The 115925-nt window shown below is 42.2% G+C and overlaps 2 protein-coding genes across 2 annotated transcripts; one reads left to right on the top strand and one right to left on the bottom strand.

The window, feature by feature from the left end:
- The first annotated feature begins 16359 nt into the window (after positions 1-16359).
- On the top strand, positions 16360-16743 carry LOC141005412 (cortexin-1-like). The gene has a single exon (XM_073477259.1). It carries the CDS (start codon positions 16360-16362, stop codon positions 16741-16743), a length of 384 nt encoding a protein of 127 aa, XP_073333360.1.
- Positions 16744-17971: 1228 nt separating this feature from the next.
- On the bottom strand, positions 17972-84764 carry fbn2b (fibrillin 2b). Its single transcript, XM_073477020.1, has 64 exons — positions 84488-84764; positions 75916-75998; positions 75655-75756; positions 69247-69342; positions 68067-68162; positions 56520-56717; positions 53047-53172; positions 48554-48679; positions 43776-43928; positions 42292-42546; positions 42023-42166; positions 41659-41778; positions 41402-41527; positions 41185-41307; positions 40150-40425; positions 39980-40033; positions 39766-39891; positions 39524-39649; positions 39105-39224; positions 37348-37485; positions 37104-37154; positions 36776-36901; positions 36442-36669; positions 36182-36307; positions 35950-36078; positions 35667-35792; positions 34903-35028; positions 34643-34765; positions 34378-34503; positions 34009-34134; positions 33490-33612; positions 33233-33355; positions 33017-33142; positions 32791-32913; positions 32319-32441; positions 31104-31265; positions 30896-30964; positions 30628-30753; positions 30395-30520; positions 30154-30303; positions 29993-30064; positions 29775-29900; positions 28956-29081; positions 27729-27854; positions 27450-27566; positions 27029-27157; positions 26796-26915; positions 26530-26655; positions 26231-26383; positions 26058-26123; positions 25821-25946; positions 25323-25442; positions 25108-25230; positions 24832-24963; positions 24611-24736; positions 24242-24448; positions 23833-23958; positions 23603-23725; positions 23213-23329; positions 22499-22627; positions 22233-22352; positions 21544-21775; positions 21283-21436; positions 17972-20885 (listed from the first exon to the last, which is right to left on the bottom strand). Exons 1-64 carry the CDS (start codon positions 84664-84666, stop codon positions 20511-20513), a joined length of 8676 nt encoding a protein of 2891 aa, XP_073333121.1. The 5' UTR covers positions 84667-84764; the 3' UTR covers positions 17972-20510.
- Positions 84765-115925: the final 31161 nt, after the last annotated feature.

Raw genomic sequence — 115925 nt, 5'->3', positions numbered from 1 at the left:
GTCATCTCGCCTCTGTTCAGTCTTTGATGAGAGTTGCACTGGTGCATTACTGAACAGGCAGGATGTAGCCAATCAGAGGCAGAGTAGGGTGGGTCATGCCGAGCAAGGTAGTGTAATCAAAAATATCACTGCTACAGCTGGTAACCATGGCTGCGGTACAGCCATAAAATTTTTTGATATATATATATATATATATATATATATGTATATATATATATATATATATATATAAATATATGTATTTATATAACGCCTGTTACATAGTGACACACATAAGTTATCTGAGTGCAACACCACTGTCGTAAATACAAATCCCAGGTCTGTAACAATTTGTCAGACATAATGTAGGTGCTAACTACAAACAAAACTCATGACATCATAACAATGTTATGTGTTGAAAACTTGTATGTTGAAGTAAACATGTATGTAACGCTGTGATCCTACCCTCTCACTGAAGTTACATAGTGCAGAAACAAGTGGTAGGGGGGCGGAGTGGCTGAGACAGAGACACCATTCACCCTATTACAACACACTGTACCATCAAAATGATTTTGAAGCTGTTATTTAAGTTATAAAAGTTACATCTTGTTGCTTTAAGGGGCTGATGAATAAACATAAAAATGAGAGTGTACTGTAGTCTGTGGCTACTTTACTTTATTAACCTCTCTCAGTTTACCACTTCCGATAAATACGCAGCACGCCACGGTAACGCTGATCGGCAGGAAGCTGTGAAGCAGTGGCATCATGTAATGACCTGTAATGAGAGGAGAGGTGGAAAAGAAAGAGAAAACCCCAGTGGGTTTAGCCACAAAGCCCCTGTCAGGATATACAGTATTACATGGAGCACATGAGTGAACCAGTTTCTCCACCGCACAGCTGTCTCACTGTGTCACTGACAATCTCTGTTATTACCTTTGATATCTTCTCTTATTTCTTTATTACATCGTTCAGTACTTGTTTGGAAGCAGCTGAGTGAGGAGGAGAAGTCACTAAAATGGCAAATTAAATTCCACACGCTTCAGTTGAATCATAGAAGAAGAAATCACCTGCGCATTTTGTGGCACTCCAGTGCATTGCTCCTGAAATAATAGCAATGTCACACCGAGCGTGATTTGATTTGGTGGTGTGTAATGTGGCAACACAGCGCACACAGGGTCATAAACCTCCTATTTGCTCACGCGAACACCAGCAGGACTTCTGCGGAAAATGACTTGTGAGGAGACGTGGCGGAGTCATCGTGAGTCTTCAACCTTGACAAGTGGGACTGAGGAGATCCTCCAACATGTCGCGGGTTTGATTTCCTGTTGAAGATCGGCTATCAAATATTCATCAGCCCCATAATCTATAGCCCCTTTGATAACTGACACAAGGATTTATTGTCCCTGCTCCATCCCAGCACACTGGACCCCAGAGCAGCTCCCAGTCTATTAACTCGTCTGGAAATACTAGAAGAGAGCCAGTTCTTTTATTGGAATGAAATCTGCTGATGGACCATGAAGTAAAGTGTGCAGATAAGCTCTCCTTTCCCCGGCCCTATAGATGTGTTTCCCTTTTCTGCTCTGCCAGGCCTCCTCTCTCTCGCTCTGTCTCTCTCCACCCTGCTGCGAGCTCTGTAATCAAATCAGCAGACCAGACTACCTTCACTCCAGCAAGGTGATATGCCTTTGTGATGACTTTTCTTCTGTTGTTTAATCCGTGCTTAAGAGTCCAACTGGTGGCTTCAATAGTCAGCGGGGATCAGAGCACTGAGCAGCGCCCTGCTGAGCAAAGTTATTTCAGCCTCCCTGTTTGAATCAGCACTTTTGCCATTCATTGTTGAGTATTTAAAGCTCCTAAAGGTGGACCGGATTTGCGGCGCATTGCACCCCGATGTTGTAATTTTCACATCCCTGGGTGTGGGGCCGGCTGTGTTCTCGCGTCGCTGATTGAAAAGTATTGTTCTACATCCTGGCTCACGGTTGCCCTGGAGGCCTCTCACGTCATTTCCTTTACTGAAAAAGTTTCAGACTTTTTGAATGCTGAACCTGCTGCGCATCGGTTTTTGAGCAAGTGTTGTGTGGGCAGGGCATGTAATATATATATGGCCTTCATCGTGGCTGGCACAGGCTCTGCTCAGCCCCTGTGGACTTGACAGAAAGGCTGCCTGATGGAAGGAAAGTGCTGTCCTCTGACTTTAAGAGTGCTGACATCTCCATACTCCACCCTCCCCCACGCACACATACACACACCTCCAAATCTCACCTCTTTTTTCTTCTTATCCTCTTACCTCCATATGTATCTGATTGATGCCACCCGACCCTCTTCACTCCCCGGGTAGCTGCAGACCTCTGCTCCGTCTGAATGCAGACGTGAATCATAGGGATTGCCGCTCTGCTCCGCACCTTTATCTCTCGCTCTGTCTGCGCTTCCCTTCTGCCTTCTCTTACCTCATCTCTCATCTGACCTCACCTCTACTCTCACCTCACCATTGAGTCTTTCCTGCAGGCTATTTCAGCTGCTCTCATGCTCACTTACACCAGAGATGCACCAGTCCACATTATTTTTGTTCAGATCAGGGTGTGATACCTGAATTTTGATATCTGATGATTATAGCTGCATTGAATGATCGCTTAGCTGTCAACTATTATATTAATCACGAGAGCTTGACCAATATATAGGCTAATATTTTGTCCAATATGTGCTGATAAGGAAACTTATATTTTACATAACATAATGCAGAAGAAGATGCTCTGGGTAATTTATAATGATTAAATTCCCAGCAAAGTTTATTGTTTTGGTGACCTGATGTCATACAGTTCATTGTGTAATTGTAAAGTCTTTTGCCTCTATTATGTACTTATCATTGCCACAAGTATTTGATAAACACATTTGAGGGATCAACACAAAGATAGTGTGTTTATATGCTGAGAATATAAGAATATCGGCCAATATACTTATATCAGAATTTCTTTACTCCCTAATAGTGGTATTGGTGCCGGTCCCAAAAATCCAGTATCAGTCTGGCTTTACTAATTACCAACTTTTGTGATAAGGGTTGCAAATATTCGCTGATTCTACCTTCTTATGTGTGAGTATTGGTTTTTCACTCATTCATTCATTCATTCATTCGTTCACATCTTTGAGTTGTGGACAGTGTTGTGAAACAGTAAAAAGTACTTGAGTAAAAGTCTTAAAGTATCTGATATTAAATGTATTTCAGTATCAAAACTACAAGTAAAAGTAGATACATACAGTATATTTGCATGTGTGTATATACTGTATGCGATATATAATATTTGCCTCCAAAATATAGTAGTATATTTTGTATAAAGTAGCAATAACAATACAATAAACAGGTGCAGTGACAACCTCTACAATGCAGTAGGTAGATTTCTAAACATGAGCTCAAAAGTAATAAGAGAATTACAAAGATCAATCAGTCAGTGACATAAGTCCAATATCCAATAAGTGAATTACGTCAGTATTGGCACCAGATAATGATATTGGATCAGATCAGTTCCAACTCTAACTAACAGCTTCTTTCTGTCCTCTCTATCTCTCTCTTTTCTTTTATTAGTACATAACAATTCTTCACATAAAACTTTGCCTTCAATTTCTGACTCACTCATCATCATCAACCCACTCCTGACCTGCCACCACCTGTGGACTGGTCACCCTTCGTCCTCATCATTGTGTGAATATTTCATGCCTGTTATTTATGAATTAAATGTACGATGAAGGTGAATATGATCGGGCTGACATTTATTCACCCTGACTGGGAGCGAATTTTTGGAGAAAGAAGGGGGGTGTGCGGGCCAATTTCCGAAAGGGAAGCAAGTGACAGCAGATGGACTGATGGAAATGATGGTCAGCTATGACAGAGCTGATAAAGGTGGTGGTGAATGGGCGAGGAAGGTGGTTTCTTTTGCTGCCTGTCAGCATGCCAGCATCAGTGAGTTACAAGCCTGGAAGTGACAAACACGTTTTAGGACTCTCTTGCCTTTGAGTCAGCCCCCGAGGTGCTTCAGGACGGGAAAAAAATCACACTCTGTGCTGCTAGCATCGTGACTCTGAAATAAAATTCAGAAAATAGATTCGCTCTGTGAGTGTGTGCATTAAGTCTTTTTTATTATATTTTTATTGCCATTACTATTTTTTGCAACATGCCTTCTTTATTGAAACAGGCACAGCAGAGCCAGTGAATATTAGATCAAATAAAGGTCTTCAGAGCTTGTGAAATGATGTCCAGGAATATTTTCAAACATGTGCTTTTTATGTCACCTATTGGGAGCCTGTGAATCATAGAATCATTCTGAGAACAAATTATCTCAACACTTACGTGACACAAAATAAATTCAGTTATCAATACAAGTTCACACCAAGACTAATATTTGAGCCTGTGGATTTCAACATTGCACCAGTCTAAAGTAAATATCTTTTTAGATATCCTGAGCCATGTTTCCATGAAAATTGACAAAATTGTACCTAGGTGTGTATAGGTCAGAGGTGGGGGACTTAACCTTGAAGGATAAGATACTTTTGACTAGCTTGAGACTTGAAGGTTAAGACTTTAGACTTTCTTGAGACTTGAAGGTTCAGACTTTAGACTTTCATGAGACTTGAAGGTTCAGACTTTAGACTTTCATGAGACTTGAAGGTTCAGACTTTAGACTTTCATGAGACTTGAAGGTTAAGACTTGAGACTTGACTTTAGACTTTCTTGAGACTTGAAGGTTAAGACTTGAGACTTGGAGGTTAAGCCTTTAGACTTTCTTGAGACTTGAAGGTTCAGACTTGAGAATTTCTTGAGACTTGAAGGTTAAGACTTTAGACTTTCTTGAGACTTGAAGGTTCAGACTTGAGAATTTCTTGAGACTTGAAGGTTCAGACTTTAGACTTTCACAAGACTTGAAGGTTAAGAATTGAGACTTGAAGGTTCAGACTTTAGACTTTCTTGAGACTTGAAGGTTAAGACTTGAGACTTTCGTGATACTCTGTATAAAGACACTGAATGCTGTTGTTAGTTCTTGGTAAAACTGATTCTGATTCTGAAGCATCAATGAAATGTAATCAAAATTGATAATGGCTCATTGCTCAGTGGAGCGAAACACAACATGGGTAGGAGTTAAGGACAGGATGCTGTTGAACACAAACTAGGACTCATCACATTATGAGTCAGTGGTCTGCTCCACTCAGGACACTCATTCATAGTCTTGTCACAGGCTGTATGTCTCTCTTGATACAGTATGTGTCTCTGTGGCTGTTTTGCATGCTTTAGCGTCCACCCAGTGTTCTTAATAATTTACAATAATGCATTTGGAAGTTTTAATAGATCTGGTCTGCAGCAAGTCCAGCATTCAGGCCAGTTCCTCCACAGAGATACAGAATTGACTCCCTCAGAGCGTTCCCCTGGTGGCAGTCAGACACACCATTGCTTCAGGCTGTCAGAGAGAGTGACACAAACAACCAGGAGAGAGGACGGAATAGATTGGACACTAAATAGAGGGGAGCTTCTCCCCCCTCCTTCTCCTCCTCCCCCTCCCCCTCCCCCTCCTCCTCGTCCCTGATGTCTGGAGATGTTTGGGAGGAACGTGCAGCCCGCCACGCAGCAGATGACCCTATCGGAGGAGGCGTTCTGCTCAGCAGCTGTATCTAAATCAGCTCTCACTGAGTTTAGGTAAAACAGAGAGCTCGTCTTGTAGAAAATGAATGCTGATCTAGAATCTTGAATACTTTGAATATTGATGCAGGAGTGACCTTGAAAACCTAAACCTAAATATGCTGATAGAGAAAATAGACTGCGTGTTCATCTGGGCCGGCGATAAAATGATAGATTGTAGGCAGCTTGGGAGATGGAATTGCTCAGCTGCATTGAGAATTACAGAAGGGCTTGTTTTTTGCCTTTTGCTCCTTCATCCGTGTACAACTCCATTTGTCTTTCTCTCTATATCTCAACCCCTCGTTCATTTCTCCCGGTTCACTTCGATATAAGTTTCTCACTGAGCTGATGTGAACAGCCCCTCACTTTTTCTCTTTATAAACGCTTGCCGGTAAGATCCATACTTCAAACTGATGAGGACCGAGCAGTGGGGAAGTATGTGTATTTATGATAACAGACAGGTTCTTGAAGAATACATCAATATAAAGTATATTGGCCTCTCTGTCGTGTCGCTGGCCTTTTTTTTGTTTTAAAAGGTCAGCAGTCTTGAGTGCTTTCCTCTCTCACTGCGATGCACTTCTCATTTGCATGTACGCTCAGTGAAAGAACAGTGTGTCTCTATATCTGCCTCTCAGACACAAATACACACCTTTTCGTACACAAGACGCAAGTGTGTGCGGGGGAGCTCAATGACTGGCTGTGTTGGAACAGCAGAATATTTAATTGCCCAACTTTATCACCATTACTGTAGGTACTGAGTGTCTGCCAGGCTAATTATGACGGGGACTAACCGAGGAGCCGAGCTGAGCTGCTAGCCAAGTGTAAAGACTCCTCAGACACTTTGTCTCTCTCTGGGGCTAAAAATACCTGCAAGACAGTCGTGTTTTGGTCTGTGAATCTGGGTGTGTATGTGTGTGTGAATCCCTTTCTTTTCAAAGATGTATTAGAAAAGGTTATGCCACACGCGTGGAAGTTAGATGAAGTTGTTATTTGGAGATGGTTTGTTGTTGCACACAGCTCAAGGTGACCTGGTCCCCATCGTCCTCATTAGCCACATGGACACGGCAGGTGTCAGCTCCCCAAGGTGACGAATGAATCCAGACAAACACCAACGATTCACAGCAAAAAGAAAATCAAAGGTATCAATAAGGCTTAATGATGGATGGTATTGATACATTCTCACTGTGTGCAGCTCCTCTGGGTGCTGTATGTGTGTTTTGTTAACTGATGTGAAGGGGGATACCCACCTGAGCTTGTTGAACTCATGCAGCTCCCATTTGCCTTTTCTACAGATCCACTTTATCTTTATAAGCAGCAAATTGGAAAGGGTTAATTCAATTCCCAGCAGGCTGTGGCCGAGACTGGGAACATTTACCATCTCTCTCTCCTCTCTTTTGCTCTTGCCACTTGCTCTCTCGCCCTCTCCCTTTCTCGTTGTTTCTAAAGTCTAATTACTTTTAGAGAGTGGCTTTACTCAGGCTATAAATAATGACAAATCAAGGCTGTCTCTGCGCTGAACCCAGTGGAGGCCGGCTCGGCTGGCTATCTGTGTGCCTGAAGGGGGAGGACAGTGGTGGTTCCTGGGGAAAAGATCGCTCTTGACCCTGTTGTGATGTGAAATTCACGTGACTCTGTATATTTGTGTGAGTGCATGAGGGATGAGAGAGACAACAGACATCCAAAAAGTGCCAGCAAAGCAAGAAAGGGAAGCCATCAGGGAAAGACAATGTCATATTTTTGTGGAAATGTCCCCAAAGCTGCCTTGACATTGCCTCGGAATCACAGCTTGGGACAGAAACAGAAACAAAACCTTCCATCCCATATAAAGTACGAGTAAATGTCTACTGAATTTCAACTTCTGTGAGCCTTAATACAAACAACTTCAAAAACATTTATAAGCAGGGTTTCAAGGTCTAATACAATACATTGTTATGTAGTTGTAAGCAAATATAAGCAATTAATTAAATGCTTAAATCTGCCTCCTGTGGGCACCAATAAAACATCATGTAATGAATGATTATATAGTAAAACACAGTTGTAAGTAGGGCTGCAACTAATTGTTTCTTTTGTTGGTTATTTCACTGTTTACAAACAACGAAAAGCTTTATAACCCATTATTAAGCAGTTGTCAAGGTTTACAATCATCAATTGCCTCCAGTGATGTCACTTAGTGGCTAAGTTGCATTGTGGGTAATGTAGGCACCAGGTTTTGAAAAGGGAGAAGAATGTGTGGAATAACAAAAGTGATGTTTCTGGTTCTGCCATAGAAATGTGGATCATTTTAGTCCAACAGTGTTATAGGAGGGCAATGCTAGACCAGTGGACTGCTTTTTAAAACCTGGCACCTTCATTACCCACAATGCAACTTAGCCACTGAGTGACATCACTGGAGGCAATTTATCAGATTGCATACAGTTTCCTCTGGAGCCACAAAAGACTTTATACTGCTTTTTTCACATATGCAGTAGAACTCCCCAACACCTGTAAACACACTTAATGTGTAAAATTAGTAGAGTTACCCTTTAATGAATGGTTTAGAAAGCACTTCATTATAAAGTGTTACCTCATGATTAGTTGATTAATCATATGGTCCATAAAATGCCAAATATTTGTAAAAAAATGCTCATCACAATTTCCCAGATCCCAAGGTGACGTCTTCAGTTTGCTATTTTTGTTCAAATAACAGTCTTAAAGCCAAAGACTCTTCATTCACTACAAGTAATGATAAAGTAAAGCCGCAAATCCTTACATTAAAAAAAATGGGATCAGTGAATGTTTGTCATTCTTGCTTGAAAAATGACTTCGGTAAACAAGTTGGCAACTCATTTTCATTTGATAGACTAAAAAATATGTCTTTATAAAAGAAGTTACACTTGCTGAACATTACAGTTTTTTTCAGTGACTAACAAGCGTTTGTCCAATCAGTTAACACATTTTCGAAGCTCTAAACACAATTAGCACAGCATCGGACTTCTGTGGCCATACCATTCACACATTTCATGTCGTTTTCACACAATATGCAGTCAGTGAACACATTTCCACAATGCTTACATTTTCTTAAGAGACACGCGATACCTCCCAACAAAATTATGGATTGTTTTTGTATTATTTACAAATGTTAACACACAACATGCCACAATAGCAAAAACAATACTCCAAACCTTAGATACAGTATAAAATCCTCTACTTCTGCACTGATATAAGTTCAAAAACAATATATCTCAGCTGATAATGAACTAGCAATTGAATAATTGACACACAGCTGATTTATGTGGGGTAAATTGGGCCAACTACAGCTGATTCCAATGATTTCAGCTGCATTGATAACTATAAAAGGAGGACTTTGAGGAGTGATTTCTCTTGGAAGCAGTAAAAAGAAAAACATTGTAATGTCTGGACGAGGAAGAGTACGAAGGAGAGGTGCAGGTGTAGTGAGAGGTGTAGTGAGGGGGGCAGGTGCAGTGAGAGGTGTAGTGAGGGGGGCAGGTGTAGGAGCAGGCCCAAGGAGAGGGCAAGGTAGGGGTATAAGAATGCGTGGTGGTGGCATTCCAAGGGCTACAAGAACGGTAGTCAGTGATGAAATTCGTGCCACTATCATTGACCATGTCATCAACCATGGTCTTTCACTAAGAGAGGCTGGTGAAAGAGTGCAGCCCAATGTGAGGCGGTCAACAGTTGCCTCCATTGTACGCATTTTTCGACAAACCAACAGGTATGTATTGCATTTTACATGGATTATTTGTATTCTCACTTGACATGTCAATACAGTAAGGCCATACAGAAACGCTAACATAGAATTTTTTGTCCCTCTAAAGGATGCAACGTCTTCCTCCCTCTGGGGGAAGAGGAAAGCTCCTCAATAATGATCAAGAGCTTGCCATTGTGGAAATGGTAGTTGCAAATAATGCAATAAAACTCCATGAACTGCAAACTCGGATTGTAGAAGACAATGACATGTTTGAAAATGTTGACAGTATCAGCCTCACAACAATTGCACGGACATTATCCAAACACAGAGTGCGGATGAAGCAGCTCTACACTGTTCCCTTTGAGAGGAATAGTGAAAGAGTCAAAGAGCTACGGCAACAATACATCCAGGTATAGTGAATATTCAATTCAATCTTCAATTCTAAAAGCTTTGCACTTTGCAAGCAGGTAACCTAGACAGTACAGCACTGTAATTGGTTACAGCATAGTATGGTGTACAGTAATGACATGATTTGCATTTGAAACTTTGTTTCAGAGAGTTATGGAATTGGAGGCCAACCAGGCACCTCATGAGTTCATCTACCTTGATGAGGTGGGATTCAATCTGGCCAAAAGGCGTCGTCGTGGACGAAATGTTATTGGACAAAGGGCCACAGCTGATGTGCCAGGACAGAGAGGGGCAAACATAACAATGTGTGCGGCGATTTCAAACGCAGGATTGCTGCTTCACAGATGTCAGGTTGGACCCTACAATACAGAGCGCCTCCTTGCCTTTCTTGATGATCTCCACCATCACCTCATCCCACAGCAGAATCAAGAAGGTGAAAACATGAAGACCTTTGTGATCATCTGGGACAATGTGGCATTCCATCATTCCCAAGCAATTACAGCATGGTTTGAAGCCCACCCAAGACTAGTGCGTCTGTTCCTTCCACCCTATTCACCTTTCCTCAACCCCATAGAGGAGTTCTTTTCTGCTTGGAGGTGGAAGGTTTATGACCATCAGCCACATGACCAGATGTCCCTCATGCTTTTACATACAGTTCCCAACCAGGAAATTTAGTGTAGAAATGTTGTATTGCATGTTTTACATGCAAATATCTGTAAAACTGAAACAAACACAAGTCTATGCAGTAATATCAACAATAGCCAGTGTTTTGAAGCCTGGTGTACTTTGACTGACTGCATGTACCTTCTGAAGTGAAAACAAGTGTTATTCTTTGACAACATAATGTCATTGTGGGTCAGATTTCCAGTGTTTTGGTAAAGTTAGTTTGTACAGAGAAAGGTGTGTTCTATTTTGAAATGAAGAGTTAGTATATATTTAACAATATGTGTTTTTGAGAAGAAAATTATCCATTTGGCCAATTGTGCTTTGTAGGTGTGAGTCTGTGTTAAGAGTTTAGAAAAAGTATCAGAAGTATGGGTGAGTGCTTGTTAGCGACTGAAAAAAACTGTAATAACCGGTTCAAATTATTAAATGTTTATATACTGCTTATAGACGCTAAATAGGGTCAGTGAAAGTACAGCGTGGCCAAAGCTTTCAACCCTCAATAGAAGCTTATAGTAATTGGACTTTTCTTGTTGCATTGAAACTGTGTGTGTGTGTGTGTGTGTGTGTGTGTGTGTGTGTGTGTGTGTGTGTGTGTGTGTGCGTGCATGTGTGCGTTTGTGTGTGTGTTAGAGAGATAGTGGGAGGTGGGTAGAGGAAGAGAAAAGTGACACCGTGGTCACCTGAGAGGTAACTAAATTATTTTCAGCTCTCTTCATTTCATTTACCCTGATGAGTTCTGTCAACGTTAGTTTGACCGATGGCTCCGTGAGGATGCCATGAAAGTGGTGTGTGTGCGGATGTGTGTGCACGCGCTCTGTCTGTCCATATACTATATGTAATCAAATGAGCTTAAGTATGCCTACTGTTGTGTGTGCTTTTGTGTGTATCTGAATATGAATGAAGTCTCTCTGGTGCAGTTGTGTGTGAGCGTGCATGTGTGTGTGTGTTAGCGAGGTGTCCATCTAAGGGCTTTTCGATGAAGACTGATGAGTGTCCGCTCCGCTTCCCTTCATCTCAGGGGTCTTGCCGGTGCTTTGAGGAAGTGTCTTGGAGGAGAAATGGAGTGGGCGAGAACTAATGCGAGTCAAGCGAGATGAGGCTGATGGACGCCAGTGTGTGCTTGTGTCTGGTGTGTGTGTGTGTGTGTGTGTGTGTGTGTGTGTGTTTGTACGTGTGTGAGTGTGTGAGTGTGTGAGGCTGATGGAGGGTGATGGTGGGAGTGAGATTTAACGAGGAGGAAAATAAGCTGAGCAATCTCTGTCTGTCCTCCCCTCTACCTCCCAATAACTTATTCACACACACACACACGCACACACACACGCACACACACACACACACACACACACACACACACACACTCTTGAGTCCATGACTGAACTATCTGATCACTGACTCTATAAAGGCTTGTTGCAAAGGCAGGAAACATAGTAAATTTGCCATTTTAAGTTCCTTTTTATCGATCGTTCTGTATACAATATGTTCTGTACCCAAAGTGTTTATGACTGCAGTTAATTGCTTAAATAAATCAATATCCTATATGTTGAAGTGATGCTATCTCTCTCATCCTTAAGTCCATTCCCTCTCTCCCTCAGTCTATTTCTCATCCTCTCTCTCGGTGATGAGTTAGTGAGAGATAATGGAGAAACAGATAATTACAGGGTGGATAGGATCAGATGAGGAGGTGATGTTTGTACCTTTTACATACAAAGTGGAAATTACTCCTGTGTGTGGGTTTTATTCATCCGCAATGTTCTTTTATGCATGTGTTTTCACACCCACTTGTATTTCAAGTGCGTGCGTGTGTGAGACTGCGTTAAATGCCATTGTGTGTGTGTGTGTGTGTCTGTGGGGGTGTGTGTGTGAGAGTGGGATACAGCCAGATTAGACTGGTCAGTGTGCGTCCCCGTGTATTAACATGTTACAGCAGAGTTTTTCCATCTGTTTGTATGGAATCTCAATCATTTTTAAGTACAGATTTGTGGGTTTACACAAAGGGGACCCAAACGCAGACACAAAGGCAGACAAGTAACTCAACGAAAAGCGAACTTTAATAACGCAAAGCTGCAAATCCAAAATCCTAAAAATGTAGCAGCAAAAGGAAGATAACAAAACAGGAGATAACCAAGAAACAAAAGCAAAGCAAAGTGCAAACCTATAAAAGCAACGAACAAACCAGAAATAACGCGAGGAGTCAGGAACCAAAAGCCGGAAACTCACGACAGGAAGATGAGACACAGGAACACAAGGGCAAAACAGAACAGATGAACTGACAAAGACAGAGGGGAAGACAAGGACTTAAATACACAAAGGGTGAACTGACAGACCACAGGTGAGGAGTGAAAAGGGCGGGAAAACAGACATAGGCAGGAAATGAAAGCAAAACATGACAACTTAAGGACAGAACTTCAAAATAAAACAGGAAATAACAAAACCAAAACTCAAACCATGACAAGATAACTGTAAAGTACACCCACGGCACTGAGTTTTAAAGCATCGTATTTTAGATTATTAGTCCAGTTAACATATTCTGTTATCAGATACCCTCTGATCCAAGTCAACACTTTACTTTTATGATCCTTCTGTTAGTTTGGTTGCACCTGTCAGTAATAGAAGTTGTACCTTTATTATTCTTATTTGTTCATGAAGAATGGTGAACTCACAAAATTGGTCTTTTTCATATAGAGGCCTTAAGTTGGGAAGTCATTCTGGAGACTTGCGTGTGTTCATGAGCTTTGAAGTCATAGTATTCAAACAACATGGACACGACAAAGAAAATGTGTAGTATATATGAGGGTTAATGCTGACAGGTCCAAATAACTCTTCTAACTAATCTCTGTCACCACTAGAGCAGATACTGACACATTTTACTTGGACGATACTGGTGCTCGTATCGGTAGCGGATACTTGTTTCAGCTGAGTACTTGCTCAACCCTGTTGATCAGTTTTTCAAAGGCCTGGCTTGTCTTAACAAACCCTAATGACAGCTTAGCATTTAGCAATTAGCAACTGGCATTCTGTCATTGTTGCAACTTTTTAAGTAACAACTAGGGATGATTGATCTCCCTATATCCACCAATAAAGGCTTCGGCATCGGCCTGAAATGACCATTTCTGCTGATATGACAGGCCAGTGAGGTGCTGCTGTAATTATGTGATTGATTAGTTTTATTATTGTGCACAGTAAATGTGTATATTTTGAAAATTATTACATGTGGACTGTCATGATAAGAGAGGGGGTAATAATATGTTCATTCAGTTGCAGGTGTGGCCTGATGTTCTCTGTTATTAAAAATATGTGCATATATCAGTGCTGGCATCACCCAATGATTAAGAACAGCATCATATCGCACATCAGCAAAAAAACAATATTGTGCATCACTGGTAACAACATTATCCCTAATCTTTTTATAAGCCGTAAGTGATTTTTTCCAAACTGTAATGTAAAAGTCTCACCGCAGTCAGAAAGCATTTCTGAACTGGAGCTGCAGATGTGTGACAGTGTCCGTCGTAATAACGTCCTTGAAAACAATTCCAAGGTCTTCTCACCTATTTTTGGGTCTTGCAGCAGGCTGTAACACACACACACACACACACACACACACACACACACACACACACACACACACACACACACACACACACACACACACACACACACACACACACACACACACTAGCTTCTGTTTGTACACATAGAGAAGTGCACATTCACTCACAGTGTGAGTGCCACCTCCCAGGTGTGTCATCCCGCTGCCAGCCTGAGTCTGGTGCACCACCCACCCAGGAGACACTGGCTGATGAAGTAGCAGATAGAAAACCTTTGAACTGAAAGCGACAGACACACAGAGGGAGAGAGTGTATGGAAGAGGCATTCTGCCATGGTCATGCAGAGGAAAGTCAGCCAGCAAACCTCTCGTCTCTCCTCTGTACTGCTGCCCGTTCACCACAGGAACGTCTGCTCTGTTCGTCCATCTTTACCTCCTCTATCAATCCTAATCGTTTGCTTTTCTGTTCATATTACTACTCCTTTTTTTTTTACCTGAACACAATGACTCTCTCGTCTGTTTTTTCATTTTATCTCCCATCAAATCTAACTTAATCTCTGCACTTCTGTCCATTTTCACCCCTTAATACATTAATAAAGAGATAAGATTCAGCAGAACTCTCTATAAGTATCTCCTTCTGTTTCCATTCATCTCTTCATCTCTCCTTAGTATTTCTCCCCAGCGTTCTGCATATCTCCCAGTATCACGTTTGTCTAAGCAAATAGCCCAGTCACCACTCTATTCAGACGGGTGAGCAGGTAAAAATGGTTTGCGGCTCGCGTTTCCTCAATGATTTGAAACCCGGTCGGCCGCGGGAGACGTGATTTTAGATTATTAATGAGGCCCCGCAACACTTTGTCTTTCCCTCCGTCATGTGAGCGAATGAATGACGGGGGTCAACAAGTGAACAAATGGCCCACTGTAACAGTGCACTGACAAATGAGGGTGATGTAACGCGGTATCAGTGTTTATAATCGTGCATTCATTACTGCTAATGCGGTCGTAATGACACCATAATCAGCTCGCTAATTGAGTGTCATTACAGGGGATGCTGGTGCTGTGTCCCCCCCCACACATGCCTAATGTCACTGTCACTGTTACTTATTGAGCAAATGATGGTGATAATCACAGTGTGTGATGAAACAAAGGAAGGAATGACTTAATCTGCCCCTTATGGTCCACATTAAAAACGATCAGTCCTAATGGAAAAGTCGTGCCGTGTTTTATTTTAATGGCTTTGACTGATTTTAAATTGCAGAGCAGATTAAAAGTCCTCATTAGGGCTTTATTAGTGACATTTTTGGACAATTATCTCAATGCTTTGCCTCTTTTTCTTCCAGGTGGTGGGTTAAAAGGAGCTGCGGTCGCCTGCTGGTTCTTCGGCACAAACCAGGAACATCCGATGACACCACGTCTGGCAACGACCCTCTGTGGAGACTGCTGGAACGGCCCCAGAAACAGATCCTGCATTCAATAAGTGGATGAAGCCACTTTTCTTCTTCTTTTGTATGATTATTATCCACGCTCACCTCCTCAGAACTCATTTTCTACCTCTCGAGTGTTTGAAGAGATCATCCCAACTTATTTGAACACTTGCCGGCGCTGACCTACTTATCACGCTTCTTTGAGCAAACACTGCACTGTTTTATATTCAAGGCCATCGATCGATCCGCTGCCTTCCCGATCTAATTAGCCACACACGTGCACACACACACCTGGTGTTGCAGATGCTCCAAACACTCTTGTGCTTGTAACACCTGGGTCCGGCTACAGATCAGCCCAATTGGGTGTCAGAAGTCCATCTGCACGCTATTAACTCCCATCCAGAGTGCTGACCTTGACTGCGATCAGACACGTGTTGGTGTGTTTGCATTAGCAGGAGGTCGCCTCACGTCCCGTCTGCTCCGATTGAGAGTGAGAATGAGAGCTGATGTGGCAGAGCGGCCCTGATAAATCCTCTAAAAACACTGACGCCTGAGGGGGTCGGACGCTCAAATAAGAAAGCCGTAGAGCTTCATTACGACGTTTAGTCGGTTCCTCAAAATGCGTGACACTGAAAAGTAGTCCATATTAATTGAAAAGTGTGTGCGTATGTGTCTGTCACATTGTCAGAGCGGATTAGTGCCGGGCCTTTCTGGGTCATGTCTCTTTGACTGACCTAGATTTGACTATACAAACTGTCCAGCGGAGGAAGATGTGTGCGTGATCAGAATAGACACATCTTAGACGAACACTCTCTGAGCTAGAGATTGTTCTGCAGTCTTTACTTGCTAACTCACACACTCGAACTTCTCATTCAGAATACATGCCCTTCACCCAACAGCCACAGTATAAAACTTGTAAACCGCCTTCTTACTAAGCCTCGTCATCAAACTCCCAGCATCCAGTTCGGCCTTTCCTCCTGCACCACCCCTCATGAACACCTTCCCCTCCTTCTCCGCACCTCCTCCCAATACACCAACCATCCAGTCAGTGTGTAAGCCGTGCCTTCGGGCCCCGTGGAGGATGAACGATGTGTCCACACTTGACTACGAGTTGCTGCTGTCCCCGGCCAGCTCCTCTCTCCCTGGCAGCCCTGGCGGTGGCAGCAGCAGCAGCCCTCCTCTGGCCTTGGTCGGGGTGGACAATGAGCAGCGCACAGCCTTGGCCTTTGTAGGCCTCCTCATGCTCTTCCTGGTCTTCCTGCTGGTCAGGTGCTTCAGGATCCTGCTGGACCCCTACAGCCGCATGCCTGCATCATCCTGGACTGACCACAAGGAGGGGTTGGAGAGGGGCCAGTTTGATTACGCACTGGTGTAGGTTGATGATGTGAAGAGAGGGTGGAGAGGGGGATGTTTGATTGCACATAGAATCTTTAAGAGCAGATTTAGATATGGACTGTACCAATGCACTCTTTTAGAGGGGGGGTTTACCTGATGTTGGAGTATACCTGGTGTATATCACTGTATCACAGCCTGTGTACTGGTGTAAATATGAGGCTGCAGGATTAAACAGGCTGGAATCCTGTGAGCCAAACACTCACCCAAACCCAGATGTTGGACAGAAATAACGAGCTGCACAGCTGCCTTAACCTGACCTCCTGTACTAGTCGAAACATGCTACCACATCACATCACTTTAGGGCTAGGTTTTCCAAACTCCTGAGCTTGTTAGTATTAAAAAACAACATTATTTTTGGAAAGGCCGCACTCACTCACAACATAGTTTATAACCTCAAAGCTACATTTATGATGAGAACGCAGGCAGAACTTAAACAAAGGAGTTTACACTTAAGCAGACGCCCCTTTAATGAACGTGTGCAAAGCATCCAAGTGCTGATCCAGGAGCACAAATCCTCACTTTTCCTTTGATTTTTTTCAACACTGATCCTTGAGCAGCACTGCAGTTTCAGATGCTTTTTAAGGCCCGAGCAGGTAGTTTGTGTCTCCATGTATGTTTGTGTGTTACCGTGTCTATAACTGAGAAGCCATAATGAAGCTATATAATCTCTTATTACTGCGAGTAGAGTTTATGTTCACTGGTTGTGTGTCCTTTGCTTTAGTCAGCCTGCCAAGTGTGGTGATGAAGCAAACAGCAACCTTTAGGCAACAGAAAGCTTTATTTTTCTATTCTCGACTCAAGTTTGGGAGTCTCCTTTTTGCTATCTCTCTGTCCTCCTCCTCCGATTGCATCGATCTTTAGACTGTGGGTTTTTGAGGTAGTCATGCAGCCACGTCTTAGAAGGCAAAGCAGGTAGCTTTGCTTTTTTTGTGTGTTTTTTAATTACATATTTTTCTGACTATCTGCTTTGTTTTTGATACACTGGGTTGAATCAGTGAAAATAAAAATTAAAGGATTCAATTACTCTACTGAATTTCCACTGAGAGCTGGACTGTGTGTTCATGTTGGAAATTGGAAATTAAATAAAATGATTAATACATATCTGTCGTCTTGCGTCACTTTTGTTCATGCTTTTGTTTATTTATCCATATACAGGATATCATGCATCCCTAAGCGTAAGGGGTAAAGGAAAACTCAGGACACAAGACTTAAAAATATAACCCACAATACTTTATTGCCATTAATGTCACTGGACAAAAGTTTACAATATTATGTGAATCACTCTAATTTTACAGACTGCCATTTGGTGTCATGAATCTTTGGTTTTTGTCTTTGCACAAAGATGATAATCATTCAGGATATTAAAAGACGTTCCATGATGGCTGATTGATTTATTAATCCTCAGCTGGTGCACGTGGTGTGACTGGATGATTGTCATTGCAGCTTTCAGGTGGACTGTTGAACATTCGAACAACTGAAACAGGCTCCTTATCCTCTGAAGTATAAAGCACATATTTCAATGCAAAGCTGAGGACGATGACAGTATCGTTTCAAGTTTGACACTGAAGCTGTGATACAGTAAGCTCACTGCCTTTTTTTTAATAACAGTGACAAAAGAAAAATTACAAACTGACAATAAAGATAAAAAGTATACAAATGTTCCCAGGTTAGAAAAACGGTTATGTGTTATAAACATTGACTCGGCTGTGGGAGAGTTTAGCAAAATAATACCGTTGAGCACCATAGACATGACCAAGCTGGAGATGGCCAAGTTTGCATCGATCCTTATGGCATCGTAACAGTAACAGTAACAGACAGTGTAAGCTTGTATGAGATAATAAATGATGGGAATGTTATTTATCTTTAAGTCTGATGTGTTTTCTTTTTGCTAATGGTTGATTTGACTGGTGACAGTGGTTTCAAACAATACAGTCAGTGATCAACAACTTGCTTTTTTTTATTTTTGCTCTTTTTTTCTCAACAAAACAAAGTCAACAACACTACAGGCCTTCAATCTTGGGTTTACTGTGAGTAGTTGTTTTGGCAGCCTTGACATTAAAAAAAAAAAAAACATCTACATTTCACTTAAAAATATACAATTTAATTTTCAAGAAGCAAGTTTGATAATATTGTTTTTTCAGCACTGAGACAATACAAAAAGACAGACATACACAACAACAATAAACCTAGCAAAAAAAAAAAAAAAAAAAAAGTCACTTTTGCAATCCAGATTCAAGACTGCACTTTCTTTGTACAGCGTCAGAGATGGTAATATCTAGCACCTTTTTTCTCTTTGAGAGAAAAAATAATCATGAAAAATGAAAGATGACCTGACAGATTTTGGTTTTATTGTGAGGTTTCGTGTTCACCTGTGCGTGCCCTTACACTGTAAAGCACTACCTTTAGTTACAGCTTAGGTAATGTTGACATGTCATGTACCTTTGAGACTGTTTGTCTCTTGTGTTGTAAACGAGGCTCAGACCTCAGACATCGAGCTCAAGTCAAAGAAGTCAGGTAAAAGTCAGCTTATTGTCAAGCTCAGCCTCCCAACGCAGGCTGTCAGCTACGCCTCTATTCTCCTGAAGCATTTACAGGACAAACGCAGAGGCAGGAGAAGCTGCGGGAGTCTGACAGCCGACGAGGAAAACACACTTTGGACTTAATGAAAAAAGCTGTCTCTCAGGTCCAGAATCAGTGCACCTGAAGTCTCATTCCCCACGAGGATAAATACAAACGTGACCTGATCTATCTTCTTTTAAGTCTACGAGCTACTAACTGGTGTACTCCCTGCTCACACTGGATGCCGAGCGGCACTAGCACCCTCTTTTGTTTTTAAGTCGGCAACGCAGCGTGGTGTCCATACTCGGTGAGAAGCACTGAGGTAACCAAACATGACAGCACACACACACGCAAACACGCTAATCCCTGCTTGCCGCTGCCCGCAGACAGGACAGAAGTCAGTCACATCAGAGCAGAAGACAGGTGGCTGTTTTCTCGTCTGAAAATATGGTTTTGGCGTCCAGCTATAAAAACAGACCGCTATGGACTAAAGAACCTGAAATGCTGTGTAAATGTTGCAGTCCTTCGTGTTAACATTGTTCAAACAGCACAAATACATTAAATGACACACTACAATATTGAGAGGGGTGATAAATCTTGTTCCCCAGTGTTGTGATCACAGAGAGGTGAGAAAGTCCTTGGACCACCGTGACGGCACCCTTATCTTCAGCCTTAACATCTACTGAACAGAAAGACTGAAGCACTGTGATTAAACACCACCATTCATGTTGCATAAAGACAGTTTTGGCCACTCTCAGCACTTCACTTCTGATAAAAACCCTCCTTTGTCTAATTTCTTGTCTATAAAAGTGCTTCATGGACTTGTGAACCATCTGATTGTCTTTATTCGGGGGCTGTGGTCCAAGCACTAGGGCACCTCTCTGCCACCTCCTCCACTGGCTCTCTCAGTGGAGAATGAGTGCTGGATCGGGTACAAGTGGAGGGGCGCGAGAGGAAGTGTAGTCAGGAAAAAAAAAAAAACACAAAACATGAACATATAATAACATAAACAGTAACAAAGTGGTGGTAGAGTTGGGCTGATTGACTCAGTTTTTCATAGCCCTTGATGACCCCCCCGTGTTGGTGGGGACGGTCTTGCGGGGGAGGAATTATTGGATAAAAGGGGCAGGTTAAAACTCGAAGGCTTTAGGAATCAGTCCCGGACAGGATTGCGAGCGCACTCTGAGCTCAGTGCAGGTGGATGTTGAGCTTGATGCGCAGGGCGTCTCCTATTTCCCCTTTTAGGTAGTCAATGTCGTGCTGCTCCTCCAGCTGGTGTAGTCTCCGGGGCCCGAACAGCCGCAGGCTGGCGATCTCCACCCGGTAGGATCCCGGAGGAGGCGGCCTCTTACCAAGCCGGAGTACGCTCTTTCCGTCACGGCGTTCCAGCAGGCGGAAGTGTTCATTAGCGTTGCCGTGGGTGATGACATAGCGCACATGGTTTTCAAGGGGCTGCAGGGCGGGCAGAAGCTCAAGTAGAGGCTCCTTGTTGAGCAGCGAGGACAGAGACATGTTCATGGGGATGGTGTCCTGAGTGTCCATGCTGGCCATACTCACTGAGTCCTGGAGTGAGGATAAGGACAGAGGGAGGGAGGTGAAACATGACGCAGCAGGATATAGACCTCAACAAAGTCATTGAGTGACATCAGGAAATCAATTGTGACTCAGGCCTGATCCTTAAACTGAAGCCCTGTCCACACGTACACCAGTATTTCTTAAAACAAAGCTTATTTGTACACACGTAAACATCGTTTTAGGTTGCTGAATAAGCTGCTCACAATATTTTGCTAACAAATATTACCAAGAAGATTCTGTGAAGAGCAGTCACATTTTCTCTGCCTCGTTCATAGGATTTTCTGTAATCGACTTCGATACAATCTGCTTCTGAAAATACCTGTGTACAGTAGGTCTGGACAAGGCCTGAGGCTAGCATTGAGAAGCAATTTACCACCACATGTACCTGGCTGATCTCGTTTTCATCTGCATTTCGTCTGTGCCGTCCTCCCTTTCCTCCTCCGTTGATCTTACACTCGTAGCAGGCCTCAGGAGACAGACTGTCGTCATCGTCACCCTCCGCAAACTGGCCGGGGATACCTGAGCCAGTCATACAGTGACTGGATGGAGACAAGAAGACAGTTAATAAATCTCTGGTAACTTTAAATCACTCTCATTTGAGAAATATTACTACAATCATTCTGATCTTTCATTCGTGTTCCCTCACCCCTGTCCAGCTCTGTAGAAACCTCCAGGACAGCCACACAGGTATCCTCCGTCGGTGTTGGAGCAGCCGTAGATGCAGGGGTTGCTGCCTGTGTTACATTCATTCACATCCTGGCAGCCACCGGCGCCCTGCTCAAAGTCAAAGCCAGAGGGACACACACACTTGAAGCTGCCCAGTGTGTTGTAGCAGGAGGCAGAGCCACACACTGATCCTCCCTGACACTCGTTTTCATCTGCAGAGGAAAGAGAAGGGGAGTGTGTCAAGAGAGGTTTGCATGTTAATGATGATGTTGATGGTTAATATCACTCAGAGGAGTATTGAGTTATTTCTACAAATTATTGTTATGTTGCTCAGATGAACAATGAGCCCAGAAATATCACTTTCTGTAAAAGATTAAACTCGGATGGTGGCTGTTTCAGTGTCAAATACAAACAGATCAGTCAAGACAAGATATTCATGAGTATAATCATTATGATAGTTCTAATTTTCATTATTCCACAATAACAAAAGGGGAAACATCAACTTTGTTTAAATGAATCCACATTTCTGCTTACATGAATCAGTTTTTTAAACAAAAATTTGACTATAACATAGATTAACATATTGTTGCAGCCTTACTACGAGCCTAAAAGACTTAAAGATCTAGACATGACCTGAATGACTTACAGATGGACTGTAATGTAACTCACCCACACACTGGTTCCACTGGTAGTGCTGCACGTAGCCCTGCGGACAGCCACAGCGGTAACCTCCCAGCATGTTCTGACAGCCGTGCTGACAGCGGTGGTTGCTGCCACACTCATCCACATCTGAGGAAAATAAGGACTTTTAATTTTTAGCTTCAGTAGTGCCACTCTTGACCTTAAGCACACTGTAGAAGAACCTTTTCCTGTGCGACAGACCTGCCTCTCTAAACTACACTTGACTAAATGTTGAAGTTACTGTGTCCGCTCACCTTCACACTCCATGCCTGTGTTGTCCAAGGAGAAACCTTTAGAGCATTCACAGTTGAAGCTACCAGGCGTGTTGACACAAGAGGCCCGGGAACCGCACGCGCTGCTCTGAGCATTACACTCGTTGTTGTCTGCAAAGAGAGGAGAAACAGATAAGTGAGACTTTAATTGAATTCGGTGAATCTGGAAGTGTTTTTTGTTCTTTTGTTCTCCATTAAAGCAGCTACAAGGAACTTTTATGTTAGGGTTAGGGGGTTAACCCCTAACCCGCCATCCTGTCCTGTCTGTTTGTTAACCACAGCAGTTTGCAGGATGCATGATGATGTGCTTGCAATGTATCTAATATCTAATAACTAATTCACCCTAATAACTGTAATATGATGATGATGGTGGAACAAAGTAAACTTTGTTTTAGTGCAGTACCACCAGACTAGAGAACAGCTTCTTTGCTCAGGCTGTGAGACCCTCAATTCATCCTCAACACTCCACCATAACAAATAGTTTAAATTTTGTGACTTATCTAACCCGGATAAGTTGGAATCTGTGACAGGCTATTTAGAGATAGCTAATCTTCTCGCTGATGGGCTTGTTTGATTATGTAGGTCATATCGGGCATTGAATTGTATCACAACGAGTTCAAAACTCCTTGTAGTACATTTGAGACAAAACTGTTTGCTGTGCTGGCTAACACTCATCTTCTCCTGTCTTGTACTCACCGATACAGGCAGTCTGGTGCTGTGTGAAGCCGGGGGGACACTTGCAGGTGAAGCCTCCGATGGTGTTGACGCAGAGGAACTGGCAGTTATGCTGCTTTGTCGAACATTCATCCAGATCTTAGAGGGAAAGAAGAAAACACTTAGTGTCCATCAAACCAAATTACAATCAGAGATGAAACCTCTTGTTTATTTATAAAAACGATATGAGAGCAATATTTCATTTGTAACATCCATAATAATAATAATAAACAGAACCCAGAAGTGCCATTGTGTTGAGGGGAGCAACATTACAAATATGGTTAACTATCAGAGGGATCATTAAATCACATTTAATGGATTTTATGAAGCTATGAAATGAGCCACAAACAAACAAATCACGAGTCGACCTACCTTTGCAAGTCTTTCCATCCGGCTGTAGGCTGTATCCTCTGGGGCAGGAGCAGAGGTAGCTGCCCTCTGTGTTTTTACACAGGAAGTTACAGGGCTTCGGAGACAGAGCACACTCATCCATATCTGGACGATGCAGACAAGGAAAATTAGGAATTAGTGTTAGAAATAAAATGCTGAAATCTCTTTGGCAATATTCAGTGTGGATAAAACAGGACAGAGATCAGCCATACCGACACAGGAGGTCGCAGTGAAGTCAGTTTTGTAGCCGACGTTACAGTGACAGCGGAAGGATCCAATGGTATTGATGCACTGACCGTTCCGACACAGATCTGGCATCACCTGGCACTCGTTGATGTCTGGAGGTACAGGATATTTTAGAAAGTGATCTGGATTAGTTTGGTACTCACACTGCCAAACCTAAAGAGCTCCCAGTCCTATTAAGCTTCTTTATGACTTTCTCCTAGCTGCATTTAACTTGACACCTCGGGTTGCTTGGTTTCCTTCCCAAATAAAAATTAAACTTATATTTATCTAATCATTGCAACTACTTTAAAAGATTGTGCTGATAAGATTAAATGAAAACGAGAAATAAATGGATGTTTTGATAAAGTGTTTTTAATATCACTCTGTGCTACTCACCTCTACCGTCTGTAGTGTAGCCAGGTCCGAGTGGGCACATCTTCTTGTATTGTACAGTGCCAGGCAGCGGGCAGAGCTCACACTGTGACCCCCAGCCTCGCCCCGTGTTGCAGCAGCACTCAGACTTGGTTACACTGTTCCTGCTGGTGGATGACTGCTGACACATGGTCTGCAGGACCTCTGTGTAACAGTAGCCCTTTCGGTTGTCTGAGGGAATAAATGACAGGATACACGAGGGGTTAGAGACGGTAGAAGAAACCGAGGGCTTTTGGTTGCTAAAGCAGCATGTACAGTAATTCAACTTAATTTAAAACAAGAGCATAAGCGCATTTTGACAACAACAGAACATGTCCAACAACATGTCCTTACCGATACATTCAGTTCCAGTGGAACTCGGCTCAAAGCCGTCATTGCACTCGCAGCGGTAGCTTCCCACTGTGTTGACACAGCGTCCGTTCTTGCAGATGCCAGGCTTGGCGCGGCACTCGTTCAGGTCTGCCAGTGTACAGAACAAAGGATGAGAGAATGTACATCCAGTAATAACAGCACATATTGGAAGGAGACTGGGGTGAACCTCCCATATTACTCACCCATACATCCCTCTCCATCCGGTCTGCGCTGCATGCCAGGAGGGCAGATACACATGAAGGTACCAATCAGGTTCTTACAGGTCATACCCTTAGAGTCACAGTCATCCAGACCTTCAGAGCACTCGTCCTGGTCTGGCGGGGGACATTGAGAGATGGACAATCAGTAAAACTGCAACAGTCAGCCAAATGAAACTGTTTCAGTGTGTCAAAGAGTTACTGCAGTACACAGAAAAGTAGGGAAAAATCTGAGATGATGGGAGTCTCTCTCTCTCTCACCTCTGCACATGCGTTGGTCATCTCGCAGCACGTAACCAGCAGGACACATACACTCATAGGAACCGAAGGTGTTAACGCACCGGAAGGCACACAGCAGAGGATTCTGGGAGCACTCGTTGATGTCTAATGTCCAGAGGAGTGAGAGGTTAGTTTAAATTATTTTGTAATTTAAATGAGTACCTGTGTTTATGTGTGTTACTGTGTAAATGACTGACCTTCACAGGTCATCATGGAACCAGGTTCGAAGCCCTCCTGGCACGAGCACTCGAAACCTCCCACCACGTTGGTGCAGGTTCCATTTCCACATGGGTTTCCAATGGAGCACTCGTCAGTGTCTGGAGAAGAGCAGGGATACAGTGAACAGGCCAATTAAAACCAATGAGACATTTACACTGTAGCTGACATTTTAAAAGCAATTATTAACAGCTTAAATGTTAGTCCATATATAGATCAGGTTCTAATGCACTGTGGAGCTACTGGTGCCGGGAAAATAACCTCAGACCTGCGTGGTAAGACTGATTTTCATGATATATTCAGAGACATTGCAGTAAAAATCCCAGAGGTCCTGCAGCCATTGATTTTTCTTTGACTGCTGAACTGCGACTTTTTCCTGGAAAAAACCCTCTTCTATGATTCCAGGGCTCATCTGGTTGTAAAGTAATAATTATAAGAAGGTTGCAGGTTGTTTACTGTAATTTCAGACAACATCTCACCAACACAGTTGACTCCAGTGTAATCCAGGTTGTATCCGAAGGGGCATTCGCAGCGGAACGAACCATCCGTGTTGATGCAGATACCGTTCTGACAGATGCCTGGGTTATCCAGACACTCGTTCATATCTTGAGAGGAAGAGCAAGAGAAAATTAGCATATTTTTTAAAGATATACAGTAGAAGACCTCCTCAAATGGCCATTAAATTCAAGGGATTAGATCTACGCTGTCATGCTCACCTTCACGGGCATCTCCCAGTCCGGGCAGGACTCCAAGGCCGTAGGGACATAGAGTGTTGAAAGCAGCTGGAGACGCACCAAAAAAAGGTCAGCTTCATTATTTTATGAATGTCTTTACGATACGTCTTAATTAAAGGTGTGTGTGTCTGTGTGTGCGTTTTTGTGTTACACACCCTCGGTATCTCGTGGGCACAGCTCACAGGGAAGTCCCCAGCCCTCTCCAGGCAACTTGCTGCAGCAGCACTGGGCCTTAGTGGTGTTTAAAGCTTTGGGGACGGAGCATTTTCCTGCGTCGAATTTGGTGAAGCAGAAGCTCTCTCTCTTGTCTGCCAGAAGAAAAGAAAAAGATTCACTTCTGTTTCTTCTGTTTTAAGAAGACAAACTACACAGCCTTTGTAAAGGAAATAAAATGTCAGATCACCACATCAACACTGTCTGCTGTGGCCTACTCTTAACTAACAGCTTCTCTCACCAAAGCAGCGCCGTTCGTTCACAGAGAGTACGAAGCCCGGCTGGCAGGTGCACTGGAAGCTGCCGGGGGTGTTGGTGCAGGTGCCAAACTGGCAGATGTTGGGCTCCACCTCACACTCGTTGATATCTGGGAAGGGAGTGTAAAAGATGTCAGGAAGGTGAGAGGAGCAGATGGCTTGGTCATCCCCGACGGTTTGAGTATATGTGGAGCATTTAGCCTGTGCTTAATTGTGTCTATCCCTGTGTGTGTGTGTGTTTGTGTCTTACCTATACACTGATCATTTTGCACCTCGTATCCAGGAGGGCAGATACATCTGAAAGATCCGTCCAGATTCTGACAAGTTCCTGGAGAGCACGTGCCGGGTAGACTCACACACTCATTTATATCTGTGGAGAAGAGGACGATGTAAATATGAGACAATTATGTTAATGTGTGTGAATGCCAGACAGATACCCCACCATGGTTATTACTTTTCTGGTATATTTAATGACTGACTTACCGACACAGTTCTTCCCATCCTGAGTGTTCTCATAACCCTCATGGCAGAGACACTGGAACGAGCCGAGTCCGTTGATACACTGTCCGTTCCTGCACACTTGGCCCTGGAGGGCGCTGCACTCGTCTATGTCTGTAAGGAAAACATTGAGAGGATTGGCACTCTGGAGAAGGAATTCATATTTTTCCTGGCCTCAAGAGTTACTGAAGGCTGGCTTGTGTATAATTTTCTTTGTTACACCGCCAATGTTTTAAAAACACTCTAATATATTTCCCTCTTAAAGCCAAGGAAAAGTCAAATGTCTTAATTGTATTTTATGGCTGTCCAAATGTAATACTTCTACAGAAAAGGGCAGCATGTTTTAAAGGAATTTATAGGCGTAATCTTTAACAAAATGACATTTGAGAATCAAAACGTTCCTCACCCATGCAGTCGTTGTTGTGTGTGAGCTCAAAGCCGGGGAAGCAGAGGCAGTTGTAGGATCCCACTGTGTTCTTACAGGTACCGTTGCCACACGGCTGTCTGTCACACTCATCGATGTCTAGCATACACACACAGAAAGAACAAGGGTGAGGGTGAGACAGTGAAAACACCCAAATAGGTGCGATTATTATTATTATTATTAATTATTGATTAAATGTTAGAGAATTACATAGAATGCGGTGTTGTGTACTATTAGTCTAGTTTAAATTGTGCTCCTCACCCATGCACATGGTCTGGTCAGCAGTAGCCTTGAAGCCGTTGTGGCACAGACAGCGATAGCTTCCCTGCGTATCGATACACTCTCCATGGCTACACACGTTAGGAATCTCCTGACACTCATTACGGTCTGAAAAAGAAACACAAACAAAAAATATTTATGTTAGGGATGAGCAAGGAGACCATTATTTGTATCTGTCGAACCAACTGAACTAACTGTAACCGTATCCGTATCTCAGAATGGGCAGTGCTTGGACAGGAAGTGACTGGTGCTTAAACAGTAAGTGTGGGGGAAGTTGTTATGTTAAGACTAAAATTGAAATTGGCAATTTATTAGAAAAGTATTGACAGAACAGCCTCTTTTATAAACTTGAATGAATAAACTTTTGTTAGTCTCCCAATGAGGATTTTCCTCAGGAGTATGAATATTGGATACTTGTTTCAGCCGAGCACTCGCTCAATCCTCATTAACGTGTTGTAAAGGGCTGCACATAACAATTATTTTAATAACTGATTAATCTGCTGATTTGTTAAAATGTCAACATGCCCAGGGCGATGTCCTCAAATTGCTTGTTTTGTCCAAATCAAATAATATTGAATTTACAATGATATGAAATTAACAGAGGCAACAAATTCTAACATTGGAGAAACTGGAGCAATAATGTTTACTTTGATAAATGACATAAAACTTTATTTGTTTATCATAACTACTGCAGATTAATTTTCTGTCAATTGACTATTTGCAATTACAATTGTGCAAATAAAGTGCAAATAAAGTACAATAAATGATTAGTATTAATTTGTTGTATTATTAATCATGTATTGCACTTTATTTGCACAAATTAACCTTGTTGCACAAATACCTTATATGTTGTCAGCTATTCAGTGTATGTTTTGTTTCATTTGTTTCTGCATGTCAGATTGAATTTGTGTCTTTTGTTTTGGTTTTCCTCTAGCTTTTGTTTTGTGAATATTTACATGTGTGTTTGACGGAGTACAACCAAATCAAACCAGGCATAAACAAGAGTTGCGTTTAGTCAAAGGTTGGTGTCAATTACTGCAACACGCCTCAGTGGATCTTACACTTTCCTGTGAATGATAATTATAATAACTTTCCCTCAACAAGGGATTTACATTTTCCTCACATTGCCACCATCAGTCTATCTGTCTATCACCCTGTTGTTTTAAGATGGGAAACCCTCATCAGGCCTGTCAGACGGGCTGGACTCACCCACACAGGCCCCGCTGGGGGACAGTTTGAAGCCTGGCGAGCACTCGCAGCGGTAGCTGCCTGGAATGTTGATACAGTTGGCGTTGCGTTGGCAGAGGTTGTCCCCGCTGTTACACTCATCAATATCTACACAGGAGGAAGACAGAGAGGAACAGTGGACATCAATCACAGACTCCACTACTGTCTGATCAGAGCAGGCAGTCAGCTTGTCGACAGCAGGAGAGAAAGCACAACGGCTCCATTTTGGCTCCAGAGCAGCTCAGACAGTCGCTGGACCTGCCTGTGGATGATTGAAGGCCCAGGCAGGTGCTCCCATTCGGAGCCACTATGCTTGTCTTTACAGGGGCATAATTCACCTGTGAAAAGGCAGCGTTAACTCCCCCGAGTGGACTGCTTGTAAAAGTGCTTCTCGGACAGTGAGTGAGTGTAACCGTATTTGTGTGTGTGTCTGTACTGGTGGGTTGGTGTGATATAGTGTAGAATTGGTGGTAAGTGTTTGTGCCAGCAGTGAGTATATAATCTATACTGTGTAAGGAATATATAGGCATGCAATGATTCAGCAGCAGGGTCAAGTGAGGGGATACAGTGTTGGGAGGTAAAACTGTGCGTTTATTTTTGTGTATGCTGAGTGAGAGAGAGAGAGACAGGGAACAAAACCAGCGAAGAGCAGGAACTATATGTAATACAACGACAGGGAAAGTCTCTCATTTTAAATCAGAAGTATCAACCATTTTCTTTCCTTTATACAGAAGACACTGTAAGAGGGACAAAAGGGAAGTGTGAGACAGAGGAAAACGTTATGTGTAGCCTGAGTTTTACCTTCACAAATGAGCAGTATGTTGTTGTAGCTGAAGCCCATCGGACATTCACAGCGGAAGCTCCCGATCTGGTTGATACACACTCCGTTGGCACAGATACCAGGGATCTCCCTACACTCATCAATATCTGCACAAAAAAACAGCACAGAATGTTACAATGCAAACTGAACCTTGTACCAGCACCTGTTTTGTGCTGTTCTGCAGCAGTTTTGACCTTACCTATGGGCTTGCCAGTGTGGATGTCGATGATGAAGCCAGGAGCCTGGTTACCACACAGTAACTGGTACTCAGCTGAAACAGACAGGACAGGAGATTCTCAGTGACAGAAATGTTTTCACCAGTGTTTCAGAGTATGTTTCAGGGTATTAAGTGACACTCACAGGTAGCAGGAGTTGGACAGGGCTCGCACGGTTTGTTCCAGGCCTTTCCAACATTGTAGGCGCAGCAGCACATCTTCTTGGTCATGTTGAAGGACAGCTCGTTCTCGCACGTGTCGTTGAAGTTACGGTAACACACGCTCTTCCTCATGTCTGCATCACAAGGAGGAGGACGGTTGAAAAAGTTTGCCTTTTACTCTTTAAGTTTATTAAGAAGACATGAGGAGAAGTCTCTCGCACTCACCCATGCAGTTGTTTCCTCCGTTGACCTGCATGTATTCAGGAGGACAGACACAGGTGTAGTTGCCCAGCGTGTTGTAGCAGGTACCTGGTCCACAGATGCCAATGTGGGTTGTGCACTCATCGATATCTGCCCATAAAGAAATTACGATATAAATATGACCTTGCTAATCTTTCTCTGACAGGTGATTTATAAAATGGTTAATATTTTTCAGTCATTCGACTCTCAGTTCTTACCCTCACAGATGCGTGTCTCCTCATTGAGATAGTAGCCTGCTGGACACTCACACTGGAAACTACCGAAGGTGTTAACACAGTTGCCACCCTGACAGAGACCTGGCAGCTCCTGGCACTCATCAATATCTAGACAATAAGTCACACGGTTAGATTAATAGATGCCACATAGTATTGATTTTTAGGACTCTGAAATAGAATCAAAAGATTAGTATCTTGTTGCTACAGTTGTTGACTCAATACAGGACTGTAAAAAAGCTGGATGATTTACCTTCCAGGATAACAGTGATGGGGTTGGGTCTGAATCCCTCTCCGCCTGGACAAAGAGTCTTATATTCCGCTACAGACAAAACAGAGAGCACAATACAATGTTAGTGTGGAAGTAATAAGTAGTTCTTGCTACAACATAAGTTTATGTGGATTTTGTGTTTTTAAGTAAACACTAATTAATTGATCAGTCGAGCTGCTGTGGGGCATACTGGAGTTGGGGGCGGGGCACAGTTCGCAGGGGTTTCCCCAGGCTCCTCCCAGGGAGCAGCAACAGGAAGCTCGGGTCACGCCCACTCCGATCTCCGCACTGCAGGAGATTCCTCCGTCACCACGGGCAAGGATGTCCAGGAAGCAGTTGCCAACACGGGTATCTGAGATAAACACAAATTTGCTTATGAATGCATGTAACAGGACAGCGTGTATGAATTAAATTAGAGCCTGAATGATGATGGATTTTTTGGGGGGATACAGATACTGATGTTAAGGAGCAGATAATTCCAATATGGCTGTATCAGCCGATATTCTTTTTATATAAAATATATGTTGTATATGTACAGAATATATACATGAACACATTTTTTTTGCAATGATCCCTCAAATGTGGCTATCAAGCACTAAAACTTTTTTGTGCAGAATGACGTTAGGTCACTGAAGTAGTTCACTTCACTGGGAATTCAATGATTATAAATGACCCCAAACATCTTTGTCTGCATTATGTTCTGGTATAGAATTTTTTTTTTTTCGTATTGGCACATATTGGACAATATATATACACCGACACTGATGTGTCTGTTATAGGCCAATATAACAAAGAAATATCATCTACATGAAATGTGTTGAAAACTGTCTTTAGGCTCTGATTTGTAAAAATAATCATATAATAGACTGATTTATTACTTCATTTTTACTTTTTTAATTGTAGATGGTATTTTGCTTTAGAAGTCATAACTACAGTACCACTGGTCTGATTTAAAGGGGCACTATGTAACTTCTGAAAAGACCTGTATTGTTGAACTGTAGGATTTATAGCAATGTTCTGTTTTTGTTCTCGCCCTGAGATACCTCAAAATACAAGCCTCTTTTGCTCTAATTTTCACAAATACAAATGGCTTTAAAGTACATACTCAACTGTTAGCTCTTGCAAACTGCTATTTCTTGTATCAAGAGCTCTGTGTCTGTTAATAGGTCCGTAGAAAAGTTGCATATTGCACCCTTTTAACTGGTGGCTAGAGGGAAGATGCATTTTGTCTCTATCTTATGATTACACTGTTAAAGAGGGTGTTATCGGTAAAGAGAACAATTTTAAACTCACAAAAGTGTATATAGCCATAAAATAATAGCACAATGGAGGACACCACTGTTTCCTCATTAAAACCTTTTTCCCACTTTGCGATACATTTAAACCTGCTTGAAGTGTGACTCACCCACGCAGCCCACTCCAGTGGGGTTGAGCTCGAAGTCAGCGGGGCAGTTGCACAGGTAGCTCCCTGGAGTGTTCACACACAGCCCGTTGATGCAGTTCACGGGGTCGGCACACTCGTTGATGTCTGCAGTACACAGTGACACACACAAGCTCAGCAACACAAACTATGCTACAGACACCCTTCTGACAGGTATGAACCCATAAAAAAACAAAAATACGTTTACTAATGATGATGATGGAAAACCTTGTTTATGTCACAAACTAACTGAAGGCTGAGGTGTGGGTGATCTGCACAAAGACTAAGGAATTAAAGGAATAAATGGATAAAAAATTACTGTAAATACATACTTATACATACTTTGCATATCTGCATGCCTTTTTTTAAAAAATGGTAATACGATGCAAAGATGAAGGCTGCTATTTCCGAGAAAACTCAGCCAATCTATCTGAGTCTGCTCTGTGTCTGAACGCACCAGTGCAGTTTCCACCGCTGCGGTCCAGTTCGTAACCATCATCACACACACAGCGGAACATCCCTGGAAGGTTCTGGCAAGTTCCAAACACACAGATGTTCTGGAAATTACACTCATCGATGTCTGTGGAGAGAGAGACAAAATGTTAGTTACACTACCCGAAAAAAAACAAAAACAGCAAAAAAAAAAAAAAAAAAAGAGTCATGTGACAGAACAAGTGCAGCACCTTGACAGGCCTTGCTGTCCTCTGTGGGAGTGAAGCCCATCTCACACTCGCAGCGGTAGCCACCCGGCGCATTCAGACACTGGCCGTTCTCACACAGGTTCACGTTGTCTGCACACTCATCCATGTCTGAAACAGAGCAGAACAATGAGTTATAAAGCTCACTGCACACTGCACGCGTATTCAATTAGGATTTATTTAGAAGGTCAGCAGTCTAACCAGAGCAGGAAAATCCGTCTCCATTGAAGCCCTCCTTGCATGTACACCTGTAGGATCCTGGTGTGTTGACACAGTCTGCGTTGGGATTGCAGTTGTGGTCCTCTGCAGAGCACTCATCCTGATCTAAAGAGAAAAAATGTGAGAAACAAGAAATTAAGAACTTAACCTTTATTTTGTTTCAAAAAACTCATAATACCTGTCAAACTATCTGGTCTACAAACCACATCACGGCGAAGATATTCTAAATATGTACTCACCCACACACTTGATGCCGTCTCCAATCCAGCCATCTCGACAGCGACACTTAAAGCTTCCAGGCACATTGATGCAGGCAGCATGCATGTCGCAGTTATGAGCCCCGATCTCACACTCATCAACATCTGGAGAAATATGGAGATCAGTTAGTCAATTGTTAGGGGGGTCCTTTCCCTTGTAAACACATTTTTTTTCTTTTTCTTGACATGACTAGTCTGTAACACCAATAAACAGCCAGTAATACAAGTATTTGTACTCGCTAACAAACAAACTGAATGTAAGGAATATTGCAGCGTAAGTGAAATGCTCCTGTTTAATTATGCAAAGAGACGTAAAAATTTTGCTTAGTTTTTAACTCTATAAGTAGTGAGTCATGAATAATAAATCATCATTTTTAAACTGTAGACCTGCAACTACTGTATGCATGGGTGAACTGTCTCAACACTCAAATATGGTCACACAGAGGTGCAGACATCTCAACAGCCCCTGACGTGTGTGTGCTTGTATGTGTGTGTGTGTACCTGTGCAGCCCGTGGATCCCTTCTTGACAAAGTATCCCAGCTGACAGTGGCAGATGAAGGAGCCTTTGGTGTTCTCGCAGTCGCCGTGGAGACAGATGTTTGGGTTCAAGTCGCACTCGTTCACATCTATGCAGATCAGGGACAGACAGACGCAGATAACATGTGAACGTTGTGGCCCGAGAGATTAGACTGACAGAAAATGAGACTGACAGAGACAGTCCCACAGGTCAGGTCAGAGAGGTCGAATGAATACATTAATATGGCAGAAAAGTAGTTAACAAAAAATACAAGGGAGGGTAAGGGGTTTTAAAGATATACGTGTGTAAAATGAGAGAAAGTGCAGCATGTGTTTTCATATTTTTCTCTCACCGATACATGTCCTCATGTCCATAGAAGCCATGAAGCCATCGTAACACAGACAGCGGTATTCCCCGGGAATGTTGGTACACTGGCCTCCGTCACAGATGTCTGGAGTCTCCTCACACTCGTCAATATCTGAAAGAAAATGGAAGATTTAAATTTGCTATTGGTGGCAACACCACACAGAAAACCAGACAGGTTTTAATTTCATGGTTAAACTTTGGGACATGATGAAAACTACCACATTGTGACACTGTATCCTGTGTTTTATTACCTGAGCAGGTCCTGAGGTCAGGCATAAGAGCGTAGCCCTCACTACAGCTGCACTCATAGCTGCCCTCTGAGTTGGTACAGTGGGTTTCGCAGCCTCCATTCATAATGGTGCATTCATCAATATCTGAAAAGAAAGGCCGCAATTACAGTTTGGCATCAAGGTCTCGCTAGATGAGAATCACACAGGTGAATTTATTTAAGCTTCATTTCAAAATTATACAACATGATGTAAATTTGTTGGACTTGGTTCGTTCCACTCACCGACGCAGCCCTGTCGGTCTGGCGTTGCCTGGTAACCGGTGTCGCAGGAGCACTGGTAGGTTCCCGCCATGTTGACACACTGCCCGTTCTTGCACAAGTTGTCACTTAGCTGGCACTCATTCACATCTGACAGGACCAGCAGACAATGATAGAGAATTAGATGTTGTACACAATTTAGTGTGTGCACCTCAAGCTAATAATGAATATGGTTCTTACAGTATAGCTTCTTAAAAGTACATTTCCTGCACTTTTCAAGCACTTTCAAAGTGCCTAAACCAAAAATTTCCAGACTCTCAAAGAATTGATCATGACATCTAAATTGTTATAACAAATCAGCCATGAAAATTTTTTTTACATATTTCTTTATACCTACAGAAATAAATGTATATTTTCACTTTGTTTATTTTACCAGCTGTTTCGAATAACTTTGATGATAAGTTTTGATCATTCAAACGTCAAAAAACAACAAATATATGACACATTTTTCAAGGAGTATATTTGAATTCAAGCTTATTCATTACCTTGAAAACATTTTGGTTGAAAGAGTTTGCTCAAACCCTGTAGAAATTATAATACTAGTGTATAGAAAACAAGTTTTACTGTGTGAAACTTGTTTTTCTGCACTTGGCTAAAGTTTTGAGCGCACTATCTTTAAAAATAAATTTGGGTGTCCTGAATATGATGGATAACACCAAGTGAGCCTGTGTGTGAATGTATATGTGTGTGTGTGTGTGTGTGTGTGTGCTGTATGATGTATGACCCACCTTCACAGGCTGATCCATCGGTGCTGAGCGAGTGTCCGGTGGGACATTCACACTCATAACTCCCTTCTGTGTTCAGGCAGGTTCCTCCTCGACACAACAGGGGGTTCCTCTCACACTCGTCAATATCTGTCAGCAGAGCGAGAGGGAGGGAGGGAGGGAGGGATGAAGAAGAAAAGATAAAACAAGAAAGGACATGGAAGTTTTGGGAAATGAAGGCTTGACTGGACTAGAGTATATCATTAGAAATCCTCTAACTGTGTGTGTGAATCAGTTTCCAACATACCCATGCAGTTCTTCATCATCATGAAGCCGCTCTCATAGCCCTCGAAACATTCACACTCAAAGCTGCCCGGTGTGTTGACGCAGGCACCGTGACCGCACAAGTCCGGGGAGATGCGGCACTCATCGATGTCTGAAAATATTAAAAAAAGGAACCTTCACCTACTGCTTACTAATCATGAAAGGAATGTTTCATTGAATTTGATCATTTTGGCTCCTTCTGCATCTTCTCATACCTGTGCAGTTCCTCTCCTCTGCAGTCAGAGCGAAGCCGTTGTTGCAGCGACACTTGAAACTTCCGATGGTGTTCCGGCAGTTTCCATAAGTACAAAGACCCTGGAACACTTTACACTCGTTTACATCTGGGGAGAAGGACAAGACATTAAAATCTACTCATTTAGAACAACATAAAACAATAGTCTACATGTCAAAATATAAATTATTATTCAGTTCTAACTCTAACAACAACACACTTTGTATGAATACAGCTTGGTACCTTTGTAGAAGGGCCTCCCAGTCAGAATATCTCCTCTGTTGGCGAAGCCGGGCCCTCTGGGACAGATGGTTCTGTATTCAGGTGAGCCTGGTTTTGGACACTCCTCACAGTCAATACCCCAGGCAGCACCCACTGAGCAGCAGCACATGTCCACACGGTATCTGCCCGGCAGCGGTGCGCCACACTCATCCTCGTGCCACTTCATGAAGCACTGCTCACTGCGCATATCTAGAGAGGTAGGTTATAAAATCAGGTTTCGGGCTAATAGCACTGTGACATGACAGCTACTGGAAGTTTGATTGGATGTGGTTTCTTTCTTGTGCAGTCCTCTTACCGACACACGTGCGTCCAGTGCTGTCCAAAGTGAGACCCTCAGCACACTCGCAGCGGAACGAGCCCTGGGTGTTCACACACCGGCCGTTTGTGCACACTCCAGGGAACACCTCACACTCATTAATGTCTACAGGGAGCAGGACATTTAAAGAACCATGATTACGAGGTGAAACAGACAAACATGCACACACATGCACAAAAACTCTACAGGGAGAACAATAAGGCACGTCACAAGGACAAAAAGATAGAATGATTTAATTCCTGTCAGTGTTGGATGACTGGAGAGCTGCAGGTTTGTCACCGTTCATTAAGTTATCAAATGTTCTTACCTTCACAGACGAGGCCCTTCATACGAGCGAATCCTCGAGAGCAGGCGGTGTCTGAGGAGGCATGAGAAGATCAGAGATGGAATTTGAACGCAGTAAATGCAGTTTCAGATGTATTTTCTAGTCTTGTCTGGAGGACTTATTAAACTACTGAAAGTTTGAGCATAAAATGACCAGAATTACATTTAACATTAAACATTTAACACTGGCACAATAAAATTAGCAGCATCTGCGTGTGTGAACTGACCAATCTCGCAGGGTTCACAGGGACTGCCCCAGGCTGCTCCCAGTGTGGAGCAGCACTCGGACTTCAGCGTGGCTCCGTTGATGTTGACCTCACAGCGGCTGTCTTGTATCGTCAGCCAGCACGTACTCTTCATACTGTCTGTGGGGCCGAGGTAACACAGACTACATTTAGTGTCTCTCATGAAAACATGTTGTGTGTATCCTCTACTCATACTTGCCAACCAAAAATAGCGAGGATTTCAAAACTAAAGCAGGGTTCTGGGAGTCATACCCCCGAAAAATGTACGATTTAAGGACTGTGTTTTCAGCATTCTGGTGACATTTAAAGAATTAAAATAACAAAATAATAAGTAAAATGCAACAGCTTTTTTATGTAGAATGTCAGACTACATTCTGTACAGTGCCAGAAACAGGTTGTGATAAATAAAAGGGGAAAAAGGTGTAAAAATGTGTCATAGATCAGGTGAAATGCCTTCGAATTGTGATCCTGGGAGGAAACCAGGAGAGGGCAATGAAAAACGTTGGCAATTACTGTATGCACTCCTTAACACTCCTTAAGAAATAGGTTGAGTGCAGTTCCTTCTTCACAAAATGTTCAATTCCCCTTGTGCATGTGCTGGTAGAGTGCACGGTTAAAGCTGCAAATATTAGTCGTTTAATCGATTAGTCAAATAAAGAAAATTAATCACCAACTTTTTTAATAATCGATTGATGGTTTCAGTCATTTTTCAAGCAAAAATGTCAAACATTTGTTGGTTCAGCCTCTTAAATGTAGGGACTTGTTGTTTTTCTTTGTCATAACTGTGACAATAATGGGCAGATTTATTGGTAATAGTAGCAGCCTAACACAAGAAACAAATGAACAGTTATCTGCTGATCCAGACATTGCTCAACAGCACCACTATTCCTCAAAATTACAAACTCTCCACAGGGTTCCTTTAACTATGGCAACTAAATACACCACACAAACAACCAACATGTCACCTTCAGCTCTCATTACTCCCCTAAAACTTATGCTTTTGGCTCCATGCTGAGCTGAGTAAAGCCCATGCATCATTACATTTAATCCAAAGCTATTTCATTCCTAATGAGCTGAGAGTGTACAGAGAGTGTACAGTCATAACAGTGACACCTTTTCTCCAAAACCACAATGCCACCCAAACACAAAACCACAATTTACTCTCCCTTTCTTCCCCCGCTGAGCGATGGGCTCTAAGACATAAAACAGAAATGAACCAAACCAGAGGAATTCCTCTGATGGAGCCAGCTCATGCAACATGTATGAGTATTTATTTAATGACTCATGCTCCCTTCCAGTTACAATAACATCTGTATTCTGTATTAGCATGTAGCTTTCTCACAATGATTTCCCAAAAGCAACAAAACTCCAAACAAGCGGAATATTAAATCTCTTACATACCACATGTCATTATGAATTTGGGGGGGATCTCAAATAATTCAAGCAACCAAGGCCATGCGTGCAAGCATTTATCTAATAAATCATCTGTGTGTGCCATAACATCTGATGGTGATAATGTATCTGGATGGCCCCTGGAAATCTGAACCACCTCTGTGTTTGTTTATAAAAGTGGAGCATAAACCTCGATTAGAAAGATTAGACACACAGAATCTTGCACTAATTATGTCCTATTGACACTCGTGTCTCAGTGTGTAATCATTATCTCGTGCAAGCTGTTTCTGGAACCCTGCGGTGCCGCTCTAATTTGCGTCAGGCACTTGGGAGGACGGATGTCTTACCCACGCAGATGGTTTTGGTGGAGTCCAGCTTGCTGCCGTGCGTGCACTCGCAGTTGAAGGACCCGGCAACGTTGCGACACGCTCCATTGATGCAGGGGCTGGATATGCACTCGTTGATATCTGAAACACGTGCAAACACACACCTGAGGTCAGGGCCGAGAGGCAGATTCAAATGGATCATCATCACCATTTAGCTGTGACAAATACAATGCGTGTGTCTTCTTTCAATGAGCCAAATGTTTACTGGAAACTGAATGCAACATATCTGGTAATCATGCCATCTCATAATGACCTTGATTGTTGGTAAAAATGGTATAACATATGTGGATGTGAGCCAGCACAAATGCGTGAGTGTGTTTGTGTGTGTCAGAAAGAATGTGTGTGTGTTTATGTGTGTGTGTGTGAGTGAAAGAGATCACCTTCGCAGGTCTCGGATTCGGGTTTGAAGACGTATCCCTTCGGACAGGAGCAGGTGAAGGAGCCGGGAGTGTTTCTGCACAGACCGTTGTCACAAAGCAGACGGTTCACCAGACACTCATTGATGTCTGCAGGGAAGCCAGAGAGGGTATTGGTTAGAAAACAGCGACATATGACTTATGATTATTTAAAAAGAAGAACTTGGATACATGTCTTTTAAAAAACACAAAAACAATCCACTCACCAACACAGTTTTTCCCGCTGGTGTCAGACTCGTATCCGATGTTACAGATGCAGCGGTAGCTTCCTCTCAGGTTCTCACAGATGCCGTTCTGACAAATGTCCGGGTCCAGGGCACACTCATTGATGTCTAGGAGTGGACGAGGATTATGTAGATGAATACTGATATGGGTGTTTCAAAGCAGCACTGTGAGAACATTCATGAACAACACACTTACCTCTGCCATCAGTTGTAATGCCGATACCACTGCTGCACACAGCCTGGAACTCAGCTAATGGATAAGAAAGAAAAAGAACACATAAGATGAGCTGGAAATTCATGTTGCTTTTCTTTTCTGGTAACTTTAACAAACTGATTTCCAAGAAGCAGCATAAATCAAGATTTTACCTGAGTTCCTGGAGGGGCAGGGCTGGCAGGGCTCTCCAAAGCCGTGTTCGGGATTAGCACAGCAGCACTCAGACTTGGTCACTGCACCGGGGAACGGCCTCGAGCACGTGCCCATCTTGATGGCGCCATAGCAGGTGGTCCTCATGTGAGTGTCCACACAGACTCTCCCATCTACATCGATGGCCAGGCCTGGAGGACACTCACAGCGGAAGGAGCCCTCAGAGTTGATGCAGCGGCCGTTCATGCAAATGCCAGAAGTCTGACACTCATCGATGTCTGACGAAGAGAGGGCAGAGAATGTTTACGTTACATGTCAGAAAGAAATGGAAAAGTAAAGTAAATAAATAGCTGAATTAATCCAAAGGTAAGTAAATACAGGGGCAAAATAAATAAATAATATCCATTTATGTCATATTTTAGAAATATATGAATGCCTACATTTATTTTCTAGTTAATTTGTAGTATATTCAATGGCATAATCACTTATTCATTGAGCCATTTATATACTTATTTAATTATTTCTCATTTTGGCTGGTTCAGTCCTCCAGACACAGCAACATGACAAACTGAAAGGAAAAAGGGCTTAACGGTCGTAAATAAAAGAATTCCAAAAGAAGTCCATCTGACAAATCTCTTCAGCTAATTCATTTGTAAAGCTCTTCTTAAAATATATAAACGTGACATGCAACTATGAAGATGCCACAGAAATCACAGAGCTTAACGTGGAGTCAGGTCATGGGGAGTTAGCATCATCTAGGTTGGCAGGTGTTATATTTGGGATATGCACCTGTGCTGTCTGTGTTATGGTGTGACTGCGATGGAACGGCTGCTACTCTTGAAGCCTCCAGACAAAATCTCTCAGTAGAGACTCATAAATCTATTTATCTATTTCTGGTCTGTGCATAATACCGCCTTGGGTTCAAAAAAAAGGTTCTGCAGAATTTCAGAGAACACCAAATCTGTCTTCACTGTTTTGAAGCAGCCTGTTTGGCCCGAGACTTGAGGCCTCTGTTGTACTTTATAAATCATCCATACCGGTGCAGTAGCGTCCGTTGGGTGCTAAAGCGAACCCAGGCTTGCAGATGCACTTAAAGCTGCCGTCCTCATTGATACACATGCCGTTCAGACACATGTTTTTGGTGGCACACTCGTCGTGATCTGGAGGGAGACAGGAGGGGAATTCAGGTCAAGTTTATAAAGGTTAAACATTCATGTGAAGTTTGCCCTGTTCCTGTGTCTGTTGGCTCCTTACCGATGCAGTTCTTTCCATCAGAAGTGAGCTCAAAGCCAGCATTGCAGATGCACTGAAAGCTTCCCTCTGTGTTGACACAGCGGCCGTTGCGACACATCACTCCATTCATAATACACTCATCGATATCTAAAGCGGGGAGTGGAGGAAGAGGGAAGACAGATGTGGTTGAGTTTATTGTTTTTGAACCACCAGGAAAAGAAAATGTGTTTAGAGTACTTCAGTGATATATATGTGCACAGAAACACAGTCAGATATACCAATGCAGGCTTGTTTGATGGGATTTCCCTGGTAGCCCTCATGGCACTTGCAGTGGTACGATCCAGGTGTGTTGACACAGTCTCCATTGATGCATGGATTACTCACACACTCATCCACATCTGGGGAAAAAAAGACAAAGCAAACAAAAACTCATGAGATATCCAAACACAAAGAACATGATTTACATTTGAGCAGATTTCTCCTGCCAGCACCAACCTACACTTATGTTAAGTTCCTTAAATTGGCAGAAGATGGCAGTGCAGCGCATGTAATTAACTGTGGGACTGTCACAAAGTCACAGCGTCTGCCTATGTGCCTCAGAGATAACTACATGTACGCAGTGTGTGTGAGCCTGTTTCTTACCGATACACTCCCCACGAACATCCTGTTTGTAGCCCATGTTGCACTCGCAGCGGTAGCTTGTCGGTGTTGGGATGCAGCGTCCATTCAGACACAGGTTAGTGAAATGTTTGCAGACGTCGATGGAGTCATTAACAGAAACCGTGCCTGAATGCAGACAGCAGACAAATTAATGGAAACACTCATAAAGACGTCATATCCAGATTATTTTCTCTAAAAACGAGGCCTTTAGTCTAGTGCCATTTAACAGACAGATCCACAGAGAGACTCACCTATATGTGGGTGGGTGAGAAGTCCTCCTCCATTGCCCCCAAAGCTTCCTCCATTACCTCCAAAGCTCCCACCGTTCCCTCCAAAGCTTCCCCCTCCATTGCCACCGAAGCCTCCGTTACCGTTACCGTTAGGTACACTGGGTAACTTGTATCCGTAGTTGAACCCGTTGCCGTTGGTGTTGGGGAAGTGTCCATTGGGGTAGCCATTAGGGAGGCCTTGGGCAACGCCCACGATACACAGACGTCTAAACTCATCTACAAGAGAGATGGAGATTAAACGGATCAGTTGATACATTCTACAGCAGGTTATGTTTCCAGATGAAACCGAGGAAGAACTTATTCATCAACAAAGAGTTTGTTTTTAAACAGTTTATATGGATTACAGTGATTTAGACTCACAGGCCCTTTGGATCACCCCGAGCACTTAAAGTCCGACTGTTCACACTTAAAATTCACTCACTGTTTCCTAGAATCGTAGGATTGCAAAAAGGCCACTGAACTTTGTAATAAATGTTTGTCTTTTTTTGACATTTGTTATTAAATTGACTGTCTAACTGTACGAGTTTTACTGCTTTGAGTAGAGCTTTGCCTGGAGCAAAGCCTGACAAAGTAATAAGCGAAAAATGATCTACAGTACACTGTCCTGCTTCGGCATGTAGTTACAGTGAGTCCAGTGTATTATTTAATTGTATGTTTGTATGTACAGCAGTGTATGTTTGGGTGTATTTAGACTTAGACTTTATTATCCCAAGGGGAAATTCCTTTTCACAGCACCGTAACCGTCAGACAGTACATACAACAGAAAGTTTACAAAAACAGTACATACAACAACACACAGTAAGAACAGTTTGTATGTTCTGCACTTAAATTGACAAACAAAATAAATTAAACACAAACACACACACACACACACACACACACACACACACACACACACACTTATTTTGGCAGTGCCAGTGAAAGAAGATCAGTAACAGATCAGTTATGGATCACACAGTCTCACGCAGAGGGAGACTTTTCTGAATTCCAACTTGACTAAAGAGATGACGGGTCATTATACTCACACAAATCTTTTCCATCTTTTTTCTGTTCTTTTTGCGCTCATGACATCATGCTCATCAGTTTCAGCTGAGGCTTTTCCTTCTCCGTCACACACGCACAAGCTCAAATCTCTCTCTAAGAGCGTCAGTCTTGTCCAGTCTAATGTTACTGTGCTAAACTCATTTGGCTCGTGAAACATTTATTCTGTCATTACTTTATTTACTGCCTGTGCTCATGCCAAGTCCTAGATAATCTATTGTGGAGACTGCCAGCTTTTTGTCGGCAGAGGAAGAAGGTGATGGATGTTCTGTCCTGATTTCATGCTTATAACCATCTCTTTGTTTGGGAACAGCTGGCGCAGATGTTGTTTGAACCATGCGCGGTTGTCAACAAGTGAAATAATGGATTTGCTGTTCTGTGTTCTGTTTTCCTTGTTTACTCACCAGACCCTCTGACAGGGCACATCTCAGGGATCTGTCCCAGAGCCCAGCAGCGTCCTGTGTCACAGCAGCACTGCATCTTGGTGTACTGGCCAGTCAGCTCCGCAGCACAGCGACCATTAGCCAGAGCAGAGAAACAGGTGCCCACACGCTGATCTGAGGAAGAGGAGAGGCATTTACAGGATTAGATGAGTCAGCAGGCGGCAACGCAAATTTAAGCTTAAAAGGAGCTCAGGCTGAAGTAAAAAAAAAAAGATACACATGGCTGATGTCTTTTATTATGTTTTATGTACCTCTTGTTTGAGTTTTGGTTCTATTTCAATTGGTTGCAAAGGATTAGTTTAAAACTTTTCATAAACCAATCAAAATGAAAACTGTAAACGATATAACCAGATTATTTTCTGGCTGCCTTTGAGGAAGAGGACTGCATGACATAGCATCATTTTTTTAGCATGTCACACGTCTGTTCCAATTAAATGTGTTGTTGCATGTAAACACCAGACCCTATTTATCCCACCTATTTAAACAGTAGACCCAAAATCTTCAACAAGAATGAAGAAATATTTTACATGTAAACATAGCTACTGTTATGTGTACCTACAGGTGCAGCACATCACACCAACAACTCCCATAAAGGCTGCTGGGTCAAAGTGTTGAACCCCAACCAGAGAGGGCAGTGAAGCACTGATTTTCAGCCTGGAGTTATTCTCGAGTTATTCTTTAAATATAGGACCTCAGGCAGCAACTTAAATACTTTGTCTGCCAGTGACGCTGCATTATATGTGGGAAAAGGTTACAGGTAATCGCTGCTCTCAAAACAGCAGTGCTGTAAGTCAGAGGAGCCAGTTTGGCCTTTCCATGATGGCTGTGGAGGAAGCTTCTTTATGGTCTGGCAGTGGGAAAGGTTGCCTGGGGTCTCGACTAACTGCAGGAATCTGAAGGGCCTCCAAAAGGGGTCTTATTTGTTACAGTTTTCCAGGTCAGGGTCAATGGGGCAGGAGAGAGGGCTGCGGTTCAAAGAGCGTGTGTGAGGAGTAAATGGAGAGGAAGACAGGGGGCTTTTCTGGGTATTTAGGAAAATACCAAGAGAAAGGAAAAGGCAGAGCGAGAGGGAGAGAGTGTATGTGTATTATTTTAGAACGTGAACAACATATGTGAGAGGGAATTTTAAGTGCATCTACAGACAAACGGGGAGAAAAAGGAAAGGCAATATGAAGGGGGAGAGGGAGGGAGGAGCACAAGTCGATTAACTCACTAATGAGCCAGCAGTCTGGAATTAATCAGTTCCATGTGGAGCAATTCTTGCCAATTAGATAGAACATGAGGGGCTGCGCTCTGTCTTGGAGCGCATACAGTACAGTACGCACACACTGACATGCAATTACACAAATAGATGTGCATTCCCATACATATCCACGGGCACGAAACATGCACAAATACAGACTCACATGCTTGTGTACATGCATTAATGTACATAAACACACACAGAACGCAAACTAACATCCCATAGGAATGACCGAGCTGGAGGCCCGGTGGAGAGGGAGAAGGGGGGAGGGTTGCTGATGAGGATGATGATGACTTAAATTGGATCCAGACGGTGGTTTGCTCGCTGGTGTTGCTCCACTACACAAGCATATGCTTTCATTTGGTGAGGTGTTTTTACAGACTGACTGACTGGACAGGTCTTTTTTTTCATGCTCCCACCGTGTGACAGGGCATTAGGCTCTGATTACTGTCAACCCCCCCGCCCCCAACAGCTCCCACTAGTCTACAGTACATCCCACAAAACACAGGCCAATACACCTAGAGCCACATGGGGCCAGAACTATACATCCTGCTTCTGAAACAAGAGAGCAAAACTGCCAGAAATCAGCCGTGTAAAAACATTTCACTTTCTTTTATTCACCACAAAAAAGGAAATGAGATCAGACACTGTGGGAAGCTTAATCAAAGTGTGTCGGACATGCAAAGAAGAAACAAGCAGACCCTCTTCCGTCATTGGTTTGGAATACCCAAAAGATGGATTGGACCTGACCCGGTCTAGTCTGGTTTGTTTGGGTTTGCTTATCTCTGCGTCTGTCTCCCCCCAATCTAGTCTTGTCCATTTTGGAAGTAGGACACAGACGGAGGAAGGATATATGGGGGTTGTGTCTGGCACCTGTTTTATTTGCTCTCTCTTTTTTCTTGTTCCCTTCAGCAGGCTGCGAGGTGAAGGATCCAGATGTCAGAGGATGGGAGAGGGAAAAAAAAGGTCCAAGAGGAAACCGTAAGATAGATAAGCAGGACGAGAGTGCAAGTATGCATCAGTTTGGGAGATAAACAGTTAAAAAGAAAGAAACAAAACAGCCAGAGGGGACGAAGCGAGATAAAAGATAAAATCCAAACAGAGAGACTTTCTACTGTAAATCAGTTAATTGTTCGCTGAGAGAATGAGCTTTGGCGTGATCCAGAGAGAGAGTAATATAGAGATAATAGAAGAAAAAGAAAGGGGATAACAATGGAAAAGGTTAAAAAAAGAAAAAAAATGGACACGCATAAAGTCAGACAGATGGGGAACCTTTGGGTTTGGGTGATTTGAGCTCGGTGTCAATGTGTGATCCACTTTCTCATACACACATACCGGCACAGGCATGCAGGGCTGTATTTTAATGATCCCAATTATCTTTCACTTTTCCTTCCAATGCAATGGGTTTTTTTTTCAGAAAACACAACCCATATCCCATAACCTCTTCATCATCTTTTCCCTCTTCTCCTTTCATATGTTGGCAATTGTTTCCCCCATTACCAATTTTGATCTTTTGACACTTTTGTTTTTACAAGGTTACAAGGTAAATTTATTGGCATTTTTTAAAACACAAGGGTATAAAAAAAACCAGAACTATGTTTGAGTCCTTTGTGCTTCATCCATTTTAGAAAACGGAGTGTAGAAGGATGAATTGAGGAGTCTCACAGCCTGGGGAAAGAAGCTGCCCTGTAGTCTGGTGGTATGGCAGCGGATACTGTATGTTTTTCCAGATGGCAGTAGGCTGACAGACTACTTTGTATTCCGTATATTCTGCCAATGGGATCACTGAGTTGTTTTCTTCATTGTTAAACAATCACCATTGCCAATGAAAATCTATCTGATGTGACTCAGGCAGAAATGTTCACAAACGAGGCCATGTTTAAAAGTTTTATTCACTTTAAGTTTAGTCATGTTGGCTGACTTCCTTCCTCACTCTCTGACTCTCTCTCAGAAGTTTTAGTGGTAGGTGACTACATGATGGTTTTGTTTTTTGATTAGTTATTTCCCATTTTATTTTGTAGTTATATCCTTGTGTCTGGTTGTAACTTTCTACTTCCTGCTCACATGTGTTCCCGGTGTTCTGTTTCCCCCGTGTTTGTATTTAAGTCTGTGTTGTTGCCTAATTCATTCTTGGTTCGTCTGCTTCTTGTTCCTGTACCTGCCTGCCTCTGTGTGTGTCTTGTGTTTTTAGTCCATTTTTGCAAAAACGCGACAGACTAAGTGAAACGAACAGTGAGCTTGAATACAATTACAGATTTCCTTTGGTTTGAACATTGTTGGAAAAAATTAGGATAATGTAAGTACACAACTCAACAAAATATATAAGAAATCGTACACATCATACCTTTAAGGGATGTTTAATTAATGCTTCAGCATACAATGACAGTGTGCACCTACTTTTGTGGCTGGTTGAAGGCCATTTCCTGTATTTATATGACAATAATATAACGCTATGACTATGCAGGAATGATTTTCCCAGTTTGGTGCAGAACAACTTGGCATGTACAGAGCCCTAACCTCGACTCCATCCAACAACTTTGAGATGGATTTAGCCGATTATGACCAATCCCCGCTGCCAGGTTTCTAACTTCTTATGGAAAGTCTTCACAGGACAGAAAAGCCTTTTTAAAGCAGCATATTAATGCCATAATTATGAAATATGATAAAATGAGCTAGGGGTTTTAATATTCGGGTGTCCACCTACTTTTGGTTTTATAGAGTGTGTTTGTTCCACCATGTTGAGGTTAGTGGTGTTATCTTTTGTTTTCCATTCTTTTCTCTTAAACAGTACCATATGCCTGTCACACTGATGCTAAACAATCCACCACATCACAAACAAGCTCATACACTACCTGTGAGACCAACACTGTTTTTCCAAAGTAAAACAGAGAAGCTTATTATTCTTTACTAATGATGGAGGATAGATTGCAAGAAAATAACTTAAATAGCGAGAGTAAAATTCACAATGAAAGATGGAACTCCGGGAAACGTTTTCAATTACAGCAATCTAGAGGTTTTACGTCGCTACAGCAGCTTTAGCAGGATCTGTGATACTGATAGGGTTAAACAGACAGACCCTGAGCTGTCTGTTTTGGGGATAAATCTTGAAATAATATATTAACACCTGGTTGTGTTTCTCTGTGGCTGCCATGAGGGGTGAGGATCGCAGGAATAGATTAACACTTGGTAGTGTTTCATGGGACTTGTCAGTAAAGTATGCAGTGTATGTGTGTCAGCATGTGTGTGTGTGTGAATGAGTCAGAGGGGCACTAACATTAGATGCTGTCAAGGCCAAATAGTGTGTGCAAGTGTGTTTGCCTGCGCATGGTGACAACACAGGCCAGCTTGACTCATCAGTACTCCAGGAAGCAGTGATGGAGGGAATGAAGTTAGCGGCCAGATGTGAAGCTTTTGGCCAGCCAGGTGGTGAAGAAGTGCACAAATGAGAGAAGAGAGGAGTATTGGAATTAGTCGTCTATGTGTGTGTGAGACTCACCCACACATCTGGAGCCGTCTGTGCTGGAGATGAAGCCTCGTGGACAGGTGCACACGTAGCTACCAGCAGTGTTGGTGCATTCTCCTCCATCACACACACCAGGGATGGTGGTGCATTCATCAATATCTGAAACACACACAAACATACAGTTACGTCATATCAATCCCTTAGTTCACTATATCACTGGACACATCTGTTGAGTACACCGCAAGCCAGCTTGGACAAATGTTTCGATGTTCAAAATGTCTTTGTTTGGAAAGATGCAGTAGCACGCTGCAATAAAAGTTTATTGCGCTGGAGTAACCGTTTCTCCCTGAGGAAAAATTAAGCAAACCAAATGGATCTACAGTTGACAAAAGTGGAATTGCTTCACTTCTGGTGTGTGCTGCTCTGCTCAGACTTAAACTCAAGCTTGTGAGACAAGTAAATGACATGAAAAATCTAACGGGAAAAAGTGCAAGAAGCTCAGCTAGAGAAGAACAGGAGCAGCACTCACTAATGTATGAGTCATCACAGCCTTCTTTGCTTGAACAAATATCTACTAATTTTAATATCATTTGGCCACTTTTAGACTGTGTTTAAGTAATTAATCAAAATGTTTCTTTCTGGTATCATTTTGGAAACATTTAGGATAATGTGAGTACACAACTCAACAAAATGTATAACAAAGCGTCCACCCCCACCCAGCCCTATAAGTGTCTGTGAGGGAGGGAAAAAAAAGATCAGCCTGTAAAGAGACAACAATACTGAGAACACCGACAACTCGTTGTACAATAAGATGAGACAACAGCGCAATCTTATGATTCAGACAAGTAATCAAATATATGTGCAGGTCATGATAATCATTCTAGTCACAATGAACCCTGCAATTTTATCTATGAATACCTCTCATTCAGCTTAATTATACTTGCAAATGTGGCATCTTAATTTGCTTTCAATCTACAAAATGACCACTAAACTGAAAGAAAGGGCCATAATACAAGATACAAAAGTCTCCAGGTTAAAGTGAATGAGGTGACCTTATTTAAACGCTTCGCCTCAGAAATGTGTACGATGTCTGGGAGTACCTGGACTTGGCAGAGCCCACCCTGGTGTGGTGCACTTTATGATGGCATTAAGTCGTATTATTCAGTGAGAGGGGGCCTCATTGCTCCATGACGGGGGAACCCAAAGTGAAGTTCCAGAAGGTATTGGGTTTTTTATGATGTGTCACGCTTATTTATACGCATACGTAATTACTGCACCACTGCGGGGCATAATTACAGCATTAGTGCAGAAGTGGTGCGTGCCGTAATGTATGTGTGTGTTCAGTTGGAAAAGTGAAGGGCGTGTCAGTGTTTGTCTTTCTAGGAGTAAAGAGCGTGTAACTTAAATCTGTGTGTGTTTTCCTGTGTGCATGTGTGTGCGTCTCAGACAGCGTGGATGTGCGTAGTAACGCCTGCCGTGGGAAGCAAAGAGGCCGTTCTTCCCCTGCTGACTCCTGTCTGACAGCAGTGGCAGAAGGCCTAGGTGAGGCTGTAAAAACCCAGCCGAATAAACCTTGTGTCAGCAGCAGCAACAGCACGCCAGACATTACGCTCCACACAGACGGAGCGCTGTGGGACTGGCTGTGTGTGTGTGAGTGTGTGTGAAGGGAAATGTGTGTCACCTGAGTAAATGTCTACAACTGAGGCATCAAATCCACCATGTGTAACTGTGTGTATATATCTTTAACTCTCATCAATATGTGAAAAACTTTAGGTAATGTATGTAGTTTTGCCAGTCTATCGCTTGATCTAATCTAAACTGTAATGTGTGAAATTGTCTGTGTGTGTGTATTTGAGTGCGTGAGAATCCGTGAGTGTCAAAGCAATGGGGAGGTCCGTTTGCGTAATGAGAAAGTCTCCTAGATGCCGTAAGTGTTTCTTTGTTCAGCACTAACAGCTGGTTTCAAGCCAAAGGACTGTATTTATGGAAGGAAAATGGAGGGAGAGGCAGAAAAGGCAGAAAGAGGAAGAGGAGGGGGGAGACTGTTAAGCACAGTCTGATCCAAAAGCAGGCCGTAAAACCAGGTGCCTTGTTGTGCCCAAAACGATCAGACACCCGTGACATCTTAACTGCGGTTCATCTTAACTGCTCCAAAACCTTGCTAATTTCACCCTGAAAGCTCTCAGTGAGGCTGTTTGTGCATGAAATAAAAAACAAAAGTCTTTCCCCAAAAGACCTGGTCAGATCCAAGACTCGAGATACGTTCACAATGGTTCTATTGTTTTTACAGGCTTTACAAACACTGAACTGTTTCTCTTCTCAGTCTGCATGGGTCAAATGAGGAAATCGCATGAAAATCCAGACAACAACAGTTCAGTCCTCTTTTCAACTGCAAAACAGAAACAATGAATGCACTTTTAAACTTCATTCGCTGAATAAAGTAATTTAAAAGTGGTTTGCCACTCCTGTTTCACATCACTGGGACTGATACAATCTCAGGCCATGTGTGGACAATTTTTGACACTGAAGCCCAGAACTTGTTGCTACATGACGCGTGTGACATACTACAAATCAAAGCTGAGCTGCCTTTAACTTTCAGTGGTGACTTGGTGACAATACAGCGTGCCACACTGTAATTGCTCGTAGTGTTAACATAAGATCAGAATCCAGGGCTTTGGTATCTTTAAAAAATGACGATACAAGTACCAATGCTGAAACCTTGATTCCTGAACAATTTTATAAAATTTATTTTAAGGAAAGATCACATTACATAATAAAAGTGGTGAGCCCCGTCTCTGGGCGTAACCTAGTGTTTTTCCTACATGCCCGAGACAACCAATCAACAGCTCTTTAAGATCTTGACACAACAAGCATGCTGCATGCTTACTGGCTCACTGACGCTGATGAGATTAACTCCTTAGTATCAAAATTTTGCATTGAATGACAAGACTATTATCAATACTCGATGATATCAAGGCAATTCGGTTGGTGCCATAAAAGTATCAAAGATCGATACACAGCCCCATCAGCATCTCTAAGAACCAACTGTTTTATTTGTCTCTCTCTCTCTCTATCTTGTCAATCACCACATTAACACTAGAAGCCATTTTTTTTCCAATATAGCAAAGTAATGTAATCAGAAAGGTCACAGGGCTTCTTTGTCCTTGAGTCTGTGTGTAGTATCACTCCTCAATGCTCTAAGTGCTGTTTGGTACCAGCTGGAATGTAACATCCACACCCAAATCTCTGTGAGCAGAGCTCAGCATCCCTCTGGAAGCGCTCAGTCTCTCCTTACGCTCACCCAAAACCACAATTTCAACAAGGACTTTGGTGAATTTAGTGAAGTCATCCTCCCTGTTTCCTCCTTCATCCACTGTGACATAAATCACTTTTTGTGTGTGCCATGGTAATTGCTTCTCATGAATCAGAAGGTGGGGACGCTATTTATTTTGTGTTCTTTGGCAGTTATGAACAGTTGTTTTCTTCCTGGAGCAGCTCATGCTACAAGTTAATAAAAGGAGAATTTAGATAATAATTCACGCACTGATACACTCTATCGCAGGTTGAGGCCCCGGTCCTGTTCAGTAGAATAGATATCATCTGGCTGGAACAGTTTAAGAGCTTTCTGTTAAGCCTCCCTAAAGACTAAGAACACATCGGCCTCAGTCCAAGAGACACAACCCCTGCCTGGCTAACTATCAGACTGTTGAGCCTGGGCATTGTTTAAATTCCATCCAATCAACACATTGTAATGTGAATCCACTCCGCGCGTGCGTGTGTGTGTTTACGTGCACAAGTCCAGACTTATTTAACTCTAAACATGTCGTCACTTTTTAAACGCCCCGTAGAGGTTTATCAACTGATCCCAGCACGCCCAGAGTTATCGTAAAGTGAACGGCCCATGACTGTCTCACTGTTAAAGGTCCAGTGTGCAGGATTTACAGGGATTTAGGGGCAGAAATTGAATAATATATTCATAATTAAGTTTTTATTAGTGTATAATCACCTGAAACTAAGATCTTTGTTTTTTCATTGCCTCAGAATGAGCCTTGTATATCCCCAGAGGGAGCTGGATTTCATAATTCTTTTAAAATCTGCTTCTAGTTATTACTCGTTAGCTAAGGTTAAAGATATCACATTTCTGCATTAAAATGTCCAAAAGTAACTAATTAACTTCTCCATCAACGTTTTCGTATACTCGCATTTCGAGTCGTATCAGTTGGATTTTAATCATTTTCTTTGTTTCATTTTAACGTGTTCAGCAGCATTTTTTGATCTTTTAAATCTTAAACATAAACATTTAATTTTGACTGAAGTTGTACCTGTGACTGTTTCCCTGTGTACGTCAACGCCCTCATGTCTCTTTCTTGTAAGAAGTGTGTTTGAAATGTCTGCACTGTCATTCATCTGGCCATTTAGAAAATAATGGCTGCACATCAAAGATGGCCGCTAGTCCTCGTGGTCTGATTATTGATCAGGGTTATGAAGGGTTCTTTCTTAATCCTTAAACCACCTTTCAGACTCACCTTCACATTTGTGGGTAGTTTCACTCTGACGGTGGCCAGCGGGACATTTACACTCGTAGGATCCAACGGTGTTGATGCAGTTACCTCCAGCACAAAGACCTGGCACTGCCTGGCACTCGTCCACATCTAAGAGAAGGAAGGAAAGACAGAAATGGATGAGAAGAGACAGATTAGGAGCAAAGGTTCTAACCAAAGACTACAAAGATGGACTCAGACTAACTAAAACAAAGTTTCTACATGTTCAAAAACATATTTTACAGCATGTTTCTAGCACATTCTCCGTTGCTTCTTTATTATTCTATTCTACAGGTACAAAATGTGATGCCCGAGACCACTTCCAGAAAGACGCACTGGTTCTTGTTAGAACAGGAAATGGCTTCTTAAATGTATGTTTTTCCCAGCATTCAATGTGAGTCACTTTTACCAGTATTTAAGATAAGTAGTCAGTGGGTGGGTTCCTGTAAGAAACAGTGGATACCCTGCAATACACACACACACACACACACACACACACACAGTGGGTTTATATTTATCTCAGAGCCTGTTTCTAATGAACTGAATACTTTCAATTTCTGCTTCTTCCTAAGAAATGCAGAACATACTGTCTAGTGTTGAGGAAATCGCTAAGCAAAAGGCTGAGAGAGAGAGAGGGAGAGAAAGAAAGAAAGAAAGAAAGAAAGAAAGAAAGAAAGAAAGAAAGAAAGAAAGAAAGAAAGAAAGAAAGAAAGAAAGAAAGAAAGAAAACATCCTGATGTGGAGCCTTGACCTCAATCCTTACATTTGGATTCATGGTCAGGTGCCCTTTGTACAGCTGCCAGCAAGACGATGCTCTAGGCTCACTGGCGATTAGGTGTCTTTGGTGTGTGTGAGCAGAAGGAGAGTGGAAAGTTGGAGAGAGGGGAGAAAAGACAGAAACAGAGATTCAGAGAGCAAGAAGCACAGACAGTAAAAAGGAGGGTTAAAGAGGAGGTATGTGTGCCACATAGGGATGAGTGATTGTCTCACACTGCCATATCTCGAACATATGAGCAGCCTGGCAGCCACATCGACAGGAAAGATAGTCGTGGAGCTAAATACAAACCAGTTACTCATCCCAGATGTAGTACCTTTTTGAATTACACTCATAAATAACCTTTACAGACATATACATATAACTGAGTGGATTATGGTAGTACTATATCTTATGGAAGACTGTGTTCCATACCTTTTAAACGTTTTAACACATGTCTATCTATTTGCCAGGCATATGTACATCATTAATTGTTGGTACACACAATATATTTTCCAGCCTCATTTTTACTGTACCTAAATACTTCCTTCATGGCCCTGAAATTAAAAAGTTTCCCTGAACAAGAGGTGATAACGTTTGAGAGACCACTTTACATGTTGAAGAGATAATGTCCATTACATTGAAACATTTTGTCTGCCTAACCCACATACCTGCATCCCAGAATAGAAACATACAGTATGAGGCTCCAGGAGCGGTTGATGAAAAGGTTAAAGTGACTTTGGACAGGTCTGTCTCTTCACCTTCGCTGTAACTAAAGCCATGAAAATTACTGGCTTGCTTGCACAGTTTCACGGTAATATAAGGACCCAAAGCGATCTGCATAAACACAACTGGGCCACTCCACCCAATTCTGCACAAGTAGGTTTTGTGCTGGCGCATACACACTTTGCACAAAAACAGAGACAGATGTCTTGAAATACAAGCTTGATAAACAGGCCATCTTGTTTCACTTCATCATTATTTGATTTGCTGGATGATTGGTTGTGGGCAGAGATTTGGATACCAGACAATACATTCTAATAAGCCCACCATGTGTAACTTTCTATTGTAAATGTGAACAAGGGTGGAAATAACAAGTAAGTCACGAAAGATTGCCGACAATAATGATAGTATCACTATTGTGCAATTCTGTGATACTTGATACCCGCGGTGGGAAGTAAGTACAAATACTTTGTTACTGTACTTAAGTAGATTTTTTTAGGTATCTGTACTTTACTTCAGTATTTATTTTTCTGACATTTCTTTACAAAACAGGCTTGCTACTTAAGTTATAATGCATTTGCCTGGATTTTCTTGTTTTCTCAGTTTTTTGCTGCTTTGCCAACCCCAAATGCTGGTATTTGATGTCCTGGGAATGAGACTTAACAATTAAATATCGTTCTGGTGTGTTTACAAACAGCTGGGACAGAACCTACCGATTCTACATTTAAGTGTAATAGTCTTTGAATGATATCAATATGACGTGAGGTTCAGTTTGCTTTGCACAGAAATGGCCGGAAGAAATGTCCTTCAGAAAGATACATTTAACTTTTATCCTGAGTTTTATACATTTCAGAGCCTGTGTTTTCTTACTTTTACTTAAGTAAAGAAGCTGAACCTGAAGCTGAAGTATTGTTTTAGTATTTGGACCTCTACTTGAGTAAAGAATGTGTGTACTTTTGCAACCTCTGCTTGATACATTGCAAGACAATCGCCACAAGGTGTCATGAAGTTATGGCTTTGGTCAGTCAAACCGTCAGGGAAATCTGCTCAAAGCACCGGCATGTTTTATTAAAAAATCAATATTTCGCGTGAGGGTATTGATAATGTATTGGCAGAGGAGGCCGGGTGGAGTGAGGATCATGTAACATTCTCCTTCTAAGACGGCTTCAGCAAGACTTAAGCCACCACAATCTGTGAAGGGTGGTACTGGGTGTCTCCATGTGAGAGGAGCTGGACTGAGTCAAAAACTAACCTGACTATGCTCATATAACAGGGGACACGACCTCCACATGTGTCATATATTGATGCAGTCTTATTGCTTAGTCTGGTTAGGTCCTTAGGTTATTAGAGAGGCATGCAGCGAGAGTGTGAGGGGGTTCTGGGGCACCAGCAGCAGGAATGTTGATGAAAGAAGGTCAATCTGAGTTCATATTTTCCTCAATTTCTCTCTTATAATCTCCATATAACACTATTTTGGACCTGTTTAGTCAGAGCTGCTTGATTCTGTCATGTCTTTAATACCTGTAAAGAATAGTTAAATGTTTTGTTCTATTCACAGGATGCAGTGTGTATGCTTTTACCAGTTTAAGCCATGTAAAGATAAACTCACATTTTGACTTAAAGAAAGAATGATGTGACAGCTGTGACCTGCTGATAAACACTGACACATAAATAAAAAACACCTTAAGCTGTTCACTGTTTACAGTTTTTGCAGGGATAAGCAGATGCATTCACGCTGCTTCTGCTTTATAAGACCTTAATAGGAAAACACAAGCCGGTATGCAGCCTACTGTGTACATGTAAACATCCTCAGTGTTAAACACTGGCTCGAGGATGTTGTGTGCAGGAATTGCAGCTGAGATGATGATAGATAAAGTAATGGCTACAATGTTTATTGTGGTGATCATGTGTGTGCATTCGAGTGTGTTAAAAGGGCGTTAAAAAGAAGATGTGTCAGGGTTTCTATTTGCTCCAATCTCACCTTGACAGGCTCCAGTGCGGATGTTGGGGATGAAGCCTCTCCTGCAGGGGTGTGGCTGGGCGGGGCACTGCTCACAGGGGTGGCCCCACGCTCGACCAATGGTAGCGCAGCAGAGGGTTTTGGTGCAGACAATTCCACTGAGCTGGCCTTGACACATCTGGTTGTTCACCTGGGTGAAACATGGCCCAGTCCTGTAGTCTGTGGAGGGAAAGAGGCAAGAACCCATTGTTAGTTAGTAACTGATTGAAATGTGATTGACTAAACAATAAAACAGTGATTCATTTCCGCGAATACATCTGGTGCAGCATTAAATGAAACCAGATTAGGGGCATGGATGAGGAATTTCAAAGGAATTGAGAGGGCATATTTCCTGTAATATGTATTCAACAGAGTCAGCGCTCTTTCCTCTCATTTTTTCTTAATTTCACTGGAAGTGGAAAAAAGTTGGCACAGCATTAGAGAGATGACTCACTCGACCTGTAAACACATCTTCACAGTTTAATTGCTTCATGTGTTTAGTCTTTGGATCAACGATCAGCTTACAAAGAGGAGCATTTACAAGTAGCAGGTTTTTACCAGAACAGTATGACTGCTGGTAGCAGCGTAATGGATCACATCAGGACACGTGATTCAGGCATTTTCTTCTTAAACCAGCTCAGATTGAACTGCAAAACACATCCGCACTGTTTCAGCAGGAACTTAGCATTAGGATTGGAATGACCGCTATGTATTTAGTCTCTGTGATAATAAGTTAACCCGTCGGATTGACAAACTAAAGCACATTCTTGTACTATAACTAGGAGTCGGTGGTGAGCTGAACAGTGGTGGTCTCTGTTTCCATCGATATGACAGTACAACCAGCTAATAGCAGTGTGGTCGTCAGTAACAATCACCTCATGACGATCATCCATTCTGAAAATGAATGTGACGTTTTAGCGCATATTTGGGACAATGCACTTTTGTGCCACAACGGCGTCACTAAACATCTGTTGCCAACAACACAAAAGTAACACAAATGTCTCATGGAAGTCAAACAGATGTGTTAAAATTGCCCATCCTACCTTCTTGGAAAGGGTGGTGACAACGGTGAAGTTAAATGTAAGTAAATCCACACATGAGATTTGAGAACAAAATGTCCCTATCACCTTGCCGCCTTGTTACACTGCTGTTTGCCAGTGAAACCATGGCATAATCCTGTTAAATGCACTTCAGAAATCATGCACAATGACCTCATGCTGAAACCATTTCAGCAATACGGTGTTCGTCTTTTCAATCACATACACCCTAATGATGGCTTCCCTTGTGGGAGAAACCCTTATTAAGTTCTCTGCAGTGGCGCCAAACTTAATATAGCCTTCATTAAAACAGTTGATTGTTAGATTGTCGCAGTGGAGATGAAAGACAAACTTCATGGTTGGCTAGCCAAGGCTGCGACAGCGAGATGTGGAGAAAGAGAGAGCGGCACGCTGAAGGACAGAACGAGATGGAAAGATAGGAATCAGTGCTGGTGTCTGGTGGGAGTCCCTCTTCAGACTTATTGGTTCCTTGTGTTACATGAAAGGGGATCACGAAGAATGGGGCAAAGAGCAGGAGATGCAGAAAGAAAGAAAAATGAGAAAGAAAGGGGAAAATAAAGTAGGTCAAACTGAGCATGCAGAGTGCAGATTGGGGCTCATGCCAGCTCTCCCTCTCATCCATCTGTCTTCATTTCTCTCTGCCCACTTTAGGTCCTTCCTGTCTGTCTGTCTTCTGCTCTGCCTATCAGCTGCTATTTGATCTTCCACCTTCATGTGGCCTGGTTGGCACACCAAAGTGGCGACCTTTACACCACATGCATTTGTTGGTGTGTACCCATACACACTTGAAGCAAAATACTACCTTCGTACTCTGCTACAAATTAACATTTAATGCCAGCTTAAAGGGTAGGGCTGTCATTATTTTATATTTTTCTTATTGTCAGCAAATCCCTTTTAAAAAACGCAAACCATTTTTTAGAGAGGCTGTTAGTAATCAGCAAACGTTACTCTAACAGAAGAGTGCATTTGCTAGGGACTGCCACTGTAATTGGGTATTTACAGTGGCAGGTCAAATTATGTCCAGTTGACTGCATTTGACCCATCCAGAGGGAGCAGTGGGCAATGTACACACCCTGGGACCAACTCCAGATCTTTTCCAGTGCCTTGGACAGGGCTCGTTTGTTACATTTTCTTATATCTTGAGGTGCCTGTATTTCCTTTTTGTTCATGATGTTCTTTTTTTTTTTCCTGTTTTCGAGACACCCTAACACATTTTTGATTTAAATTGAATTATCTTAAGCAACCAGTCAACTCTTTTCCTGGTTTTGGGACCTGATTAACAAACTAGAATGGCACTCGGTTGAGTGCAAACCGCCACCAATGCCAACAGTCCCCTGTTGTATTCTCATAGATACCAGCCATCTAAATAGGCCAGATTGTTTTCAATATTCCCTGAAAAATTTCCAAAAATGTTGAAAAATTACCTATCTCGCAACGTTAAAAAAAGAATTCTTGGATACGTACCTTTATTCAGGTACATTAAGAAACGTAAATGTGGTCTATCTGGGCCAAGACAAATCCTCCATCCTGCTAACAAACCAACCAACAAACTAGAAGGGCTTCGCCAAGGCACAACAGTCCCCTTTGATTCAATAAAGCCTAATCATTTCAATAGCTCTGTATTACTATGAATTCCAAACCACAACATAAATGCTTTACCATATTTGAAGCTCACCATAACTAGAATCTGCATCAAATTGTACTTCACAAATAACAGCCATCTAAATACGCCTGATTTTTTCATCAAAATCCATGCATTATTGCCTGGATCCAAACCAAAGGTTAATGGGGTCTATTCTGGGCCGAGACCCATCCACCATCCGAGTTTCGTAGAAATCTGTTCAACAACCAACCAACCTACCAACAAACAGACACGAGTGAAAGCATAACTGCCTTGGCAGAGAAAGTAATAAAACATTCAAATGGAGAGTAAGAGTAAGAAGAAAAAAGGAAGAAGGAAATGCGAAGGACAACAAATTGACGGCGCTTCCAACCCTTCAGTCAGAGAGACTGGACTCTCCCACACTCTGATCATCAAGACAGTTGCACACAGCAGCCAAGTTCAACACTGTATACATGTGCGCTACATTAAATATATATGCATACACATGCTTTCTCAAACACTTCACTCTGTTTTACACGCACATGCACATGCTTGTCTGTGTAAATACACATGCCTGAAGGAAAACACAGCATCTGTCTGAGCCGCAGCATCGAGCCAAACAAAAGACTGGAGCAGCAATCACTGCTTTCTTTAAAAGCACAAAATAACAGAGAGTGAAGAAAGGCTGTCTGTCTCACAACGTCCCAATCAACGTGTGTACTCCACATGTTCACAGATGTGTGCACGGTATGCACATCTGTATGTTATGCATGTAAATTTAGAGGACATGTGCAAGCAGGGGCGGGCAGGTTAGGACAAGGGGGCCATCCAACATCCTGACTGGGTCCAGCTGACAACATTCGGAAGTAATTTAGTCTAATTAGTGTTCAAATTGCTCAGTAGATCAAAAACATTCACCAGATCCTCTCCTCTATCCTCTATCCACTCTTAAATCCACTGTTAGCAACCTCTGTTTCTCATCCAGACTTCTCCAGTTTCATTCATAATCTCTGTGCTCATAACCAACATCCATCATGATGAATTAAGTTCCACCCATAATGAGTTCATGTCCACTTTGTGCAAGAGTTAATCAAGTCTTTTCATTCATATAAGCTTATGATGCTTTTGTTTTTTAACACCAGAACAAAACTTTTCCAGAAACCCCTGCCAGTGGTAACCCAGTCCACTCTGCATTTGTAACCTTTCACCTAAATCAGTCCAGATAGATAAGCCAGACAGTTGGGCAAAGGATCTGACCGCTCACATACGATGATGTTCTTTCTAGTGAAGCCAGTCACATCAGAATCTGCTACTGCCAAAAAAAAACGAAAAAAAAAAAATGTGATCGCTCATCAAAGGCTATTACTCTCTGCTCTGCTGAAAGTTGGATTAAAGGAAGATGAAATACAGTAAAAGGCAGAGGTGAGAAACTATTTAATCCTGTCTGGAACTCAAAGCCTTCTGGGAAACCATTTTCCCATCAGCTCTGTCCAGCTGTGGGATTGGGGAGACGATGGGATGGGGCACTGGCCTGAGTGCTAGAAGGAGAAGAGAAATGGTTCAAGAGAAGAGGGGAAAAAAATCCTATTGAAGATTCATTAATAACACTGAAGTATTTATAAAACTCCCAGGAGGGGAGGTCTGGGGGAGATAAGACCCTTGAAATATGAGTAGATCACATGGAAATGAAGCCATCGTCATTTTTACTTTACTTTCCTACGACAAGAGGTCAATGAGTCAAACGAATAAAGAGAAGAAATATAAACATACACATACACACTTGGCTCTGGGTATGCATAATAATTTGTGTGTGTGTGTGCGTGCGTGCATGCGTGTGTGCGCGCGTGTGTGTGTAAGCACGCATGTGTTTTCAAAGCGGATGTCCTAGACTTTATACAGCTGGCAGATTTGCTCTGAGACTAAACGTCATGCTGTTACTCACCTGTTGAGAAATGGGGAAATTTTCTAATTATCCCCTGTGCGTGTGTGTGTTTGTGTGTGTGTGTTAAGGTTTGGTTGGGGTGTGCATGTTTGTGTGTGTGCAGCCAGAGCACATGTCTGGCAGGTCTTGTGGAATTTCTGATTACATCGCATTGCTTGTGTCTGTGTGTCCTTTTGCTGATGTGGATATAAATAAATGATTCAAACGTGCTGGCTTGTTTGTTTGTGTGTGTGCGTGTGTGAGTGTGTGTGTGTGTGTGTGTGTGTGTGTGTGTGTGTGTGTGTGTGTGTGTGTGTGTGTGTGTGTGTGTGTGTGTGTGTGCCTGTCCATATGTTTGGGAGGTTTGACCTCATTACAGCCAACCGTAGCAGTCTCTGTTAGTCTTATCAGCGCCGCTATCAACAAGCTTGGAATCGTGCTTTTCCTTTATCCCTAATCATTCTTCAATGACTCCGCTCCTTTCATTTCTTCCACACCTAAAGCAGTCACCCAAACGTGACGAAGCGTTTAACTCAACAAACACACACACAAACATACACACACATGGGATAACAACTGTGGGAGAATGGCAAAGGGAGCGATAAGCCGTCTGCAATCTACAAAGATCGGAAAGCCTCGAGGTAACTGCTGTTTGTGTGTGAGGGGAACTACAGCGTACAGAACAGACATGACTACATGGAAAATCTACACAAAGAAGTTATTAAAAATAGCTATCAGCAGGCATGTTTAACAAGGGATCAAATTATTAGTCTGGCTGATTATCGGATCCGATATTCAGCAGTATTACGATTATTGGAATCTGTCTGTTTTTTTCAGATTGCCAATAAAATAATTGACTCCAAAATGTCAACAAGTGGAAGTGTAAAGCAGCAGAAACTTGTACTTTACAAGAGTATTTCCATTTTTTTTACAACTTCATACTTCCTCTCCACTACATGTTGAAGTCAAATATTGTACTTTTTACTCCACTACATTTATTTGATAACTTTAGTTACTAGCTACTTTGCAGATTGCATGCTGCATCACAGCCGAAGATGCACATGTTTATATTAATATATTTTATCTACAATCAGATTTAGATAAAGAAATAAAGACTGATTCCGATGATCAGAAAAATGCTGAATATCGGATGATAATTGGTCGACCCATAGTTTATACATCCACTTTTACTTGTACTTTTGATACTTATGTACATTTACTGCCAGAAAATTACTGTTGATACTTGGTACATTTACAATGAGATACTTCAAGACTTTTAGGTAAGTAATATTTCAACAGGATATACTTACTTTTACTCAAATATGACATTTGGATACTTTTTACAACACTGAGTACAAGTAACTGAAGATTGTGTAGGATAGTGATTGAGTATAGTACTTGAGTTGTAATTAGTTACATTTCATCAGTGGTTATTCAAAATTTTAACACAATGATTTTCATTTTTACTGCAAATCTAAATTTGTTCCAAATATCGATCTCCTTGATTGTCAGTAATCAGTATCTGCCCTGAGAAACCACATCAGTCGACCCTTCTGTTTAACACACTTACTTTGTGTATCTATACTTGTTGAACTATGATGTCGTATCTTATGGCATCAAGTCATTACTCTGGCATTGTTTCTACATCTCGCCCATTGTGCTGTAAAATCTGTCTTGACTTCTACGGCTATTTTTGGCTGTTTTGGGAAATGTCCCGTCACAATAAGGTCCAGCGGTGGAACAATAATGCAGACTCTATTGAATGCAGACACCACCAGGCAAAAACACAGACGGGCAAGTGGGCTCCAGACTCCATCAACAACCACCACTCATGGGACATGTTACTTTTTCAGTGAGGCGGAAGTCTTTGTAGTGCTTTCTTAACTGCAGTGAGAGTGAATTCGGGCCATTTTTCATCAGGCCAGATCAAAGAAAGCCTTCAGTGCCTTCCCGTGGGGCTACTCAAATATTGATTTGAACAAACCAAAGCCACGAAATTTGGCCCGGGCATTGGTGAGTCATTTCCTCAACTTTTTGTTTATGGGATGGATCATCAAACTTTAGTGCCCCCATGATAGGCAGACACTAAAAACAGCTTGTGAATAGTGACGATCCTAATTACGCTTAATACAGAACATGATGATTTCATTCACAGCATATAATCATACAGAGTCTGGATGAAACACAGGGCACATTTTCGCATGTTCGCCCAGTGAGACACATTTCCAGACATGGATTAAAAAACAGTGTTTAAGAATTTTATACCACTCTTAGCCAGTTCATTGAGATTTACTCCTTTGGGGTTCATTGTGCGTCCTGCACCAAAAATTTCTGCATACGGAAAACGCACATATGGGGTCTACATTATGAGGCAATGTCATGCTGTATTAGTGTATAATTTACAGACTTTCTGTAAATCAGATTTAGCATGGCTCCGTACTGGCTGCCTCACACTAAATTGTCATTGGGAACATTTTCCACAGAGCGACATTAGCCTGCCTCTGAGTCCCACCCATCGACCAGTGCAGCCATCCTGTCCAGCCATGTTCTGTCCACTCTTATCCAGAGTCAATAGAGCAGAAATAGCACAACTTCCTACACGTCCAACACCTCAGAATGGCCTTGACGTCACCGCTGCTGGGGGGCAAAATTCTCTCCTTTGCGATTTTAGTTTATTTGCTCTGGACCGGTCCACTGGCTTGGACTGGGACTGACCACAGAGGCTGTATAGGTCCACTGAGACAGACTGGACTGAGCAGCACTGGAGCAGAGCCGGTATAATGGGCCAAAGCTCTGCAAACACACATCAGCACCACTCCCTGTTAGTGTACAGATGATATGGAAATATACATTCACACGAATGCATTAACAAATGCATTGGACCAAATTTTCACCCACATAAGGGGGGGGGGGGTTGTTGCTGATTAAGAGCAATGAAGTCACGCAGCATACTCAGAAATTCTTGCTAACCTAGTTTACATCCAGGCCTTTCTGTTGTGCGTTAATAGCCTATGCATGTCATGTTTTGGTTTTCAGTTAAGATTGCCATTTTATTCCTGCCTTTGTCTTTTTCCCCACCCCTTTTCTGTGTATACCCGTGTTTCATTTGTTCATTAGCCCCTGTGTATTTAAGTCTGTCTTTTTCCCTCTCTCTTTGGCGGTTCATCTGTTTTGTTCCTGGTGTCACTGTGTTTGCTCCTCGTGTTTTCTGCCCTTGTTTTTTCTGCAACCCTGCCCATGTTCATCAAGTCTCATCCTGGTTCACTATATCCTTAGAATCACTATAATCCTTAGAAGTCATCTTCTGAGGAACATGAACGTAAGCACCAAAAATCTTGACAATCCAATAGTTGAGGCTGGATCATTACCACATTCAACATTACCACAGAGACACACTGCTAGCATGGCTAAAAACAAAAAACACAAAGGTAAGGATGTAGGTTTCCATACATGCACACAGCTGTTGTACAAGGGTAGTCATGACGGAGATGGTGGGAATCTTTTCTGATTTAAGGAGAATGAATAACTCTAACTCTATCTCGTGCTAACCTCAACCTAAGTCTGCAAGCCACAAGCACACGCACATACAAGCTGCACACCCACCCACCCAAGAAACGCCAATACGCAAGGGTTTCCCATGACTCCATCCAGCACACCCAGTTCACCCAAACTGGTTTACTTTCACTGCCTCCATAATCACAGTTCATCTGCTGTCTTCTCACTGAATCACACAGTAAATCCACTGAATCATCGACCCCATTACACAAATTCTCAAACCACAATATGCAACAGGGTCATGAGAGCACCAAAGGTTACACCAGGGACGCTCTTTACTTTTCAGGCCAAACCCAATATTAAAACAATTTACGGGTCATTTATCACAATTATTGAATATCTCAGAGGAAATTGTTTTAGTCTCTAGATTAGAGATTTATTTTGTCAGTGCGCTGACAATTGCTGTGTGAATAATGTCTTTTCAAAATCCATTTGAAAAATCAATTTGCGATCTCTTGGCTTCTGGGGACTTGGATTATGACAAGCGAGCTGAATGGAGCCATTTTAGGTTTTTTTTGGTTGCTTTTTTTTTCGTTTGAAAACAAGTCCAAAGCTATGATGCTGTGGTGCTCTGAATTTCCATGGACATGAGGCTGAGTAGATAATGACTGAATTTTTATTTTTTTCGTTGAACTGATCCTATAAGTGAAAATAAATATACTGTAGCTCCAACTTCAAATTTTCATATCCTACCTAGTATCTTTTTTATTTCGGTTGACACTAATGTGTTTCCTTATGAATTATGGAGTTAATTTGACAAACTAAGCCCATATCCTGTTTCTCTCTGACGGATATTTGGCATGAAAAACACACACAAACAAAGATTTACAAGCATTTCCCCTGTGACTACCTGCAGGTCCCCTTTCTTCCAACATGGAGAGTGTTTGTATTCCCCACTATCAGGCTTTGTGTACACAGCTGGGGAGTCCATTTTCATTTTCACCCTGTCCCTCCCTTCTTCCTCCCCTCCATCCCTCTCTCTCCTCCCTACCTTGCTCCACTTCTCATCAGGAAATGTCCACGATCACTCCACAAAGAAAGTCTTTTCTGTCAGTCCTGTGGGGACGTTGGGGGGAGGGGGGTATTTATTGCCAGATGTCTTGAAGGCTCTCACAACCCTCGAAATGATGTATTTTCCAAGCAAACAAGACCCCAGAGTTTCATGTAAAAATATGACGAGGGACAGAGAGTAAGACGAAGGCTAGAAAAGTTATAGAATTTGATGAAGTGGTGGCCTCAGTAAAAAAAACATAAGGAAAAAACAAGTGACATAAAAGAATGGAGAAAGGAAGATTGAGAGGGGAGGACAGTTTGAAGAAAACAGATGATGAGTGTTTATGGCTGTACATTGCATACATACAGACATACAGTATGTCTGTATCTATAGGTAGAAAAAGGAATGCAGAAGAAAGGCTGAGATGAATGAGGTGAGTGAAATTACAGGCCAAGAACCTTCCTCTACTTTAAGGAAGGTAACAGCAGGGGGGGAGAGGGAGGAGGTGGAAGGTGAGGGTCACAAAAAGGTGAGTTGGGTGACAGAAGGTGTAAAGGTCCCACTCCTTCTCTGAAAAGGTGAACTAAGGTGAGCAGAAATTAACCACATCCATCAATTCAGATATTTGTTTCATCTGCCACAGGACTGTACCACCTACTTCCAATACCCTGCCATCACCTCCCACCACACACATACCTCAGGCTTAAGTTCAAAGCTCAGGAGATGAACACCCACTGTCTGTCTGTGCTAAACCGAGTGAAGTCATCCACGTTAAGAGAGCCTGAAAGCTCACCAAGCACTGAGGTAATGAACTAACAGAGTGCTGTATGTCTGGACTGATAGGAACAACACTCCGGTCTGCACGGCCACATCAAAGCCTTCCTGGTTCGATATCTTCCTTAACATTAGTGTTTGTGTGGGTAGGGAGTGTATTGACAAAACCACCCTACAACCCCTCTGCTCTAACTTCTTGGCTTCCATCTCCTGGCCAGTCAGATTCTTGCTGACAACCTGAGCTTGATAAAGACTATTTTAGACACAATGGACTTTGATTTAAAGATTACTTTTTTTGTTTTTTTTCCTTCCTTCAGTGTGTTAAATAGGTTCTTGTACATGTAAAAGGTCTTGAAAGTAAAAAAAATCATCACACTATGTCACCATGTCATACATTTGCATAACTTATGTACATATTCACGGTCGAAGTGAAGCTAACTGGAAGCTGAAAACACAACAGACATGAAGAGCGGTACTGGCTCAGCTGTGTGTGAGCTGACCAATCAGAGCAGACTAGGTTGGGAGGGGCGCCTTAAAGAGACAGGAGCCGAAACAGAGTGTTTCAGAGCGGTGTTAGTATTACTAAGTAATGTTGTATTCAGGTCAGTGAGCCCATCTGTTGTTGCTTGTTGGCCTTGAGTTTGTCATGTTATGCTTTCAGGATATTTTTTGAGCATGTGGTACCTTTGAGGTTATTCTGGCAATTAAATATTTGTAATACTCTACACAGAAAGTAATATTGTTACATAATATATTACTTTAACGTGAAGGTAATTAGTATTGCATTTTGAAAGTTACTTGCCCAACACTGGTTAGCTCAGTGGTCATACAGTTGATGGATGGAGTTCGGTAGAAACTTCCTACATGAAAATGCTCACAACAAGGTCTGTAGATTATTTTGAGTAACCACGTCATGATTTCTGAAAGAGACATTGCTGTTTTTTTTGGCACACCACAAGCCAAGTGCCATCTGAGGCCATCATATTAGAGAGAAGGCAGACATCTTAACAAAACTCAACTCAAGCCAAAACAATTTAGATGAATGAATAGCACCACAGGTGAGAGGAAAAATATGTGTTTTTGATTTTTTGGTTTTGAACCGTCTCTTTTAATTGCAGACAGCAACAGGCAAGCAGTCAAACAAACTGTACACTAACTCTGACTTTAGCCATATAAACCACATATTTGGAGGTGAAAACAGTGAGCTCACAGAAAATGGCAGTTATAATCCCTCATTGCAGAGGAAAAATTGTGTGTACGCCCAACTATGTTAAGTATAGTAGGTCTAATTGGTCTGCAAAATCAAATGGATCAGTTTAATAGCTATAATGTTTGTTTTAGCTCCCAAAATGGTGTGTAAACTGTGGGTTTGTTTACAAAGTGGCTGATTGTCTGACCCGTCAGGTTTCTTGCCGACATTCTCACATCTCAGCAACGGCGTTGGTTAGTATAATATTTTATTTTTAAAAATCTCCCTTTTTTGACCATCCTTTGGTTGTCACACAAATTAACCAAATGATAGTAGCCTTAAGCCTCTATCATATCAATTCAAACTGGGCTGAATGGAAGACAGTGGAGAATCATGACATACTGTATCAACATCGAAATAAGGTTGAGCTCTCACCTCTCTCGCACTGCGGGCCAGTGAAACCGTAGACACAGGCACATCTGTTGGGTCCGATGCAGCGCCCACCGTTCTGGCAGCCGTTCTCACACACAGCTAAAGAAGAAAGAGGACAAGACGGTGATTCACAGAGGATTACACATTCCGCACGCAGCCACCTCTTTCTTTTACAAACACAGATCTTTCATAAAGCTTCGAATGACTTCACCTTTTAATCACTTGCATCACCAACACATAAACACATCCTGTATTGTATATTTGGATTACAAACACATGTGAGGATTTCCATTGATGACATCAGCTCTGAAGCCAATAACACCAACACTTCATGCCTCACTTTAAACTTTGCTCTAACCCAAAAATTAACCCTAATGCAAGCCTTGCACATGCTGCAAGTAAAGGCCAATAGTGACAAATCACCCAGGCTCACAAAAAAAAGGATTAAAGGAATAGTCTTAAAAAGTCTTAACCCTAAAACTTTGGACTGTTGCTGCATACTCATGGGGTCCAAATGCAAAGACTGAAAAGTAGGTCTATTAAAGTGTGAACGATGTGCGGACTTTTTTATCTTTATTTCTTTTTCATGCTTTCACTGAAAGCCTAACTGCTTAGAGCTACTATATGACAGCCCCTTCACTCTGACGTCTGTCCAACTAACATGTATATACAGTGATTGAATGTAACAGAGTACGTTTACTCAAGTACAGTACTTACTGAGTACAATTTTGAGGTACCTGTACTCTACTTGAATACTTCCATTGTCTGCTACTTTTATACTTCCACTCCACTACATTTTTGGAGGCAAATACTGTACTTTTTACTCACTGCAGTTATTTGACAACTTTAGTTACTAGTTACTTTGCAGACTACATGATGCATCAGAGCCAAAAATACCTAAGTTCATTTAATATCAGATACTTTAAAAGTACTACATGTATGGATGACTTTCACTTTCACCAAATATTTTAACACAATATCTTTATTTTTACTGACTTTTGGGTACTTTTTACAATAGTACATGTCTATAGGTCCTGTGTGTGTGTAAGTATGTAATACATAATGTATAATGAGTGTAGAAATTGAATTTCCCCAGTGAGGGATTACTAAAGTACTACATTGAAGTTAAATATATACTCATATATGTGATCGATGTGCTGACTGCGCAGCAGCTTTCACTCACGCTGTCCACAGTGGCTGCCAGTGTAGCCCTTTGGGCAGGAGCACGAGTCCTCTGCACAGCTGCCTCCATTCATACACCTGACGTTACAGGTCTGAACTGTGGGAGAGAGGAAAGATAGGGTGGGATGATGAATGAGGAGGGCACGATAGAAAAGATAGAAAGGCAAGTGTGAACAGATGCACTAGTGACTTAAAACTTTATTCAAAAGCTTCAACTAAACCTCGACTTTTAAGAAATGAGCAATAATTGACCCATCGGTCTGACTGCTTCATTATATTATTACCCCAGAGTTGTTTCCAAACACTTGAGAGTTAACTAACCATGGTCACTTTCACACATTTAAAGCTTTTTCCACTTCATTTGAGTATGAACATTGCTGCTGGTGTTTCTTTAGTAGCTTTAGATGAACAGACAAGCTCTAAGACCCCCAGGCCACAAAACCAAAGCTAATCAAGCAGACTGGGAGCAGGCATTAAGTTGAGCCAGCTGTCTGCTACAGTCAGTCAGTCAGTCAGGCAGGCAGGCAGGAATTTGCTGAGATGAGAGGGAAACTGGGCGAGGGGGAAGAGAAGTAAAAACAAAATCTAAACAGGATGCACAGGAGCGAATGCAACAGAAAGAGGGAGTAACTTTGAATGTTGGGTAAACAAACCTAAAGTGCTGTTGAGGTGCACAGGTATTATATTGAAGGCAGACTCTAAGAGGGCCAATCTGACAGTCTCCAACATGTAACAGCAGCTTACATAAAGTAAGAATTGTTCTTCCTGGCAGACAGGCAGCCCTCTGCTGAGCCAGTCTTTTACCGAACGCAGAGCAGAGAAGACATCTACAGTGGTGGACGTTAGAGAACTGTATCCTCTTAATGTTTCCTTGCATCCTATTTTTTTTTTCTTTCATCCTGGCTCAAGAGAATATTTCATTGTCCTTTGGTCTCCCTTCATTTTTCTTCCTTCCTCCACCTTTGCCTATTCCCTCGGTGCCTTTCATGCTCTTCTATATCTTAATCTCAAGTTCAACATTAATTTCCTCCTTCTCTCTCCCTCCATCTGCCTCCTTCTCTCTTTAAAATTTCTGGCATGCACAGCCGAGGAGCAGAGGGGAAATGACTGACCTTCCCTGTAGCTGAGTTTGTCTAATGAGACTTTCTGAGTTTGCACACTTGCCTACAGGAGGCATTTCAGCCACTATAATCCCCCCACTTACTTTGACTGTACCCAAACACACTAAATATGACTTGTGTGAGTCATGATGAGTGAATACTCTTAGGTAGCTTTTCATCGTGATCACCCACGCTTTCCTTACTGGCAGCCTTCTGTTACATGAGTCAAAGCACAATAGTATGAATCTTGGATGTGGAGCATGTGGACTTTCAGTAAATGCAAGGCATACTGTAGGTGTGATTCACTGGAAGTGTCACCACAGCTTTAATTCGCTCCATGTATTTAATGAATCTAGAAGGAATTCCAGTTAACTTTCTTCTGTGCAACACTTGGCAGACTGCTTGTACAGATTTGGCAGGAACAACTTTTTGTCTGGATTGCATCTCATGCTAACATATGGTGATAAATTAAAGCAAATAGTTTGGGACTCTGGGGCAGACTGGGTTTATAGGTCAGTGTGCTGTCTCTTTCTTTTTCTCTCTTCTTCTCATGGGAGATATGTCAGGTCTTCCTCTCAGGTTTCAACCTCAACTTCAAGGCATGAGGTTAACGCTGTACACTCTCCTCATGCTTTCTCCACTTAAAGCCAAAAATTGGAGCAATGATGTGAAACATGAATAATGATTGCAGTGAGTGATTTCAGTTTTCCCTGCCATGGAACGAACCGTGGAGAAAAAACACTTCCAGCGTGCTGCAACGCAGACTCCTCCAAAGAAAGCTGGGGGCAACTTGGGTAAACTCCTCCATTTTTCACCCCCACCCTACAACGAGCGTTTCTAAATAGGTCAAGAATCTATGGTGAAAGATTTTTGGCCCGGAAACATCTCCGTATAGTCACTGAACTCTCTGCCCTCAGGAACCCAGGATGATGGGACAGGTGCTGGAGAGATGGAGGTGTTGTGTTTTTTCTCTAACAGGAACTAGATGGGAGAGGAGGAGGAGGAGGAGGAAGCAAACAAGCACATTTGGAGACAGAAGGAGATGATCTCACTGGTTAACTTCGCCTCTCGCTCCCCCCTCCTCGTGGCATTTCATCCCCCACAGGTGGAGAGAGATGGTTTGCCCCAATGACCTGTGCCTGGAAAGCTGCACATGTAGAGCAACAGGGTGGAGGGATATGCGTGTGTGTGTGTGTGTGTGTGTGTGTGTGTGTGTATGTGTGTGTATGTGTGTGTGAGTCTTCCAGACGTTGAGCAAAAGGAGTCGGGTGTAGCTTTGCTGCACCACAATGCACCTCTGTATTCTGGTAGTGTCGTCGGTGAGCTGCTCACATCTGGGTGTTTTTTACGAGAGGCTGCGAAACACAGGAAGTCCAGGCTTGTGTGTTGAGTGTGCGAGTGTGTGTGCGGGTACGTGTGTCTGATGGAAAACTGAGGAGCTTTATGGCTGTGTTTTGTCCTGATTTACACACATCCCAGGGACCAGCGACAAGTCTGCCTCAGTTTCAGCATGGATGGGCGACGTAGTGAAACAGAAAGCTGCATGAGATGCTGTCAAAGCAGGTTGAGAGTCAAATACAACGATTTCTTTCCATTCCACCTTTGTTTCAATGAACTCTGTGCACATTTAATCAATTTTCTGGGTAAATTAGACCAATTTATTTGTATACATGACTCATACCTGACAGGATTAAGCATTACTTTGTGGTCTTGTTGGACTACGTTGAGGCAACATGGCTTTTAATTAAAAAGGCCTCTCTCTGCTTTCCCAGGACTCACTTGTGCTCCTAGTCAATAGCCAATGGAAGCCTGTCAGTCTGAAGACAGCTGTTTCTCAGCATTAGGGCGAGAACGTCTGTGGTAATGATTTCGTAATTATGGTTATGGGAAGACAAGGTTATAAAGATGGCCCTATACGATCCTCAGCACAGCTGCTCTGCTCTAAACTGTCAGCGGGTTTATTACAAGGGTGACTAACAGTGTGAACCCTTGTCGTCTGGGAACTGACATGTCCCAAGTCCGGGTTATTAGTATATGCGACTCTTGCAGTTACAAAGCCGCCTTTTACTTTCTAATTCTGGACATGTGTACATTTCTAAAGTTCTGACGGGCTTTCCAGAAACATATGCTTGAATTGTTCATTGGCAAACAGCAAAGATTCCAGGAAAAGTCGTAAAAAATCATAGACAGCCATCTGTGTGGACGCAACAATAATCACAGACATGTGGATTACATGTAGCAAATCACAAATGTGTTGCTGATTTATTTAAACCTCCACATTCCACAGGCTAGATGTGAGACATAAAGATGCTATCTATAACCCAGTGGACCAGGGTGCTACAATCAGGCTGTATAATTAAGGCAGAGGAAATTGACGTTTCCAAACGGATCTCCATGGAGCTGCAATTTGTCTCCAACTGCACTGAATTATCTTGTTATATGGTGGACTGAATTTGTGAGTTAGCACAAAGTCAAGTGTCCCCTTGGCCCGGCCTAAAGCCTCTGCAACATAGTGTTGTGAAAACAGTTTTCAACTTACAAACCTTAACTGAGTATGGATCAGTCGAACATCAAATCCAAATATGAGGGTTAGACACAGTAGTGTCTAGATTTCTGGCGTAGTTACATGCAGGTCAGTGAGGGAATTACAAGTTACTTTTCCCAATTTAGTCAAATTATAGCCTCATGTTTGAAACTTAACTTTTGCCAAATAAGGTGACCTCCACAGTTATTCAGGGTCATTCCACAGCTTTCTGCGTTTACTGATGGGTTTATGTTTATCTCTGGTCATAAAGCTATTTGACCCCTGGCCTTCATGAAAGCTGGCTGAGAGGCCAGGTGAAGGTCTTCTGCAGTTAGCAGTGCACTAAAACATATTTTGCATTTACTAATCAGACAACAATAAAGCTGTCTCTGATTATTCAGATAAAACAGTATCTCAGTAGCTTCCTTGCCTGCCTGTAAACCTGTACAAAAGCCACCATAAAAGGAAAGCTGAGAATCGCAGAGTCTGACAATCAGTCTATTCCAGTCTTGCTAAGCCCCCACTCTAATTTATCACTTTGCTTTCTTGCGCCATTCCTGCCCCTGAGGAACATGACTTCATAGCTCTTGCCAAAGCACTGACTCTGCAGGAGATCTGTGCGTATCCTGCCATACAGGTCACGGGCTGTTTTTCTGCACCCCACCCTCCATGCCCTTCCTCTAAAGGGTCGTCCTTACTGATGGCTGGAACGGATCCTGTTTTACACCTCTGGGTCGCAGCCAACTGATGCGCACTGTGTGAGTTTGTGTGTGCGTTTTTTTATATAAGAGTATGATTGTCTGTATAGGCTGTATCTGTATCAGCATGTGCAGTTGTGTGAGTGAAAACGTGTGTGTTAGCGGGCCTAATGGAATGTGAGCATGTGTAAAGGGTCTGGCAGGGGCCAGGCGTGACTGACGAGCTGACTTCGGCCGACTGAAGCAGTGAAGCTGAACATATTGCACGCTACTTAATACACACATCGACACATATTCCGCTTGCTCCCAGAGTGCTGCTTAACGACAATGTTTTCTGCGTGTTCGGCACATATTAACTACATATTTAAACCCTGCACACTGCACTAATCTCACTAAGACAAACGTGATTTCACACACGCTGCGTGTGTAGTTAAACACCTCACTCCACTCCAAGTGCGCACGCACACACACACATCCTGAGTGGTCTGTAACTAAGCCCAGCAGACTGAGCTGGGGCAGCCAGACTCTCAGTTTTAATCCTGACAAACCCTGTGACCTACAGGCTGCAGAGCAGGCCTGGGCCTTCATACACCACTATTACACTGGCTACAGTACTTGTCTGGCTCCAGTGAGAGAAGGGTGGAACCATTACATTTGGAAAATATCCGTGAAACTGGATTGGTAGGAACTGAGATTGCTCAGTGTAAAAAAATATAAAATTTCATCAGTCGTTTGGGCCACTTAGTTTATCATGCAGTAAAGTGCAGTCAGGCTCAAAGACATTAAGAAGACTAACAGCAACGTATTACAACCTATGTCAACATCGATCAACTGGATTATTCTGCCAGTCCTGGTGTACAGAAAGGAATCGAATAAAGTGACAGATCAGCCAAATGCAGAAATGAAAAAGATCTGGGAATGAAGTTGAAGGGAAGCCTCACTAACCACTCCAAAGTCCTGCTGCTTGAGTTGCAGGATTCAAAAATTGAGCCCTTTTGTTCTGTAATTTCATATGATCTGTCTGAATTTCAAAAGCAAGGTGTGTATCTGCTGCAGCTTAGGTTGTTAGAGACAGTTTGCTTTTAAATAAATTGTGTTTTATGGGAAACACGCTTATTCACTTTCTGGTGGATAGTTAGGTGAAAGGATAAATATACCATTCTGACATCTGTCCAGTAAACAAAAGTACAGTCAGTAGCCAGTTAGCTTAGCTTAGTAGAAAGACCAGACAGGGAGAAACAGCTACCCAAAGGACCGTTAAAAGCCTTTTAAGCTTATTAATTAAAGGAGACATGTTATGCTCATTTCCAGGTTCATCATTTTATTTTGGGTCACAAGTAGAAGAGGTTTATGTGCTTTTAATGCTCAAAAACACATGAGCTTTCTCACACTGTCCAGTGCTGCAGTACTGTATTCCCCCTCTGTCTGAGATACTACACTTTTAGCCCCTGTCTCTTTAAGCATTATAACACATTACATCCTGTTTGCTTAATCTGTACAAAAACTGAAGTGTAAAAACTACAACAGGAGTCTAGTTCACTGTTTTACGAGAGGTCATGAGCCAGACTACTTTTTTGGCTGGGAGCAGTTGCCAGGCAACAAACAAAGTCTCCAGGAAGTTACAGCTCGCAGCCATTTAGAGGTGCTGGTAGGCACCTTTGTTATCTTTGGACAGAGGCAGATTAGCTGTTTCCCCCGCTTTCCAGTCTTTATGCTGACCTAAGATAACTGGCTGATATTAAGCTGGTATTTGCAAGAGTGGTATTGATTTTATAGTTTAACTCTCCACAAGGAAGCGAATCTTCGAGGCTGAGACTAGGGGCTGTAAATCATTTTTGCTTGAAAAATGACTTAATTATCTATAAGTTGCTGTCAATCAACTAACTGAATAACTGACTAACTGTTTCAGCTGTGGTAGGTGGTTTGATCTTCTAAAAGTCAAAGTGCTCTTGAGCAAAAAACTGCCATATGATTGTCACATATAAGATCAAAAAGCTATTATCCTGCTTTCATTCCATTTGCCTGTTACCACCTGATGACAGGCTTTGATGAAGCTTCATTTACTTGTGTGTTTGTATGTTACTGACCTCCTGCTCCTGCTCCACAGCTGGGAGAGAGCTGGCCACTTGAACAGGTACACATGTTGGGTCTGGAACAGAAGCCATCACCACAGGAATTCCTGCAAATTGCTGGAGAGAGGAAGAGGAAGAGGAGAGTTTATTAAATTGGTTCAATCGCTCTCAATGATTCATGATAAAGCAAACAGAAACAGAATTATCCCATGCCTATTTGTTATCTTCTCCACTGGGGTTTGGTATTAAAGAGGATTTAAGGATGGAGACACTTACGAACAATACACTGGTTCCCTCCTGGCAGAGTCTTCCAGCCGGGACAGCAGTATGAATGGAAGCGCGAGCCACACACATTGGGCCTGACAGAGACAAGAAAGAAAGAACAAACAAACTCAGTGCTCACCCAGACCTCCCAAAACATATTTTAGTATAACCCCTCAACAAATACACAAAGTTACACGTTATTTTCTGAGCTGGCCCGAGTCCTGCACAGCCTCTGCCTTCAGAATAAACAAAACAAACTTTGATACAAAGCCTCCTCGAGTGATGGATGGAGGTATTTCCAGAGAGGGGAGGAGGGGAAGGAAATGCGAGGGGGCCCACGACATGAGGAGTAGCATTTTGTTTTCATTCAAGGCTGAATTTAAACTTGGAAGGGCAGGATGTATAAAAGTCCTCCTTTCTCCCAAATTCCATGCCTGGCTGTCCTGTTCTCTGGCAAATATCCAGCACTGCCCCCCTCCTCTCGCTCACTCAGCTCTGATTCTTACTAGTGGAGAGAGAGCAGTGACCTTTGACCCTGTCTGACAGATGTAAGAGTCATCACAGCTCACGCTGCACTTGATTGGCCTGACAGGTTAGCCACAAAGTTTTCCTCTGAGGAGATGGCTTAACCACATCTAGAGATGGCAGGCCTCTGCTCACACACGAACAAACACACGCACACATAAATGTGCAGCGGGACTGAGGTCTGAGGCTGCCCTGCGAGCTAAAGCAAAGAACACTTCGGTTTTTATCTTCCGTGAGTAATTACACACCTAGTTATAACTTTGTTTATTTAGAAACTGAGTAAAAGTACCAACATGCATCAATCACAAAACCCAAATCCATTCTCAATGAGGAAGTGTGCGTGAGTCAGTGTGTGCACTCAAGTCAAAATCCCTGAGACACTGCATGAAGCTGTTTAACAAGCTGTAGGGGTTCCAACAATGTGGTGGTACTAATGATATCCTTAGTGACCTTTCAAAGCGTATAATGACGGGTATATCTGTATTCATATGTATTGGTGGTTAGTTGCTAGCGTTTGCTGATGGCATGACTAAGACTTGAGGGACCACAGCTTGGTAAATTGGGATAAAGCCTGATCCAGATGCACATGGTAAAGTCATTTGCCACAGGGATCACATCTCTTCGGTCTAGAACATTTCTGCCCCCAGGACGTAATTTACAACTGTTTAAAGTATCGCTAGATTGCCCAGTGTTTTTCGACGGTGACCACGAACTAGTAAAATAAGGCAACAACCCGTCAAGCCAAGGATACACCAGGGATTTAGTATATTCTCACTTCTATAAAGTCGAGGGGGAGAGGAGCAGATTTAAAGAGGACAGGTCAGAATTGATAAAGCAGAGGCTGAGATATTCTGACTTAGTCTGTGACATTTCCCATGATGCAACACAATAGCCTGTTTCATTAGATTTTACACGCATTTGAAATGCTTGTATCTTTCAAACTCAATTTATAATTTTTTTTTTTAATAAAGGTTTCTGCAAAATATTAAAAGTCTGATGATATCATTGTGACATCATCAGAGTCAGACTGTACTTTACAGAGGTGCATGACAAGTAAAGTGCTTCTTAACATTTTAAACTCTTTTCTCTTCAACTTTTACGCAGTTGTTCTAAGACTGCTTGTCATTTCTATTCAAGACACACAACTTGCTGCCACATAACTATTTTTTACACTACTTGTGTTCAAAGCACTTTATATTGCTTTTTTGTCAAACCAACAGTCCAACAGCCAAAGTTTATCAATTTACAAATGATACAAAAGCAGCAAAAACAGTGACAGTTCTGTATTTTTGCTTGTTGAATGACTTAAAGGAATAGTTTGACATTTTGGGAAATGTGCTCATCCATTTTCTTGAGGGTTTGGTGAGAAGCTTGATACCTCTGCATGATGTCTTCACAATAAATATGTAGTGGGAGCCAGAGGCAGTTTAGTTTAACCCTAACCCTTAGCATAAAGACCGGAAAACGGGGAAAGGAAGTCTGGCTTTGTCTTAAATCCACTTCCCAACACCTTTATAGCTCACAAACTAACACATTTGTTGATGGTTTAATTTGTACAGAAAAAAAGTGTAAAAAAACGCAATTCGCAGTTTTACAGGGACTTATGTTTATGAGTATTTCTTGGCCGCGACCAGTCTTACTAAGTCTTACGTATTAATTGATTCATCCTTTTGGCGCTGCAGTGAAAACAAAAAGGGAAACACGGAGACAGCTAAAGGCACTGAACCTGGAGATTAGAAGACCGGAGCTAAAGTTGGAAATGAAGTGTTAGCTCTGATGAACTTCTTGAGTTCCTCCTACGTGAAATAGATCTCTGATGGATGGAGAGCAGAACACACCTCCATTACCAGATGGCACAGGGAGACAGACAAACAGGTGGGCAGGCAGACGAGAGATATTTACGTAGGTAGAAGTCAGACAAAGAAGGGAGATAAAAATAAAACAGGAAGGGGAGAAAAGACGACAGCGGTGGATTCTTTGAGAGATTCGCTGAAGGTTGGTTTTGGAGAGAAAGTGTGAAGAGTGAGAGGAACGGCGGTTATGAGGGGAGAAGACAGGACGGTGGGAAAGGAACAGGGGATCAGTGGGAGGGAAAGCAAAACAAGTTTATGTTGAGAAGAGGAGGAAGCAGAAGGAGGAGGAGTGGGAGCGGAAAAAAGAGATATGGAAACAAAGGAGAAAGCAGCATAAGCAAGAAGAGGCCAACTGCTCGGTGGGGGTTGAATTTCTGGGGCAAACACACAAACCGAAGAGAGCTTCGAAAAAACTTCAGAAATGCGTGGAGCATTCAGACATCAGCATTCCAACGCTTAATGAGCAGCGAACACAACTTCTGATCTGTTTCTCCACAAAGCGTTAAAGATCTTCCACTGTTACAGACCTCGGGGATGTCAATATATGAAGGATTATAGAGGTCTGACCCTGAGGTTTGTTATTTTTTCTCTCTCCCTCTCTCTCTCTCTCTCTCTCTCTCTCTCTCTCTCTCTCTCCTCCAGGTCAATGGTTGGTCTCCTATCACACAGAGGAGGATGAACTGAAGTATAACAGAATGAAAGACAGCCATAAAAAAAGGAGTTCACGCCCCAGGGGTTTTCCTCAATATTGAAACGTCCTACTGTTCTCTGGGCTCAATCTAAAGGAGATTAACTCTTTGAAGTTACCTCCCGGGCCGTGGATCGCTCGTTAACTGCCATTAATAGTAACAAAAGGAAAATGGCTGCCACCTCATCCAAGGGGAAATATGAAGAATGGGGGAGAGACGGATACTGGAGTCAGAGTTCAAAGTCAATGGGGGAGGCAGTTTTAAAGAGGTTTTCGGACATGTAGTCTGGAGAATAACTATAATAAACATATAAAACTACATTTTACGTACGATTTAACAATCAGCTTGTCTTTCAAGGAACTCAACTGGTTTTAGAGTTAAACGATTAATCCATTGATAGAAAATGAATCTTGTCTAAGACTCTAGCTTGATAATTAATTGAACGTTTCAGTCGATCTCTTGAGCATATGCCAAATATTTTCTGATTTCAGCTTTTAAAATGTGAGAATTTGCTAATTTTCTTTGTCATATAAGATATAGGAGCTGCAAGAACTGACATTTTACAGACCAAAGACTAACTCATTTATCATTACTAAAATGGATGCAGCCTTGTATTGTAGTAAACTGAATATCTTCGGGTTTTGGACTGTTGGTGTGATAAAACACGCAATATGAATCAGTGCTCCACTATATTCTAATAGGCATTTTTCACTTTTATGTGTCATTTAATCGACTAATCGTGAATATAAACGTCAGATAATGACATGACAATCAATCATGACAACGATCGATAGCTGGAGCTCTGATTGACTTCTTTCTGCTGTAAAGTATTAAGCTTTTTTGTAGTTTCTTTAGGGTTTTTACAAATAGTGTTATAAAATTAGAAACTGCAAAATCAACAGGTTATACAGCTGCAGCCTGAGGCTCCTCTTCCCATGCAGGAATCCACGTGGTCAAAGGTTAAAGCAGTTGAGAACAGCCGGCATCTACTGACCTACAAGGAAGGGCAGCAGTGGACAGGCATGGAAAATGGCTACAGACGGTCTGTTTCCATAAAGACACACACCAGAAGTTCACAGTTGCTAGGGCCCCATGAGGTCAGGTGTCTGTGTCCGTGTATGTGTGTGTGTCGCTGTACTGGTCATAGGTCAAAGTTCATCTGCCTGGCATCTGACCCCCCTCAGCAGAACTGTTACGTATTGCTGCCTCGAGCAACACCTGGGCCTGTTGCTCTTCTATCAGATTGAGGGGGGATGATGAAGGAATGTGGAGAGAATGACCAAACTACAGAAACAGAAACCACTGGGAGTAGAGCTGCAGCGATTAGTCGATTAGTTGTTCAAGAGAAAATGAACTGCCAACTATTTTGATAATTGATTCATTGTCTTAGTTATTTGTGGTTCTTCCTGAGGTTTCTTCCATTTTGTTTTCCCTGCTACAGGAGGTTTTGCCCGGGAGGTAAAGGACAGAGGATGTCTTTCACTGTGCAGACAGTAAAGCCCACTGAGATAATGTGATTGTGATTTTGGACTATATAAATAAAATTGACTGGACTTGATTTTTCAACCACAAATGTCAAACATCTGTTGGTCCCAGCTTCGTAAATGTGAGGATTTGCAGCTTCTCTTCCTTATTTATCGTAGTAAATGATAAATAACTCGTGGATGGACAAGATCCAAGAAGCAATTTGAAGATGTCACTTTTCATAATCTTTTGACATTTTACAGACTAAACAATTAATTGATTAATCATGAAGAATAATTGTTATGAAAATAATCATTAGAGACAGCCCTAACAGGGAGGACGTAAAAATGATAACAAATGGGGAAAGAAGGACGGCCAGATTGAAGGAGGGAAAAGGGATAATCAGGGATAATCTTGGCAGCATCTTCTTGCTAAAGTGACGCCATCAAAGAATTAAAATGAGCTGAACTGTGAAACAGAGACAAAGAGGACTATTGTAGACATCGCTGTCAGTTTAACAGAGACGGGCACTTACAAGAACCTACTGTAAATCATTGAATGCTGCGGTGGTGTGGGTTGTGATGAGGAGATAGAGTTGTATAGCACAATAACACTAAACTGTGGTCTACCACACAAACCCCAGAGGGGATATTTGTTTATTGTTCTGTTGTTCCTACCGCTGATCTAAAATGATTTGTGGCAAAGCTGATATTGTTTCTGATCAGCTGTTATGATGACGTGGCGTCTAGCAGAAGTAACTGTAAATCAAATCTGCACATAAATAAGCTCATGACTTTACGTGAATACAAAATGAGCGCATTTTGCTTTTCTGTGCATATGTCAGTTTTGGGAAGTAAACTGACGGCTGATTCTTTTTATACAGTCTGACATTAAGTAGAAACCATTTTATTATTGACCACATGCCAATCAGCTGTCCCAGATAATCCCGTCTTTACAGCTCAGTCTTAGCCTGCTCGTACAGTCAGCATAAAATGTAGACCCATAAAAACCTAAAATGGAACCTAATGCACATAAAACAGAAAGGGAAACTGGCAATTGTTCACTCATCCTGAATATAAATTCTTCTCTAGCTTTGTTCTTTACTCTGTCGTCCAAACACTCAGATACTGTAGGTTGATGTTGCCTTGTGACATCCAACTCTTTAATTCTCCTTATTCTCTTTCAAATTAGGCACATGCCAAGGCAGACAGTAAATACAGAACCCCATCCATCAGGGTGGTACTGACATTATCCTGGAAGGGACCTGAGAGGCTGAATGTAATTCTCTGCTTTCGGGCTGACTGTCTGCCAAGTTAGCCAGCGTCCAAGGCGTCCCTCTCCTCAGCAGAGCTGGGTAACGCTGGGGCCAAGCTGGAGTAAGTTAATAAAGTGGGTGGCTGCTAAAAAAAAAAATGAAATGGCAGAATTCTTCAACTCTTACACACAAAAGATCTTATTAAACTATAAATATCAAATCTTTCAGAGAGTGAAATCAAAAGCAAGACGTTCGTCTCACGCTTTTCTTTCATTCTACCAACCAGACATTCAATCACCAATCAAGTAAAGCGGACCTGCCAGCCAGCCAGCCAGCCAGCCAGCCAGCCTAGGGTCTGATCAGATACCACCCCTTGAGTGGACTGATGCCAGGCTGCAGTGGGAGCCAATAAATCAGAGTCATTCAGAATCAGGCCCAGTGCTACCAGAGACAGACCAGGGGATATGGAGCTCTAGCCAGCAAATAAACACTGCACCCCAGCCCAAGGCCAGCATAATGACCATCATTACACTAACCTCCCTCCATCTCCCACATGGAGAATCTGCGAAACCTATGAGGAGTTACTGACAGTCTACTGCTGCAACTCTTTCATGAAAGCATTACAGTTACAGTAAGACACACGCCTGGGCTGCATGTTTTGGGGTGAATGAGTTGTAGTAAAATTCAACAACTCCTGTGTAAGAAACATTTGGCCCTTAGAGATTACACAAAGCCAAAACACTTACTCATCACAAATGTTATTTCCTCACACTACATCTGTCCAGAGGTGGTCAGATGACACATGAAGAGTCATTTTACCCACTTTCGGATTAACTGCGATTGTTTTCAGCCAACAACACTCAGACAGCAACTGAAAATAAATTCAACACATGAGATATATTTGCTTTGGCCGGCCTGTCGCAGCACAGGGGAGGCGCTTTAATGTGAGTAATTCTCGCGACAGTTACCAGGCAACACCTACAAATCCAATAAAAATAAATCAAAAAGATGTCGAACGTTTTGTCAAAACTCTGGTTTGAGGTACTTGTACTGGCTCGAAGCCCAGCGCTGCAAACAGAGCTTAACATACCCACGAGTTTCAAAGATGCTTGCTAATGCTAATCTCATTACCTTTTTTTACTTTGGTACACAAAACTATCACTACGTGGGCTTTTCATTCCTGACACAGTCGTGTTTCCAGAATTTAACAATGTAATGGAAAAAGTCTGCAGGCTTTTGTTGCATGTTCTCATGAAATCGCACACAGGTCGATGGGAATAATAAGCTATTGTGCAAGGTAGCCTGGTTTCTGCTCTCTCTCCTCTGTGTGTTGGACAAACTGTGAATGTGAGTTATTGCTCAGTCGGATCATGTATTTAATCTGTTGTGGCACAATGCATGTGTCAGACAAAATTGCTTTGTCACGGTGGCTGTGACGGTACAATGGTCGTTAGAGTCTAAACTCTGGTATAATTGTATTTTTTAGAATATGTCCACATGCAGAAGGAGGGCGATTTTCTTTATTTATGATGGCCGAATGCCTTCCATATTAAACAAAACGAGCGACAAGGCAGACAAATCTATTTCTATTACGCAGCAGGAGCCATCGGTGAATATGTTTATAGAGAAAACACCAGTTCTGTGACGCTATGTGAGCTTTAACCTGCACTATTAATAAGCCACAACTGAATACAGTTCACTGACTTCTGTTACTTCTCTCTATCTCTCTCCCCATTGCTCCCAATTTCTTCTTCATCTCATCTCTGATTTCCTCATGTGCTCTCTTTCTTTCATACTTTTTCCTGCCCCCGTTATTCCTTCTGCTGCTTTGTCACCTACAGCACTGAAACAAATGCCCCTTTTCATACCCCCCTCGGGTGATACGAATACCTCATTTCCTGTGGCTTGGCACTGGGGGAGCCGTAAGCTGCGACAGATGGGAGTCTGATTGGAATAACTGATGCAGACAGTGAAAACGGGGGCCCAACAAAACATCCTTTGTTTTTCGAGAAGTGGCGAAATATACAGTGAAAACTCGCTGCCGCACTGACATATCACATCCAACGCCCAGATTCATGGTGTTTAGGTAACAAAGTGAAAGAGATGGACTGCAGGAGAGAGAAGGCGCGGAGGAGGGGGGTTTGCAGCTGGTGAGAGGTGATGTGACCCCTGTAGCTCATTACACTGGATACTCCCCGCATACAGACACTCAAATGAACAACACCTTTAAAAACACACACACATGCATACATGTATGTTCCAACGCACCGTTTCCCCTCCTGGCTGCCTCAACTTAAAACACTGGGGCCAGGAATCTCCCCACAGCAGTCCTGAACTACTTTATCCAGCTTAACTAATACACTCTGGGGAATCTGGGTCATGTTTTTCACTCATCAGAGATGTATAGAAAGCTGCTTTTTCTTCCCTTTCCCATGAAAATGTCAATTTGCTGTAAGCACAGGGAGATTTCAGTGTGGAAAGCAGCCTGTAAGGTCGAACATGTGCTGTTTTTGAGAAAACAATGTGGTAGTATTCAGCAGCATAATTTGGTATAAGGCGAGCTTGGCCTCGGCCCAGAAAGCACAGCAGTTGAAAGAGAGCTGCCAGGAACGCAGAGAGGGGAAAGACAGTTACATCTTAAACCTTCTCCAGATACTGCAAATGCTCTGAGTTGTGTATGCAAATCAAACTTAATGTACTTTATTTCAGCGCTCTTCTACATTAAGAAAAATGTATACCAAACTTTTTGGGGATTTCAAGACAGTGGCACACACACACACATAGATTTTCATCCCTACCCTCTCAGTGTCTCCTGGCCACGGCGTCGAACCCGCTGCACCTCTCTCTGGTCCACAGTGCCGGTGAATCTGCTAGCTTGGAACGGTCCATCCCCAGTTTGAGCACCAGCCACATGGACCGCCGAAAGACACATGGCTGCCCATCCCAGCAACACCTGAGCCAGCTTCCCTGATCCCATTGGTCGGTCTGGCTATCCCTCCAACCGTAGCACTTGCGTTTTAACACTCACAGGCTCTCTGTTCCACTTATGGACCCAGGCTGAGTAGAGGGATCTAGACCTGGATCCAGATCAAGTCCTGGCACTCCAGAGAAGGGGCTAGACAGAGGAAGAAAGCAAATATCAGCTAAGAATCAGTTGAAACACAAAGAGACTTATCAAACGTACTTGTATGTATAAACTATACTCATATAGAAATGTCCAGAAATGCCCAGAAAAAAAAAACTAACATTGCTTAGAGTGTCAGAGGTTAGACAGTTTGACCATTTATCCATTAGCTAACACTAGCTAACTATTTAGACTATTTATCCATTACTTTTGGCTAAGACTAGCTATTTCAACTATTTATCCATTTCTTTTAGCTAACAATAGCTAACTAGGCTATTTTGACCAATACTTTAGCTAATGCTAGCTAACTGTTTATTCATTAAGCCTACCTTTAGCAAAGTATGTCAACATTTTTATTACATTTAGTTACCGTTAGCGAACTTATCATACAAAAGTTTTACCGTATTGCTTCTTTTAGCCATTAACTGTGTATCCAGTACTTCTAGCTAGCTATTTCAACTGGGTACCCATTAGCAGCCTCATCATTTTTAAGCTTAATTAGGCTAGTTAGCTTCTCTTGTACTCAATGACTAGTTTTCATGCTGTTAATTTGCACACATGATTAATGCGTTACCACTGACGCAGTTTGATGGGCAGTCTGCTGGTTACTGTAACTTAACTAGGTAATTAACCTACATGAGCGTTCTACATACCCCATGGAAATCGCAGAAGTAGCCAAACCCCTGGGGTACATGAAGCCCCGGTGGTTAATGATTGATCAGACCAGAAACAGACCAAAGAATTTCACCCTTAAATCATTCCCATACATTTTCCAACCTTAAACACGTTGCGAACAGGCCACCAAACAATTCTCCAGTAAAATGCTTTGCAATGGAGATATCCACTGACTTGATTTTTTTGTTTGTGACATGCTTGGTGGTTGTATTGAGAAAAGGGAAAACACATGAGTTGTGGGGTGAATAAAGAAGAAAATGCAAGGAAATAGAAGAGACACTTAAACCCTGACTTCCAGCAATCTGTTTTCACTATACTGTGCTTCAAAGCAGTCTCATAAGTGGTTTATCACTCCACAGACACCAAAAACTGTATGTAGAACTGACTACAGACTACAGACAGAAGTCATAAACTGATCAGAGAGACACGCTCATGAATGTTTAATGTTTATGGTCATTAAAAGGGATATTAATAAGGATATAACATCATAGAAACATGTTTAAATGGTGAGATTGTCTTTGCCCTGTGAGCCACTGTACAACAAAGAAGCCTCTGAATTTCTATACCTCAATGTTTTCAGCATAATGGCTTCTTATTTTCAAGCCTCCATCTATCTGTTATCAATGTCTGTTATTACAACCGTTTTCAATATTGGTATACTGCTGTTCTGTGCATGGTTTGTCCAAATGGTGTTGCCATACCCAAGAATAAGCCACTGCTTGACTGGATGGGTGGGACCAATCGCCGTCAAACACTGTATGTCTGTTTCATTACTTTAAAATGTATTAAAAAGTGGAAAACTTTTAATGAAATATGAGCGTTATCTGGGCTATGTGTCGATTGTGAAAGTTTTTGTGTATGATAATGGTGACTCCATGGCTACAGCCTTGCCCATGAGGTTGCAAGATATACCTGAGTGGTTTTTAGATGATAGATTATCTGTTTTTCTGACTTTACTTGAACTACTTACATTTTTCTTTTTTTAAATAGAGTCCATATTCACTCCAATGTCATATATGATAACTGTGACAGGGGTAACTAAACTGACATTGCTGCGACTGATAGGGTCAGAAGCCAGAAGATTAGGAAACACTGCCCTCGATCACAGCCTTTTGCCTAGGGGGCACCAGAGAGGCAGGTCAGAGGACCGGGGTATGAGCTGAATGGTCAATTCTCTCTCCATCACACACAGAACAATCTGAGCAAAAAGTGGGGAGACTTAATTGTTAGACTCATCCATACAAAGGCACAAAATTAGATTATTCGTAGTTATTAGTTATCTGATTTATGGAGTCTTCTTAATTGAATTATTTGGGGATTTCCTAACCCCCATACATAGCCTATATAGTCTAACAAGCCTGTCCTAACTGCGTTAGGGTATATTAAACTGAAAAAACATCTAGAGTCCAACTGAACAGGACAGCCATGAGGTTTATTTTCTCTTCTCCACCTCATTATAGACCACAGGTTTGAGAGTGAACTGTGGGCCCCTGGTGATATATAACCTCAACAGACCCAGCCTCCAGCCCTCCAAAGCCAGGGGTCCGACCACAATATAGATCTGGCCTGGACAAAGACAGGAAAATAAATATGGCCCAACATCCAACTGACTCAGATTAATTTTAATGGAAGATGAGAGATAGATGAGCCGGGAGCTCACTCAAGCATGCAGAGAGAAGAAAAGTGGTTGGCAAGACAGGGACTAGACAGGAAGACATGGAAATCAAGAGCTGCTAATATCAACTTAATTGCCTGTAATTATTCCACACTTCACTTTTTTCCCCTTTTCTTTATGGCAAAGACAAAGAGGCGTATTTAAGCTTTTATATGAATGTGTAATTTAAAAAAAAAAAAAAAGATGTTTCCACTTAAACACTCAGAAAAGTTGGCTTTAGCTGCCTGCAATAAGAGAAGTGAATGGAGGCGGGATCAATGCCGAACAAAAGAAATGCATGAGCAGTGACCGAGTGGAAGCAGTGCTGTCAAGATACCGCAGGTAAAAACATCCATCAGCTCATCAGCTCATCAACACGTCCTCTAAACCTGAGTCCACACGACAACACGTGTGTCGCAATCAAAAAAACATCCCAGCATAAGTTTATAGCTTCAGTTCCCAGAGGAATCAGACCTGCAAAAAAAAAAAAAAAAACCCGCACAGTTGGATAAGTTTACTGAAAAAGCGCAACTGAGAACCGCAGAAACACTTTCAAGTGCATGAAGGATGAACAAAAAGCTCCGTCTGCGGCGCCTGAACAGCCTAAAACAGCCACTCGAGTCGTTTATTGCAAGTTGACAGAAAGACAAAAGTGTTTTTCTTGCAGCAGTGAGTCGAGCTCTGCATGTCACCGCAACTTTATGAATGGAAGCAAAAACCGCAACATCAGCTCCTCTTAATCCCAAATGGGGAAATAGCAGTTTTGTTTTGTTTTTGTTTTTTTAATTCCGCTTAACTTGCCAGGAAAACTTCTCCCGAAGTATGAAAACTCAAACAGAGGCAGCAATCAAAGTGTAAAACGTGACCTGTTTTTTTTTTTTCTTTTTCTTTCGTGCACTCTCAAAAAAAGCCGGTAAAAATAAAAAGTACAGCATCTGACTTTCACCCTGATGACTTTTCTAAAATCCAACATCATGCATCTTAATCTTCTATCTACCTAACAGACATGCACATAAAGAGACAATCCCAAAACAATAGTCACAATCAAAGCCATTGATAACTTGATTGTACTGCAGTCAACAGATCACTAATGCGCACAATACCTTGCAACAATCGGAGTGCCTTGGCGTCGAGGAGCCCAGAGTCTTGAATTTGAGACAGGATATGTGCCCCAGAATGGAATATTGAACTATAGCCTTGTGAGAAAAAGAGAAAAGTTAGGGAAATGCCCTGTTTGGGAGAGGGGAGGGGACACAGAGTGAGGCAGAGACAGAGGGAGAGAGGGGGTAGTAACGGACTGCAGGACAAACCCACATTCCTCAAGACTCCTAGAGTTGTTATAACAGGGTCCAAGCAGCTAAACCTCCACACTGTGTGCTAACATGGATCCACTATCATCACTCTGCAAAAAAACACTCCTTGAGGCTACCTCAGTGATGAGATAAGAGCATGTGATGACTGCCAGGCAGCATTTGCATCAGCATAAACATGTGGAGAAGTACCCAACAATGAAAAAACAATAGGATGAGTGAAGAGGTCATGGTGCCTCATGATTACAGAGAGAAATACAAGTATTAAATGGATTGCGACCAGTTGAAATATTTTAATTTGGCAGGAATTAAAAGTCGACACACTTCTAAACCAGATGACAAAGAGCATGTTGTCTGTCACAGCGTGTCGCATTTACGCCTGCTATTCAAATAGTCCTGCTATTTACTGCCTCAGCCCGCTGGTGCTTGTGATTGACACATCCTTGTGCTTTGTTGCCACAAGTGCTGATAGGAAGTTAACATTGAGAGAGTGGCCATCTGGGTGGTATATTGGTGAGGACAGCTGAGCACATCTCAAACGCTTCCACCTAACTGCGCTGATCCCACCGCTCTCAACAAACACGGCTCAATGTGGCTCCAGAGAGGAGACGCTGCAGGCTCGAGTGAACTCAGAAAACATGAGCCTGTTGTTGGTGTAAATTCATTGTTTCAGTGAGTAAAAGGATAAGTCCACCCAAAAAATGAAAAGTCCGTCAGTCAAACATTTCTGGAGCTTCACAGCAAAACAGTGTTGCAGCATCTCTTAAACAACTGAAGAAGATGGGGACGTGTTTTCACAGTAAAGTGAAGAAACAAGCTAGGAAAAAAACATAAAATGGCTCCAGACAGCTCATGTGGAGTAATCCAAGTCTCCCTTGAAACCCCCGAGGTCCCAAATTGATTTGAGAAGACATTATTTACACCCTCAACACATAGTCGAGCTCATGCACCCACTTCAGACAGGGTACCCGCTAACGCTCTTAGCTTGGCTTAAAAAAGGGTGTAAATAACATCTTTCAAATCAATAAGGGATCTTGGGGATTACGCTGACTTGGGTTACACCAAACGTGCTGTATGGAGACATTTTATATTTTTTTTCTCTGTTTTGCTGTGAAGCTCCAGAAATGTCTTGCGGACTATGAAGCTACATCCAACTTTCCATCGGCACAAGGCTGAGTAGATAATGACTGTATTTTTCATTTCTGGGTAAACTTATCCTTTAATTTTATACTACAATAATCTTAATCGAAGCATCACCACAACAGAATTGTTGTTATTGCACATTCAGTGTGACATCTGTCGACAAACTTTCCTCAAAGAAGTTACATTACTTTTCACGGGACATGAACATTTGAGCAACATGTGTCCATTTGTAACTGCAAATGTGCAACATTTGATCTGGACATTAACACCGAATTACCAAAGCTTTTCATTTATTGACTCCACAAATTTTCCTGTCAAAATTATAAACTTCTCTAGGTGTGGGATATGACTGATATGAAATACCTGGATAATTTCATTGGAGGATCGTAGTTTAAGGCTGTATTTAGTGTAGGGTTGTACGGCAGTGTGGCAGTGTCATTACTGTTTCATTGTGAACTTTAACCCAGAAGGTGGTAGTAATGCACCTAAAAGCAGTTTGCCAACCATCATTAAGCAACAAAAAAGTAGAAGAAGAAGAACGTAAACCCCTGTCGCTGGCTTTTTCCTCCATTTCCTGTTCCTGAAACAAATGGACACAAACCAAAAGGAGTTTCTTGGTATTGCTATTTTTGCAGCATAGACTGTAAGTCAGAAACAGACGTCAAAGCTGGGAATCCAAAATAAACCAAGCGAGGCAACATCATGGTGAATATCATTGTTCGGTCTTCCCGTGGGTATCTTCCAGTCTGATTGCTGGCTGGCCACCACAACATGACATCGCGTTGTGTTTCTCCAAAACTTGATTCTGTTTCAACTCTTCGCTGTGCTGCTGCTGCAGTTTTTTGGTCATCCCCTGCTGACTGCACCGCCGCAGCCACACAACACACTATATTCACGTTCAAATGAATGGGAGGACTGACGTTTTCGTCCCAACGTCCGGTTTGGTGTGAACACAGCCTGAAGCATTTTACCATGCACATGTCACAGTTACTGTACAGTTACCGAACCATGAAACTAACCCCTCTGAAAACTTGGTAGCCAAAGGAACGACCAATGATTGTTCCAACAGAGGAAGAAGCAAAGAAGCCAGTGGTTCTTATCAGGCCGTAAAAGAACCTGAAAAGAACCAATGGTTATCATTGTGGGGAGACCTTGTCGGCCACTTGAAACCTCTCTGGAGGGCAACGACTGTGGACAGCGACACTCGAATCATCCCCTCACACACACACACACACACACACACACACAGGTTTCGTAAGGGTCATAAATAGTTTTTTGCACAATGGGGTATTATGTAGACCTGAAGGCTACCTGGCAATACTCTTATTTATTTTCTCCGACATCCTCTGTCGAGCCTGAAAGGGCTTAGATGTTTTGTCGTAATGTCTTCGGCCACTTTTTCAAGACAAAGATTAACAAAGTTTGGTAATTACAAACATGTGCATATGCTTTATGTCTCTGCAGGACTTGGCAGACTGAATGTGGGGGGGTTTAGGAACTATAATTTCTGGGGAACAGATAAAACCACTTTTAATTACTAGGGGATGTCTTTAACTTTTACTTGAGAACATGAACATTTCCACATTGAGCCCATTGATAAATGAGTGTTCCGCTTTGTTGACATCACGTGAATTAAAAACAGCGAAAATAACCAGAGAAACTCTCCTTAAATCAGATCTTAGCATCACTATATTCACTCTTGAACACAAAATACAACTGCATGTTCGTAGCCCCTCAAACTTCTCCCTATTGAACAAGGCCATTCATTCTAATGGGGAACATGCAGGCTGCTGTAAGATCAGCCTTCAACATGCAGCGGAGTCATGCAGGATGATTTGTAGTGTGCTGCAGAAGCTCTTAGGGAGTCTCACAGTCTCACACTGACACCACGAAAAGACTGGGATGGATAGGAACAGAGAGTTGGAGCATTTCAGCTCATTTATGTGTATGTGCGTATCTGTGTGTCCCCCCTTTACTCCCTCCCTCCCTCTCTCTCTCCCAGCAGTCCCTCCCTCTCTCTTCTAAATAGAACCACATTTCGCCGAGCAGCAATCTGGCTACAGTGAAAACACACCACTGTCTGTGTGTATTGTACTTTCAGAGCCCGGGGAAATACTTTTACTGGCCCTCCCTTCCCCTTTTTCTCCTCCGCTCACTTGTCTCCCATCTCTTTCTTTTCCAGCGCACACATTTGTATACACGTATGTAAACTTTCACACACGCAGACACACCATACATCCACCCTAAGGTAAATACACATGGCTTTAGGAGCAGAGCGGTGCGGCCTCGCGATGTCACTGATTTTTCCAAATCGTGGTGATCAAAGTAGGAGAGAAGATGTTTTTGTTTGTGCGCTAGATTCATGTTTGGAGGTTTGGTTTTTGGATGCAATCGGCAGCGCAAACACACAAAAAACAAGGGCATGTGTGCTCAAGATAAGAAGATGAAGATTTAATGTTTGAAAGAAAAATGGGCCAAGTGAGACTTGTGGTGAGCGCTGTGGTGACTGCATGTGCTCACGTTGATGAAAAAGCAAGTCATTTGTTTTACATGGACCAGACTGCATTATTATTACATGTGACTGGCCCAGTGAGAGCAGAAATGTGGGGGCTCAGTGGTACAGAAACCAGATGAGGATTGCATTGTCCTCACATGAACACATAGATACACACTTAACACACAGACATACACCCGCCTCTCCTAAAATCCCACGCCTCACTCAGGTTCCACAATTGTCAGCTTTGATTATCAGTATCAGTCACTGATAGGAGGATGCGTTATGATGCAACTGTCTCCGTTTCTTTGCGTGTAAGTGTGTGCAAACTTTTGTCTACACTCATACTTGTGTATTTGTTGAATTCTTGAAGCGATGCCTGATCTCTCCCAGCGCTCAAAGACAGAACCATGAGAGACCACCAGAGCCTGACGGGGGCTTTCAGATTGTCTTTAGCTCAGCCAGGAGAGCCATCGCTGAGCCAAATCACTTCCATGACAGCCTCTCTGCAGGGAGAGGTTCATGGCCAGAATTAGTCATACTGCACTGCCGTCCATAGGGGTGAACCGGTGCGTTTGTGGGTCATCGCAGGCGGGACTGTGCCGGAGGAAATCATTTTAAAGGATTTGAATTTTTGTTTCCATAAGTAGTTTTTTTATATAGCTATGTATTTTAGCTCCAGTTGTCCCTGAGGGGGCAACAAACGTGAATTACATGCAGAATGCTATAGTCTCCTTCATGATGTAAAATATAATACACTAAAGCTCATTATTCGTTCTTTATAGAGGTTCCCGCAGGCATACATACATAAAAAATCCTGTCTTGAGAAAGGGTTCTGACATAAAAAGATGTTTTGACGACAAGGCTGACAACTCTAAAAAAAAAGATGTAAAGTGATATGAATGCGCTGAATACCTTTGCTTTTATGAGGCGTTCAAATGTGCAGTCACTCTAAAACGTCTTGCCTCAGGTCTGATGCAAAAATATTCCACATTGACCTTTTAGAAAAATCACACGTCCTTGCTCGGGTGGGGAAGCTGGATACGCACCAAGGAAATTATGTTTCAGCTAGGCTAGTGTTAGCTCCATAGACTGTATAACACATGGACGTAGTCTCCGTGACGTCATCCATAGGTTTCTGAAGAGCCATTGTGAGGCTCAGTGTTGTGGTTCGAGCCGTCGCCATCTTGGCAGTGACTGACTCCACCTGGTCTTTCATAGTCAGGCCTTCACACTTAACAGCCGAGGCAGTAGCTGATCCAGTGGGTTGCTTCGCCATGGTCCAATGAATAGTCGGCTTCACATTTCCGACTACCGGCCTCTCAGTTAACAGAGCCAGCTTATCATTGGCTAGATCAGTACATGGCTTCGGCAAGGATATAGCCTCTGCTCTGCTTCTCAGTAATATTAATTTTGTCCTTTATTCTGTGCCATACTGTGGACCATATTCACACGGCAGCTATTTTTCTCTGATATCAAGCTCAGGGTAGGAAGCACAAAAGCTTGTATAATAATATGCTGCTGTGTTCAATCTTGCAAGTCATATAAACGTAGGAAATCTAAAAATATGTTATCATTTCACCACATCTGGATGGGTAAAGCAACATATTTGATGACCGATTAGCTAACATTAGCATTCAACCAATTCCTAGTTGACCATACTGTTTCATTACATAGTGTGTTTCACTAGAGATTTGCAGTGTATTTACACTAAGAGGAGAGATTATGATGTGTAAAAGAAGTTTAAGGTCATTTTAGTCTGTGCGGTGAAAGAAACAGGCGTTGCAGGAGAAAATGGGATTGTTTTGAAGATTTCTTTTCATTCTTTGCTATAAGAAAGTCAAATGAGGCAATGACAAGGCTCACTGGAGCTTCAAATCCCTCAAATGTGCATCACTGACTGTCACAGTTCCCATTTTCCATATTGACTATTCACTCTCGGTCTCTCTAGCTCGTAGCATGATTTGGCAGAGGGTAACCTTGAGGTCATGGGAGCGTGGAGGTGTGTGTGTGCATGCAAAGTGTGTGTGTGTGTGTGTGGTAAGGTGGGGTTGAGGGATTAGAGGTTGTTTTCGTAGTGTCATCATGGTCTTGGGGTTTGTGGTCAGAGCCTGTGGGGTCAGGGTGGAGTGTGACTGGGTGAAGAGATGATCCAAGCTGGGAATCTTGCGGTCCACTGGTGGTTTTCCCCTGGGTGGATGAAAATATGATTGCTGCACCGCACACATAAAAAAAAAACATTTAAAACACATACACAAACAAACACACGCAAGCTCACATTAAGTGGAAACCCACAATCAAGATAGATAGATAGATAGATAGATAGATAGATAGATAGATAGATAGATAGATAGATAGATAGATAGATAGATAGATAGATAGAGAGAGATAGCCCTCAATGTGTCCTCACGTGCAGGGCACCTCCTTCTTCGTCTCAGCCTCCTTTTCCAAATTATTCTATTCAACTCCTCCTTTCCGTCTCTCACGCTTGCCCCCCTTCCTACCTCGTCTTTCCATCATTTTCTTCCAAGGCAGGCATTTCTTGCCTCACCTTACCCGGAGCGTTGCTCTGCTTGGCTCTGTAAAGACCTGGCCTTGTGCAGCTGTGCTGCCCCGGTGATGCAGTGGGAGAGGAATGTAGAACTTCAAAGTATAACACGAGTGGAGACAAAGAATGGCAGTGTTCAAGGGGGGATGAGAATATGTGATCTCATAAAACAGCACACAAACACATTGGTCCATTTATGCGAGGTTAGGCTGCAGAGGATGATGAGGAGGAGGGAAAGACCTGCCTCACATGTCCCCTGCCTGCTTTGTGGGAATCAGGAGAGAAGGAGGCGGGTATACACGTGATGTTGTTCCCCAGAGGTAGAGCACTTTGTAACGGCGCACAGCTCGTTTGTGCACGGTTAAATGACTGTTAAAACATACAGCAGGGAGAGGGATGGAGAGAGGTTGATGTGTATGATACGACTTTGGTTTTAGTGGGCCGTGGAGTGAGACTTTCTGGATAAGAGTTCTGAAATTCCATAACCCTTGTAACTGCAAAAGACAGAGGTTGGGGCCCGTGAAAAAAAGAAAGAAATGAAAAGAGAAAAGAGGCAAAGAGAGAAATGTAGCGAGATTCCAAGAGAGCGGAAAGAATCCTCAGACTGCTTGCTAACAGTTTGAGTTTGGGCTAATGGCTTTCAGATGTGCGCAATGTCTTTTGTATTTTCAAAGGAGCATAAAACATTCCCTCTCAGAGGAATCCAAACAACGGCTGGAATTCACAGACTGAAAATTCACAACAGAGGTTCGGATGAACTGTTTATCTCCTGTTTGCTCATGTTACAAGTAGTATGTGTTTTAAATCCACAGACGACAGGCCTGTGTTTTCTTTTAATTAAACCTTTCATTTTCAGGTTCCATACTTTTCTCAAATGTTGATGTTTTCTCTTTGGGAGTGTGGTAATGAGCACAAGGAGCTGGGCAGGGGTGGTGTTCTCCCTGTTTCCTGTTCAAACTTTGGGGGAGCTGCCTGGGACTTGGACGAGGTGAGGTCATTTCTCGCTCCAAGTGTAAAGTTGGCTGCGGGGGAGCGGTGAGTGCTGTAGTTTCCCTGTCCACTCAGTCACATGCACTTTATGGCTGCTCTGTGACGGGCCAGGGCCTCCATTTATCAGACAATTCATAGGCAATATTACTCATTTCGGTCAATAACATGTACTGTAAAAAAGTGATGACACTCAGCTTGTAGGGCAAAAGTTTTGGGGGGAATTTTGGGAGATGTGCTTACTGTATTCACTTTCTGGCCAAGACTTTCGTAGCTGAGAAGGTCGGTGCCTGTCGGTGGCAGGCAGCCAGTTAGCTTAGCTTCGTGGAAACACGGTGGAAATAGCACCTACAACACCTCTGAAGCTTACTAATCAACACATTTCATCCCATTTGGTTAATCCCTACAAAAACTGAGATATGAAAACTGGTGATCGATCAGTTTACGTGCTGGACTATTTCTTGGCTGGGACCAGTTACTTCCCAGAACCTCTCCTTGGTTGCCTGGCAACTTAAAACTGTAAACTGAAAAATGACCTCACGCAAGTCCCAGCTCCTTCTGAACCCGGCACAGGGATGTATGTTAGACGCTCATCGGGCAGGGATGTGAGTTAATTATCTGACTCTCTTCACTCTCATATATAAACCATCTACCACCCTCACATCCAAGAACATTTTCTAAAGATTCACAGGGTTTCTTTTAACCAAAAAATTGAAATATGTTCTCTGACAGACTCAGTCTTTTCAGACATAAAATACCTCCCCGACGTGTCCTTACCACACAACCGATCCCACTTTCCCTCTCTACCAATCAAGCATATTCCATGATTTAAAGCCCAGAAGTTATGGTTGCAAAATGAAATCAAATCATTTTAAAACCAAAAGTAAATAGTGAGGGGAAAATTAACCAAACATGTGTTGCTGTTTTAAAACATGTGAATCCATTGGGTTTGCATCAGGGAATGTGTAACCCACTTTACTGTAATGCTATGCAACTTCAAATCTCTTTTCTTTTTTTTCTTTTTTTTTTTTGCCATTTCCAATAAAACCCTCATCCCCAGGCCCAGACTCTGCGGTGAGTTTGAGGCAGTCCAAACTGAGGTGTGGTCCTTGAAAATGACTTATGCCGTTGAGTTAAAAAGGAAAAGGTTGAAAAATGGAGCCTAATCCTTCTCCTCCCCCTGTCGTTGACTCTTGGAGGTCGGGGCTGGTGTCTGGATCTCGGAACAATCTGTCAAAACAAAAACTGAGTGTAACAACTTTGATATGTCCTTCCTCCTCCCCAACGCTTAAAATGTTTTCACTTAGGAGTGCCATAAACTTGTCATCTGCATTCCAGTCGAGCCGTAATTTGCCCGATTCTGAGGTACATATATACCTGTATGGACTGAAATTTACCGTAGTCTCGTGTTTCAATAGACTTAAATTTATGTTAAAATTTAAAAAGTTGAGATTTACTCACAAGGCTTGAACATAACATTGAAATGTTTAAGTCCGGGAGTATGTTCTCTCTCTGTGACCTGTGGACAAGTATTAGATTTTTCACTGCCTCTTTTATCCTTACTTTTCAACATTACCTCTTTACACTGGCGTTGGGGGTTTTGCTCTGTTATTCCTTTGGGCTTTACATGCTCAAGCACATAAAGAAACCTTGTACACTATTACCATGAATTATCCTCAACCCACGATGTTATTTTGTGATGAAATGTTGTAATTTACCTTTGTGCGCTGTGAACTTTGCCTCGACACAACTCATTTACTCCGTTAAGTACGGATTTCCTACATTTTGCAGAATGCCCTTTTTACAGTTCCCAGAGAACATGGCTCAACTTGTTGAACAACTGCAAATCATTGTTGTGTGTAAGAACATAGTCATAACATTAATATTTTGATAATGATAATAATAATAGTAAGACAGCATTTGCAAGAGGTTCCAGAAAACGTCATGCCCTTCGGTCAAAACACAGCGTGTGGCTGTTTGCACTGGTGTGTGTGTGTGTGTGTGTGTGTGTGTGTGTGTGTGTGTGTGTGTGTGTGTGTGTGTGTGTGTGACGGACCCTTGAACAACTCTGGTGAATTGTAGTGCCGTCTGCAGAGTTAACATAAACAACGCAGACACATGCATTCCAAATTTTCTTCAATTTTTGACATGAACTCATCTCAGCTGCACCCTGCTGCACCCTCTGAACTCACATGTTCAAGCGTAAATTCAGCACTTGTTAGGTGCCACAAATAGTCCACATTTGATATTTCAATGGTAAATGGACTTGCATGTACTGTATAGAATTTTTAATAGCTTTTCTGGTCTACTGACCACTCAAAGCACTTTACAGCACTTGTCATGTTCACCAGTTCACACACACATTCATACACTGATGGCAGAGGCTGCCATGCAAGGTGCCGACCAATCATCAAAAAAATAAAAAAGTTCATTCTGAAATAAATACCTATAGCACAATGAAATGGCTGTAGAAAAATGCATATAAATTGGTATCCTATAAACCTCGCTTACACTATGTTCTTCAGCCCACCAGGCTCAATTTTAAGAAAATGAAGGTCAAATAACTGTGTAAAAATAGAATAACTGTGTAAAAAAGAAGCAAAGAAGGCGAAGAGGGATAGAAACTGAGGCATAACAAGTGTGAACGGCCGGGAATTCACTTAATGGAAAGCTCCGGTGCTGTGTCACAGTCTGTTCCCTCACTGATTTGTTTCCTCCGACCATCGGGACTCAAAACCAGCATTCTCAGTAAATATGTTTCGGACAGCAGTAGTCAGGCGGTAGCGGTTGTTAGCGGTAGCCATGTTGCGACAGCGGCACCATTAATAATACCACGGGGAAGCGCTAGGAAGGGGCAAAGTTTAAAAGTTACGTATTTCCGCTTTAAGGACTACGACTTAACGACTCTGAAACTCAGAGCTCACACGTGTCCTTAATGACTCTGTAAAGACACTCCCACACAGGGTTTGAAAGCCTGCAACTTCCTCCAGTTAGTTAGAACTGAAGAAGCCTCTTGGAAGAGAGGTGAAACGTCTTCACGAAACTGAAACAAGTTCAGCTGCCTCCGATACAGCACTTAGAAGGTCTACTTATGTGATTTCATAAGCTCTATATCCCTGTATGTCTTGTGCTGTCTGGTTAAAGTCATGAAATAAGGTCACAATAGCAGTGAGATGCAAATCATTATGAGATCATGCAAACTGTTTTCCCTTCACAGTGTTAGAGATCTGATGATTAACACCAGCAGTGACACTGGATCCTCAGTAATAACAAAGCTGGAACTGGCAGCTCTTGGACGTCTGGGCTACAGAAGTTTACACTGCCCTCAAAACTGAAAATGCTCAATCAAAGTAAAACATTTCAGTCTAAACACATCACTCTTGGAATAAGTGCAGTCTAGATTGACCAATTTGCTCCATCTGGATCCTGAACGTCTCCCATTACCAGCACGTTTCTGTCTTTGTCAGCTGAGAATAAATGTTTATCCATAAATGTTAGCCCGCCGTCTGTAGAACAGGTGAAGATAGAGGTGGGAAATCACACCAATAAAGCCAAAGGATTAAACATAATATGACTTCATTCAGGCAGTTTGAATCATTCCGACCCACTTTCTAATCAGGTCAAACAGCACGAAAGTCCTGTTTCTTCTCACCTGGCCTGAGCCCAGTAACGCACCATCAGGCATCCGCACATCCACATGTTTGTATGTGAGCTTACCTACGTGCATGTAGAAGCACCGGTGTGTGTCCTTGCATTGTCAGTGTGTGGGTCGGAAAAGGCACTAAAGTGTTTTATGAGTGTGAAACTCTCGTAAAGCAGGTGTAGTTGGGACAAATGGGAGAACAGGACGTCCAGCGAGCAGGCAACCTGCTGCCCGCTCCTCTCTGCTCTGCTGCTGCTGCACTGTGATCATTAGAGGTTTGGACAACAGATGCTGAGATACTTGGAACATCCTCTTAACCTACCTGCCTATCAGCATTCCTTCCACCTTTCATCCATCCCCTCATCCTTCCTGCCGCTGTCTCACGCTCTCTTCTTGTTCGGCGGCAGCTGTTTTCACAGAGGTGAAGACGAAAGCAGAGGAGGGGCTGATCTGTAATGTGAACGCGTGTGGAAGAGGGACAACAAAAACAAGAGGGGAAAGAGACTGAAATAAATATGTCAAGATTCTTGGAAGAAATCGTCACTCTGCGCCGCATAAAACAAAACATATACTGTGTGAGTTTTAATAAAACAAATCAAGAAAATGCCTCTCTTATCCTCTTTATGGGAAACTGAGTCATGTCCCTCTATCAACATAAACAGACCCTGTTGTTCCCTGCGACTGTCTGTGACACATTTGTTTGGGGTCAAACCTCTTTTCTCTGCAAGACACGCATATGCTCCAAGGCCCTATTAAAGCCGCGTATCAATGGACCACCCAAGAGTTTTACACAAACCTAAAAAAAGGGGAAGGGGTGGGGCTGGTTTGGAATAGAAACACAGAACAGAGCATATGTAGTGACAAGAGGGAAGATCTAAAGAGATGATGAGTCAATTTTCACGCGCTGACCTGTTAATATACACAAATGGTCCCATCGCACATGTTTGTATGCACACACACACACGTACACAAACCACTGGCAGTACAAGGCTGCCTGGTCACTACCATAGTGGTTTTTGTGAAGCATCAGGTGGCCAGCTGTGTTTGCTACATCATGACACCCATTTTCTGCTCATACACAAATTACTTTTAAGCTAATTTATCTAGTTAAGTCAACGTGGGTCAGAGTGATCTTGTGGCTCTGAAGGACAAATGCGTTCATCTGCGGCCATGTTTACTCAAACACCTCATTGGTTTACTCTGGAGTGTCCTCACTCACATTTCCTCACTGATTGTTACCAGTCATGTTGTTGTTGATGAGTTGGTGATGCCAACTGTGTTTAAATACTATGTTTTAAAGGAGTAGTTTGGAGTTTGATGAGAAGATCAAGTCCGCACTGATATTTTTCTAAGTAGATATGTTCCCCCTCTGTATAAAAAAAAATCCTATCCACGCGGCCTTCGTTTCACATAATATCTCTGTACACACGAGAACACAAAAATTATTATGAATGCTGAAACAGGCATGTAAATACCAGAGAAGAACATTTTAAGTATGCGCAATTAACTTTTTCCTCTGTCCAAATGTAAAATGAATTAGCCCACCAGCACCTCCAAAGCTTATTAACATTTGTCTGGTTTGTTAAAGTGTAAAAATTACAAACTGTTGTGTAAAGTTACATCAAAATTACATCAAAGTCGTGTTACATGGAGATAATTGCCAGAATATATCTTGGCCTGCTTCCAGTTTTTATGCCAAGCTAACTGTTACCTCACTGTAGATACGTATTAAAAGGACAGACCAATTGTAAACCCACAGTGACTTCACCCACTGGTTTGTGGACTGCTGATTTGAATGCTCAAGTTTGGCATTATTGGTTGTCACCATCTTGTTTTTTTGAGAAGTGAACATATTTGGAAAAGAGGGTAGAGCTGGAGAGGATATCCTGATTGGATCTGGCTGTGAACCCGAGGAGATACTGTGGTAGCAACTTGTCAGTCATAAGGTAGCCACAACCTAAAGCATGCCCTGCTTTATCATCTTTTTTACTGTATATAGGATCATAATTTACAAAATGAACATCATGATCTATTAACGAAGACTTGTAACTAGAGATTGAGACCATAAACTCATTAGGAAACTGTTTATTGAGGTAAGGAAGAAAATTATCCTACTTCTGTATTAGAAGTAGGATAATTTTCTCATAAGCTTACATACAATCCGACCTCTTTTTGAAACCAGAGTCTGAATGCTAGTTTAAGGACGATCTCAACTGGCTTCACTTTCGAGAGGGGACATGATATGGCCGTGGATTTTCACATCCAACTCTCGACAAAAATGTGAAACTGTTCCTTTAAGAATGCTAACAGTAGGTTTGCATGATTCATTTCTTCCTTTTTTTATTTTGATAACCTATTAGTATAAACCTTCCACTGCCAAAGTCTGTAAATTTGGATTCACGTCACTGTTAAAACCTGCTTCCCTTTTTCAGACTTTGGGATTGAGAATAATTTAGTTTACAGCTGGATTGCTGCTAGTAAAACCTGATTATTCTGCCAAGTGTATTAAAAGTTTTGCATGTGCACGTGAAACCTCAGATTGGGGAAGTAACGTTGCACTAAAGGAATGCATTATAGCACTTCCTTTTGGCAATAATCAGTTATACAGAAACAGCACAAGGGAGGATGCGAGAGCGCAAAAATGATGTCAGATGAATTTTTGGAGGGGTTTATAAACAAACCAGACAACACATGTTGATGCATTTCTTGCCTCAATCCACATTTTTATGTGCACGAGTCTGGCCCTGTTCAGACCTGGTATCGACATGCATCCTGAGTGATCCAGTCACAAGTGGTGAGCTCTAAGCACAGGGGCGCATTGGGGACGCATTTGAGATCCGATCACTCAGACCACATTCTTTGAACAGCATGTACACACATGTGGCCTGGGCCACATTGAAGGACTGGCGTCCTTCGGCGAAACAACAAGAAGAAGCCACAACAACAGGCAGAATGGGTTACACGTTATCTGTTTTCCATGTGGCAGCAGATGTTTATGAACACACAGTCTGTTTTAACTAACCACTGAACTAGTAGTTTCACCAGACTCCCTGCCAATTGTGTGAGTCATGCCTTCTTGTAAAGTCAGTATTAAATACCATAGATAAAGTTGTTTCTTTCCTTGTAAAAAAGTGTCCGTTTGTCGTGGCATCGCTGTACCAGCCTGTCTGCTTCAATGTTAAAGTGCATCGTACCTGCCAACATTTGGCAGCTGTTTAAACACACTGTTTCAACTGATTTCATCATTAGCACTTAATTTATTAAAGAGGACCACATTTTATTGACGATAAACCTGTGAAATTTTACAAATACAGTGAACAATAACCAATTTAGGCAACTTCTTTGTAAGTCACAAACACCCATTCTCCAACATGTGTTTGCTTGGCATTGACAAGTGCGATCCTGCTCAGCTGGGCTGTGGCTGCTCGACGCCCCACTGGAGCTCCCACACGGGGTTCTTTGAAGTGTCGAGGGCCCCCCACATGGAGAAAGCAGTACTGTAGGTGTACAAGCAGACAGGGGCCTGGGGGTGGGGAAGGGGGTTTTGTCAGGATGAAAGGTGGTGCTGTAGCAGTCCAGCTGTTTGCTCTGCCAGCCCAACACCAAGAAAAGACACAGGATCTGGAAGAGTCAATATTTGATGCTTTGTGTGTCTGGTTGAGTCGGCGTTAGACTCAGTGAACTCTTGAAAGAGACGTAAACCGAGCCAGTTCATCATTTTTGTGGTTGTTTGAATTCTTGCCTCTCCAGAGCTGTGAAGAACGCTTTCAAAATGCAGAGTAAACTTCGCCATTAATTTCCCTGAGACTTCCTGTGATGTTACTTGGAAGTGAAAAGAGCTGAGATGTGACTGTGGAGGTGTGTGGTCTCACTGAGGAAGTGTGTGTCAGCCTTTCTATAACATGGTCTCCTGCATCTGGTACCAGTTGAAGGCTGGTGGTTTGACTGTGCTCCGCGAAGTTTGAAAGTCTCCGCCGCATCAGTGCACTGTTTGACTTGATTAGCATACTTAACTCGATTTTGCGTCACCAAATGAAATACAGTAAAGGCGCCACATGTGGGCCTCGCACAGATATTGTGGAGCTATGTAGCAGATGATGAATGTCAGCAGTGGGAAACATTGGAAAAAGTTTGTGACTTCAATTACGATACAAATTAGGGTCAGCTTTTAGGTTTTTAGGTTAAGTTAGAAATGACTAGTGATATGAGTTTGTGTGGAGGACTAGCCTGAGGAATGCAGTAGGCTCTGTCAGCTCTCTCTCCAAGCCCGTCCATCTTCATTATGGCCGTTCCCACATACTGGTCATGTGATTTACAGCGACGGGCCCCAACTCTGGTTATATAGGGCAAATTCCTGACCGGGATCAGTCAAGTTTCATACACACAGCGGGGGTCAGGAGCCTAGAAGAGAAGAGGAATGGAGCAAGAGAAGGGGAGAGGAGATGAGGCGATAAGAGACTGGAAAACAAAGGAAATATAGAGACCTAATGCATCTTAAAGCATGGCAGATTAATGCAGGAGATATGTACGTCATGCCGGGAAGAAAAGTAAAAACTGAAGTTAGTTAACAGACGTAAGTTAACAGAATGAGACAGAACAAGGAAAAAACCACACAGAGCGAGAGTCATTTCCAAGGCCAGAGTTTTCTCTGAGAGGTGTGAGGTTTTACAGTGTTTAAAATCTCCAAAGTGTTGTTGACACAAGACCTCAGCCGAGATCGCAGGCCAGTTGAGGGGAACAGCCAGTTGAGCACCTCTGCTGTGTACCGTGGAGGCGGCGTTCAGATTGAACTGTAACATGTGCCACTCATGTATGCAGTTTGGCTTTCATCCTAGATGTTTTACAGTACATTATCACCATGGGAAACCATGTCAAAGCCAACCCTCCTACTCACTGTACAGATTTACAGAGCTTTACACATGAAGTTAGTTCAATCACAAACAGACGAAGAGATTAATTCAATTGTTTAGCATGTGCACGGGCAGAGAAACAATGAATGTTTCCACGGCTGTGAAAACAATGTAAAAGGCTCTACAACACATTCCTGGCAGTCACTTCTGATGATAGATAAGAGTGCTGCTGTGGAGTGATCATTCCCATCATTGTGAGTGGTCAGTGCAGCCCACAGTGAAAACAACACCGTCATTACCTACTTGAACAAAGAGCAGGGCTCGTAGCACGTGAGATAATGTACAAGGCGTGGTAAAAACCACTTCAAAACCAAAAGGACAAATAAGTGGACGGTGATGGAAGGAGGAATCAAAGCAGCAGCTGGTGACACACAACAGTCCAAGAGGTGAAATGTCTGGTTTGAGAACGAGACAGCAGATAAATAATAATAAGATGATGATTATATTGATTATTGTTTATGTGGTAGTGATAACGGATGGGCAAACTCAGGTGGTGGATTCTGACACAATCTTTCCGTAGATATTTCAAGTTAAGAGCAGCAGCTGCTGGCAGCAATCTTTTTCCATTGGCCTCTAAAACATGCTCCCACAACCCCACAACCCCTCATCCTCCTCCACCCTCCACCCTACATGCCTCACCTCCTATGAAACCCAGTCTTTCCTCCTATCCTCCTGTTAAGTGTTCAGATACTTTACTTAAAATTACCAATACCACACTGTGAATAATACTCAACTTGCACTCCAAACCTTATTTAAACTGGCAGTAGACAACTTTATTTGCTTTAACATATCATTGTGAAGTAAATGTTGATTGCGCAGTGTAAGGGCTGCAGAATAATAACACCACTGGCCTATAAACCTCTCTTTCACTATGCAATTCTGTCTGCCACCAGGCATGAAATCTCCCGTAAATGCGAAGGCCTCCAGGTGATCAAGTCAGGCTGGCAGCCTGGCATCATTTCTGTCTGCTTTCACGTCTCCATCAACAGTAGTGCCAAGAAGAATGCCACTTGGAAACGCAAGGGGAGGTAACAGTTTTCTGTGTCTGCTTTAAGTAAAAGTATCTAAGTACTTCCAGCAAAATGTACTTAAAAAATCAAAAGTAGAAGTACTCATTATGCAGAAAATGGCAGTCAGTTTCATATTATTATATGTGAGGTGTCTGAATTAATATTACTGATGCATGAATGTGTTTGTTGCATTTTACTGCTATTTAAAGTTGTGCTAATTTGAATATACAATATGTAATTTCTGCCATGAGGAGGCTCCTGGCGAAGCCAGACCTGAAGAATAAACGTGTCAAAACAATTCTGCCCTGATCCAGAGCCGTTTACTGACGGGAGGAGAGTTCAGCGATTACTTTTTAACTTTTAGGATTAAAAAGTGGATTTATCTTCACTCCTGTTTATCAACCTGACTGCAGCAGGAATCTGCGAATGAGACCTCTGTTGTGGGTATTCATGTCCAGTTACTGTAATCACAAGCTCTTTTCACACAGACTCACTCTCCTTGTGTGCCATTGCTGGCTAACGTTAGCTCACAGCTAATGTAGTAAAGTAAACACAAATCCTGCAGTCAAACTTCCTTTGCTGCTGGTTAACACACTATTAAACACAACTGCTGATGAAAATATATCTGACATGTCTGATATTTGAGTATAAAGTGGCTAAAAAATGGAAAAATCCAATGACTTCAAATTTGTACTTTGTACAATAGTTGAGTAAAAGTACTAAGTTACATTCCAACACTGCTTGTTCTCCCATAGACTTTTTTTTCTCCTGTCTGGGAAGGAAGTCAGCCAAATATGATGCAGTTGGAGAGCCCTTAATGTTGGTATGATAATGATAATCATTACTGAAATGATGATGAAAGATGTGCTGCTGTGAGTAATTCAATGATGTCACTGGAAGACAATGAGAGGCTGAGGTGGGGAGAGGCAGCTGTGCGTGTCCCAACCTGTAAAGCACAGCGGACAAGGCTGAGGGCAGCTGGGATGAAGGAGGACTCACGAGACACAGCCAGAAGAACTACAGAGGAGTTTATTAAAGGGGGTATCTTTTTAAACATTTATCCAGACACTGATGTAATTAGTATGAGGACTGGAGCCTGGCCAACTGTTGAAAGACATGTTACAGAATGAGTGGGTAAAAAGGTAAAGGTTGCTGAGAGAGCGGGGGGACATTTTCTGAGGATGAGAACAAGTTTTCATTGTAAAACAATGAAAAAACACAATGCAGCTCATCTGGGAATTAGAGCTAAAGGGAACAATGTGTGCGAATGTAACATGGCAGGCAGCGATGGTTTCCATTTGACTTTGGATTCCAGATTTGGGGGAAAGTTGTTCTTGTTTCCAAATATTAGTTCAAGTGCCCTAAACAATGCGAACAAAACATGCACACACAATCACTCTTGAGGGTTGGAAAAAAAATTCTATATTTATCCTGTTATTAACAGTTCCTAAGAAAAGACCAAAATCAACAATGAATTCATCCAACTGACAAGTATTTCCTGTACAGCCAAAGCCTCACGTGGCTTAGTCCACTGTTGTCCAAAAACTGTTACAAATCATCATAGAGACACGAATTTGGACAGGGAGACACGTTTCTTCATAGCAAACAAAGGCACTGTGGATTATTGATTCTTGATACTGTGTATTAATCCACACCAGAAAATAGTTCCCAACAAACTCACTATTTATTCCTTTTTGAGAAACATTTGTTAAAAGCTACCGGGCCCAGCTGTTTTAGAAAATTACCCGGCATTGTTTAGAAGTTAAATGATATATAGTTGATCAGCTTTTACTGAGTTACATCTTTAGTAGTGCCACAGGCAGGGTAGGGTAGTCAGAAAGAAATAAAAGGCAGAAGATGTGTTTTCATGGGCTTTGTTCCCAATAAATAAAGTAATCTTGAATAACACAGGATAACACCAGTTGTATCCGTTGGCTTAAAGGTCCAGTTCGAAGGATTTAGTTGCATCTAGTGGTGAGGTATCAACTTGCAAACTGGCCGCCAAAAATATGAAAACACAAAAATCCCTCTCTAAAGACTAGTGTTTGGTTTGTTCGTTGTGGACTATGGTGGTGGTCACCAACACGTCCTCATACCTTAACGACCGGATTAGTCGTTTTTCAACATCTCCCAATCAACATCCGACCTATGTGCTTGTGTCTCCGAGGAGGACGTCCGGGGTGCAACATGGCAAACTTGAAAGAGGACCTGTTCTCTCTGTACACACAAAGGGCTCAACACAACAGTCCTTAGTTTCAGGTAAGTATACACTTATGAAAGCACAATTGTGATAGTTACTGAATCATTATTATGATTATTGTATTCCATACCTGTCAATAAATCCCCATGAGTCCTAGACACTGGACCTTTAAGTGGTGAGACCTTCCTGTAAATAAGTGGACAATATAGATAAATTAGTTCCCGTCAAAAATGTATTCTACCAGCAGCTGTGCACTCCTTATTCCCTTCAACTCTCAGGTCTTGACACCATGTTTCCTCCATACTGTCAAATGGATTCTGTGAAAATGTCAGATTGAAGGGAGATGACCCTCAAATGTCGTGCTCTCAATCTGTCAATCATGGCTTTTCACTAGTGTTATTTTATTGAGCATTATACTGTACGTTTTCACTGAAATATGAGAAGATGCAGCTGAATGCTCATGAATAGTTCGATCTTAAATGAGACTGATTTTGAGGATTTTTAGAAGGAAATACAATGGGTCGTTGAAGAAACAGGACAACGTTCATTGCTGAGGAATGCCACAAAACAGACCTATACCTGAGAATACCTGACCTTTGCCCCGAACAAAAGTAGCTGAACACCAGGTGGACATAATGGCGGGTCATTAGTCAGGTGTACCGTTAGCAGGGAAAAGAGGCCGATGGCTGAAAGCAGTGATTTAAAGCTCAGCTTCACCTGGTTTCTCTTTCCAGACGTTTCAGAGCTGTTGAGTCAAAGACGCAGGTAAAAGTTGAGCATGAAGGTGAGAGTCAGGGCTCACACGACGGTCCTGGGTGGGAGACTGTTACCGCAAAGTCAATTACATGAAATAACAAAATGTTCATAAAAGTATGACGCTGTTCGGGTTTTGTCCATCCTGTCTCAGACTCATCCTGTTGTACCCAGCCATCTGTGTTTCATGTTTCTTCAGATAAACAATACTTTTAGCAAATGTAATGCATGACTCATTTTTGGTCATATCTGTTGCCATTAACTATAATAAAGTTATATTTTCAAGCAAGTTCCAGTTCTCTTCATGTTCTTGTTTGTCCTTTTTAAAATATGGTCCACATTATACAGAACATTTTGTTTCAGGGTGTTTTTTTAAATTAATTGAAATTTTCTTTCGTAGTTTCTTGGTTATATTTTTTGGATGAGGACTTGTTTTTCTTAACCGCTCACTCTTCCATTAATTGTTTGAGAGGTAGACATTGTTTCTATTTACTGTGGCACAAAAACACACCTGCACATACAATTAAAAGTAACAATTTGACCTTTATAAAAATTCTAATTAGATTAAACCAAATGCTGTGTTCCCATTTTTTTTACCTCCTCTGTTTCTCTGTTTATAAGAATAACAACCTCTGAAACTGTGCCCTATTATTGTCAAACGATGATGCCAATACTCAGCGTTGGTTGGTTCTCCGGGAGGTTACGTCTTATGACCTCAGGGTCTCTTAAATACTTCCAGAGTGAAGCTATGAGAGGCTGACCCCCAGCCCGACGCGACCGATGACATAGCCTCCATCTGACTTGAAGTTTGCCTGTTAATTAAGGCTGTAAACAGGTGGGTGAGAGAGGCTTTGTAGCTGACTTTTTACTTGACAATCAAACTTCCTCACTTGAAGTTTAATGATGTTTACCTCCTCCGGTCCCCTTGAAGGATGGAAATGTACCTTTCACCAAGCACACAAACACACGTCTGTACGCAGACACACACAAACACGTAACGTGAGGAATACCCATGCAGCTGGCTGTCGTATTAGGAAAGTGTTCTTGCTCATTTATTGCTTCCGCAGCAGAAATTCATTAACAGTAATACTCCATTGTTCTCTTGGCACGCATAAAGCACCTGAAAATAATACTGCTCATTGTAGAATAACCAGGCGACCACTTGGACCGGGTAATCCTTTTTTAATAGATTCTCTGGAAATTAATACGACCTACAGAATTAAAATTCTAAAAGCATTTGAGTATAAGAAACTGGAACAGGTTTTCTAAGGACTTTGCTCGTTTAAGCTGAGAGATGCGACTTCCTAAATGGTGAAAGAAAGGATACATGCTGTGTGAATACTGTGGCACTGGGAAGAAGTTTTGAGGTGAAAGTATGGGAGAAGCAGAGGTGGGAGAAGTACTCCTTAACTCGGTAAAAGTACCAAAATGACAAAGTAAAAATATTCCATAACAACTAGAAGTCTTGTATTTAAAACTACTTTAAGCTGATACAAGGACCTCTCATTTTTTTGTTGATTCTGGCGGCCTCAGCGGACTAAACTGGTATGAGCACCGTCTCCTGTGGTAAAGATCTCCATCTGGCTAGCTGCTGCGTTTGTTTTAAAAGCCAGTGAAAGAAAGACCCGACGTAATTGTAATTCTATTTTTCTTTTTTTAAAACGCAGCTGTTTGCAGGATGCGCAGCACTGAGCTATTTGTGGCTTTGTAAGATTAATACCTCTAATATGATGGTGGTGAAACAAACCAAACATTCTTTTAGTGCCGTTCATACATCTCGGTGTTCATGTAATCCTGCAGCTAACAGATTTGTTTGCTCAGTAAGCTATTTTGTTGAGAAAGCTAAAGTTATGAACATTCTCTAGTTATGTTATGTCTCAGGCTGTGAGACCTCTCAGTTCATCCTCTGCACTCTGAAATAAAAAATGTTTATGCTTATTTCCCAGGGAATTGAACCCTGGTGACAGTCATTAAGGATAAATACAGAGAAACAGCCCATCTTCTTGCTGATGGTTTCATTTTGCTTATTTAGGTCATATAGAGGCATCAGTATTAAACTGAGACTGTTTCATAACCTTTTACTACATGTAGGTACAGTAATTTATAGAAGTATTAAGTTTACTATTAAGTAAAATTGTTTGATTTGTGTACTGCTTTGCAGAAAATCTGCAAAATGAATGATGCATGGAGCTAGTTTTAACTTATTCATACACAGCTGGTAGTTTAGTCTAGCTGTTTATGGAAAAGAAAAGAAGTAACAGTTTGGCTACACACGTTTTTAATCATTTTTCAGATTTTATTATTATAAATATTGAGGGAGAGTTTCATCTCTTTAAGCCTCGAAAAATTGAAACTTGTAAGAAGTTGAGAGGGAGAGCCCCTTTTTGGGGAACAACAACTCATAAACATCTGAACATGAAAAGGAACCCCAACTAGACATTGTTGTATATATACATAAATGTATATATATATATATATATATATATATATATATATATATATATATATATATATATATATACATCTTGTTTTTATTGAGGTCACAGGCCCAACAGGTCGAGAACTTCTGTTTTAAAGCAACAATCTCGACGATCTCGTGTCACCTGTTTGACATCTGTGGATTTGTACTTGTTATTGAAGTTTCCTCATCTGCAGTCATCTATCATTTCTTTATTTGTTCAGCCATGGTAACAGTTTACTCGCAACGCTAGCAGAGACAGCAAAAAAAGGAACGCTGCTTCACGCACAAGTGAGTTGAGGAGAAGTCTGTTCATCTACCCTCACTGATGGTACAACCACTGCTGGGTGATGGAAAACGCATCACCGACTGGGCACCGCTTGTGATTTTTCACATCCAGTTCATAATACAGCAAAATCAAGTCAGTGCCACAGTGTTTCCTCATTCGACACAATAGATAATGACTTAACAGACACTGATTATTACCTAAATTAAAATCTTTAATCATTTAAAAGGTGTTGTGTATTAAAAAGTGTGTTTTTTCTGTAAAATGTAAAATGTAACTCGTCACTTAAGTTATGAAAATATATGTAGCATAAAATGGTAATACTGTACCATATACAAGAAAAGTACAAGCAGCTCAAAATTGAACCTGAGAATAGCACTTGATTTAACACACTTAGTTACATTCTATGATTTGGGGCTAATTATGTGCCAAAGAAATGTTCTCAACCATTGTGGCAAAGACTGTGAGTCACTCGACCATCTACTGTAGACTGTTTGACATCTGAACATCCTGCGATGTCTGGCACCCTCTGCTGGACTCAAGTGCTCTCACTTTTTTAAGTCCAGAGTAGGAATTAGGTCAAACATCCGTCCATGAGGGAGACTTCAAATTACCCCAGAGCACAATCTTGACTGTACACCTCCAGTTGTTGTGTTAGTCTGGTCTCAGGTGGAGTGTGGGTTAAGAGGAGGAGGCCTTGCACTGTTGTCTTTAGAGCTTAGAGCCGGAGAGCTAACTGGCTTCACTCTGGGGGTCTCTGGGAGAAGTGACGCCAAAAACAACGGACAAAAGAGTGAGAAACAACATTAGGGAGCTCGAGGAATGCTCCGAGAGAGAAATTAATAGAGGGGGGGACAGAGAGAAATGGAGGAAGAAGGGAAACGCAGAAAGGGAGCATGCATGTGAGAGCTTCCACAGGGAGCTGAGAACAGAGGCCCTGTTGTTTAGCAGCCACAGGGTGCCGACAAAACACCTGGCAGAGAGAAGGAGAAAGGGATGGCAGAGCTCAGGGAGACCAGGGGGACATTAGCGAAAAGAGGATCAGGGAGCTTGTGCTAGACTGGACTGTGTTTTCTAAGTGTGTGTGCTAATGAAAAAGAAATAAAGAGAAAATCAGATGAATTACAGGAACATCATCTTGTGTTTATCCTATAAAAATATGCCTGTGTATGTTCCTCTGTCTGGGCAAACAGGCAAATAGCTAATGGGAATAAGTGCATGTGTGCTTTTGTGCACGCTGTAATCCCCAGTCAGGGTCCCGTGGGAAAGCAGTGTGCGAGTGTGTTTCCTGGCCCCAGCTGAAACGTGACTGAGCTCCAGCCAGGTCCTCAGCAGCTCCGCCAGGCTCCGAGCCGCCACCACCGCTGCTGCTCCTGCTGCTGCTGCGTAGCACTGGTTTCCTGTGCACATTCCCCACCTCCCCGGCTGTGTTTTTGTTGGCCCAGGCAGAGGGGTACACAGCTAAAAGCCAGGGGTCTTGGAGAGGGCTTCCATACTCGTCAAGGCCTAGAGAGCCCAGAGAAACTCGGTTGGATGTAGCTGGTGGACCTTGTGGGCGGAGGGTTGTTGTGTTTTTAGTCCTAGTAGCAGTATGGCTCTTTGAATGGCAAAGTCAGTCTCTCGGTAGGTCAGTCAGTCCACCAGTTTGGTCTAAACTGAAACATCTCAACAACTATTTGGATGGATTTTCATGACTTTTTGTTCAGACATTCCTGACTAAGTAGAAGGTAACATGCACACCATCTTCATCTCTTTTTCGGTGCAGAGAATCAAATCCAGTAAAATAACTCATCTAATAACATCTACCAAAAGGTTTGGTCCAAAAATGTTTTCATGGTTCTCAGGTGAGAAACCCAAATGGTGAACACAATAGGTTCACATTTGTGTTTCTACATCGACAACTCAAGCATGAATTGCTATGAAATTTCGTTCAGACATTCATGGTCCCATCAGGAGTTCTAATAACTCTGTGATCCTTTAAGTGTTCATCAAGCGCCATCATCAGGTCCAAACTGTACTTTATCCAATTCTTTATTTACGACCTGCTATAGTAATGACTCTCCCATAAGCCTGAATTAAAAGGATGCATATAGTAAATAAACATACCCGTTAAACATCAGCATGTCATTGTGAACATTTTAGCTTGCTGATGTTAGCATGTAGCTAAACCATTGGTTCTCAGTGTCAGTTCATTTTCAGGGGTTGCCAGACGGCTGTGGAGGAAAACAACATATTTTATTATTTTATATAGATATAAAGCTGTGAATGTCATCTAGACTGTCGGGAACACAGGGAAAGGAAGCAGACACTCAGTGTTTCTGAACATGTACATAAATACATTATTAATACAAACTAGGCCACTCTCAGTCACACATGGTTTTAAGTTGAACAAACTCGGCATTAATAAATAATTACCATCTTACTCGCTGTGCCGTGTCTGTGCATCTGTTGTTGTGATTGGCTGTAAAGCGGGAAATGAACTCAGTGGCTGTCGTACTTGTTTGGAAACCAATGTTCCGCTCATTTTACCAATTACAATATAGACCAGTTACCCAAGACACACACACACACACACACACAAGATTATTCATTAGATACAATTGTGTCATACATTTGCATTTTTCATTGAACTGTGAGTAAGCAGCCTGGTGTGTGTCGTGCGTGCTTATGCGAGCCAAAAGGTCATCCTACAGGTATGTCTTCATACCTGTGACCCTGACTTTGGCCTTGTCACATAAATCTCAAGAATTCACTACCGTCAGACGGAAAAATCTCTTCATCTCTCCATCATAGCTGCCTCGCATAGCAGCCACATGTTGTGCTTGCATCATGAACCTGAAGTCCTGCAGACTAAACGACAAACTTAGACAGCCAAAGCATTCTTAAACATGATTTATTAAAGCAAACACCACATTGTAACCCTGTGAGTGCAGGTGAAGCTGTCTACGTTTCTACATTTTCCCCTTCGGAGTACTTCACTTATGTTTGATTTCACTGTCTGGCATCCTCCAAGTAACTCGGGAAGTTGTGGTAACATGACTCACAGACTCTGCCGGTACTCACAGATCTAAGGTTACAGTGAATATCCTTCATTTAGTGTCTTTCAGTCTTTGCCCTCTTGGCTCTATATATAGTAGCAACTGCCAGGTTAAAGATTATATGACATGCTATTGGGCTACACCTACGTATACACCCTCTGGTGAAATGATTGAACTTCAAATGACACAAGCGATCTCTGTGTGAGGGAAAAAGCAGATGTTTTTTTTTTTTTACACAAATGTTTATTTCATACAACATTAAATCTCATCATCATCCGCCAGCAGACTTTACCTCATGATTGAAAGCTTTAATGTTTTCTACCTAAACAACTGCTGGGTGTAATTTCCCTCCGGAGGCCTTTCTCTTTGTATGCACTGTTAGAGTATGACTGGTATGAAAGGCAGCGTCATGTGAGCACGGCTCTAAATCTTATCAGCTCTCTTAACGTGACCACTGAGTGATAAATGATATCAGTGACGGGAGACGTCCGCATGCTGCATTTCTTTCTCTGCCAGCTTTAGTGAAATTTCCTGAGTCCACCCAGTGCAGTGAAAATGTGTTTCCTCTCAAACAATAACTGCAATAATACACTTTACCATTACTTGGTACATAGGGAATGTATCCTGAGGCCATGAGTCACGATGGATATCCCGGTGGTGACTAACATGTTTGTTAAAAGTTCCATGTTGTGGTAAATACTCAGGTAATCCTCTCTAATGTCTAAGTGTTGGATGAACTTACAGCTAAAGTGATAAACTCTGTCAGATTATTTCAGCCAAAATAAGCTCCCCTAATCACTTAACATTATATTGTCCTCTGTTGTGTGTACGCTAGTTCTGTAAAACCCTGAGACAACTGTGGAATCTCTTTCACGTGCGTCTGTCGATCCCGTTCTTGTGGAAACCTCGAGGTGAGATGAAATCATTAGAGTTTGGCGGTCAGAGGTCGACGTCGCTGTGACCTCGCAAACACATTTATGGCCCAAACCCAAGAATTCATACACTTCTTGTGACAACATTTTACACAAATGTCTAATAGGACAAAATGGAGTGATGACATTTTATATACAAAAGGTCAAAGGTCATCTTCACTTTTTTGCCCATTATTCAAAGTCATAACTCAAAAACAGAAGCTCAAGCGTACCAGAGTCCTCCTCATCACATCCAGATCTTCATCCCTTCACCACCACTGGCGTCTTCCTGAATATTGGATCCGATAATCAGCCTGGCCGTTAGTCAGCTGACCCATAGTATACAGTGTACACACATATGTAAATGTAATTTACTTTTACTTGTACTTTAGATGTTTCAGTACATTTAATATCGGCTACCTCAAAACTTTTATTCAACTTTTTAAGTATCAAGTTGCTTCTTATCTCGTGTGGCCTGTCCTCTTCCAGGTCACCATGTAGGAGCGGTGCCGTGTGGCTCGGGCACAACTTGGTGATGCCTCGACCTGCTCAGTCGTCCTCCTGGATCCACTCTCTTCACAGATATTTTATAAAGAATAATTCACTTCTATCAGACATTCTATCAATGTAACATGCAAACTATGACTTTGTTGTTCTGTTCTGTACGTGCAACATCTATTGCATGTCTGTCCGTCCTGGGAGAGGCATCCTTCCTCTGTGGCTCTTCCTGAGGTTTCTTCCATCTTTTTTTCCCCCTGTTAAAAGAGTTTTTTTCCAATATGGGAAGTTTTTCCTCACTTGGATCAAGGGTCTAAGGACAGAGGATGTTGTTCACTGTACAGATTGTAAAGCCCACTAAGGCAATGCGACCGTCATTATCAGGCTGTATAAATAAAATTGATTTGATCTGATTTTATTTATTGTATGAGTGACTTTTACTTTTACCAAAGTAATATCTCAAAATGATATTTTTAATTGTTCATTTCCCTCTGCTCACCTCAGGAAGTAGAACAAGAGGAAAATAGGACATTATTGAGTCACGCTCTCCAGAAATTTCCATGGCTCAATTACAGCCAAATATGCACAAAGTGA

Source organism: Pagrus major, chromosome 11 (assembly GCF_040436345.1).
Source record: "Pagrus major chromosome 11, Pma_NU_1.0".
In the NCBI taxonomy this organism is placed as follows: domain Eukaryota; kingdom Metazoa; phylum Chordata; class Actinopteri; order Spariformes; family Sparidae; genus Pagrus; species Pagrus major.
Note: the sequence above shows the minus strand (reverse complement) of the source record. Positions and strands in the feature narration are given on the sequence as shown.

What these genes read in the sequence shown, in the direction of transcription:
- LOC141005412 (XM_073477259.1), top strand. Translation starts at nt 16,360, where the DNA reads ATGAACACCTTCCCCTCCTTCTCCGCACCTCCTCCCAATACACCAACC.
- fbn2b (XM_073477020.1), bottom strand. Translation starts at nt 84,666, where the DNA reads ATGGGATCAGGGAAGCTGGCTCAGGTGTTGCTGGGATGGGCAGCCATG. An exon ending in GTGCCCTGTCAGAGGGTCTG is followed by an intron (nt 42,547 to 43,775) that starts GTGAGTAAACAA and finishes TCTCTCTTGTAG; the next exon opens with ATGAGTTTAGACGTCTGTGT. An exon ending in CCCCAGCGGGGCCTGTGTGG is followed by an intron (nt 27,855 to 28,955) that starts GTGAGTCCAGCC and finishes TTTCTTTTTCAG; the next exon opens with ACCGTAATGAGTGTCAGGAG.